Here is a 144,179-nt window from a genome sequence, read left to right as displayed (position 1 = left end):
CTTTTCATCATTGCAAAATGATATACCTTCAGCTGAAAACCAAGAAGCAAGCTTTTTTAGCAATAACCATGATTTTGAAAATATTAATTGTAGGTTCGAGGAACTAGATAGTCCTATTACTTCTGAAGAAATAAAAAAAGTAGTTAAATCACTCCAGAGGGGTAAAGCATTTGGTAATGACCAATTATTAAATGAGTATTTTATCGAAGCAGTCGATATTCTGTCGTCACACCTAGTTGATTTATTTAATGCTATTCTTAATTCGGGTCACTTTCCATTGGAGTGGTCTAAAGGTATTATTGTTCCTGTATACAAAAAGAACGACTCAAGCAACCCAAGTAATTACCGTGGGATTACATTAGTAAGCTGTTTTGCAAAGATTTTTACCGGAATATTAAATAAAAGAGTAACTGACTGGGCAGAAAATAATAATATACTGTGCGATTCTCAATTTGGATTTCGTAGGGGTCGGTCTACTACAGATGCAATTTTTATACTAAATGCCATTGTACAAAAACTGCTACATGATAAGAAAAGACTGTACTGCTCTTTTATTGACATGAAACGTGCTTTTGATAGTGTCAGTTTACATAGCCTTTGGCTAAAGCTTTTTAGAGCAGGAGTTGATGGGAAAATGCTTAGAATAGTCAGGAATATGTATGCGAATGTGAAATCATGTGTAAAAATATGTAGCTCGGTGTCTAATTACTTTGATTGTGCTGTCGGCCTTAAACAAGGAGAAATAATGTCCCCGATTTTATTTGCACTTTTCGTCGATGATCTTGAGCTTTTTTAGAAGATAATCCTGTAAGCGGACTTACCTTAGATGACATCACTGTTATACTAATGTTATTTGCCGACGATATGGTAATTTTTGGCAATACTGTTGCTGAATTACAAAATAGCTTAAATGTGTTGCATGTTTATTGTTTGAAATGGGGACTAGAAGTTAACATAGAAGAGACAAAGATAATGGTATTTCGGAAAAGGGGCAATCTACGTGAAAATGAAAAATGGACATATGACAATAAATATCTTGAAACAGTTGATGAGTTTAACTACCTTGGAACAGTTTTTAACTACACCGGGTCCTTTGTTTTAAACCAAGAATCCATAGCAGGGAAAGGTATTAAGGCTCTTTATGTACTTATGAATAATACAAAGCATTACAATTTTAAGCCTAGAGTTCTTTGTCAGTTGTTGGGGCCACGTTGAACCATGGGTCTGAGATATGGGGATTTTCAAAATCGAAAGAGATCGAGCGAATTCAACTTAAATTTTGTAAATATATTCTAGGTGTTAAAACGAGTTCATGCAAGATGGACGTTTACGGGGAAATAGGTAGATACCCTCTATACGTCAATAGATATGCTAGGATTATAAAATTTTGGTGTTAAACTATTTCTACCGACAACATTATCACAAAAGAATTATATAATGACATGTTAGGAAACCTTGATTAACGTAACAACTGGGCCAATAAGGTAAAATCTATGTTAGATATGTATGGTTTCTCATATGTGTGGCTAAATCCAAACTCAGTTAATTTGAAAAACTTTCATATTATGTTTAAAAATAGAGTGCTCGATGTGTTTAAGCAATCATGGTATGAAAGGATAAACAATAGTAGTACTTTATGCACATATAAACTAATTAAGGAACATTTTGAAATTGAACTTTACCTAGAATATTTACCAAAGAAACTAAGAATGTCTTTGTCTAAGCTAAGATTGTCATCTCATAAACTGCATATAGAAACCGGCCGATATGACCGGAATAGAATATATAGAGCCCAACGTTATTGTACTGTGTGTAACTCTAATGATTTAGAAGATGAATATCATTTCATCATAATATGTCCTGTATATAATGACTTCAGAAAAAAATGATTAAAAGATATTATTAGAAACCCAAGTATGTACAAGTTTATCGAACTAATGTTATCAAAAAACGTAAGCATACTAAGTAGCTTAAGTAAATTTATAAATCAAGCATTTATGTGAAGAAATTCCTTAATAAATAACACCGTTTAGATCTTTCAAGTATTATGACATTTGTGAATAGCCTCCCATAATACTTCATTACTGTATTTAATATAGATCCCACAGTTTGATATGTATCTTGTTTCCCTTTTCTGATACCTCATTATTATTATTATTTTGTTCTTTAATTTAACTCACTTATACTATTCTCTTTTCTTTGTATTTAGGCCATGAATCGTTGTGACCATACTGAATATGTATATGTGTGTTTATATTTTCTATATTTTGTCAAGAAACTGTTACATAACATGTTTACGACAATAAAGTTCCGGTATTAAAAAGATGATATAACATCAACTTTATGTTCAAACATTTGTTTTTATACTGTAGACTGCAACCCTACATACTTTAGTATCGCAAATCGAAATGAGGTAGCGTCATATCCACTTTTTGGAATGATAATTATGTGAAAAGAATTAATGCGCCGGGGTTACAAAACATGGGACGGATGATGTTACGGTTTAAATAGTGCGAATAAAAAGACCACTTTATATAAATACGTTCATAAGATTGCAACGTTAATGCGAATTTGAAAGCAAGCCGAAGGATCTTAAATAAGTATTGGTGAGGAACCGAGGGGAATATTTAATTATTGATTATTACGCAGAAAATGAAAATGTGTTGAATAAAAGACCCAGCCTAACTTTACTTACTACTAATGGTCGAAACGTCTTCAACCAATATCGGGTTTCATTTAATTAACTTTACACTAGCAATAAACCTTCGAGATGGAACCAACCTTCATATAGGTTTATCAGTTACTGTTAGCTAATTGTAGTAAAAAAATCGTTAATTTACATTACCTATTCTTAGGTAAAGACATGCACTTCTCGGTTAAAATTTGGGACAACTCAAAAAATGTTTTGGATTCGATTGTTATTGCCTGTGAACAGAAAAGTAACAAGAAAAATCACGCTTATCGCGCCTACAGCCTTTCAACGTCTTCAGCACTCTCAACATTTTAATGGTTTTGTACGAAAGCAAATGTTCGAGCATTCAGCTTCAAGAGAACGTTTGAAAATAAGATTACCATTTCCACGATAAACCCCTTCATGCATTTTTTGTTAATATCAACTTCTTATTTATGATATCATTTGTTGTTCCAACATGATGTTCTCATTGATGAATAAAGGGAAGTATTTCACTCCTTAGTTTGCAGTGAAAAACATTTTACTGTTTTAGTGCAATACACTTGTTTCAAGATAATAACAAGTCAACGGTGACATTATGAATGATGAAATGTACCAACATTCTTATCGGAGGTTAGATGTATGCGAAACAAGTTTGAGGCGAAAATGCATTTGGTGCCTGTTGTATTTTTCCACTAAAAAAAACACAGAAAATAGGGTTTGTAGAGAAATACTTTTTGTGTAATGGTGAACCAGATGATACTCAAAGTAGGCTTTTCGATTTTTTAAATATACCTTTGTTTTTTTTTAGAATTGGGATCGCCCCGTTTGTTTACGTTCGAGTTTCTGGTAATTACCTTTCTCTTAGGAAAGTTTAATACTGTGTTACGTTTTGTTTTGTTTTCTTATGTTTGGTTTGGGTCGCATGAAAGTAAATTTGGTCTACATTCACTTTAGAACAGGTTTTATCTTCGATTTACTGTAAACTGGCCACCTTAAATACATGACACTATTAACAATTAAGACAGTACAGAGATCTGCTTTATAATCAAATGGAAAAAACGATTTTCCAGTTGGATACATGCTATTGTCTTTAAAGAAAAATTATATTTAATACACGATGTGTCTTCGGAAAGGAAATAAATTTTGCTGTTTTATGATTAACACTGTTATCAAGTTTAAATATATTGAAATCATTTCTTGACTGTGATAGGTAAGTATTCACTGTTTAAATACAAATTAATATTGAAGTAGATAATTTCAGAAATTATAATATAGTTTGACACACGACCAAGTCAGTCTTTTTTCAAGAATGTTTCTGGTCATCTTGCGCTTTTGTCACACGAAGTAAGACGAAAGTAAGACAAAAAGAGGATCACTGAATGGTTTACTCTCCTCGGACTGTCGCGTGAAGTCGTTATCAATCGAATCACACTCGAATATCAGGTGTTCGAGATCACGGACACAGCTTCGTAACTCAGTCGGTTTCTCTGCTAGTTGCTAGCAACAGTACACGTGGCACGCCAGCAGCTTCACAAGGGATAAACTCCTTGGACGATACATCACAACGGACCATATACTTGAAAGTCTCGCTTAAAAGCTACCCGGACATTGTCTCTCGATTCGGTATTGATGCTGAAGAGGGAAAAGCTTGTTCACTTCTGCATTTCATTGATTACCTTGTCAAAGGAGAACAAGAGTGTCCGTTTTTACCTTTCATAATACTGACACCAACTGGTCAGATGATATAATTGCTTTTACAAACCCTGATGACGAGGTTTCAGAGATCAAAAATGTCCACGGAGCCTTAATTCTTAATACTAACGGAGTGGGACCTGTCTTGTTTTTTTGTTGTTTTTTAACAACAATGTATCATGCCAGTATTAAGAGTGATTCGATACAATAACTATCAAGCGAAGACTTTCATTCGGTCTTCAATACTAGACTAAGTTGTCACCCCAACGCAACGAGTTTACAGTAGACTGGTTGCATTTGTGGCGTGTGGATTGGATTTGAGGTCCAACGCGCAATTACCTGAATCATAAAGAACAAGAAATGGCAAAACATAAATGACAAAGAGGTGGGAAGAAAAAAAGCGATGCTTGCAGGTATGAAACTAGCTCGCCAGATCTAGAGGTATACTGATATACAACCATAGTCAAATGCACAACGTCAAATGCGTGCAGCAGCAGTCAGACGGTTGAACTCAGATTTCATTCGATTCGGCAAAGACATAACTTAGTGGGGATGATATCAGTCTTAATTCACCATTATTGCCAAGGTCTTCTAACCTTTATGTTACTCGTTTTTGTTGCCACTCTAATTACTTTTCGTATCCAATATCTATGTCAAAAACATCTTATAATAAAAGTATGTTTCGTATAACAGCACTAAAGAACTTTTGCATATATTTGCAATAGCAAACACTTGCTTTTTCCAAGTACTGTCAACTTTATACCAAATACAACAAAACTGTTCATATATACGAAGTCGTATGCGTTCACGTTTCTGTGAACGATTCTGTGTTTTGTATACGCATTTCTTACGAATGCTGCAAGTGCGGTCCTTTATGTGTCATAATCCAATCCGTACAAAACCTTACACATGATCTCCCCTTTGAAATACAATTGGCTTTCCCTTTGTGTATAAAAATTACTTGACTATGTGCTGACTAAAAGTCTGCCCAAAAATGATTAGGGTGTAATTATTTGAGACAACAGCGTTAAAGTGACACTCTTATTCAAAATCAATACATACACATGTGTGTATGTATAACACAACATCAATTTTGACTGATAAACCTTTAACTACTTACTAAATAATGCATTTATGGAAAATATTAATTACTGATAACAAGATTGTAATCGTGTATTTATAATTACTGATAACAAGATTGTAATCGTGTATTTAATAGCAGAAAGCGTCAAAAAATTAAATAATTGGTGAATGCTAAAAGATTTACTGTGGTCTACTATAGTCTCATAAGGTAGAACTATCGTGTTTTATGTTCATTTCTTTCAAATCAAACTCGGTATCCTTCATAAGATCCATTGTTTTCGACATTTATTCATCCCTTTTGGAATATTAAAACAATATTATTAATTGTGGTAAATCTTATTTGGGAATTAGAGTGCATCTTTAATAAGCTGTTTCAAAGCTTTTTTGTCCGTTTCAGTTTCATTGTGTTTATAATGTTTTCTCAGAATTTTATCGAATAATTGTAAATCACTAAAAATTGCGTTAAGGCCACACCAAATTGATAACTTGTTCATCGGATTTTTTCCAAAAAATAATGGGGCGAGAGAGCGAAATAATAATAAAACAACAGATGTTTGTCAAACATTATTGAATGAAATATGCATGGACCGAAATGACAGCTGATTTGTTGCTGTTTTAAGATTATGACCATTAAAGTGTGAGGATAAAGTGTGTTATGACCGTCATGACCTTTGACTCTATGAACTCAAAATCCAGAGTCATCAGCTGGTCACCAGAAACCTAAATGTCAAGTTTGAGGGCAATGGGTGCAGGCATTGTCAAGTTATCACAAGACAAGTTTTTTTCGTTCAAGGTCACTGTGACCTTGACCTTTGACCTGATGACCCCTTAAATCATAAGGGGTCATCTATAAGTCAGATGTAACTCCAAGTCAAGTTTGAAGGACATGGGTTCAGGCATTGTTGAGTTATCACTCTGACAATTTTTTACCATTCAAAATCACTGTGACCTTGACCTTTGGCTCTATGAATCCTAAAATCAATAAGGGTGATCTACTGGTCAGGCTTAACATCCATGTCAAGTTTAATGATCATAGGTTCAGGCATTGTTGAGAAATCAGTGGGGGAAGATTTGTTAAATTTTTTGCGATAAAGGTTACTGTGACATTGACCTTGGCCTGATGACCCCCAAAGTCGATAGGGGTCATCTACTGGGCAGGCCCAACCTTCATGTCAAGTTTGATGACCATAGGTCCAAGAATTGTCGAGTTTGCTTTCAAGGACACTGTGACCTTGACCTTTGACCCCTAAAATCAATAGGGGTCATCTACTGGTCAGGCCCAACCTCCATGTCAAGTTTGAGGGCCATGGGTGCAGGCATTGTTGAGTTATCACTTGAACAACCTTTTTATCATTCAAGGTCACTGTGACCTTGACCTTTGGCCCAATGACCCCTAAAATTAATAGGGACAATATTCTGGCCAGGCTCAATCTCCAAATCAAGTTTGAGGGCCATGGGTGCAGGCATTGTTGAGTTATCACTCGGACAACCTTTTACCATTCCAGGTCACTGTGACCTTGACATTTGGCCAGATGACCCCCAAAAACCATAGGGGTCATCTCCTGGTCAGGCCAATTCTCCAAGTCAAATTTGAGGGCCATGGGTGCAGGCATTGTTGAGTTATCAATCGGACAACCTTTTACCATTCAAGGTAACTCTGACCTTGACCTTTGGCCCAATGACCCCCCAAAACAATAGGGGTCATCTACTGGTCAGGCCCAACCTCCAAGTCAAGTTTGTGGGCCATGGGTGCAGGCATTGTTGAGTTATCACATGAACAACCTTTTACCATTAAAGGTCACTGTGACCTTGACCTTTGACCCATTGAGCCCAAAAAACAATAGGGGTCAGCTACTGGTCAGGCCCAACATCCAAGTCAAGTTTGAGGGCCATGGGTGCAGGCATTGTCACGTTATCACTCGGACAACCTTTTATCATTCAAGGTCACTGTGACCTTGACCTTTGGCCTGATGACCCCCAAAAACAATAGGGGTCAACTACTGGTCAGGTCCAACATCCAAGTCAAGTTTGAGGGCCATGGGTGCAGGCATTGTCACGTTATCACTCGGACAACCTTTTACCATTCAAGGTCACTGTGACCTTGACCTTTGGCCTGATGACCCCCAAAAACAATAGGGGTCAACTACTGGTCAGGTCCAACCTCCATGTCAAGATTGAGGGCCATGGGTGCAGGCACTGTTGAGTTATCACTCGGACAACCTTTTACCATTCAAGGTCACTGTGACCTTGACCTTTGGCCTGATGACCCCCAAAAACAATAGGGGTCAACTACTGGTCAGGCCCAACCTCCATGTCAAGTTTGAGGGCCATGGGTGCAGGCACTGTTGAGTTATCACTCGGACAAGCTTTAAAATTATTTTACCATTAAAGGTCACTGTGACCTTGACCTTTGACCCGATGACCCCCAAAACAATAGGGGTCATCTACTGGTCAGCCCCAACCTTCATGTGAAGTTTGATGACCATACGTCCAGGGATTGTTGAGTTATCACTCGGACAAGCTTTGGTCTACCGACCGACCGACCGACCGACATGCCTGGTGCAAAGCAATATACCCCTCTTCTTCAAAGGGGGGCATAAATATTTGTTTTGCATTCAGCAAAAAAGAGGAGCGAGCGAAGAGCGAACAAATATATATAGTGATTTAACTCACTTTTGCTCACAGTTTATTCACTTATTAACAAAACAATGATATTGTAATTTACAGTAAACAGTACAAGGATAACTTCCAGTGAAAGAATGATAACACTAAAAGATAATTCTATACAAATATTAGCTTTGAGATAAAAAAAAATGCTATTTGAGATCAAGCAAATGTATTTCTTTCTTTCAGAAATGAGAAAACTCAAAACAACAGATTTCCAGTTTTTTAAACCTTTTTGAAAAGTTTTTTTTTTTTCAAAATACCCTATGCATGGCTAAGTTAAAGCCTGGACACAAGCGCCAATGGTCACAGCCACCTGCCTGCCCAATAGCATATCCAAATCTATTAACTAGGTTGTCCACTTTTCCTTAGGAAAACTTGGTTAAAAATAATTCTCTATTTAAATACATTGTCATATCTCATGCAATGGAAATGACTAGACAAGGTGACTTGTAAAATAACTCACAAAATGAATATAGGCATTTGCAGTCAAATATAAACTACAGCTATACTCTTGCTTCGACTACACGATTGCCCTTGAAGCCATCTTAGTTCTGGAAGAGAATTTACAAAAAACCTTCACCGTATTGTAATCCATTTCAGCTAAAAATTTGTCACAGAAAATTCCAGCCAGCGCCATATTGATTTTAGGCTTTCTCAGAATTTAACGCCTATCTTTTTTAAATTTGCAGACTTTCCTTATTTTTTTTAGATATCTTGTTTAAATTTAGACAAGTACTAGAAAACATAAACATATATACAAAAGACACTTTTACTTCTTTTGTACTGCAAATACTGATTGTGTCAATTTTCATAAATAGCAAAAAAATATTTCAAGAAAATACAAGAATAGGCGATATTTTTTCATAGACAAAAACCAATCATAAATTAAAAGAAGAATCAATAGTAAATCATGACATAGTCTCACTTGTTTAAAAGGTTGAAAATACTAAGCAAAAACCGAATAAAATTCTGTATACATTACAAATAAAAACCCTTAAAGCAAACCATGGTAAAGAAGATAAATGGAATCAAATTCTAGGAACAGATTTCGAGACAATTATGTGGAATAAAATATTTACATTGCCATTAACATGCACCATTGATACAACAATAAGAACCTTCCAGTACAAATACTTTTATAGGCTTACCTATAACAGATACCTATATCAATGCAAGCTCACAAACTCCAGCTTATGCCAATTTTGTTCAGAATATATAGAGACAATGGAACATCTTTTTTGGAAATGTAGACTTGTACAAAATTTGTGGAACAATCTTAATAACCTATTCTTGTCAATAAATATCCCAATTAATCTAAATATTAAAATCATAAGTTTTGGATTTTTTCAAAAATCAAATTTTAGTCATCTCATTAATTTCTTGATTGTGTTGTTGAAATATTTGATATACTTTATGAAGCTTAGAGATATTACTCCAACTTTTACAGCTTTCAAAAACTACATAGGTTTGCGATACAAAATCGAACATGAAATTGCATTTATGAATGACAAACTAACAGTCCACGAACAAAAATGGCATGTATTAAAAGAAAAATTACATTTAAGCAACACCCTCTAGTACAGTCTTTTTTTTCTTTCTACCTTTCGTAGTTTATAAACTCTTTATTTACTTGTTATTTTTTTTTCTAGTTTAAAATTGATCTCTGCTTTTTTGTCTTTTATTTTCTTTTTTTATCAGTTTATTTAACAATATAAAAATGTCTATTCTTTTCTGTATCGACACCACCTTCACTTCTTAAATAAGCATTACATAATAAACACCATACGTTATACATTACGTATGTATATGATCAATTGTATTGCGTAATGTGGAATATTTAATAATAAAAAATAAAAAAAAACAATCAGCATAAATATATAACACTTGAATGTTTGCCATATATAGTTTAAATATACACATCAACATCTAAAAAATCTACAAACATTTATTCGCAACACAAAGTGGAATTAATACCTTTTTCCAAGCACACAGTCTTGCATCTTTTTTATCCTTTTTGACTAATATTTACAAAATATACACAATCCGGCTTGTTTGATGTTTTTGTGTGAATGGTAAAACTCATGGGATTGCATAAAGCACATATGAATGTCAGTCAGGTTAATTTTTAGAGTCATCCTACTGTCCACAAACATTGACTCATTAACGACCAAGGCCTCCACCACAAGCACACCCTTTTTGCCTCATCGGGACAGGAATTTCATGATCCGCTGGGTCAGAGGAAGCTGAAATTTTAATAAGCAATATTATACATAAATGTTCATTGTAGTATGCATTACTGACACAGTCTGATGATAACACAAGAAAGGTGATGCTCGTTTCTTGGCCAAACTTTATTTTTCTATTACTGTACATGTATTGTATATGAATTAAATAAACACTATACTCTGATATGTAGCAAAATACAAAAAAAAACATGCATAAATCATTAAATGTATAAATATTTTTAAAGGAAACAAATAATACAAAAATACATCATATTTGCTATATTAACAGCAAAACAACAAAGAAGTTAAAAAACACACCTGAAGTTTTTACCTGGACATGTGTAGTAGGTATAGATGAACGACTGGAAACTGTCTTTTCACTCTATCGGTCATCCGAATTCCCGTCAAGTCCGAACCAAATTTAAACTTTGGATAATCACTGTCATTCACGATAGAATTCAGCACATCTTGCCCAGTATATATACGTTTACTATTAGCGTGAGCCAAATTAAAACAAACACATTTGTCCAAATTTTAATCAAACTTTAAATGGTGTAGAATTGTCATTTATTGACGTAATTTTCAAGAATCGGGAAGAAAAATATTTTCATATTGCCAATTTAGTCTCGATCATCTAGACGCTTGTATCCGGGTCTATATTGTTCATTGACTTTAATTAGAGCGGCTGCATGATTGAGCCGGTGTTTTGATAATTGTTACGATCGAAAGGCTACATTCTGCTAAACAAATTAGCGCTCGTGAAAAAAATAACCCTTTTTTTAGTTTGTGTGGGCGCAAGTGATAAAAAAATGCTTTTCTGAAGAAATAGGTGCGGGAAATCCGATGAACAAGTTATTAATTTGGTGTGGCCTAAGATAGAAATTGGTTTACTTTGTTTCGTGGCGATGTTATGCCGGTATGATAATTAATTTATTTGTCTATTGTTGAAAAATATCTAGTTTGTGTAGCTTTTTTATAGTTATATTTATCGAATGTTCTAATTACGTTCACTGGAGGGTAGAGGCCATTTTAAGTTCATATTTAAATTTACTTTTTTGAATCTACTTTTGTCAAATACAGTTTATCATCTAATCGGATACAAATCTATCACTGTTGTTTCCATCCCATATATTTTCATTTATTTATTTAGTTTAGGCATTTTGACATTCAATCTTAACTGTTGGTGACATTTTTCTTCTGTGCTTTAACTGAATGCAATTAGTTATGCTTTTGTACATGTCGTTATGCGTTAAGGAAAGTATTTCATAGTGACACTTTATGCCGCATACACAGGAAATTATTTCGCACAAACATTGTTACACCAGTGATTATGAATAATACTTCCTTATTGTTAAAGTGTGCATGTTGAAGTAGAGAATACGTTCAGAAGTGTTATAAAATATTAAAAGCTAGTTGTTGTTATAATACAAAATATTTGTATTGTACTTTCGTGTTTGTCTACGTTGGAAACGTTTGTTTTATAAAAAATATTTAAAAAACAAAACGAAACATTTAATAAATAAAACGAAAAGGAATTAAATTTACTAATTCAACAAACAGAATACAACGACATGTTACCTGTAATGTGATCTGTTTATTTCTAATGTTTTCATCGCATGAAAGCAATTATATATTTGTGATGAATATATGCAGCAATTTCCTTCAAAACATGCTAAACATTTGTAAATAAAGAAGGATTTTAGGACATATTCGATAATAACAAGTGTTTCTTGTATTCAGTTAAATATTCTGCTTTAGAATTCAATCAACGCCATGAACCGCCATGTGATGAAATCATCGTGGTAAGGAAACAAGACATGTATATATTTAATACCACGTTCACAGTACATAATCAAGTGAATCAAAACGAAAATAAATCAACAATCTAAAGAATATCTTAAATACTTTCACAGCACACAGTTTTAAATATTGAAATACTAAGGCGAACAATGTTGGATAGCTGTATTTGAATTATTGTATCGTAACTTTAAAACTTGTTCCTGTGTATCCGGCTGGATTTATTCGTTTGCAGGTGATGTCAGTGTATATCCGGCTAGATTTATTCGTTTTGCATGTAATGTCAGTATTTGGTCATGGAGTACTAAAATTTTGAATTACTTTCTATTCATCGTCTTCAAGTTGATGCTGGCTTCGATTAGGCTTATTGTTATAAGTTTTAATAATTGATAAATGTTCCGGGAAGACGGTTAGGTTGAAAACTTATAAATAACTTTAACCCCAACATGCCCTCACTAAGTAATGTATTTCCCCAATCGAATGAAATCTTGAATTCAACCGTCTGACTGCTGCTGTGCGTATTTGGCGTTGAGCATTTGACTATGGTTGTCTATCATAATTCATAGATTCATGTTTCTGTACGTATCTCGTTTAGTATTCATAAAGCTTTAACCATTGCCACTCAGGGTCATCGTTGGTGTATGGCAGATGAGCTTGTCTCTGTATTTCTCATTGTATTAAGACTAGTACACTAAGGGCGGAAAGTTTTTAACAAGGTTAATTATATAAGGTGAACTATTGCATGGTGAACTGAAAGATTTTAATTAAATGAATTTAGCTAAAACAGTTGCTTCAATATTTGTTACAAGTACTGCAGATCACCCGTGTCGTCGTAAAACTTTCGACGTCGTAAATATTTGAAAGTTAACAACGATGACATTAACAAAGTTATTCTGAACAATCGGCCCTAAAACTTCTACATGCTTCAAGTTTAGGCCAACTCGTTGATACTTTTCAGGCTCAAAAACTGCAAAGGCAGACACATCTTAATGGAAGCCATCTTTAATTGTTGAGGTTTAAGAAAAGGCGATGAGCAAATCTCGAAAACCTCAACAGATAATCTGAAGGCACATTGATCGCTTGAATGCAGCTGTGTTTTACCAACATGTGCAGCTGGCGACAATTGCTGGTGTGGATAGTTTGTGTGTGTTTCTGTATGGGAGAGACATCGAAGCTAGGCTACATGGAGTACAAATTCGCGAGACAGAGGGACCTTTTGGAGGAGAAAGAGAAGGAGCATGCAAACAACAACATTGTTCTAACAAACGTATGTGGGAACAACACAATTTTACGCACTATATATAATATTTTTATGTTTTATGAGAGTATAACATAATGGGATATTCACTACGTTCAATAATAAAAGATAAATTAGAAATGAGCATATATATGTATGCAATATTGTCAGTGCGTTAAAGTTGAAGTCAAATGGTAATGGTGGTGTCCGTTCAGTAGGGGCGTAGCTAGACCAGAATATATCTTGGGCTTATCCAGAAAATGGCCTGTTTGCATTGTTTTATTCTAGACTGCATGAGCGTTTTCCATATATCAGAGACTAAAACTAACGCATTTTAGAACATGATGTGCAGGCTCTATTTCCAGTGCAAGATAACCAATTCATGTTTAAAAAGTATTTAAACGTGTAATAAATAACTTCCAAATTACGTGTATGCAGAAAATTAATGTCAGTCTGAAAGCGTACATGATGAATAAATGAAACATATTGTATCTCGCATCTTTTTTAATGGTTTAAAACAGCAAGGAATATCTAGGTTCGAATGAATTTATGTATCTGCCAGGTTCGATGTAATGTTTGTAAACTGAATATGCTCCATGCCCTCAGAAACGTAGGTCTGTACTGTATTTAATACATGCTACTAAGAAACATCTTTCTTTAAATACATGAATAACTTTGCATCTCTCAGTCATAATTTCGAATAGAACGATTGATTGATGAGTTCATAATAACATTAAAATAATGATACTCTAGGCATTCTGGTTTATGACAAAAACAACATAACCATGGTTATAAACATTTCTTCTCATTTCGTGACAAAATGATCTACTTTTTATTTTGAGACAAAATTATTTGCAGATTAAAAATTCTTATTTTAAAAACTTAAGATTTAGATAAGAGGAAATAAAACCGTGCGTGTTGCACTGATATAATTCATTAACTTCAATATCTTGATTTTAACGTTTTACAAGTCCGCTGTTTTCAAAAGCCTTTTTTAAGAATTTTACCAATCACTGAGCTAAAGAAAAATGTTAGCGTTGTTAGCGTATTGAAACTTTCAATGAAGGGTTATTTTAACATATATAACGACCAGGCATTGGCGCATTTACCAGATCTAGAGTAAGTAGCTGTTGACAAAAATATTGCGCATGGACTTAAATCTCTTAGGTGGATGATGAGCTTGTTTACCCTAACCTTAGGTCAGGGGCCGTTTCTAATAAGCATCTTAGTAACAATTTTCAACTAAGTGAAAAAAAATCCTTTTTCTAATTTGAATTTCTAGAAAACGACAATGTTTGTACTCCAAAAATATGAAAATAAGCAAGAAAATGGTCTAAACAATATATGCATATGAATGCATCTGATGAATGTAGCGGGTTTCTAAAATAATCAATTTCAAAAATTAGGAAATTTTCACTAAGTTGAAAATATTCACTAAGATGCTTATTGAACACGGCCCCTGAACATTCGACTTCCCAGTCGCCTAATCAAGCTACTTAAGTAAGAGACAATCTGTATATCTGTAAATGTGACACTGATATAATGAGTATTATCGAATTTAGACTATAATGCCGTTTATAGAAGGAATAAATTAGTACGATTTCTTTAACGGAGACGTAACTCGTATTGGCATTTTTAGTAATATCATTTTAGTTATGCCATGATGACGTTTGTTTTGTGATGTCATACGACATGTTACCAGCCTGGAACAAAATGGCTACACTACAGTCGTTCCGGGAGCATTGTTGGAGCGGAAACATGAGAAAAAATACTTGCCACATGTTCTTCAATCGCTTTTATTTGTTTGTCATAGACTCCAAAATTATAGCGCATGGAATTTTCTATTACAGTGAAAAACGAAATAGCAGGCAAGATATGTATTAGGACGCTGTAGCTTTGTTAACACACCGAAGTAGAAACAAGTTTTCAGACAACTACAAATTTAATGCATACCTTGTGTTAGGTCAATGGTGGTACTAATCATACTATGGCGCATGTACACAGTTTTAAGATTTACAATTAGCATTGGAACTTCTGTATCTGCGATACAATAAATACAAAAAGGAAAATACGAGTATGCAACGATGTTTACACCATAGAATATCTGTCAACGTCCTTGCCAATCGCTGTTGTTGTATTTTGTACCTTACTGTTTAGTGGATGTTGTTATAGGTTTATGTCAATGACACTGGATTCTTTTTTACAATAAAACCCACCATAAATTATCATAACTGTCATTACCATTATTGCAGGACGAAATTATCGCTGACAATTATCTCGGCTTCCTCAAACGCCAAGAGCTCGAGCGAACCCGACACGATTTTCCACCGTCCCGTCCTATCGAACTGGTTCTCCCAACGATTCGGGCGTCGAAAGTATACGCCGTGTTGAAGAAACTACCGAAAGGAGGAAATATGCACCTTCATCAAGGTATTTCAGCAGTCACCAATTGAGTTGACGGACATGGGATAGCATGTACGATAAAGTAAAGTGCAGATACTGTGGTTTCGTGTAGAGCATTTAAATAAAACCTTTCATAACTTAAAATGTCATGATAAAACTGAACAGTATGCAACTTATATAAAGCATTTTGTACTTCAAAAAAAAATTCAAGTTAAGTTAAAAAGGAAATGTTTACAAATAGGTTTCATTTTCAAAATAATGTTCGAAACCTTCACAAGTTTATATGCATGAATTTAAGTTCTCGAAATAAGTCAACATGAATTTGCTTCTTGTTTAATTAGCTTGACATTCATAAATGATTTCGTTTGTTTACATGTGAGATTGAAAAAAAAAATCAACATATACGCTGTACCACTTTCCAGGTCACATACTTGACAAGAAGGTTATGCTTGATATCATATTCGGAAGCTACCTAATAAACTATTTATGTGTTAATACCAAGAACGGATCTCACCAATGGGAGCTTAACTTTTATGACACTCCACCGAAAGGCTGGGTTCGAATTTTGTCAAACACAACTCGCTATAGTGAAGAAAACTTACTAAAACACGTCACCTTGCTTAATGTCATGGACCAGAGGGCAAAATCGCGTCCGACGGACTCAGAGACACGCTGGAAAGAGATGGGACCAATGTTTTCAATGGCGGGAAATAACCTCGTATATTTTCAAGGATATGTACGCCAACACTTGCAGGCAATGTTTAAAGCAGCTTTAGATGAAAATGTTCAGTATCTGGAGGCCAGATTAAGTGGCTACGGTCTGTATGCCCTTAACGATTCGTATCCAGGTGGCCACCAGTATTTGGACTTAGATGACGAAGGAGATACGTGGTTTACAACTGTTCGAGAGGAGCTTGCTAAATTTAAGGCTGTGTATCCAAAATTCATTGGCTACAGAGATATCGTCGTCGGAAAACGTTATAAGAGTAGAGAGCGTGTAATGCTTGACATTGACCGTGCAATAAAGTTAAGAAAGAAATATCCGGATATTGTGTCTGGATTTGATCTCATCTCTGAAGAAGATAAAGGATTTTCCCTTCTTCATTTCATAGATGATTTTGCAAAGGGCGAGAATCAGCATATACCTTTTTACTTTCACACCGCGGAAACAAGCTGGCCGGATGACCTGCTGACCTCGATCCATCCTGATGACGAGATGTCTACCCTTGAAAATGTATATGAGGCCATAATACTTAACTCAAAAAGAGTTGGACACGGGTTGGGATTCATAAAACACCCTTATCTCATGCAAGTATTAAAAGAAAAACGAATCGCCGTGGAAGCAAATCCAGTAAGTAACATGCTGCTAGGATATGTTCCAGATCAGCGTCACCACCCAGCGATAACCTTTATTCGGTCTGGAATACCAGTTGTTTTGGGAGCCGATGACCCAGGGACAATGGGCTACAATGAGTTTACAGTAGACTGGTATGAAGCATTCATGGCTTGGGGACTGAATTTGAAGGACCTAAAACAACTCGCTAACAACTCATTCACTTATAGTTCAATGGATGATGGCGAAAAAATAAATGCATTTCAGAAATGGCAAATTGCATGGGACTCTTTTATTGCGGACATTAAACATGAGGCATGTGACCTTAAAGTTAGTCAACCCACCCCGAAAGTCTTTAGGTTATTTCCAATTGAAGGCCCAATCAAAAATGTCACCAGCGTTCGGATCTTTGGTAGAAATTTCCAAAGAGCAATCTGCAAGGACATTGTCTGTCAGTTTGGGAAAACACACACAAAAGGTGAATTTGTGCATACAAGTATGGTTAAATGTCCGACCCCTGTTGTTCATGGACACAGTCACAGCGTGGATTTCAGGATTTCATTTGACTCGGGCAAAACATTCCAGAGTGGAAACAACACAGTTCTGAATTTTACATTTTCTGAAACAAGTTACCATGGGTTTGTAAATCAGTTACCTATGATGGTCGTTAGGTAGGTAGATATTCGAACATCTACATTGACTTATGTATCTTAAACGCAGCAGTAAATGAAGTTGTTCTATACAATTTGGTATCAGTCTTTCTTGTTGACGTCGCGTGGACGTTAGTTTTGAATAGCTTTCAATGTTTATCATGGAGGGTCAAGTGATCAAAATGGACCAGCCAACATTATTATTGTAAAATAAACTATAAAATATGTCTGATAAAAAAAACTGTATGAACCATCAATTGTATAATCTGATTAAAGAAAAGAAGAAACATTAAGATGCAAAAAACGTACCGGGTGTGTCTTAATTTATACCGTTATTAAAAACATATGGGCACATTTATGGGTGTTTAATAATTTGTCCCCAAACTCGTAGGCTTCGAGTTTTATTATAGCTTGAGCTACCAGCCTTAGGACCCGATTCATCAAAGCTTAGATAAAAAGTTTCTGAGGATGTTTTGCTTATTTAAAATAATCTGATTCCTAATAAATAGGGAAACTTGAAAAATCATAAAATATAATAAAATAAATGATTAAAAGTGGTAACTGTACGGAGCCCAGCTTTGCAATAAGCATGGCCGTATCGTTGTCTAATTACCCTCTTTTTTCAAATTAATGTCGGCCTTCAATTGAATATTTTATAAAATTTACTGTCTGATTATTTTGTTTAAAACATATCTAAACAAATTACTTCTTAATTAAATTATATTTTTTTTGCATTGAGAAAGACGCGTGATATGCAAATTTCGTATTGACGTTGACTAAATTAGACTATACTTTCGGTTTGTTTTTGCGATAAATGCACTTTTTTTGTTACACGTGGGGTTTAAAAACGTCAAAAAGGTTAGGGAAGTCATTTTGATATACATACATGTCGATGAGTTTTCATTACTAAAATATACTGGGATTGGACTTAAAACATATAGAATAGTTGTGGTTAAATGTAGATAAAAAAAATAATATCACATCTACTTTTATTTCTATGCTGAAGCAGTGAAAACATTTTGAAGTTCGTATATGATTTCGGAAAGATATCATTTTTTTCTTTATAACTAATTGAAAATATCTAAAATTTACTTAGGATGCTGCTGTAATAAGTACTTCTTGCATTTCTCTCAATACAGAACAATTTGTTTATTAAGACCATTGTATTCTTGCTAATTGTTGAGTATACAATCATATAAGATTCATTTTAAATATCAGAAATGCTTATTTTGAAAATAAATAAAATTTAACTCGTTAAAATGACTTTGAATAAATGTCTCATATATGCTCCTGTTTTGTTGTCATAACCCTTATATACTGGAAGAGTAAAATGTTTCATTTATTCATCAAAGGCTTGTGTCACACTTTACTTATAACTAAAAACATTAAACCTTTTTAAGTTTATACTTGTTAGTATGTCTATAATACAGCACCTCGGATTGTTATGCCCCAAAGGGTGGCATAAAGTTATCTGATTGATTGTCTTTGCGTCCCCACGGTTTACATTCAATATCTGAATAACTCTTTGGCTCAGAGACCTTAAACTTGGTAGTATGATTGGTCATGACCAACAGATGAACTATTTCAATTTTGAGATCAGTCGATCAAGGGTCAAATTGGTGGTAATCTTAAGCTGAAAATCGGTTTCCGATCAATATCTGAAGAACGCCATGACCAGCAGATGAACCAATTGTTTTTTATGTCAGTGGGTCAAAGGTCAAGGTCGTTGTGGCCGTAAGCTCAAAATACGCAGTTTCCTATTAATAATTGAAATACGTTTAAGCCTAGACGCCTCACTCTCAAACATGACCAGTTTCCAAACTATCGACGTCGTGCAATTTGTCATAGGTCAAGCTCGTGGTGACCTTGAGCTAAAAATCCGATTTCGTTCAATAACTGAAGAATACTTGTATCCAGGTACTTCAAACATGGTATGCGTTAACTGCATCTGCTTCTTTTAAATCATGTTTCAAAAACATTCGCGGCGTCTTTGAAGCTTAGGATCAAAATTAGTCTTGTGTTATTTAGTATGGTAGTTCACGTGACCTCTTAAACTTTGCTGCGACCTGGCAGCTTATTAATTTCCTCTGACCATAAAACGTTTTGACACATTGCCATTTAATTTCATTTTCTATATTAATTATACACGTAACGCATACAAAGGAGAGTTGCATCTTGTAAGGTTTATTTTCTTGTCCTTCAACGTATGATCATCCAGGGAACACAAACTATATTACTAAGCACAATCCAGTTGTGGAAACACTCCTGCAAATGTTGGTATTTTTGCCAAACCCTCAGGTTACGACATATGATATGTTTTCAAAACTGGCGCGAACGTCTTAGGTTATGAAAATAATGCGCCAACGTTTATTTGATGTATTCGAGTATTCAAGCAACACCATATGAGTAGGTGTTTCACTTAATGTTGATCGAGGCATGGAAGGTGACTGACAACTCCTTAAAACTCTTTGGTTAAACTAGTGACCGTAATAATCATAAAGCTGATCCTAGAAGTAATCAAAATCAAACTATATTATGCTCACAAATACAATCAAAACTTCGCCTGGAAGGCAAACCTGCCAACTCACTGATTAATCAAAACCAAGAAAATCTTGGATAAAACAAAAGTAACAAGTTATCAAATTGTATATATATAAGTAAACTAATGATAATTAAATATGTCATTCATTGTGTACTTTTGATAATAGTTCACTAGAAAATGAGTCTAATCTAATCCCGAAAAAGATAACCCAACCGTCATCAAGATCCCTTTATGACATCAAGTTTGTGTAAGGTCGAGTACTCAAACACTAAATTAACACCAGTGATCTCCTGATTCGCTGATTGTTTCACGTGGTAACTTCAACATTAATATGTAATAAAGATTGTTGGATGCATGCATGTGTAGTATATTGCTTTATAACGGTGTGTTTCTCGTTTGGTGTATATATTAGCCTCTAAACAGGATCTACGGACTTGATCCGTGTATTATTGGTGTCATTTGAAGTGTTTCCTGTAAAGAAATACTAGTAGACTGGTATGTTTTTGATAAAGTGCCTAGATTAGTTTTTGAACATAATTTATTCCTCTGAAATATTGTAAAAAAACTGTTAATGTTCCACGCTCGATTACACAGAATTATAAAAAATGTCATTTCAGCCAACTTATTCATATATTTAGTTATATATGCAGTTTTAATTTCAAATAGACGTGTTTCTAGAATATAAGAACTCATTTTAGACTGCTATTTGTTAGATAAGAAGCAATTAATGATTCGACAAACTCTCACTTCAAAAAAAATGTGAATAAATGATTTACTTAAAACATCATATAACTTTTGACCCCAAAACACAAAATAATATTTAAAAGTCAACATCGCGTCAAAGGTGGATGTTTTAATTTGTTACATCTGTCCTATGGAAATGACAACTTTTCCGAAAATGGTTGTCATATGTCTGAATAAGTTGTTTGAAATAATGCGACAACAGGAAAACATGGTGATAGAAACACAGATAATGATGATGATGATGATGACGATGATGATGGTGATGTTGTTGGTGTTGGTGTTGGTGGTGATGATGATGATGATGATGATGATGATGATGATGATACGCAAACACTGGCCATTAAATCACTCGTCCTAAGTATTTAACCTGAGAATGTCCAAATATTAAAGCAAACATAATGAAAATACAAGCACACAAACTTGGAAATGATTACTTTTAAAGTTAATTTAAACATTATATACACAAGACATTTGGAAGAGCTATCAACAGTTCTAGTCCAGTTTTGTAAGAATTGACTTAAAATTAACAGGACTAATGACTGTTTGACTTCTAAAATAATCAGACAAACCAAGTTCGTTTAAGGTATTGTTAACGAAAGATGACCATGGAGAAACAATAACATTACTATTATGTAGTTTTTGAACCGTATTATATAGTAACTGAGATATTTTACAATCTTTTTCGTTCACTATCTTTCTCCAATAACATTAAACTCTCGATTTAATTTGTAAAGCTATGGGTTTTACACCAAGTTCACTATACACCATGCAGTTAGGGGTGAAAGCCTTGAGATTGAGTATTAATTTGCAATATTTCAGCTGAAACTGTTCAATTATTTTGATATTTTCAAAACCCCATACTTCGCAAGAGTATAACAAAATTGGAGCAATCATAGAATCAAACAAATGTAACTGAACTGAAATGGGAAGATTGAGTTTTCGGGACTTTTGAATAAGTGAGAACATAGCTCTTCTAGCTTGTTCAACTTATCTTTTCTTAGCTTTACACTGCCATTATAATTAAAAGTATTCCCAGATAAGAGAATTCTTCAACACACTGTAGTATTTTATTGTTATAGAAAAATACTACATTATTTTTAACTCTTGATTTACTAAACAGAACAACTTTTGTTTTTTCCTCATTGACTTGCAAATCCCATAACGTACAGTAATCAAACATAGCATTTAAAGCATTTTGTAAGTCATGATTACTTTCAGCAAATAATACCGTGTCATCTGCATATAACAATATAAAAACTCTAAGATAAACTTCAACATCATCATCACTAAGGCATTCAAAAGTAACCTTAGACATAGTGGCCAATCCTTCAAACTTTGTAGACTTAAATTGGGATAAATCATTCAAAAATATGGAAACCTTGTCAAATAGCCCCCAAGTCAAATAGCCCCCACTTGGGGAAAAAATGGTCAAAACGCCCCCATTTTGGTCAAATAGCCCCCACTCCTTTTTTTATTTGAAATTATTTTTGAAGGTAAATTGTAATATTTTAAGATATTTGAATGTAAGTTGTAATATTTTTAAGATATTTGAATCATAATGAATGTATATTTGAAGGTAAGTTATAATATTTTTAAGATATATTGCATTTACATAATTGCTAATCAAAGCATTTGTTGATAATTAAAATGTTTTAAAATATAAAAAATAATTTGCACATATTAAAGACTTATTAATTAGAGGAGATAGGGCTCCTAAATTATCACATTGTGCAATAATCTTTGGAAGAAAGATTAAAGTGGGTTCACACTTAGTTTTATAACTGACTTCAAATAATTTAGTTTGCACAATATTTATGTCGGTTCACACTTAGCTTAATAACTGACTTCAAATAATTTAGTTTGCACACCTTCTCTTTGATATTTTTAATTACAATTTAGATTTAGTTTGAAATGATTGTTAGCAAAGCTTTCATTGTAGAAATGAGTTCATGAATGTGGTGCTGGATGACAATTTTTAAAGTGTATATTGGATTATTCATGTTTGTTAAGTCGTATTGACAATTTTTTAAGTGTATATTGGATTTTTCATTTTTATTAAGTCATATTTATTAATTGTGAGTGTTTGGTTGCAAAATGGATTATCCTTGTGTAGATTGTGAAAAAGGTGCGGGGCAGCATGGAGTGGGGGAGATGGCACCAAAGTGACAATATATACTGTGTTTCATGGCGATCAGTATGTAATTGTTAGTTGTTGTTCACCTCTCTTAGCCTGTAGCATAAATAGTAACATTTTGATACAATTCCAATGTTCAAATTAGGATATTTTGCTTGAAACCAAAGGAAGTTAAAAGTTTATAATGAATTGATAAAAAATAAGGATACTCCAACCTGTTAGGCCGAATGGAACATTGTTTTCCAGGATGTCAATTGGAAAAAGATCTATGGATTGGTATTGAGTATTACAAGAGATACATACTGGGTGAGTACCTACATGTAAATCGGAACACTTTCGGCACTATTTTTTAAATATTTTTAGTTAGACCTGCACCACAACTACAAAATTTTCCATCAGCATACTAGGATTCAAGACCAATTGGTTGATATAAATGGCATTTTTCAAGATACTACCAATCTGCATGAAAACTATTTTATTATCCGCACAATCAAGGACTGCCATTTTCGTCCTTGGAGTACCTAAATATGGAACAGTTTAATTCTTTTTTATGTATTCTTTTAAAATTATTGCACCATGTTCTTTTTAAAGTAAATAAATAATTGTTATTTCCAGTTTGCTTGTTGTTGTTTTTGTCATTTTTGTGAGTAAAATTTGATGAGTGCAGTAAAATACAGGCTGTACCAGTATGGTGTGATTGTGGCAAGCATAAAGTCTTTCAAGCACGTGCCATGTTTTGATATTTGAACATGAAAAACTTTAAATGATAGCAGTATTTGAAATACTTACCGGATAATTGTTTTCTTTGGAACTTGTATCTAAGGCAAGCGTCTTGATTGAACTCGTAAATAAACTGATCTTGATCGGAAAAAACACTTTTATAATGAATGTTCCATAATAAGGTACTGTTCCGATTTAGGTACTCACCCAGTGTATCCAATGGTTTTAAACAAGAACTATACATAGGATTTTAGCTAAACTCACTTTTGTTTAAAATGAATATTGTTTATGATAGATTATGTACATTCTGTTTGTCTGAAGAGGAAACTTTGATTCATAGAGGTGAATAAAATGTAAATCATTTCGAAATTAAAAAAAGTTAAATTATATAATTTCCTGTTGTTACTTAATTTCGATGCGTAATCAAATTTTAAAATAAAGAAAAACACAAAAAACTTATGGCAGTTAAAATGTAGATTTGATGTATTAATATATTATTTATAAGTAATATTTTAAAACGTTTGATATTCTTACTTGGTAAAATTGATTAATTAAAATCAGATTTATTAATACAGTATACAAATAATGTTAATTGCACTTCATTTTGTAAAATAAAGGTTTTAAAATGTTTTGGAATAAAATAAGTATGCATACATACATATAGAAAAAATAAAAAAGTGGGGGCGTTTTGGGGGGGGCTATTTGCCCAATTTTAAAATGTGAGTGGGGGCTATTTGACCAAAATGGGGGCTATTTTACTAGGAAGCCAAAAATATAGAGAACAAAATTGGAGACAAATTCTCACCCTGGCGTACTCCAGTATGACTACTAAAGAAGTTAGACAATGTATTATTCACCTTAACACATGATTTTTCCTTAGCATACATATTACGAATGATTCTGAATAAACCATGCTTTATAATATTTTGCTAAGTGAAATTCGCGATTATTTACATAATGGTGGAATGTAGCCTATATTTGGCGGGAGTTCCGCCTCGTTTTCGTGCTGGAATAAAACAAGATGTTTGACGTCATTGACCTACTTATCCGCGCAGCCGAGAAACCCTGGTATTTTTCACCTTTTTTATGGGAACCCCGATGTGATTCAACTAACAAAACTTGCAGTTAGAGAGGGAATTACACGCAGAACATTATAACACCAATCAATCATGAACACTCTAATGGATTTCTTCACAATCTGAGGGAAATCATTTCGTTACGCGGTGCAAAACTTCTCGGTCAGCCATTTGGGAATGCCACGTCAAGAAGGGGACGATATTTCTCCTCAGAAGAGTAAGTGATACTGGATTTGATAAGGTGGTGTTTCAACAATCTTTTTTCAAGTAATTAAAATACATTAAGGTGTAACTGACACTGTTATTTGTAGCTAGTATGTTGAATGACATACCCAGAAATCGGAAGAACCCATTTTCGAGGAAGGGTTTTCCCGGGTTATGGTAAATCCCAGCCTTCGGTTTAGTAAGCCGGGGAAAATTAAGACTCTAACTTTCGCGATAAGCAGTTTTATATCATCTTTATTACATGCACAGTTTTTAACTGGTACAAATTGTGATAATTTAACATTGAATGCAATATTTTATAATGATCACACTTTAAAAATCGGGCAAGCCCCAGTGTAGGCCAGTCTACTAAATATTTTAGGGAAGGTAGCCTATGTTGGCGACACTAGATTTTATGAGTTATTTATACCATATTAACATATGATAACCTGGACATGATAAATATGTCAACTATTGCATAGCTTTTGATAAGTTTTTGCAGGAATGTTTAACAAAATGTCTTGCCTAATTATAACAAACAGATCAAGGTCACAGTTTTTAGCATTGGCCAGAAGAGCTTATGCGTGGGTGTGGTGGCCATCTTCAAAATTGCTAAAAAACAACTTAAGAACACAGTAGAGCCTCTGTTTCTTACCCATCTTCCATCAGACAGTAGTTAACATAAATATTGATTTGCCTCGGTTCCTTCGAAAACCTGTCAGATCCGCCCATGCATGACTTGATTATGACCCTTGAAATTTTTATGCCCCCACAAAGTGGCGGCATATAGGGTTGCCCTTGTCCGTACGTACGTCTGTCCGTACGTACGTCTGTCCATACGTACGTACATCCCGAAGATTGTTTCCGATCTAATTCTTGAAAAACGTTTGTCCAATCCTCACCAAACTTTAAACACATGTTTGTGACCATAATATCTTGATCAAGTTCGATAGTCATGGAAATCGCTTTAGTCATTTAGGAGTTACGGCCCTTTTTTGCCAAAAATACTTCAAAAATATATGTTTCCAATCTAATTCTTGAAAAGTATGTGTCCAATCCTCACCAAACTTTACATACATGATTGTGACCATAATATCTTGATCAAGTTCGATAGCCATGGAAATCGCTTTTGTCATTTAGGAGTTACGGCCCTTTATTTGCAAAAAAAGACTTGAAAAATACGTCCCGAAGATTGTTTCCGATCTAATTCTTGAAAACTGTTTGTCCAATCCTCACCAAACTTTAAACACATGTTTGTGACCATAATATCTTGATCAAGTTCGATAGTCATGGAAATCGCTTTAGTCATTTAGGAGTTACGGCCCTTTTTTGCCAAAAATACTTCAAAAATCATTATGGCTTATTTTCTGTGACAAAAAAAACGAAGTGGGGGCATCCGTGTCCTATGGACACATTTCTAGTTTAATTTGCTACAATTTAGCTTGTGAACAATAAAGCCTCCATTTATTATCCAATGACTAATAATCTTTTTCAAAAGTTAAGTGTTGACTTAATCACTCCTTTTCAAAAACCAACCAGCTTTGCCCCATGCATGACTGGGTTATGGTCCTTTGTAAATGACCAAAATTGCTATAATTGTGCTTGTGAACAGACCAGAGCCTCAAGTTTTAATTTAATCTTCAAAAAAAATGGCAGTAGTTAGAAATCATGAGGCCTCAGTGCCTTTTGAAAAGAAGCCAGATCATCCCACTGGATTATGGCCATTGAAAGTGACGGGTCACAGACATTACGGACCATGGACATTACGGACCAGACATAACGGACCAGATTTGGGGACATTTCAGACCACATTTCAGGACATTACGGACCATGATATATAATTTTACTCACAGTTTGTTTGAACTTTATAACATACCATATTTGCGGACAATGATTTTTAATTTATATGTTGGAGGGGTGTCCCAGAAGTTCGCGGAATTGTATAATAACTTTTGCAATACTGGTTATTTTGAACAAAAAAATCAGCAAGACAATATTTAATATTTCGAAACATTATTGTATAGATATCAAAAGCTTACAATATACATAAATCCACTATCGGATATTCGGAAACCACCCATCACGCAACACCCGGAGCACAAACGACGTCGTGAACATCAGCAGACGTCACAATACGAGTTCTTTGTTAATTTTTTCGATGTAATCTCCGTGCGCGTTCACACATTTCCGGTATCTGCTGATCAATTTCTGCACTGTCTCGACGTCACACTCTTTGTCAAGGGTCAAAACAATCCTTTGTGTCATTTGCATAAAGTCAGATGTCGACTGAAGATATGGTCTATAACCTGATCATTGTTCGAATTCACTTGCACTGGCCGGCCGGCCCTGGTGTCATTTTTTATAGACAAACTACCATTGCAGAATCGCTCATGCCACTTTTAAAGGGACAGTTTTCTGAACGGTTAAAGTGTTGTCGACCTTCTTATCAATATTAGGGTTTCTGCTGGCGACATCTGAAGGCCTACAGACATTTTCAAAGCACTCCGTAACTCGACATCATCTGTTGACGTCATGCCGACGTTGCTTTTGAAACTGTGATGCTACTCAAGTTGCAACAAAATTGAAATGGAAACAGCAATAACGTTGATGTTTTCAGGAAATGACGTCCATACATGCTGTTAACGTCACTTCATTTTGCGGAATATTAACTCACCTTTAAGTGATATAAAATAACAAAGTTTTACTAATATCTTTGCTTGCTCCGGGTAAGGGTAGGTTAGTTGCTATGGATACCAAGTATGTCAAGATTAAGAAGAAAAGGGAAATTAAAAATACCAGCGCTAAACACCAATTATTTTAAAATACATTCTCAATAAATGTCAAGATAATACCTATTTGCGTTTGCGAATGATGACGTTATTCCGCGAACTTCTGGGACACCCCTCGTACTTATAGGTGCTCGATTGCTTTCTGAAAAAACTTTGGATGTCATATATGTGTTTTTCCGTTACAACTGTTTTAATTGAATGGTTCTGTGAGAGTGCCACATCAAGATGGGTTTTCACACTTTTATGATTGCCAATTAAAGGTTGTCAGTATAATGTTTATTTCTTTGATAAATTACCGCTGATAATTACCGGCTATAATTACAAATAATTTCAGGGCTCTCACTAGGCTGAAAATTTTGGGAGAAGTGACTTCTCCCTTCAGTCAATTTAGGGAGAAGTGGGGAGACTTTAGGGAGAAGTGATACTTTTCATAACACCTGATACAAAAACTATGCCATACCACACACCTCAGTTTATATTCACATTCAAATTGATTGCTATAACTATATAAAATGTTCATAAAATAATGTATCTTTTTTGGCTCAGCAAAAGTATATTAGTCAATGTCACATAGTTTATCTCCAAATAGCATCTAAAATGAACCAAAAAATACATCTAAGGATTTGAACTAATCATAATGACCTCATAAATGAACTGTCAATATAGTAGGGGGACGAATCTTGTTTTGGTACGTTCGGGATAGGGTACGAATGTCACATTCAGCTGTGCTGTTATTTACTTGTCTCTGGCTAAATAACTTTAAATATGCTGACATTTAAGAACCAAATGACATTTAAATCAGTGTCCTTGATGAAAAATTTACCAATACATAATGGGAAGTTGAAAAATTAACTCGGAAAATGTTCTGACAAAATGGCGATCTCGCCGATTTTTTTTTTGACATCGTAACTGTGACAGGAGAAAATTACTGTAAGTAAACTCTACATAAAGCAAAAAAAATAAATATTTTTTGGTGTTTACAAATCATTTTTTACATGAACATTTCACTAAAATCAATAAAATATTTGGTGATACGTCATGTTATTGATTTTCTTAGCGCCTACTTGCCGATGGCCCGAGATGGCTATGACCGTCTGCTTCAAAAGCAACAATGTTTAAATGTCTTGCATTGTTTGTTCAATACATATATTTATTACTTTTTAACTTAAATTAATGCTTGACACGATTTTTCATAATTATGTCTCCAATTCTATCTCATTTTAACGAACTTTTATCATTTGATCAGGGTCTTCTAAATGTACATTCTGATTGGTTAACTTTTAATAGCTCCGCCTACTGGCGATGCTTTGGTAATTGGATGACACGGCCCAATTATCAGATTAGGAGATTACCAATTTGTATGAATGGCTTATTGGGATGTTTTGACTAATGGGACATTGGCCAAATACTCGCTGATTGACAGATTTACAATGTGCTAAAATTTTCGGCGAAGTCAATGTCGCTTTGATGATACAAATGGGCGAAGTCTGGGAATTTTAGGCGACCACTTCGCCCAAGTCGCCCCCTCGCGAGAGCCCTGAATTTACACTGATTAAATGCAACCAAATTTACCAGTTTTAAACAGAACAGAACAGAATATTTATTGGACTTAAGCATAACAAGCTTATCATCATAATAACACATATCCATACAAAAAAACATATATATATATATATATGGCATGGAACAATTTTAACAAATAGCATATTATACGTTAAATTCATTTGATTTTATTGTTTCTGGGATATAAATGGTGAAAATGAATTTATATTATATCATATATTTTTAATTGAATATTACATACAATCGGACATTATTTAAGATTGATCAAACAGTAATCATGTATTGGTTATGTATATAACCATTTATGACTGCGTATAATGGGTAATGAAAGTGCATTAGATTACATCGTAAGCACAAGGAAAATGATGCAAACATGTACCAATATAACAAAACAAAGGGAAAATACAACCAACACAATATATGTGTTTCTACCCTATCAAAATAAGATAGAGATAGAAAACATCCATGACACATAAATTATAACAACGAATCACGAAGTTTGAACGCCTTATCACAATACATTGCTAATTTTCTATTGAGTATTTTATTACTACTTTGCATCAATAAAATATATTTCATCAAACTATGGGTATAAAGTACTCAGGAATATACTGGCGTCTAAGGTCTGCATACACAGGGCATTTAAGAACAAAATTGAATTCATCCTCAATATCATTTAAAAAACACAATGGACATTTTCTTTCATGTCTAGGAATTTTATTATGTTGACCTATCTCTATATTTAATTTATGCGAAGGAAAACGTAATTTAGCCAGAACATTTCTATATTTTGTATTTTCTACCAGACTGAGATACGCTGATTGTTCAAAACTAGTTTTAATTTCACGGAAAGTACATCTAGAGCAGAGGATAAATCTAACCCAGATCTCCAATTACTTATAAAAATATCTCGAAGTCTACTCTGAAGAACAGGCACAAAACATTCAGTTTTCACAAAACCCGGATAAAGCCATACTTCGTTGAGATCAGATGATTGAAGGATCTCACGAACTCTTGACACCCAGTTCTTGGTTGACACATTGTTATCTACATTACCGTATAAATTTCATCAAGTAATATAGCATTTAAAATACAGTGTTCTTGCTTTACTGAGAGGAGCTTTAAAAAGGTATTTCACCATTCTAATTAGGCGTTCAATGTGCAATGGGAATCTACCCAACTCTCCATACAAGGCCAAAGTGTTAGTGGATTGTTTAACATTTAAAACCCATTTACAAAATTTCTTATGCACTCTCTCTGAGACTTCCGCATTCATAAAACCCCACACTTCAGAACCATAGTTTAAAACAGATAACACATATGAGTCAAAGAGATTAAACATGATATTAATTGGAACTTGAATATTACGAACCAGCCCCATAAGTGAGTGCAGTGATCGCAACCCCTTTCCTGCAAGGGTTAAAGTGACACTCTTATTCAAAATCAATACATATACATGCCTAAAAAATATCAATTTTGAGTGATCAACCTAGCTTTAACTACTTACTAAATAATGCATTTATGGATAATATTAATTACTGATAAAAAGATTGTACACGTGTATTTTATAGCACTAAGCGCAAAAATATTAAATGATTGATGAATGCTAAAAGATTTACTACGGTCTACTATACTACTTCATAAAAACCATTAATTTTGACATTATTTAGCCTTTTGGGAATTATTAAAGAATAACATTTATTTTGGTAAATCTTATCTGGCAGTAGGAGTGCATCTTTAACCATCAGTTTGCAACAAACGAACATCTTTCTTTAAATACAATACATTTATTTTGGCTTTAAACTTACAAAGTTTATAGCAGTGAATGATGCCACGAACCTAGATGGTACTGATCTTGAATTCACTTTCACCATGGACATAATTATTTTACATATTATTTTATTAAAAATAAATTTACTATAGACTTATTTACTGTAGGTGGACACATGTCTTTTACACCTTATGAAATTTCACAGGTAGTTTACAATGGTCACATTATAAACATTTGTCGATTCTAGGACATTTGCCCCCCCGGATGTTTGCCCCCCCCCCCCCCCGGATGTTTGCCCCCCTTTTGGACCATCGCGGACATTTGCCCCCCCCCCCCGCCGTTTTCGAGGGGCGGACATTTGCCCCCCCGCCGTTTTCGAGGGGGCGGACATTTGCCCCCCCCCCCCCCCCCCCGGTTTTATAAGTTTATACCAAGATATTAAAAATATATTAATTTATAAAAAAAATGAACATTTTTTTCGTTAACTATTTGTTCAATTTACGTGCAAACTGCCAACCGATTTACACCAGTTTGTATGTTTGTCACTAATTACATATAAATACAGATTACACCGTTCAGGTCACACATGTGACGATGTAGGCTTAGGTAAGACAACAATGTAAATCCTTTTATAATATTTTTATTTCAAATCAGAAGTCATATAGCACATTTATAGCACTCATATATACAAGTATATACAGCAAAAAATACGTTTCTGTTCTCTGAATGGTATGATAAGTAATTCACTAATCAAGATCAAAATAGCACATTCATTTTAGCACATTCATCATATCATATTACAGGTACATTACAGATGTTCAGTCCTAACGCAGTCGGATGTGACCCCCAATGGCCTATCATGCACACATAGGTAATTAGCGCGATCGGGATTGCTTTAATTGTAGTGTTGGATCGCACTTTAATACAAACACATGTTTGGTGTTGATAGTTTGTAAGATTATTAAAGTTATCGCAAATGTCCGCCCCATCGAAAATGGAGGGGGGGCAAATGTCCGCCCCCTCGAACATTGAGGGGGGGCAAATGTCCGCCCCCTCGAAAACGGCGGGGGGGCAAATGTCCGCCATGGTCCAAAAGGGGGGCAAACATCCAGGGGGGCAAATGTCCGGGGGGGCAAATGTCCGTTTACCACATTTGTCTAATTGAATTTCACATTATTTTTTTCACAGTTAGTTGGAAGTCATTTGGCAGGTGTCATATCCAAAAAGGCACTCATATAGAAGTACTTATTAAAGAATAAAGAAGATGGGGTGAATAAATAAAAAAAAAACGTTGATAACATTATAGATCATGGTCCGTTATGTTTCTCAAGATGGTCTGTAATGTCCCAAAATATGGTCCGTTTTGTCTGGTCTGTAATGTCCATGGTCCATTACGGACGTAATTCAAGGTGACAACATTTCTGTAATCAATAGAGCCCCTATATTCACATTTCATGTTATATGTTACAATACTGTAATGGTGGCACCTATTAACACCAGATTTTCCAAGTGACCTATCAGTATTTTGCCTTTTACCCATATGAACATGCTCTTGATAGAAAATGACCTTGAACAAGCCATGCCAGTAAAGCAAAGGTCTTCATGGGCGTCTTGTTAATTACATTCGAGGTTAAGGTCATTGTTAGGATCAAAGGTCATAATGAGAATGTGATTTAATCATTTCACTGGCAATGTCTTGATATTTCAGGCCTGAGTGTTCACATTTTTCTTTATCATAGTGTGTTAGAACAAGAGCGCTGTGAATCAAATGCCAACAAGCAAGGGGCATAATTCAGCAATTATTGAGAATATACTGCAAACTACAGGGACAAGCCCAGTAGGTAAACATTTAACAAAGACACCGAAAAGCAAAAAAGACACTGAACAGAAGAAGACCCTTGCAATACATGTGATAAATAACCTGTTCTCTTTTACTACATGTGTACCAACTAGCAGTTGACAGATTATCTTGAGAGATTTTTTAGTTGTCAACAAGGTTCTGGTCAAGTCTTGCACTATGACAACTCCACTCGAATCCCACCGACACCAAGGCTTACTGTAAATTAAATTTAATCTATTGATCTTCAATGCAAACATATGATGAAAAAACTAAAATGGAGAATGAAATATTCTTAAACAATACTTTTCTAATTAGCTGCTTAAGTCTAAATAAGTCTACTTGCTAATTTTAAGTGTACTAGAGTCTACCTTAATTTATATACTTCTTATTATAGCAGCATTAAACTGTCTCGCCAACTGGACTAGCTTTTAGCCTGCAATGCGAGTGGTCATGGGTTTGATTCCTACCATATTCACATTGCAATTCAATTGGTGCAATCCATTTAATTCGGTGCCATAAAAACACTCTAAATACAAGCATTGAAACCTGATCTTAGTCTCTGAAATTCGAGGATGAGTTTCAAAATGAACAGAGGAAGTGTAACCATGTACACCCTGAATAATGGCACTTATATTATATACAGTCTAGTATTGAGCTAGCTTTAGAAGTGTTGTGATAGGTTGTACAATTGGTTGCCATTCAATTGCACATTAGTGCAGTTTGTTACATGCTGATGTAGCATATATATGTTTGTCATTGACAGTCAGCTTACTCCATTGTTATTTTAGGGCAACTAGAAAAGGAAGATGGTGAATCCGCCGAAGATCAAGTCAGTAAAAGGGCCAGGACATCAGGTAAATATTTTTTATCTATCTTCCTCTAATGTCAAACCCCTCATGAAGATGTAGATACTCACTGATGGGAGAGCAGAGTTGAAGAAACTGTTGGAAAGCACCGGGCCATACATGGGAGATTTTTTTTGGTTTGAACAGTACAATGTTCTCCCAATTTTTCGATGCTTTCCTCATATGCCAGGTGACAGACAAGGGAGCTGCCGGTACCATTTTAATTTTTAGTTTAATGCGGCCAGGGATTGAGACTGAACACTTTCCATTGAAGCTGAAACTTAACCACTTAACCACTAGGCTACCGAGGCCAAGCGGTTCCCAACATCATCCACATTTATATATGTTGTTGTTTTTTTCAATATATAGCTTTTATACCACCTGGTATAATCATTTTGATGCAACTTTGTAAACTCTTAATTAACATTTCAGACAAGCTAGGGCCCAAAAGAAAATTCATGTCCACTGTTGCAACTTATCTGTAAAGATTCAGAAGTAGGAACACAAATTATCCTTTGACAAATCTGTTATTAATTTTAAATAATTTCATAATTTTCATATATGTTTGCAGATTTGGCCAAGACTGGAGGTGCCAACCAACAGAGTGAGGGGACAGTCATTCCAGTATATGTAAATGTAATACCCACGACTGGTAGGTAAAATCAATTTTCGTTTTAGTTTGTAGGTTCCTGTTGGTCAACATATGTTAATCATTTTATTCCCTGCTCTTTATATTGATTTTGATATGACGTTAATGACCCATGCCCTTCAGATGTTTGATATGACATGAATGACCCATGCCCTTCAGATGTTTGATATGACGGTAATGACCCATGCCCTTCAGATGTTTGATATGACGTTAATGACCCATGCCCTTCAGATGTTTGATATGACGTTAATGACCCATGCCCTTCAGATGTTTGAAAGCATAATGTTCATCATGGACTTGATATTCAATGCATCTGCAAGAGAAAAAAACTTTAATTATAAGTCAAATTGGGAAAATTTTAATCTTGTAAGCATAGGGAACATAGCTGGTTCTGTCAACCCGTGTTGTAAGCAGGTGGGGGTGTTGGGTATTGACAGTCTGAAATATGATTTCCATAAAAATAATTATTTTTAAACAGTATAGTATTGCTCAACTAGGGAGATCACTGCATCAGAAAACATCCGTACCAATGAGAAATTATTGTCGGTAAACGGTGTAAAGGTAAACGTAAGTCCATATAAACAGCCGCTTTAGAGTCATTGACAATTTTTGTTTTGGCGACTACACGAAGAAGACGAGAGTAAGAACCGAAGAATATATTGTACATTGGTATGAATTGGTTGACTTGTGGTGTTAAGGAGAACATAATGAATGTCCCAATGTTAATAAAGTTCCCTTAACGTGCATTAATACCTTTTGATTTCATAGTGCAGAGGAGCTATCTTAAAGAAAAAAATTCGTTGCCTCGGTCTTTTTTTGTCGCCTCGAACTAGGGGCTACAGTTAATTTCGCACACTGTACAACACCAAGTTATAAAAAAAATATGTGTACCTTCAATTTGACTGGTGAACATTGTAACATTAGTTTAAATGTGTTTACTTTAAAATGATGGAACTGTGCACCTGTAACAGCTTGGTGACCACTGACTACCAACAAAACCTACATGCTCCCAGCCGGGGAATGGAATCCAGGCCACATTTGTTAGAAGAGTGTGCTCTAACTAATATTCTAACAGTACTGCAAAACCTTACAACCTATATGTTATACATTGTTGTGCATGCCTGACTGTCGAACAGTGGAAAAGATTTTTTCACATAATATTTCAGTTACAGAAATTGAGAATTATGCTGCATCAGAACAGCTTTTTGCGGCCCCAATCTCTGTTTACCATGAAGCTAGTGGCTCCATTGAAGTGCATGGCATTTCTGGAAAAAAGGGTGGCAATTATGTCGAGACTGGGGAAGAGCCAGAGAGAAGGGAAAGAACTCTTTCCACATCTTCAACTCCAGAACAGAGGAATAGATCACTTGAAGCATTGTTTAAGGTTTGTCTTAGTTATCAAACAAGTTACATGGTATTTATGCTGGTGGAATTTAACCAATTTCCCCATGTGCTGGATACCACTTTTGTACATTTACTATTCTGCATTAAGCCATATGCTTAGGATAAGACAAAAGTTGGAATCAAATAAAAGAAAAGTGTTTAGTTGTTTTCTGCTCACACGCCTTATATCAAGCTGCTCATGCATAACAAATGCCACTTAAATTAGATGACATTAATTAAATCTATTTTACAGGTCACAGACAATGAGCTACAGGCCATTGCCCAGCAACCCCCTGGAGACAGCCAGCATTTACCTGTAGTGGTTCATGTTGGTGACCAAGCACAGGCTGTGATAGTAATAGATAACAGCATTCAGGAGAGGGAGGAGATGATTGGTGAATATGAGGTAACTGTATGTAACAACTGTTTTCATTGGTTAATTAACCTGTTGTGGTTCATTTGGGTGACCAAGACATGAATTAGCAACAAAACTAAAATAGTTAGGCAACAGAACAGAACAGAACATTTATTTAGATACAAGCATATACAGCTTATGATCATCAAAACAATTATCATAGCATGCACAACAGGATATAAAAATTAACATGAATTCAAACAAAAAGAAACAACAAGAAGAGAGCAATAACATCCAGTTTGAGTTACGCTGTAATATTAATTATATTGTCTCTGATCTGATTTGCCTTAATAGTAAATATAGCCAGTTTGTGTAACAACGACTTCTTCTTAGGGTTAAGAAGAGTAATAAATTTTAACATACAAGGTGGTGTCTATAATAACTAGGTATATAATGATCTCTTAAGTGTTTATATCTATCACATATCAGTACAAAATGATATTCATCTTCAATGTCATTCGATGAACATACATCACATCTCCTTTCATGTCGGGGAATGTTCCTATAACGGCCTTCTTCTATTTTAAGCTTGTGAGAGGATAATCTTAATTTGCTTAAGGCATGTCTGTGTTTAACATTGTCAACAATGTTCAGGTAGCAAGACATTTCAAAAGTGGATTTCGCTGCACGAAATAGAGTAAGACTTGTTGAGCTATTAACACCTTCATTCCATTGTGTTATATAGGTATCTTTCAGTCTTAATTTTAACTGGCTTATAAAACATGGTATATTAAGCACTGAGTCTCTAAACAGCCAAATTTCATTAAAACCGGCTGATTGTAATAATAGTTTTACTTTGGTTAACCAATTTATATGGCCTTTTTCACATTCGTCTAAAAGCATACGATAAGTCTCATACAATATACAATTTGAATTAAAACTGTTCATGAGTTTAAACCAATATTTGACTATTTTCACTTTTCTGTTTATTATTAATGGAAAGCGTCCCGTTTCTCCATATAACGACAAATTATTAGTTGTTATTTTGACATTTAAAATCTGTTTAAGGAATTTTTTGTGTAGTCGTTCCAGATTTTCAGCTGCAGCAAAGCCCCATAACTCTGAGCAGTATTCGAGCACAGGGAGCACATACGCGTCAAATAAATCAAAGTTCAAAAAAGAACCGTTTGAACTTATGACTAACCCTAAATAGCAAAAAGTGTTCACAATTTCAATCTGTTTGCCGTTATATATAAATACGTCGTCAATCCTTCCTCGACCACCCCGTTTAAAAATCATTATTTTCGTCTTGTCCACATTCACTTGCATACGCCATTGATCACAGTAATCCCTTAAACAGTCTAAATGTTTTTGTAATCCCTCGGCGGTCTCACTTAATAGTACACAATCGTCGGCAAACATAATAAGGAATATTGTTAATTGGTCCAAGGTAAGTCCTGCATTAATATTTTGATGCATATGGAGTTCAATATCATTCACGAAGAGGCAAAACATTATCGGCGAGGTTATCTCCCCCTGGAAGAGGCCTATACCGCTATCGAAGAATTGAGACAAGTTATTACAGTGTTTCACACATGACTGGACGTTTTTGTACATAGAACGTACGATTTGTAATAGTTTACCGTCTATTCCCTCTTTCATTAGCTTAAACCACAGCCCGTTTCTATATATCCTATCGAAACACTTCGAATAGTCCACGTAAGCAGCATATACTCTCTTCCGCTTGATAAGATATAATTCAATAAGGTTTTGAAGAATGAACACTGCATCCGTTGTACTGTGGTTAGACTTGAAACCGAACTGCGCGTCCGTGATTTTGTCATATTTTACTGACCATGTTTTGAGTCTCTCGTTTATGACATTAGTAAATAATTTCCCAAAACAACTAATCAGGGTTATCCCCCTGTAGTTATTTACTTCAGCTTTTGGTTCCTTTTTCAATACCGGCACAATCACTCCCTGGGACCAACTTGGGGGGAAAACTCCAGAGTCGAGAATGTTATTGAAGAGGATGCAAATGGGCTCGATCAATATATCGGCACTTTCAATGAAATATTCGTTTAAAATATTGTCACTTCCTGTAGCCTTATTTCGTTTAAGCTTTTTAATCCCTTTGTGATTTCATTTGCTGTGATTCTATCATCAAGCTCTTCAAACATTACATTACGGTCCGGTTCATTAATATCAAAATCATTTAAAAATGTCTCTATCTCTATATCCGGGCCGTCCTCTGAATTATCGGCTAAATCTTTGAAATGCTCATAGAAGTCTTTCAGTGATATAGTGGGGTCGGCCTGTGTTCTCGATTTCTTAAATCGTTTCCAAAATTCCCTTGGCCTTTCTTGTCTTGACTCATGCATTTGTTTGCCTATCAATAGTTTGTGATTACGCTTCGCTCTACGTACAGTATATTTGTAATCTTTTTTGCAGCGCTACATATTTTCAAAATTTGCTGGTGATCTGTTGCATTTCAGTCTTGCGAGCGCTTCCTTATACTTCAAGTGCTTATCTTTACATTCTCTATTGAACCATGCCTTCTTCTCCGTATGTGAATGGTTCATGAAGTAACCACGTTTCACACGCACAGACCTTTTAAAGTATTTGTTGGCACGAGACGTTAAATACTCAGTAAATAAAGAAACTGAGTTCTCAATACTATGTTGTGTATGTCCCATCGTGTTGAGAAGTGACTCGGTTAATTGATTGATATCGGTCTTTATGTCCCACAAGAACTGTATTTTATCATTGTCATTCCATTTATAAAACTCTGCATATTCTCGTTTTTCATCCTGCTTAGCATTTCCAACTATAAGTTTAAACGTGATAGGGGTGTGGTTGGAATGTTCGTTATATGGATGCACTTTAAAATCTCTGAAGTATTTAAACTTATTGTACCTTGTTAGTACATAGTCTGCCTGACTTTCTCCATTATGCGTATAACGAGTAAAGCTACCGTTATCGTTGTTTTCACCAGACCTGCCATTCATAATACAAAGGTTAATTGATTTGCAAATATCAATCAGATTTTCTCCAAATCTGTTGCTTGTATGGTCCATTGACATTCGTCGTGGTGGCGGGTCGTTCAGTAAGTCATTAAGATCAAGATCAGTAATCTGCTCGTGCTCTATAAAATCACACTTTTGACCTACTCTACTGTTCAAATCGCCGAGCCATATCGTTTGGCCACGTTGTGCAAAAAGTTCCAAATCGTTTTCAATTTCTGTAAAAAGGTCTGTATCGTACAAATTATGTACTGGCGAGTTTTCAGGCGGGATATAGGAAACTGCAACAATCGTCTTTGGTTATAAAATAATCTTTGCACAATTTTAACCACACAATACTATCTACTCTGTTCCTTTCTACAGTTATGCCTTTTGGTAGTTGATCCTTGACGTAAATGATAACACCCCCACTGGATCTTTTCGCGCGGCGGTGCTCGAATTTACGGTATGAATGAATAGCTTTATATCCTTTAAGGTCAATGCAAGATTTACTGTTAGTCCACGTTTCTGATAGACATACAATATCATATCTGGAAATAAAGTTCGAAAAATTGTCACATGTCTTTTTCGCTTCAGTTAAGCCTTCAACATTCCATGGTAAAAAGCTAATATTACTCTCTAAGCACCCCTATTCGGCATCATTGCTAGAATGTGTACTGGGAACGAACTCCTGGTCATAAATGAATAATTTGTCGTATTTGAAAAACACCTTTTTCTTCTCAGATTTGGCCTTTTTGAACACACCCATAAGTGGCCTCCTCTTGTCGATGATGTCTTTAGGTAGATGTTGGCTCACACCTACTGCAGTGTTCTTTAACTTCGGACATGCCCGGCGTACTTTTTCTCGGTCTTCGTATTTGTCGAATTTCTCGAGAACTGGTCTAGTACTTCCGGCCTTGTACCGCCCCATCCGTTCGGTTTTGAGTGGCATGTTCTGCTTTGCGCCCTCTATTTGCATAGTTTCCTCTACAATGGTTAAAATGTTATTTGTACAGTCAGTATCTGACTCTGTACTTGAGTCTTCCACCCGAAAAAACAAAAGATTGTTCTTAAGTTCATCACTTTTCAGTTTGTGCATAAGTTCTTCATTCGTGACCTTTTCTGACTCCAGATGCTTTAATCTATTTGTAAGCTGTTCTATTTCTTGTTGTTTTGTGGCTATTGAGTCTACTGTTTTTGTATCGAACTGGCGACTTTTTTCAACATCTGATAGTCTAGTTTCAATGTCTTTCATTTTAAGGTCTGCACTATCTAATCGTTTAATGATCGTGTTTACCGCTGACTGGATTGTATCTAATTGCCCTAATCTGCTGTCAAGCCTGTCTAGACGTTGTATAAGGATTGAAAAGGGATCTATGGTCACCTGACCTTGCTGTGTAATCGGTGTGCATGGTACCTGTCCCATAGTCTGACCTGTCCCAGGTGAATGTCCATTCATATTCATATTCATGTTCGTATGATATTGACCATAGTTGGACGAAACATGCTTGTCCGTTTTGATAAGATTGTCCACTCGAGAAAACAGAAGGGCTATTCTGTGCCATATTTGGCCTCTTTGGTGTATCTGTTACCTGTGCACTCGCGGGCGATCCTTTACTTTTCTTCCGCTTCCCCATAAACTCAGTTAGTATGGTAATCCGTATCACTAATCACTCAATGAACGAACACGTAAGTATCCATGGCAACAATTCACCACAAAATTATCACAAGTAATCCTCTCTTATCCTGTTAAAATCCATTTTTTCCACTAATTTTTACCAGATATTCAAAATATGCGCCATTCCTGCGCATGCGCACTTTATATCCGACAACAGATTAACAGCAATTTAAACACAAGCAATCTTAGGGATATTCCAGTAAAACATTTAACCCCTTAATTCTTAATTTTAGAATGTATATAAGAAAGATGACTCGTTCAGCATTATTAATTATACCCGCGACAAAAGAAGTTTGAAGGGGGTATATTGGAGTCACTCTGTGGTCAGTCGGTCGGTTTGTCGGTCGGTCCGTTGCAATTTACCTTATCCGGAGCATAACTTAAAAACTACTGGATGGAATTGGATTAAACTTCATACAATGGTAGAGCATAATGAGAGGAAGTGCAGTGTACAATAACCATAACTCTATTCTTGCTTATTACTGAGTTATTGCCCTTTGTTACTTTTTTTGTCCGGAGTATTACTTGAAAAGTACTGGATGGAATTCATTGGAACTTCATACAATGGTAAAGCATAATGAGAGGAAGTGCAGTGTTCAAGAACCATAACTCTACTTTACCTAATTACTGAGTTATTGCCCTTTATTTGTTTTTTGCTGTCAATTTTTTCTCCAAACTATTAGATGGTATTTATTGAAACTTTATAACAATGGTAAAGCACAATGAGAGGAAGTGCAGTGCAAAAGAACCATAACTCTATTTTACCTAATAAAAGAGTTATGGCCTTTAATACTTTTTTCTTGTCCCGGGCATAACTTGAAAACTATTGGATGGAATTTAATAAAGCTTCATACAGTGATAGATCATATAATACATCGATCCGAGATGCCAAGATAAGCTCCGCCCCCTTAGATATTGTTACTACGCGCCGCAAGCGTAAATTCAAAATGGCGGCTCTCGCTGCTACGAAAGCATCAGAATCCGGTTCTCTTGCGAAGATTCCGGACAATATATCAATTAAATATTTACCAAATTAAGCCAAATTATCGGGAAAGGTTGTTAAAAAGGGATTAAATTACTTTCTACAAGGTTATATTCATGACATTAAAGTTTTGGAAGAGGAAAGTGTCTGCCATGTAACCGCAAGATGCTGGCCTTCAATGAGAAAAAACGACAAGCCTCATATGTTAAGTGTCGATGTGGAGAGGGATTCCATACGATATACGTATTGCTCATGCAAGGCAGGGTATGTGGATTTCCAATTGTATTTAACACATTTTATTATACTAGTAGCTTTATTCTTAAATATACATTGTGTAATATAAGCAATTTTGGATCGCCATGTCTTTTACATTTCATGCCGTAATACGGAATGCGAAAAAAATAATTGCAAGTCGTCAAGTAGAGAAAGAAGTAATATACTGTGTGTTGTATTTCAATTTATTGGTTTTCATATTTCTAGTTACTGCCTCGTTTTAGACATTTAACATCTGGAAAGTCAAATGATACTTCACGGGTCAGTGTAGGATAAACACATGCCAATTTTACAGCATGATATCATGATTTTGTTTTGATAACTTCTGTCAACAATCTCTGTTTTCATTTTTTTTATAGATTGAGCGGTCATTGTTCACAGGTGGTTGCAAGTATTCCCCAACAATCGAATGTGCCAAAGGGATTAAAGATCAAGCCAGTTCCAGTGAACCAAGTCATAGTAGCACAGTCAGAATAAGAAACCTGTCTTTTGCCAGATAGATACACAGACCAAGTTTACAAATTTTAAATTTAATTAGATAAATGAACTACAAACACACAATTCACTTTACAATGCTTTATTCCAAACATGAATAAACTAACAGTTATTCAATTATATCAAAGAAGCAGAAATAAAATCATATGATTGCTGTATAATATGTAAACAAATTTTAACTCTTGCTTCTTTGAGCAGAACTATATCGACATTTACAGTTTGTTTATATTCCCACCAGTTGCTTTAAAATCTGAATTTCACAACACTTTGATGAAAGTGCAAACTGTAATTCTTCAACTTGGACTTCTTTTTGTGACAACTGTTCTTTTAGGGAAGCATTCTGAGCGATAAGTGCAAACATATCCAAAGGTGATGTCCCTGAAAATAAATGCATAATAAATTTTACATTTAAGACAAGATGTTTAAAACTGACTCCTACCATTTCTCAAGAGTGTGGGAATATCTCTGTTTTAAATGCAGCACCAATTGATTTACCGAAAGAGTTCACACCATTAAATTACCACACATCCTGTGAAGACCAAGTAAAACAGAACTGACAACAAGATCACAGGCATTGTTAGAGTGTTGGTTTCACTTACACATGGACATTCGGTCTGTGTTTCTACTCCTGGTACAGTGTCTGCAGGATCCTGGACCAGCTTTTCTCTGAAAGAAATTGTTGTAATGTTGATATATTTATATGCAAATTTACACAAAAAAAACTGTATAATTTCCGTGTAATAATGTTCTCTTCAGTTCTTTTGAGTGTTCTGTTCTGTAACATGCAAAATACTTGTATTAAAATATATGTAACTATAATGCTGTTGTTTTGTATTGAAAATGGAACAGTGGCATTTTAAAAATAAGTAGAAGTCTACAAAATAATACAGTCAGTTTTGCAATTTATCCTACATGGTACATGTTATTCAAGTCTTTCGCGCACTCCATAAAGATAAATAAAACTCTAACGTACAGGCATGTGATATCTTGTATTAAATGCATACACTTGCATTTTGTGTATAAATGCTGCCATAAGTTTCCTTTCCAAGTGACCGCTTTGTGGGGAGTTTTCTTGAAGATGTTATTCTCCAGCCATCAGCTGATAATGGGTCAGGATACTCTTTAGATGGTCCATATCCTCCATGAAAGTGCTTAAATATGCATAATAGTAAAATATAATTAGTGTGACAAGACTCCACAATGTCAGTCAGTAACATATTATACAATAAAACAGTAGTTTTAACTTGACACATTCATAACCTGATGGAAACTGTTCAAGGTTTCAACTAGCATGATCATGGAGGTCAATATTTAGGACACAAGAAAGTAAGCAAAATAAACATTTGCAGAATTCAGAATTATAATTGAAATGTTTGTTTTTAGATCGTTTTACGATAAAACCAAATTTAATTTACTAACCTTCGAGCAGACATCTTCGTGCTGTTTTATCCTGTTAACATTCAGTTTCTCGTGTGGCCGTCCACAGGCTTTAATCCAGCATTTGCATTTCTAAATGTCGGCTTATAGGTCGGAAATCGTTTAAATCGGCCTCCATTTAGTCCCTCCGGATACCTTTCATCCGCATAACATTTTCCCCATCCGCATCGTTTAACCATTTTCACAAATAAGTCTTAAAACTTCAATAAAATGTCCGGTTGTAAACAGTTATCGCTGCTGTGTGTGTGGGTAAAGATGACGGACGGGACTCGGTGAATAATTTGCAGCTTTCTCATTGGTCAGTAATGATTAGTTTGATTGACAGGTCGGATCGATGTATGCGAGAAAGTGCAGTGCACAGGAACCGCAATTATATTTCAGATAATTACAGAGTTACTGCCCTTTGTTACATTTTCTTGTCCGGAGCATAACTTGAAAACTATTATAAAAGTGTTATTTTCTAATTTTAACAATAACAATCGGAAATTGTACAAAACAAAAATAACCCCATCCATATATAAACCATTACTTTTAAACTACTGGTAAAAAAGTAACTTAACTCATTTATAGATGGTCATAGGCAATCGTATATTCTGTGCTTTAGAACATCAAATATATCAGTTTTAACATCTCAGTATTAGCATCACTGATATTGTTTAAAGCCTTTTTTATGCCCCCAAAGGTGGGCATATTAAAATGGCACTGTGCGTCAGTCCGTGTGTCCGGCTCAATAACACGTGTCCGGGCTGTAACTTTCCCTTGTATGGACAGATTTTAAAATAACTTGCCACATGTGTTCCACATACCAAGACGACATGTCACGTGCAAGACCCATGTTCATACCTCTAAGGTCAAGGTCACACTTAGTGTTTATTCACAATGGAGCATAGGTTGTCGTGTCCGGGCTGTAACTTTCCCTTGTATGGACAGATTGTAAAATAACTTGCCACATGTGTTCCACATACCAAGACGACGTGTCGCGTGCAAGACCCGTGTTCCTACCTCTAAGGTCAAGGTCACACTTAGTGTTTATTTACAATGGAGTGCTGCATATAAGGACATAGAGCATAGGTTGTCGTGTCCGGGCTGTAACTTTCCCTTGTATGGACAGATTTTAAAATAACTTGCCACATGTGTTCCACATACCAAGATGACGTGTCGCCTGCAAGACCCGTCTCCCTTACTCAAAGGTCAAGGTCACACGTAAGTGTTTATTCACAATGGAGTGCTGCATATAAGGACAGAGAGTATAGGTTGTCGTGTCCGGGCTGTAACTTTCCCTTGTATGGACAGATTTTAAAATAACTTGCTACATGTGTTCCACATACCAAGACAACGTGTCGCGGGAAAGACCCGTGTTCCTACCTCTAATGTCAAGGTCACACTTAGGTGTTTATTCACAATGGATTGCTGCATATAAGGATTTGGAGTATAGGTTGTCGCGTCCGGGCTGTAACTTTCTCTTGTATGGACAGATTTTAAAATAACTTGCCACATGTGTTCCACATACCAAGACGACGTGTTGCGTGCAAGACCTGTGTCCTCCCTCTAAGGTCAAGCTCACACTTAGGTGTTTATTCACAATGAAATGCTGGGTATATGGACATAGAGTATAGGTTGTCGTGCCCGGGCTGAAACTTTCTCTTGTATGGACATATTCTAAAATAACTTGCCACATGTGTTTGACATACCAAGATGACGTGTCGCTTGCAAGACCCGTGTCCCTCCCTCTAAGGTCAAGTTCACACTTAGTTGTTTATTCACAATGAAATGCTGGGTATATGGACATAGAGCATAGGTTGTCGTGTCCGGGCTGTAACTTTCTCTTGTATGGACATATTTCAAAATAACTTGCCACATGTGTTCAACATATCAAGAGGACGTGTCGCATGCAAGACCCGTGTCCCTCCCTCTAAGGTCAAGTTCACACTTAGTTGTTTATTCACAATGAAATGCTGGGTATATGGACATAGAGCATAGGTTGTCGTGTCCGGGCTGTAACTTTCTCTTGTATGGACATATTTCAAAATAACTTGCCACATGTGTTCAACATATCAAGAGGACGTGTCGCATGCAAGACCCGTGTCCCTCCCTCTAAGGTCAAGTTCACACTTAGTTGTTTATTCACAATGAAATGCTGGGTATATGGACATAGAGCATAGGTTGTCGTGTCCGGGCTGTAACTTTCTCTTGTATGGACATATTTCAAAATAACTTGCCACATGTGTTCAACATATCAAGAGGACGTGTCGCGTACAAGACCCGTGTTCTTACCTTTAGGCCACACTTTGTGTTATTCACAATGGAATGCTGCATATATAAGGACATAGAGTATAGGTTGTCGTGTCCGGGCTGTTACTTTCTCTTGTATGGACAGATTTTAATTTGATGTCACGTGCAAGACCCATGTCCCTACCTCTAAGGTGATAGATACAATTAGTGTTTATTCACAATAAAATGCTGAATATAAGGTCATAAGAGTGTAGGTTGTCAAATATGGGTGGTATTTTTTATGTTCAGAGGCAATTTAAAATGACTTGCCATATGTATTTGACATGTAAAGGCAAGATGCACTGACCTTGTTCATAAGTCAATGTCACATTCGGGGGCATTCGTCACATACTGTGACAGCTCTTGTTCTAACTTAAAAACATAATAAAAAATGAATGACTGATAAAATGAAGTTGTCATTTATAGGTTGGCTTTCCAAATAGTTGACTGCAATTTCATATCAGGGTGGCGTTCGGTGGTATTAATCACCTTCAGTGATAGCTCTAGTTTGGCATGCAGAAAGTTCAAAATGTTTGGATAGGGATAACGTTTACGATGAACATATTTCTGTTTAACATTTATAAATTGATTGTAATCAAAAAGATCATGTAACTGCTTATTTCTTGACTATTTCACATTGTACAGTCTTTTTTCTCTTTTAATGCTCTAAAGGTGACCCTTTTCTACTGGTAAATTAAAATAAGGCATTAAATAAAGAGTAATAGCCCAGTTTTTCGATAAACATAGTAGATAATTTTCTAGTTTCGGTTCAGTTTTATAAAATCTATGGTTCAAACATTTTGAAGAAACATAAACATGAAACATAAACATTGTTATTCCAATTTTGGAGATTCTGATCATACAGTGATGATGACCTTGTTCTTAAAGCTGCACTCTAACAGATTGAATGCTCTGACAACTTTTTGATTTTTTGTCTTGGAACGAGCCAATTTTTGCAAAAATGCATGGAAACCAGTTATATACAACTGCTGACAAAAAATTAGATCGCAGATTTTTATATTTAAGTACATAAATTGATTTTTTATGCATTTTTCTTAAACTGTTAGTAAAGGTTTAAGCCATAAAAACATTATTTTTTTAACAGAAATATGAAAATCTGGGATCTGATCTTTTGTCAGCAATCTTTTATCATTGCAGGGCTTTTTCTGCCCATTTTGGGAAATTTTGTGTAATGAAAATGTCGAAATTGGGAAATTTTACAGTTAAAAGAAAAAGCTGTCTAGTCTCCTGCAAATTAGGAAATGATTTAATATTAGTTTAATTTCCCTTTAAAAGACTCAAAAAATATCAATCCTTAGGGCGTAAATATCTATTTCAATAAATCATGACAGATAATATTTCATACTGATCTCTGAATTATCAATATGATGAAAATCAATGATTTCCGAATTCAATTATAAAAAAAACTTTACCTCACATAATTTATTAGGATGACTATTCTTTATTTTGGCAACCCCTTCACAATTAAAAATACCATGTAAATTATACATAGTTCAATATAAAATTTAACTTATTTGATTCAGTTTACCACAGACATGTCAACCCCAACAATTTAACATACTGGAATACCGGGGTATATGTTATTTCTTTGTGGCCTACTTAAGATAAAAAATATATTTGTCGAACTAATAGCAATATTCTCATAACCCCAAACCTCAAAACCATATAATAAAATAGGGCTTAACATACTATCAAAAAATGTCATTGAATATTGCCAGGTAAACAAGCTTTTCTTAACTTGAGTGGTTAAAAAGTTTTACTTGCTTGATCTAGCAAATGTTTCCTAGTTTTGTCAAATTTACTATTTTAATTGAACATCACACTAAGGTAGCTAAAATTATCTGCAGCCTCAGATAGAGCATTGTTGAAATAAAAACAGGTTTATGCACTTGATAAACCCTGAGGTTTATAGTAGTATTTAAGAGATGGAGGATATGCTTGGTGATGTGTAACAGCTTTTTCCATTGGTCCATGAATGGTTGGTGACATATCAGGAACCAATCACAGGAGTTGATAGTTATAGATGGCTTATTTCAATAGAGGAGAGAATGATTAGTTAATACTCAGTATTATGTTTAAAACAGTTCTTTTCATTGGCTGTTTTAAGATGTTTCAGTGACCAGTTGTATGCAACAATTGTTATGCATGTAAATGGCAGAATACAATTTAGATTGGTAAATCGCTTTGTTGCCACTGTATCTCTGTTTCATCCATTACAGGTTTCAATACTGTTGTTATGCATTTAATGTGCATACAGGCTTAGAAGAGATCGTCAGCATTGCAGTGCACTAAGAATTTACTCACAAAACTAGCTACAATGTAGTTAATAGCTAAATGGAAATTACAAACACAAGCTTGGAAAATGTTTAATTTGTTATGTTTATGTTCTGTTTATCTTCAGGAGGAAGAAGTCAAGGAAGAAAATTCAGAGACAGATTCTGATGTTGAAGATGGAGATGATCAGGTATTATTTAGAAAAGGGGGTCATTGAAGTTAAGATTTAAAGATCCATTGATCATTGCTATTTGAAAATGTGGCTGCAAATTTGTGGAAAAGAGTTATTGTTGGTCAAATTTTTGGTTTTTTAATTGGCTCAATTTCATTAAATTGTCAAAAATATTACATGAAATATGTGGGAGAGTGCCTTATTGGAACTTAACAGTCTTGAAACACTTTGGCTTAAAAACTTCCTTAGTGAAATAAATGTCTTAATAAAAACAGTTGAGTAATTTGTAAATCATAATTACAAGTTTATATGGATCTTTAAGTGATAAATTTCTGTGGTGTTTGTCTTGCATACATTTATTCACTCATTCTCTTATCCACAAAAAATAGTCATATGTACCATTCACTTTGGTTGTCCAATTTTGTGTATCATAGATCTGTTGTTTTTTATGGTCCCCTTAACCCCCCCAAAAAGTGGCGACAACTTTTTAGAACCCAGGGGGAACCCACAACTTAAATTAAACTTTGTGTGTCAAATGTCATAATAAGAAATGAGACTTAATGTAAGCTTCAAACCTTCCATCTCAATTTTGTCATGATTATTTTGCTTTATATGCATCAAAAATAATAGTAAATAAATATTTATTTTAAAAATCGCGTCAATCGCGTCAAATAATATAAATATGACATCATGCCAGAAATGATGATATTGATTGTTCGTCTTTGCACTGTTTGCATTTATTTTCATTTTATTACAGTGATACAGGCTTAAATGAGAGATGCATTAAAATTTTGTTTCGATAAGATCACTGTTTCAAACAGTTAATTTGTTTACCATTATGTTTTCAATAGACCACCGAAAAGCATGAAGTAAATAAAGTAAAACCTTATTTTTTTATTCTAGGATGCCTGTGCTGAGCATGAGAAACATTCCAACTCTCGTCAGTATGCAAACATCGAAAGGATTTTGAACAAGGCAGGTATAGACACTAAGTCTAAGGGCTGGATGAATCTGACGCGACCTGGAAAGCACATCTGTCCGTATTGCCAGCGGACATGCTCCAAACCTAGTGTGTTGGAAAAACACATCCGCGCACACACTGGCGAGCGACCTTATCCTTGTCTTGTCTGTGGATTTTCATTTAAGACAAAGAGTAATTTGTACAAACATTGTAAATCCAGAGCACATGTGTTGAAGAGAAACTTGGAGCTGAAGAAACATAAACTGCAGCAGGAAAACTCTGCTGGGTTGGTGTCTTCTGAAGGCAAGGCGGAAGGTGAGACAAGTGGTGACATTCTTGCACATAGGGGCGTCAATAACCCTGACCTCTTTCCTGAATATGATCTTAGTAAGAGGGGTTGTCAAAAAGAGCCGGTTCAGAGACATGTAATTCAAGAAGTGCTTAAATATTTAGAAAAAGACAAAGGTGAAAGGCCTTGTGAGGTACAGAATGAGAAACAGAGAGCTAAATTGGAAAGGCTTAAGTCTGTGCAAGAAAAGAAAAGCGGATTGAAGATTCAGAGACAGTATAGTTTACCAATCATGTCCAGTAGTTCGAAGCAGCTTCCAGTTTTAGTTGAGCATGTGACACCACAGCCACCTATAGGAGCTTTACAGACCTTTGATCTAGCAGGGTATCAGACAGGTTTTGTAGGAAATATGGGGTCCGTTGTGATGGCCAGTACTCCAGTGAATCCTTCTCTCCAGCAGACCATACATGTTCCTATTGCAGTGCAAGCACCGGAGGAATTTTTAACTAGTCATGAAGACTTGAGTGCTGAAAAATCAGATAATGTTTTCTTGAATAAAATTGAGATTGTGAATTTACCAGATCCTGACAGTGATCCTGTTACTGCTACAAAAGCATTGAGAGATCTAGAAGCTTTGAGCGAAAAATATTCAAAGTGTCAGAAAGATGGTGTGCAGTTGTCAACATCTGTAAGAACTCTGCCGGATAAGAGAGTGCAGGTTGTTATGCAGTTAGTAGAAACTGAGGATTCTGGCGTTTCTATGACAGAGCAAAGACAAGCGGAAAAGTCACTGACAGATATACTAGCTGCTGCTCCTACGACATCAGTAGCCAAAACGGCCTTGTCCTCAGTGTTGAAAGAAAGGATACAGCAGATAATCTCAGCAAATGAGGCAATAATTGATACCCCGAAAGTTGAACCACCAAGGGCTAAATGTTTGAAGAGAAACTTGTCAAGGCAAGACAGTGAAATGAAGATGGACATGGAGACATCAATTTCTCTATTACTGCCTCCATCTGGGCCAGTATGTTCTTATGCTTCACAAGGATCTTTCAGTGTAACAAGTGGGAGAATTACTCAAACAAACCAAAGCAACAATAGGTCAAAAAGTGTCATTGTAGGGAAAGCCCCCAGTCAAGAACAAATGACTGTGATGGAAGGACCATTGGCCACAAAAAATGTACAGAGAATTGATGAATGTATGTTGTCTACTCCAAATAAGATGAGTAACATTATTTATTTAACTGATACCAGTATAGGTTCAACTGCTGGTAAATCAGCGACATTGTCAAGTTACAACTCACTACAATCTGTCGGAAATGTTACTGCCACCTCTGGTAAAGGAGCTCTTGGCCTGAAATTACGTTCCTGTCTGGAGTTACCATTGACTACCACATTTCTTCCACGCACCAAGAACCCCATTCTTGCCTCTCATCTAAATAGAACCCACACAGTTTCGGCAATAGCGAGTCCAAGTGTAACTTCAGTTATAATGTCCCCTATGCCTTCTTCAGGTATGTCCATTAAAACTCCAATAACACCAGCCACTCCATCTGGTTCACATGTGCCTGGACAGGTCGGCAAAATGGCCTTGAAAAATCTGCAGATGAGATCAAAGAGTCTGTCTAGTCTTCAAGCTACCCCGGGTCCATTAACTCCAAGTTTAAGTGGTGAGAGAAGTTTCAAAGTTGTTCAGCAGAGTACTCCACATCAAATGGTTAGCATTCCTCAGGCGAGTTTCAGCTTTGTTCAACAGTCACCTAGTGTTGTTCAACAAATTCCTATTCAGGCTAGTCACTTCCAACATTTAGCTGTTCACCCAAGCCAAGTTCAGGAAATTGCTGTTCAGCCCAATCAATTACAGCAAATAATGGTACAGTCCAGTCCTGGGGTGGTTCAACCTCAGTATGTTTTACAAATGCCTGTACAGGTCTCTACACCTTCAATCCCCATGGCTCAAGTGTTACTACCTGGATCAACAATGCCAGTTTTTGTCATGCAGGAACCCCAAACTGTGCAAGCTCAAGCCATAATTCAACAACCCACGGTAATAATGCAGTCACCACAAACACCACAGCTGTCAAGAAGCTCTAGTGTGGGATTTATGCAGACTCCTGTTCAAACCCAAACACAAGTAATGGGTGAAAACTTTCAAGCAATCAGTCCGGTTCAGTTTGAAGACGAAGGGAACAGATTGGTTGAACATAAATCTAAATCAACAAGTCAGAGCTCATCTAAATCCAAACTGATCCAAAATGTGTCGTCTCACACAATGCATGACCCTAGAGTTCCTCAGTCGACTGACCCTATGAAGATTCTGTCTAAAATTGTGTCTGACACAGTCAGTAAGCAGAAACTTGACAGTCCCGTAGGGAAAGAAGACATGAAAGAAATCAAGATACAAATTAAATTCCCCCCTCAGCAGCCCCCCAAAATATCTGCCAGCCAGGTGGTGGTATCGAAATCACCACATCTTGCATCAGCAACACAAGTTCTTAAAACGTCTACACCTGGTCTAGTTGCTAAAACACAAACTAGTGTTGTTTCATCAACAATGTCCTCAGCAACAGTATTAGGGCAAAGATCTATACGCCCAAAAATTCTTCAAAGGCAAGACTCAGTTTCTTTTGCTACTGTTCCTTTCCTTGCTTCTCCGTCTCCACTTTCAGCTACCTTAGTGGAGCCAAAGAAGACTCCGACTGTGGCTTTTAGGTTCGAGACACCAGCTATGAAATCTCCAAGTGTGCCTCTAAGACTTGACTCACCAATTGGACTAGCACCAATCAGAGCTGAGTCCAGAAAACTAGCCCCTGGTACTCCAACTGTTTCTTTCGCACAAGTCATAAAATCATTGCCACAGTCTCAAATTGAAGGTCAACAAATGGAGGCCATTGCTTCCAATCAGACTGGTTCTACCCATCCACCAGTTTGTGTGTATGTTCTGCAAGGAAAATCTTCAACCAGTCAGGAAGAGGAAAGTAGCTTAATGAAGTGTCCTTATTGTAATGTTTCATTCAAGAAACCTGCTACTCTTGAACTGCATATGATGTGTTATTGTAAGAAGAGAAGAGAGAGTGAGTTCATAATTTCATCAGCCATGGGGCAAAATGAGGATATCAATAAAGACTTGGTGGCAAGACTCTTTACTCAATCAGCCCCTGTAAAAACTGAAGAAACCAAGATGGAAGTAAGTGAGGCAGCAAAAGTACAGTCTTTATCAGATTGGAATGTAAAGGCATCCACTTCGTCCGTAAGTAAGTGTGTAAGATTAAAGACAATGAAAGCAAAAACTGTTGATGTTCCAATTCAAAAATCGCCAATGAAAGAAAAAGATTCTTGGCAGTCAAAATTAAAAGGTCAGATACTCAAGCGAAGGTTAAAGTTTATGCTGAACCGATCAATGAGTTTTGATGCTGGAAAGAAGAATCAAATATCGAACAAAATTGGTCTGAAGTCTAGATTTGATAATGAAAACTTGTACAAAAGTCCTATTCCCCAAAAGCATGCAAGATTAGTAAGGTCTTTTGATGATTCAGTAGCAGGCGGAATCAGAATACGGCGTCCTGTGTTCAAAAGATCTGAATCAGTGCCAGATATTTCTAAAGACATGCATGAGGAAGAAGAGGAAAGAGAGGAACCTGTCAGTAAAGAAGTTATTATGCATACAAGGCCAAAAGATGACTGGAAACTGATAGATGTGAAGATACCATTAATGAAAGCTGAAGATTCACCACTTGCACAATATGCTATTAGACCAATTTATCAACAAAATTTTAAGATGAAAGCTTTTGCAGGGATGGGAACCCCTCTACAGTTTCTGCCATCAGCTACTCTTACACCAAGGCCTGATTTGATGGAGATAGATAAAGTTAAGAAAATCTTCATATTTGACGCAAAGAGTCTGAAACTCATTGCAAAAACTGACGCTGAAAAACATCAATCTGTTGATGAAGATGAAGTTAAAGTTGAACAATCAGATGTGAATGGTGAAAGTAATCTGCAAATCCAGTCAAAGAGTCCTAAAGTTCAAATGCCAGATTCTGGTTCCACATTGAAGAAAACACCTTTTCTGCATCAATATTCACTGGTTGGACACACTTACCCATCAATGCGAAGCATGACTCACCTAAGCTTCTGTACCAAGGATAGACTGCAACCCAGCTATGTTAAAGCAAGCAAGAAAGTCTCAATGTACTCAGACTGGCGAGTTGCTCCACAAAACCCTAATCCGTTAGGACTAGCAACTAAGACCTTGCTGTCTTTATACAATTCTCGCTACACTACAAATCCAGTTTGGCTTACAAATTGTGGGGATGATCCTAGAAAAAGTTTGATCACGCACAGTAGTTATTGGAAACACAAACAGGGAGAAGTGGAACTTGATAAACAGATGATAATTCCTGAGGAGATTCTGAAAAAGCCTGAAAAGGGAAAACTGCTTCAAGGTGGGTTTAAGAGCGCTGAAGCTTATGTGTATGTTCGCGGTCGAGGTAGGGGAAGATATGTCTGCGAAACTTGTGGAATTCGATGTAAGAAACCAAGCATGTTAAAGAAGCATATTCGAAGCCATACGAATCTGAGACCCTATAAATGTAAGCAATGTAACTTCTCATTTAAGACAAAGGGAAACCTAACTAAGCATATGAAGTCAAAATCTCATGTAAAGAAATGCATGGAACTTGGTATCTATCCTATACCCATGGAAGTGGATGACACTCACATTGATGAAGGTGCCTTGAAGGCACAGTGTTCACTCTCAAAACAAGCAAAAATAGTGGACAACACTAGTCAACAGAAATCTCTCGACCTGGAAGAGGATGGAATTGAAGTTGTTGAAGATGATGTTGAGGATTTGGATGATGGCGGGAGTGATGATGGTGATGATGGTGAAATGGATGACAGGGGGGATAACTCCCAGATTGGGAGTGAAGATGGAGGAATTGGGGAGGACGGACATGAAGACAGTGGAGATGTCATGGATGTGGACAGGTTGGTGCCTATGATAGTAAATTTTATCTTTTTTCTTTTCTTAAGTGCAGCAGTTAGTTCTCATTAATTCTGTGGTTTCAGAAGTAAAATACTTGGCTTATAGTCTTAGTTTTTTTGAAATAATGATTCTGAAAATAATTATCATAATCATGACAATAATGCAAATAATGATTGTAATAACTGTTAACTAAAAAGTTAGATGACACACTTTTCATTTTGTGCTTGTGTTTGAGTGTGCTTGGATTTACATGAATTTTAAGTAACAGCAAATTCCATCTTCAGCTCACACAAGGATGGCAGTACTTCAGGATTCCCGCCCAGTGGTGCAGAAGGGGAACCAATAATGTCTACAGGGAACCCATCCATCAGCTCTGCTCCTGGGACCCTGCCTAATCTTGGGCCTAGCTCGATGGCGGATTATTCTGGGCCCAGCACTATGACAGTTTATCCTGGGGCTAGCACAATGTCATCATTCACAGGGTCCAGCACGTTGTTCTCTGCGTCTGTTACCCAGCACCCCACTGATTCAAGGTATTTGCCATACGAATACACATCCATTTACGGATCTCAAAAATCTTTGCCAAGGAAGTAAATGGACTTCTACACATTTTATATGGTCAAACATCGAAAAAAATGTGTGTTTGAACAAAATGCTTGAAACACTGACATCATCCACAATTTAAATAAGAGCTCTCTTGTTAATTATTACTTGTGATAGAAGATGCTCAGTCTGTTAAGCCAAAAGAGTTGTTAATAAATAGCATTATAAAAGCTGGGTTTCACAAAATTCTGCTCACATGAGTATTTCTCAATCTGTGTAAGTTCATAAAAGTGATACGACTTATTTTCAATAAGGTTTATAAAATTGTTGCCAATGTTAAATCTTTGAGAGTGTCCCTAAATACTGGACTGGTGCTTGACCTTCTGTGGACATGGCAAAACCTATTAACTATCATAACCCATTTCACCAGTTAGCATCAAACTTGAAACTGGAATAAACAATTACTTGGCACATTAGTTAGGTAAATAAAGATGACAATTCGCGTGCAACATGCATCACATGCTTACAGTTTATGATGGCTATCTGAATATAGACATACTTGTAATTGCATAGTCTATTGAACTGGATGGTATTTAGGGGCCATTGGTCACTTACTGTGGTAGCTCTTGTTATTAAATAAAGACAAAAACTATGTAATATTTGAATATATGCATTGATTCATTTTCAGTTTGATGACAATCTATGGAAATCTGGATCAAGGAGAAGATGGTGAGTATGAAATGACGTGATTTTGATGTCATTTAAATATTTAAACAAAATGTTTTTGTGGATTTTAATCAGGAGTTTCTATGGAGGGGAGGAGTGTCCACTCCCTTTTGTTATGAATTGTTCTTACTTTATTCGTCAATGAAGCCATTCAGCAAAGAAAAGAAGTGTTTGGTGGTCAGAGACTTCATGTTTTGGACTTCCTGATTTGGCATCTAGATAACTGACTCCTTTATATAAAACATCCCACTGTCTTATATCCAATCATTGCCATTTTACAAAGACTTGAACCTCTTTTTGATTTACCACATTTTTTTTAAACCAGTCGGTTGGTGTTTAAAGAAAAGTATAATTCTTTAAATCTGCACAAACCAGTCAGCTTGACTTGCAGAAAAATATAATTTGTTAATTCTGCACAAACCCAATGCTGGTTTAATTGCCTTCAAACATTGATGATTAAATCAAATTCAATGACATCCATTAACACATCACTGATTGGCTTGCTTTTAAATTTATCCCAACTATTTAACAGCTGCAGCATGCCTTAAATGAGAACTAATACAGGCACGCTGCAGGCCAAGTGTCTCTAATGAGACTAATACAGGCACGCTGCAGGCCAAGTGTCTCTAATGAGACTAATACAGGCACGCTGCAGTCCAAGTGTCTCTAATGAGACTAATACAGGCACGCTGCAGGCCAAGTGACTCTAACGAGACTAATACAGGCACGCTGCAGGCCAAGTGACTCTAACGAGACTAATACAGGCACGCTGCAGGCCAAGTGACTCTAACGAGACTAATACAGGCACGCTGCAGGCCAAGTGACTCTAAAGAGACTAATACAGGCACGCTGCAGGCCAAGTGACTCTAACGAGACTAATACAGGCACGCTGGGGTAATACTGCATAAAGTCTTTTTACAGTTGGCTGCCAATTTGAAATACAAAATAAAAAATTAACTTCTTGGGTAGACAATTGAACAATGATTCGAAATGATTGAAATAGAATATGATTACTACATACATCAATAGAAAAAAATGGAATTTCCAATGTAGACTCATGATTTCATTATTCTTCTCTTATTGGTTGTTGTGTAGCAGAGTACTTTTTTATAGCAAAGATTGTTTGTTATACAGATGCAGCAAAGAACAGTGATGTAATCTGGGGCCTGCTTACACTGTCCGATCACACTGCGCAAGTCACAGGTTGGAAAACATCCCATTCTTTACTAATTGATTTTAAAATCCTCGGATGCAAGTTTTTTGTTATATTACACATTACTACATGTACAATGAAAGTGCTAAAAAAGATTGAAAGGCTGTAGTGTAGGCACAACAAGCCTGATTAACTTTTACAGTTCTGTTCACAGGCAATGATAATCGAATCAAAAACTATTTTGAGGGGCTTCAAACTGTAGGTAAATTGATTTTTTAATTCAGTTGGCTAGTTTCATTACAGTAACTGATCAACCTATATTTCTAGGATATATGAACATTGCTTTCATCTCGCAAGTTTTATTGCAAGTGTAAAGTTAAGTCTGAGAATGTTTTGACTATTTGTTGTAGGTTAAGTAAGGCAAAGTCTTGTAGTTAACATTTTCTGCTTAATTATCTAAAATCACCTATTCCCCTCAGTTCGTCCACCAAGATCCTTCGGCTTGCTTTCAAATTCACATTAACGTTGCAATAACACCATACGTTCCATTTTGTAACCCTGGCTCATTAATTAAACATGCCATGTCAAAAAAAGTAGATCTGACAATACCTGATTTCAATTTCTGGTACTTCAGTCTATAGACCTGTGGCCTATTGCTTATAAAAGACTATTTGAAGCATATTTTATTCCATGATTATAGATATATATGCTTTTGGGATTTTTTTTAAAATGCTTGGAAGTTCAACATTTAGAGATAGTACTATGTGGGGAAGGAGTTGGGCGCATTGAGAATGAGTGTATTTGGGAAGACAATCCTTGGGAATATATGTTCCTTATTTCAGGTGGTACAGCTAACCAGACAGAAACTAAAGGGGGCAATGTTTTGGAGGTATGTACTTCAGTTTGGAAAATGTGTCATTCAATTTGAAATATGAAAATCTGCGACATTTTTGCTTCTGTTCTGAGTTGTGTATGTGTACTTGTTGGTTTAACAGCATTTCTAGAATTTCCATGGAAAGATTTTTGTTGGATAAAAAAAATATGTAACATACAATCAGCATCCTTGTGAGTCTAAAATCACTCTGGTGATAGCAGCTCTTTATATACCCTCTTTAAAAAGGTGCATATAGGTTCGCAAATGCTGGTCGGTAGGTCAGTCAGTAGACCATGTCTTGTCCACACAATAGCTGAAGAACAGTGACTATAAAACTTAAGTTGTAGTCTGCCCTTGACAAATAAATGACTCCTATTGTTTTGGGAGTCAGTAAGTAGGTCAAAGGTCACTGTCAACTCTAAGGACCATAAAACTTCAGAGGTTGTTTGTCCATGACCAATATATCCCCTTCAGCTTTTGTGGTCAAAATTCAACAGTTTTCATTATCCAAACATTAACTTAGAAGCGTTGACCTAGGACCTTAAAACTTCAGTGGTAGGTTGCTCTTGACCATTTTTAACCAGGTTTTCAACGAAAACTGGGTTAATAGAATGAGGTTGTCGTTGGGCGGGCGGGGCGTCAAACATTGGTTTCTGTTCAATAACTTAAGTTAGCATTGATAGATATTGATGAAACTTGGTGTGTAGGTAGCTTATGGGAAGAGCTAGCTTGGGATTGCTTTTGAGGGGGGTGGGGCTAAGGTCAAGGTCACTGTTACTAAAAATAGAAAAATGGTTTCTGCCCAATAACTTTAGTATGCATTGATAGATATTGACGAAACTTGGTGTGTAAGTTGCTTATGTGAAGAGCTAGCTTGGGATTGCTTTTGAGTGGGGAGGGGCTATGGTCAAGGTCACTATTACTTAAAATAGAAAAATGGTCAAGGTCACTGTTACTAAAAATAGAAAAATGGTTTCTGCCCGATAACTTTAGTTAGCATTGACAGATATTGATGAAACTTGGTGTGTAGGTAGCTTATGTGAAGAGCTAGCTTGGGATTGCTTTTGAGGTGGGTGGGGCTAAGGTCAGGGTCGCTTGTTACTTGAAATAGAAAAATGGTTTCTGCCCAATAACTTTAGTTAGCATTGACAGATATTGATGAAACTTGGTGTGTAGGTAGCTTATGTGAAGAGCTAGCTTGGAATTGCTTTTGAGTGGGGAGGGGCAAAGGTCAAGGTCACTATTACTAAAAATAGAAAAATGGTTTCCACCCAATAACTTTAGTTAGGATTGACAGATATTGATGAAACTTGGTGTGTAGGTAGCATGTGAAAAGCTAGCTTGGGATTGCTTTTGAGTGGGGAGGGGCTACGGTCAATGTCACTGTTACTTGAAACAGAAAAATGTTTTTTGCCAAATAACTTTTGATAGCATTGATAGATATTGATTAAACTTGGTGTGTGGGTAGCTTATGTTAAGAGCTAGCTTGGGATTGCTTTTGAGGGGGGTGGGGCTAAGGTCAAGGTCACTGTTACTAAAAAAATAAAAATGGTGTCCGCCCAATAACTTTAGTTAGCATTGATAGATATTGATAAAACTTGGTGTGTAGGTAGCTTATGTACAGAGCTAGCTTGGGATTGCTTTTGAGGGGGGGGGGGGTGGAGCTAAGGTCAAGGTCACTGTTACTAAAAATAGAAAAATGGTTTCTGCCCAATAACTTTAGTTAGGATTGATAGATATTGACGAAATTTTGTGTGTAGGTACTGGTAGCTTATGTGAAGAATAAGCTTGAAATTTCTTTTGAGTGGGGGGGGTCAAGGTCACTGTTGCTAAAAATAGAAAAATGGTTTCTGCCCAATAACTTTAGTTAGCATTGATAGATATTGATGAAACTTGGTGTGTAAGTTGCTTATGTGAAGAGCTAGCTTGGGATTGCTTTTGAGTGGGGAGGGGCTATGGTCAAGGTCACTATTACTTAAAATAGAAAAATGGTCAAGGTCACTGTTACTAAAAATAGAAAAATGGTTTCTGCCCGATAACTTTAGTTAGCATTGACAGATATTGATGAAACTTGGTGTGTAGGTAGCTTATGTGAAGAGCTAGCTTGGGATTGCTTTTGAGGTGGGTGGGGCTAAGGTCAGGGTCGCTTGTTACTTGAAATAGAAAAATGGTTTCTGCCCAATAACTTTAGTTAGCATTGACAGATATTGATGAAACTTGGTGTGTAGGTAGCTTATGTGAAGAGCTAGCTTGGAATTGCTTTTGAGTGGGGAGGGGCAAAGGTCAAGGTCACTATTACTAAAAATAGAAAAATGGTTTCCACCCAATAACTTTAGTTAGGATTGACAGATATTGATGAAACTTGGTGTGTAGGTAGCATGTGAAAAGCTAGCTTGGGATTGCTTTTGAGTGGGGAGGGGCTACGGTCAATGTCACTGTTACTTGAAACAGAAAAATGTCTTTTGCCAAATAACTTTTGATAGCATTGATAGATATTGATAAAACTTGGTGTGTAGGTAGCTTATGTACAGAGCTAGCTTGGGATTGCTTTTGAGGGGGGGGGGGGGTGGAGCTAAGGTCAAGGTCACTGTTACTAAAAATAGAAAAATGGTTTCTGCCCAATAACTTTAGTTAGGATTGATAGATATTGACGAAATTTTGTGTGTAGGTACTGGTAGCTTATGTGAAGAATAAGCTTGGAATTTCTTTTGAGTGGGGGGAGGTCAAGGTCACTGTTGCTAAAAATAGAAAAATGGTTTCTGCCCAATAACTTTAGTTAGCATTGATAGATATTGATGAAACTTAGAGCGAAGGTAGCTTATGTAAAGAGCTAGCTTGGGAGGTGTGGTCAAGGTCACTGTTCCTAAAAATAGAAAAATGTTTTTCTGCCCAACAACTTAGTTAGAATTGATGGATAGTGATGAATCTTAGTGTGGATATAGCTTATATGAAACTGCAGATTGAACTTGCTCATACAACAAATTAATTGGCTATAATTTCTGATTGCCCATAACAAAAACCTGGTTTCGTCGCATTGCAGCGCCTCTAGTTTTAGGTGGCATTAATGTTTTTTTATAGTCAAGGTCCACTTTGTCAAGCACAGTTTGATTTAGAATAAAAAAACTGTAACTGGTTGGTAACCCCATGAACAGTTGATGACTCCTATTGCTTTTAGGTAATTAGATGAATGGTTGAGGCCAAAGGCAACAGTCTTAACAAGTTCAAATAGTTCAAAAGTCAGTTTGTATATTGACCTTTTGCAACCATTAATAATCAATGCAAAGGATTCTTAAGATAAAGATTAATCCTGAAATCTGGATTGAGACTTTTACACTTTAGACTATTGTACAGTTGTGAAGATTGATTTATTGCTCACACTTTTGCATCAAAACCAGTAGGAAATACCTTAAAATGAGTATAAATGACTTTGGAAACTAGTTCAAACAGGGTCTATGCCACTTTTCCTTGGTTTTAGCATGAATCTCTTGAACTGGAAGACACCTCTGGCCATTTCTCAGGATTGACAATTATCCGTTGTTGGAACTCCTGCAATGTTTCTTTAAAAACCTTTATTCAATCCTCCATTGTTACTTAACTGAAATATTGATTGCTGGGGTTAAGTTTGACAAACATCTCTTTTTACTTGACTAAATGATCGATTTGAGATCTGTTTTGATTAAAGTGACACTCTTATTCAAAATCAATAAATACACATGTATAACAAACATAAATTTTACTTACTAAATAATGCATTTATGGAAAATATTAATTACCGATAACAAGACTGTATCCGTGTATTTTATAGCTGAAAACGCAAATATATTAAATTATTTGGTAAAATGCTTAAAGATTTACTGTGATCAATTATCGTTTCAAAATGTAGAAATACTGTGTTTTATTCACATTTCTTTCAAATTTAACACGGTATCCTTCATAAGAACCATTGTTCTCGACATTTATTCATCCTTTTTGATATATTAAAACAATTGTATTAATTGTGGTAAATCTTATTTGGGAGTAAGAGTGCATCTTTTAGAGCCTAGATCTCCTTACTTGTATTTACATGTTCAGGGGCTGTGCAATATATCATTCTAATCCTCGTCTTTAGACACACCTCAGTGATTCCATTCAGTCCATTTGCAAGTTATTTTTACATTCCAATGAAAACACTTTCATTATTATCTTCGAAATAAGTGAAATGTAAAGTGGTTATTGAACCTCTGAGATGTGATTTGTCTGCGGATGCACAGATTTCCATGGAATATGAAGGATGTAAGTCAGTAAACTGTAATGGATTTACCATATTATGTTGCCAATTATTTTACCTCTCCAAATGTGAAATGATTTGTTGTAAATGTCATACACTTTTTTTCAGGAAGTGCAAAATATTACTTCGGCAGCTTATAAAAGTACACCAGTTAATTCAAGTACCAGGTAAAAACTATGTCTCAAGTTTCTGCAATTATCCAGATTTTGAAGAAATACTATTTTTAGCGAAATAGTACACATTATAGATTGGCAAAAACTTGGTGGATGGGGTTTGGGCGGGCAGGCGTTAACAATTCTGCGTTTAAGTTTTATTCCATGTCATTAAGTCAATAATTTACATTCAATTGTTATAAATCTTTGTCTGAATTCTTGTCTACATGCTGCCCTGAACATTTATAATATGGGTCACTTCATAGGTCAAAAACTAGGTCAAATTTTAGGAAAGAATTAACCCATGTCATAAATTCATTTGTTTCCACAAAGTCAATAGTTTTTACTTTACTTGTCTACATGTTGTCTTGAACATTTATGAATATGGGTCACCTCAGGTAAAAATACTAGGTCATTTGGTCAAATCATAGGAAATCATTTTCCCCTGTCACAAATTACAAGATTTTTTATCAAATCTTTATAAAACTTGTTCTGAAAATTTGTCTGCATTGTATTTTGTGCTATCGTGAATATAAGTCATCTTTGGCAAAAAACTGAGTCATAAGGTAAAATGTTTGGAAACTTTATTCCCTGTTCTAGAGTTAAATTTTAATTTTAATAACCTTTTTAAAAATATGTGTTTGCATAAAATCTTAGATGATAGAGTGTACTATCTGGGGTCAAAAACTAGGTCTCACAGACTCATCTTTTAGGAAAAGTTGATGTATTTATAAAATGTTAAATTTTCCTTAAACAAATGGAAAATTTTCCTCACACAAATGGAATAAAAAAAATTTTTATCTTCATGAAATTTGATCAGGTTTTCTGTATGAATGATATCTCTGATAAGTATAAATATGGGTGTTCAGGATTAAAAAAACTGAGTCACTAGGTTTTCAAAATTGCATCATCAAATAATAATATCGGCTTCATTTTTTGTCATATTGGTTATTTGTAACATTGATTTAGCCTTGGGGTCTGCATTCAAATTTTTTAACTGTGGCTGTAACGCATATCCAGGCTTTCAAGTGACCAATAACAAAAAAAGTAGGGATAAAAGTAGGAGGATATTTTTGAAAAAGTAGGGAAAAATAGGGATATTAAGAGCAAAAAGTAGGGATAAGAGGGCTCTTTACTTACCTTCTGGGAAGCAAAGAAATGACATCTAAGCATATTCATTAATTGTGATGTTGATGTAGTTATTTTTTATTAGAAACCTGTGCTTAAAGAGGGATTTGGGCACAGGATGAGGAGATGAACCTAAATGGGTGTCTCTGACTTGTCAACATGCACCACTCCTTCTGATCATAGAAATCCTCTTACAGCACCGGAGATCTACTGCATCTAATTTATCTTTCAAAAATACTAGAAATGGCTTCTTATTAAAATCAAGATATAGATTATTCCAATTAATGCATTTGGTTAAAACTTTTCTATAATTTCTCAAACTATTTTTACAAAAAAGTAGGGATAGAAGGGCTTTTTGAAGAAAAAGTAGGGAAAAGTAGGAGCCTTACAAAAAAGTAGGGAAAAGCAGGAAAAATAGGAAAAGAAGTGCCCACTTGAAAGCCTGCAGATCTTAAAAACATATGCTTTAAGATAATTAAACTTGGTACAAATATTGCCAGATATAATATTGCACTCAAGGCCCATAACTCTGGCTTCAATAATGATTCCACCAAAAATCAACAGACAGTTGTTGCTGTTTCCTTCATGGTGTTCTTCTTTTCTCTAATGTTTGTTCTGAATTGAAACTTACGAAACAGGATAAATGTATGCATGGTTGATACGTCAAGTAAGGGAAGGCTTGTCAAGATTTAGGTTTTTTTTTCTCAATTTCTAGATAACTCTGTCTCTACACACAAAATATGTATGCCAATATATGCCTTGATTATGATGAGCAACATGCACATGTGTAGTTTAATTGTATGAATAGTAAGAATTTCTATAGTTTTCATTACATTACAGGCCCAGTCCAGATAGGTTAATCCCAACATTCCTGAGTCTGGCATCCGGCCTTGAGATCACAAATCCTGTCCCTGAAAATGGACCTATCATTGGCCAAATCCTGAAGCACATGACCCACCAAGAGATTGACTCTAGCAGTTGTAGGACAAAGAGCAACGTACAGAGTGAAGCTGGTTTTGTACCCTTCCATTTCCAGCATCCGTTCCGGGGTGATCAGAATGCAGAAACTTCTATGTTAACTCTTAAGGAAGACATTGATCAAGGTGAAGGAAACGGTCAAGTTGAAGAAATTTCCCTAGATAACTCAAGCTGTTCAGTAAATATGACTACAAGAGTAATTACAAGTGAAAAAGTAGTTCCTGTTGAACTGAGTAAAGATATTTCGAAGAAGTCACATGACACTGTCTCAGAGCAGTCTGGAACAACTTGGACACAAGAAATAGTTCTAGAATCTGAGAAAGATTCTGTGGTAATGGATTTAGGAAGTGGAGAAACACAGCACAGGACAGTACAGGCTGAAATTGTAGACATTGATCCTGCTGTGTTTTCCAGAGAGCAGTCTAATCTAGATGAAAGTGGTTCTGTTCAAATCGTTGTCGCTCCAAGTGAGACATGGAATGAATGTCATCTTGTAGGAAAATGTTCAGTTCCAGTTTCTATACCTGAGAAGTTGGGGAAGTTTTCATGCTCTATCTGTAGTGCAACATTTCCTGAAAGTCATCAGCTCATATTGCATGGTAATGTTCACCTATTACAAAGCAGTAGAATTAAATGTGAGAAGTGCAGTTTAAAGTTCAGATCGCATGCCTCATATGAGACACATGTAAAGAATGTCCACTCTAGTATGGATAAAGCAGATGAAAGTGACCTTGACGTCACTAATCCGCGACCCTATTTATGTGTACAATGTGACATTGCGTACAGGTCAAAAGGTCATCTTTGTAAACACTGGAGGTCAAAGTTTCATTTTACAAACCTGGAAATGAATGGTATTCTTGAAAACGGAACATGGGAAAAACTTAAGGACCATTTACATAAGCTTGACACCACTAGTGAAGGAACATTTATGGAAACTGTGAAGGCATTGCTGGGTGAGGTAGAGAAAGAGATGCAGTTGAAGCAGAAAGTTGTGGTAGAAAATATCCCACAGGAGTATTTCAGTACAGACAGTAAGATTTCTCCGTACAACCTTCCAAACGTTGTCATGGAAACACCTCCTTTAGTGGAGGGTAGCACTTTCCAAGAGGAACAAGGAACACAACTCACAAAATATTTGGATGAAGGAAGATCATTGGAGAAAAAAAATTATGAAAAGATCACAGCAGTAAAAGGCCATTCTGAACATCGCTGCAAAATATGTGGCATTACATTCATAGATGAAGTTTTGCTTAAGGTAATTGGGTAATATCTGTGTCCATTTTAGTGATTTAAAATAATTAAAATCAGTGCCTTTGTGGTGAAAATTACAGTTAAAAGAGACAACCTGGCCCTTAAAATGCTCTTAAGGGCGACAAATTGTACAGAAAGCTGTGTATTATTGTACTGATTCTCTCCCTTTGCTCTTTGTGAAAGATGGTTCACTGTCTAATTGTTTCCCTTTAAATGGGGTTCAGTATATTGCCTATAGTATGTACAGTTGAACACCGCTATTCCAAACAATGTTTATCCGAAATTATCGCTATTTCAAAATTATTTTTCGGTCCTGATTTTATTCCTTCTATATTTCTAATCTACAATCCGAAATCGCTTTTCTGAAAAAATCGCTAATTCGAAGTAAAGATTACGGTCCCTTTTTGGCATTTCACACCTATTTATCAATCCTTATTTCAAACTCCATTGTCTCATAGTTTTTCACACCATTCTGATAATGCACTTGGGCGCCGTCTTGAGTTGACCATGGAGCATAATTAGCACTTGCTTGCTCACCAGACCCGCTACCAAACAATCCGGAGAAAGGCTTTTTATAAACTGTGCTATGTTCGGAATGCATACATGTGCTGTCATTTTGTTTTAAATTTTTACTGTTGTTTTAATAAATAAGTATACTAACAAATTAAATGTCATTTATTTAACAATAATTCAACAAACATACGAAAGATCAATCAAACCAAATGTATCATATTGGTAATGTGTTACCCGCATTGCAATCTTCACAACTTAATATTTCAAGTCATCTATAATTCGCAAACACTGTCATTTTCTGAAATTCTTAATCCGAAATATCACTTTTTCGAAATTATTTTTTGGGTTCTTCCGATTTCGGATTAACAAAGTTCAACTGTACTAGCTTTGAATTAAAAAATACTTAAAGTCATGCCAGTAGAGCATAGGCCCTCGTGGCCTCTTGTTGCATATCTGTCTAAATATTGCATTAATAATTCTGATTTGAAGATAAATTATGGACACCTGGACAGAATTTCAGTATTACAAATGGTGTTTCCTGATTTCATATCATCCACAATACTGCACAATGAAATAGGATGTTTGTTGGTGAAATATAAATGTGGTTTTTTGTTTGTAAGGAAAACTTTATTAATATTTAAAATAGGTATGAAACAAAAGATATATATATTATTTTAGTCTGTTGAACTGTGGGATTGTATCACTTTGGAGTGAGAACAGATAAACTGACATACAATACATAATATGTCTTCCCTATATTTATATATATTTATATTTAACATTTTTTACATAAACTGCAGATTTTGATTATGACTCACTGATGTTATTTTTATCAAACATTCTTTCCACAATTGTTTACATTAATTGCCATGTATTTACATTTAGTTAATTATGCATCTACCTGATAATGATAGTGGTCTCAACCCTTTTTCAGGGCCATCTACTGACCCACTCTGTGGTCCAGACCTTCATCTGTAAGATTTGTGATGCAGGTTTTACCAATGAGGAGGCTCTTAAAAACCATCTCTGGTCACATGGCAAGGTAATGGGTGAACAATCAAATTCAAAAAGCATAATTCTTAATTTTCAAACTATGAAAACAAAAAAGAAACAATTCAGCTATCCTCAATACTGTTAATACAATTCTATTTATCAAACTAATGGTAAAGAAGAGTCAGCTTGATTTAAACTTTAAATACAATTTAAGTGTTCCTCTTAAAAGGTTTGTTGAATTGACTTGATCCTTGATTATTTTTCTCAAATGTAACTGCATTGTACATATATAGTTCTACTGTTGTAATCACTGAAATCATGGGACTGGAAGATAGCACTGATCTTAGGATCCGCTGGAGTTTGTGGGATGCATGCCCAAAGCAAAGAAAAGAGGTTTTGACTCCTTTTCAAATTGATTACAAAGTCATTTATATTCATTTCAAGGTACAATTTGCAAATGTCCAACCAAAATACAATCTTACATCGTTGCAATATGAAAATAAAAACTCTTAATCCTGATTTTAGGATTATTCCAGAATCCCTGATGTTTAAATTTACATGTACATTTGAATTGTGTCTGTTTTAGGAATACCCATATGTGTGTGGAAGGTGTGGCGACCTTTTTTCCAACCCCACACAGCTTGTGGAACACTGTCAGACCCTGCATGATATAGACAATCCACCTGCGGTTCAGCCTCCTGCAGTTAGAGACAATCAGCCATATACTACTACGACTAGCAAAAATCTTAGAACTGCAACTTCTTGTAGTGACGAGCAATCGTCTGCAGGTGCTCCCAACCAGTTGCCTGCAATGACTGAAAAAGGAAATCAAGCATTTGCATCTGTTAGTAATAGCAACCAGGCACCTTCATGTAGCATCAATTCAGTATCTCGTGCAAACAGCAACCACGCACCAGCCTGTAACAATAGCCAGCAATTTACAAAAAGCCTGCAACAACCACAATTTACATCTGAAGCTAATGTGGCACATAGTGCAAACAGTGATATGTTAACTGTACCTTGCACTGATTGTGAAGTGAAAACAGCTGATACCTGTTTGGGTGACAATGTAAACATTTGCTTTTCAACAGAACCTGGTCAATATGTCAATAAAGAGATTGCGGTGACATCAGGTTACTTTTATGCAGCTACTGACATTGCAAACCAAACCGAACAAGAGCAATTTAACACTGACAAAGACATTTCAAAATCCAATGTTATAACAGAACATGGTTCTGAGAAGGAAGTCGAACATATGGAGAGTGTTAGTATCGGTGTTACTGTACCTACAGAAGAAGAAAGCCTCACTAATAAAGTTTTCACTAGCAAAAACAACCAACATGAAGAAATCACTGTAAATGTTATTAACACAGATTTTACTGTGGTGGAAAATGAATGAGATGTAGAGACTACCCATGACAGTTGAACAAAATCATGATTGCCAACAATGAACTGTTTCAAATTTGTTTTCTGGTTAACAAAACACATATATGTGCTTAAAAGAAGAACAAAACATATATTAATGATAGTATTAATACAAGGCCTTTATTTATGTCTCAACTCTGACAGCATCTTTGGCGCAATTTTAATTTTATTTGGGTAAAATGAGTTTTTTATTGACAATATATTGGTTCAATTCATTTGAAGCACAAATGTTTTTCTTCAAATTTCTTAATGGAGGCTTTTGATTTAGGAATAACATTGTTACATGGATGACGTTGTTACAAGTTATCATTATGACATATTTAACATGAAATCAATTTTAATAGGTATTGAAATATTGTTATTTTTTAAAGTTAATTTTCATGCACACCGTGAATAATTCTTGCATGCAGATTGAGTGCTATTTCTTGACATTCTGTTACTTATAACATTTCATGTTTGTTATCTTTGTAAGCACCGCGATATTCTATGATTATGTGAGGTCATGTCCTATTTTTTGTGTGTTCATGCAGTTTCAAATCAATGAAGTGTGCTAGTGCTTCTTGAAGCCCGCTGCAGGGGGATTGAGCAAGATTGCACCTAAGTGCTCAAAAAATATGTATCAATTCTTACATATTTACATTTTATCTGTCTGTTTTAAATATTTTGAATGAAAGTCATTAAGCATTTCCCATTGGTTAACTGACATCATGCTTTTCCAATCAGAGTGCAGAAGTAAAATAAACAATGAGGTCATAACACCATGCAGTCATTTCAAACAAGATAATTTTGGGCCAAAGGAAATATATGACCTATTAAAGTAGCTGTGTTTAGTTTTTGCACAAATGTTTAAAAACTTACTTAGTATTTTGTTGCAATATTGCAAGTTTATTTTAAACTGCTGCTTTCAGCTGGTTTACATTTTCGGCTATTTTCTACAAATTCATTTGTGAAAGGTTTGAAGTTAAACACATTCGTTCTCATAAATCGCCATTAATGTAATGAAAGAAACATTTAAGCTTGTTTTACTTTATTTATTTTTGTATGTTGACCTTATATGAATCTCTTTAACAAAATTGAAGACAATGAAATATTAGTGTTTTTCTAGTTGACTGTATATGCTTGAATGCCAATTCAACTGTATAGTTGCATAAATAACTGCTAATACACTTAATTGTCTGTTGTACATGACTTGGGAGTACTGCATGGATGTCAAGATTCTGGTTCTGAACTGTTGGATCAATTCAATATTAGTTGAAAATTTGACACAGTTCAAGTATCGGATATTTTGTCATTTCACCGAGCCATTGACGATAGTTAATTTCAAATATAATTTGGTACAATAAGAAACAGTATCGCTTGCTGGTTACTATTAATATTGACAGTTATTGCCTGAAGCACACTGCAGATCAAGCTTTTGCAGTTTTTATTAATTCTTTATTTCAGCTTAAATTGGATGTAAAATATCCTAGTCTTTAAAGGCCCTGAAAGACTGAAATATTGTTTTTGGTTGAAACTTTCGCCTTGCACATGTGTCTTGCCCTCAGCTGGTAGATCAAACCTTTTTGGATCGATAACTAAAGAAAACACTTCTACTAAGGTCATCAGACTTGGTAATAAGGTTGGTCATGACAAGCAGGTGACCCCGATTGATTTTGAGGTCAATACCATGAATAGGTCATGGTGACCTTAATAATAATTTAAAAAAAGCCTATCAGATATCTAGAATATGCTTAATGCCCTGGAACTTGGTATGGAGGTTGGCCATGGACCTAGGTTATGAAAAATAATAGTATGACAGAATTGCGCCTAGCCTAGCTATAAATAAACTCATTTTCACCAATATAGTATGGTGTTGAGAAAGTAATAGTCCTTTATAGTATTATATTGTATATTGTAGTATCACAAATGACATGGCAATTGCTCACTGTACGCCAGGTAATAGAACTCGACTTCCCAAACAACCATTTTGGTGGGTATGATTGAGTTGTTCTGTTTCTCAGAACATACAAGAAATACAGGGGCCGTGTTAAATGTAAGCCTTAGATTGATCTAAGTACAGAAATCATGGTTGTTTTCATTGAACTTTTAAATACACTGAATGGAATTAATGAGCCCTGTCTAAAGATTTAGTACCACATTTAATATAAGCCGGATCAATACCTTAAACAGAACAACACACATAATTTTATTTCCACTTCTGATTTCTGTTACAAATACATACAAGAAACATGGTAAGAATTAAAGCTTAGAGACATGGATTAAATAAGTGTTATGGATTACACAGATTTATCAAGCCTAGTTAACTTGATACCAGTTAAGTTACTGTACAATAAGTGAAGTATAGATAGAAATGTAAACATTTAACATCAAACTTCAACAGATATGTCCAGTTACCTGTATTTGTCGATATATATTGAACTATTGAAGGCCTATAACTCTTGCAGTACTAAACTGATTGAGACACATGTTGCGAGTGCACCCCTATGAATGTTCATTGACCTGTATTATCATCGACTTTACGCTTGTCTGTTAAAGAAGGGTATACCTCTATCATGAAAACCAAGAGATATGGGCCTTGATATGCATGTGCATAATGTCAGTGGTGTTGTGTACTGAGTTCAAAGAGAATATCGCGAACATTATTTGAGTTATGGCCAAGTTCAGTTTCTGTACAATAATGACGATACCAAGGCTCTGATAGTTCCTCGACCACATCCAAGATCAAATATTAAAGATATAAAATGTATATGTCTATCAGCTTGAATCAAACGGGCAAAATTACAATATAGGACACAAAAAGGAAAGTATGTTGAAGGCATGCAATTATTTCAAGTACAATGCATTTCTGTAAATGTTTTAGCAATGCTTTTGTAGTTCTTATCTTATCACCTTATATCATTATCAACTCTAAATTTTCTTTAAAGTTCTTTTGGTGTGGGGTCATTTGTGAACATACATACACTGGTAATACCTGGGATATCACACAATTGTATATACATGTCAAAAAGCAAAACATAACGAACAATAGCAAAACAATATAGTCCAAAAAAAGAAAACACATTGACATCCATTATAATCTACAACTTTAAGGCTTAACTATCTACAACTTACAACTCTAACATTTAGGTTTACTATTTGATTAAGAGCATTCATCATTTGATTGTTTTCAAGTGCATTATACAAGTACAATAGTTCATTACGAAAAATCAGTTGTTCTTTTTGGAATTGCCAAACACTGACAATCTGTTCATTTCTTGATAAAAACAACACTTCATACAGTATGTGCATAACACAAAGAAATACAAAGACATACTATAAGCATATCATATCTTCGAATAAACACTTATGGATATACTTTTATAAAATGCAATTTATGCTCTTAATAAAATCATTAAAAAATCCTTTGTTTTTTTTAATGCTTCTTTGGCAAGCATATAAAAATATAAATTGTTATAATTATTACACAATATATTTTTTTAGGTCAATTTTACAGCCTTCAACAATTAATATGTTTTATGTTATTTAACAATTTGTTTTTACCACATTTTTTTAACAAAGTATAAATGGTCGACCAAATATTGGTTAATGTCAAACATTGGATAAAAAAGAGTTCATAAAGGACAATCTTTCAATCTCCAAGTGAATAAATGACATAACTTTCCACACAATGATATCCTGGATCATGATGACAATTAAATAGGATATACAAATGAAATATTCTATATTAAAAAATGTTCAACATTGTTTCCTATCTACAAGCAAAAACCTTTCTGGGTACTAGTTATATAATATTTGACTGTTTAAAATATCAAGTAAAAAATCTTAACAAGAGGGCCATGATGGCCCTGAGTCGTACACCTCAGATGAGAATAAAAACAGTCTGGGTCTAGCAATTTCAGACTTGATTTTCAAAGATTTCCCTATATAAGTATGAAAGGAACCTGTCACCCCTTGTGTTGGGCCAGGTGAATTATTTGAACAAACTTGGTAGACAATGTAACACACAAAAATATCTAAGCTCTAGGCCTCATGGTTTTTGTCAAGAAGATGTCTAACTTTTTTCCTTTCGGTCATCATGGCAACCAGATATCTGCATCAAATTCATTTCATTTCAAATTCAAGAAGGTTCCCAAGTCCCTCTGATCACACAAGAAACTGGCCACAATTTCTTTAAAAGGAGAAAACAACAACAATATAAACGAAAGCAGAAATTGTGAGACTTAAAACTGTTCAAGTGTTTGGAGTCTTATCCAGGAAATAAGTTAAAAAGATAATTATGATAATATATGTTTTGGTTTTTAAAATAAAATTTAAGCAAGCAATTTTCCTAATTCAAATATGATTCTTAAACCTGTTATGTGTAGATATATATTTCCAGAAACTAGCACCTGTGCCAGTATTTATAAAACATCTTAACATTTCCAAACTTAAATCCTTTTCCATTTACATAAAAACACTCATAAATGTATATTTCTTTGACTATGAAAATGTTAGGAAATGGCTTGATGTTTTTAGATTACAGGCCCGTGGCCATATTACAGAAGCATATTAAGTTAAAATTTTACCTTTTCCTTAAATTCAACATTTTCATTAACTGTTTTATTACACAGGTAGAAAGTAGTATGCTTAGTGTTGATACTGCAATTAAAATATGGACTATATAGTGTGTTTTTTAAAATGAGAATTTCATTTTAAACAATTAGTTTTTTGAAGAAATATAACAATTCCAAATATTACACTATAGTTAAAATATGTTAAAAAAATCCTAAAATGCTTCTGTAACATGGACTCAGCAGCTCTGTTTAACTTAAGTTTAAGATTATAGAAATACAATCATTGATATTTCAGTTTTAAATACAAAAGTTATACAAAAAGAAACAAGTGACCTATTTAACACATGTTTCAAGAGACCTTCTTGCTTTTCTTTCTCTGTTGTACACCCTGATTTCTTTTCACAGCAAGCTCTTTCCCTGAAAAAAATATCATGTGCATGGTTAATTTTTTTTACAAAATTTGCATGTATTTTGCTCTACTAGCAAAAGGCTAAAAGAGCGTATGCCATGGTGAGGTGTATGTCAGCTGTTAACATGATACAGTATTCAGTTTTTATTGTATCTCAATGAGACTTGTACAGTAGATATTCATGAGAGCTTGTTTCCTTTTGAAAATCAGCCAGATCTGTCCATGCATGACTGTATTATGGCCCTTGAAATTATCCAGAAATTTAGCCAAGTCTAAAATTACAAAGAGACAACCATGCCTCCTTGGATCAAAACCTTGCTTGTGACCTTTTGACAATCATGTACTTCCAATTTTGAAGTTACTACATTGAAAATTGGACCAAGTGTACAGTTTTGAAAAACAAATGTCAAATTTACACTAGGATTACCTTGACTGCAACCTTTTGACCTATTTTCTATTTTTGAAGCTACTGCATTGTAGTTTGGACCATGTTTTGCTAACACATATCAATATTGACATGTACAGGTTACCTTTTGACCTACTTTCTTATTTTTAAAGCTACAGCAATAACATTTGGACCATGTGGACAGTTTTGAAAACAAATGTCAATGTTGTGCTTGAATGTGACCTTTTGACCTACAATATTATTTTTGGAGCTACAGCAATTAACTTTAGACAATGTGAACAGTGGTCAAAAATTGTTTAAAACTCACTTTTTTCACGATTAAGGGGTATCATATCCCTCTCGTTATTGTTTTTCAATGAAACATATACAGCAGTTTGATATCCATGAGAGCTCTGTACCTTTTGAAACCAGCCAGATCCACTCATGAGCAAGTCATGGCCCTTGAAATTATGAAGCCCTATCAGAGTAGACTCTAAGGGAGACAACTTTTACAGATAGTTGTGTATTATTGTAGTGTTTGTCTCCCTTTGCCATTAAAACATGGTTCACTTTGAATGTGTGCTGTTACTAGTACATGCTTTGGGTATGAACTATTGTCACAGACACTTATTTAAACAAGAGGGCCATAATGGCCCTAAATGGCTCACCTGAGTAAAAGAGTTTAACCTTTGTAATCAATATGGCTTGATATTTGTTCTCAAAGAATATTGAAAAACATACTGAACAAACTTGTTGCCTGGATAATCACTGACAGGACTTGTCACAGTTGCCTGCACACTGACAGGACTTGTCACAGTTTCCTGCACACTGACAGGATTTTGTTCAGTTGCCTGCACACTGACAGGATTTTGTTCAGTTGCCTGTACACTGACAGGACTTGATGATTGACTGCACACTGACAGAATTTGAATATCATACCTGCACACTGACAGGATTCTGTTCAGTTGGCTGCACACTAACAGGACTTGATAATTGACTGCACACTGACAGGACTTGGTACAGATACCTGCACACTGACAGGACTTTTTTCAGTTGCCTGCACACTGACAGGACTTAGTTCAATTGCTAGCACACACACACGCACACGCACACGCACACGCACACACACACACACACACACACACACAGAGGACTTCGTTCAATTGCCTGCACACTGACAAAACTATGTCAAATTGCTTGCACACTGAAAGAACTTTTAGTATAGATACACAAACAACAAACAGTGAACCATCCAGTAAAATCAATAAACTGCCTTAAGCTCTAAAAATCAAATATCAGAACACATTCAGCACCTTCCACTAATATCATTGCTTCTTCCATCTAAGTAAACATCACCTTCCACCACTGTTCAAAATCAAAATTTACTTAAAGATCATTAAGCCATATTCGATGTCCACACAGAAGATCAGATTGTAGCTTAGAATAATCTACATGAAGTTCAATGGAAAAGTCTGATTTTTAAATTTATCATTAAGTAAAAATGAAATTTCTTCTAAAGAATTAAGTGTATAATAATTATTTTAATCTATGAACCTAAAAAAAAAGAACAATAATTACCTTTAAGTGACTATGTTGAAAACTTAATAAGATTTAAAATCTATTCCCTTGTTACTAAAAATAGAAAGTAGTGGAATCACCAACAAAAAGGGAGACCATATAGCAAGAATTGCTGCGCTTACTTCAGAAATAAACTTTACATAACTATCAGATTTTAACATTTTGTTGTTGTTGTTGTTAATCAATCATGTATTTTTGTAGAGGGTCACCCAATGAAGCTTTCTGTAAAGTTTAATTGAATTTGTACTGGTAGTTTTAGAGGAGATGTTTTTTTAAAGCAAAATAGGAAGTTGGCCGTTTTGTTGTTGTTGCTGTTGTTGTTATTGTTGATCAATCGTGACCCCTTGTTGTATTTTTGTAGAGGGTCACCATAAGCAGCTTCCTGCAAAGATTCATTGAATGTAGAGCAGTAGTTTCAGTGGAGATGTTTTTTAAAGCAAAACAGGAAATCAGCCATTTTGATGTTGTTGCTGTTGTTGTTGATCTATCGTGACTCCTTGTTGTATTTTTGTAGATGGTCACCCAAGGAAGCTTCCTGTGAAGTTTCATTAAATTTGAACTGGTAGTTTCAGAGGAGATGTTTTTTAAAGCAAAACAGGAAGTCGGCCATTTTGTTGTTGTTGTTGTTGTTGTTGTTGATCAATCGTGACCTCTTGTTGTATTTTTGTAGATGGTCACCCAAGAAAGCTTCTTGTGAAGTTTCATTGAATTTGGCTAGGTAGTTTCAGAGAAGTTTTTTAAGCAATTACGGACGGACGGACTGACTGACGGACGCCGGACAAAGACCGATCACAATAGCTCACCTTGAGCACTCATCCTACTTATCTGCTTTCTACATTTTCTGTCCCTGCATGTTGAACATGCAATGTTGTCAGCTAACCCAAACACAAAACGTTCCAAGTGAACCATAAGTATGTTGCCTATTACCCATACATACATGCGTTGGATTGAAAACGACCATGCCAGAACAGCATAGGCCCTCATGAGCCTTTTGTTTGAGAATTATGTTACTGCAGTATGATCTACTATTGTTCACTATTAAACCAAAGTGAAATATTTTTTGCTATGATAGTCCTTGTTTGCAATAGTGCCATTCATTTTAACATTATTTATATACAGCGCAAAATGGAAGGACTAGACTAAAATGCATTTAAAACATTTATATAAAAGATGTATTTTCAGGTTACTGAAATGATCATTTGATTTTGTGGTACTCAGTTCTCAAGTGTTCAAGTTAAATTATTTAAAAAAAAATCCTTTGACTTAAAAACTTCCTGCCTTAAATGTTAAGCAGTACTTACTCCAGATCGCTTTATTCAGAGACTCGCCGACCATGTATATAGTGAGAAAGAAGACACAAAGAATGCCGATAAATATGGCCCTCTGGTGGGCCTCCATAACTGCTAGCACCGGATACACCCAGATGTTGGCATAGTAAGCTATCCACAAGATCCTGTAATATAAATATTTCCATGGATATCATATTAAAGCATTATCATAGCACCTAACAAGAGCTGTCACAGAGACAGCGCACTCGACTATTCCACCGCTTTTCAATGTAAGGATTGAAACGTTTTGGCGAAACATGCATGGATCATGTTAGATTAGATTTCAATGCAATACATGGTGTGCTGAGATATTGACATAAATCTGGTTACATGCAAAATTTTAACGAGAATTTCTAAGACTAATAATAAAGGGGCAAAAAATATATATTATAAAAGATAGAGTTATCTTACTTGATTAAATAAGAAGGTTAAATAGATGGGAGTCTGTGTGTGAAGTTTCAATGCAATACATGATGTATTCGCTGAGGTATTGAGTTAAAAGTGGTTACATGCAAAACCTTAACCAGAATTTCTATGTTGAATAAAAAAGGGGCCATTATTTGAATTTAATGCAAACTGGAGTTATCTTACTTGGTTATTTAAGTAGATTGGATGGTTGAGTACCATTGTATAAAGTCTCAATGCAATCCATCAAGTAATTGCTGAGATATTAACCTATGTGTGCTTACATGCAAAACCTTAACCAGAATGTCTAAGTCAAATAATACAGGCCTATAATTTGCATTATATTCAAAAAAGTGTTATCTGGGAATACATATCTAATGTTTCAATGCAATACATGATATATTTGCTGAGATATTGACTTAAATGTGGTTGCATGCAAAATCTTAACCAGAATTTCTAAGTCGAATAATAAAGGGCAATTATTTTGCATTAAATGCAAACTAGAGTTATCTAACTTGGTTAATTAAGTAGGTAGGATGGTTTACTACCATTGTATAAAGTCTCAATGCAATACCTCAAGTAGTTGCTGAGATATTAACCTATGTATGCTTACACGCAAAACCTTAACCAGAATTTCTAAGTCAAATGATAAAGGGCAATTATTTGCATTAAATGCAAACTAGAGTTATCTAACTTGGTTAATTTAGTAGGCTGGATGGTTGAGTACCATTGTATCAAGTATCAATGCAATACTTCCAAGTAGTTGCTGAGATATTAACCTATGTGTGCTTACACGCAAAACCTCAACCAGAATTTCTAAGTTGAATAATAAAGGCCTATTATTTGCATTATATTCAATTAAGTGTTACCTTACTTCATTAATTTAGTATAAAAGATAGTTGGGAATACATATCCAAAGTTTCAATGCAATAACTGGTGTATTTACTGAGATAATGACTTAAAGGTGCTTACATGCAAAACCTTAACCAAGGTGTGACGCCGACGCCAGGGTGAGTAGTATAGCTCTCCTTATTCTTCGAATAGTCGAGCTAATAAATGCATCATGAATGTAATCCCTAGCCACATAGTTTATGCCTCCCTGCAGCTTGCCTGGGCAATCTGTGTACTCCATATTATAATTTGACCAAAATCAAACACAGTAATTACACAGACACAAAAAACTAGATTAGGAATTTGATATGACTGATGACAGCTATACATTTTATTGGGGTACTATTACACACAGGGACAGGGTGCATGGTCACTATCAATAGCCCCTTATGTTCACCTTTTTCATAGATTTTCTATTACAATCCATTTTCATAACAACACTTATTGAGTGTCTGTTGGTATTAGTTTGTATGAAAACACACTCTCAGTCTCAAATATTCTAAGCTACTCTTGTGAATACAAGCTCTACCAGCAGAGGTAATTTAAGATTTACCAGCACAGGTAATACAATATATACCAGCAAAGGTAATACAAGACCTACCAGCATAGGTAATACAAGACCTATCAGCAAAGGTAATACAAGATATACCAGCATAGGTTTTACAAGGCCTACCAGCATAGGTAATACTACCAGCATAGGTAATAGGTAACACAAGACCTACCAGCATAGGTGATACAAGATATACCAGCATTGGTAATACTACCAGCATAGGTAATACAAGACCTACCAGCATAGGTAATACAAAACCTACAAGCATAGGTGATACAAGATATACCAGCATAGGTAATAGGTAACACAAGACCTACCAGCATAGGTGATACAATATATACCAGCATTGGTAATACAAGACCTATCAGCAAAGGTGATACAAGATATACCAGCATTGGTAACACAAGACCTACCAGCATAGGTGATACAAGATATACCAGCATAGGTAACACAAGACCTACCAGCATAGGTGATACAATATATACCAGCATTGGTAATACAAGACCTATCAGCAAAGGTGATACAATATATACCAGCATTGGTAACACAAGACCTACCAGCATAGGTGATACAAGATATACCAGCATAGGTAATAGGTAACACAAGACCTACCAGCATAGGTGATACAATATATACCAGCAAAGGTAATACAAGACCTATCAGCAAAGGTAATACAAGATATACCAGCATAGGTTATACAAGGCCTACCAGCATAGGTAATACTACCAGCATAGGTAATAGGTAACACAAGACCTACCAGCATAGGTGATACAAGACATACCAGCATTGGTAATACTACCAGCATAGGTAATACAAGACATACCACCATAGGTAATACAAAACCTACAAGCATAGGTGATACAAGATATACCAGCATTGGTAATACTACCAGCATAGGTAATACAAGACCTACCATCATAGGTTATACAAGATCTATCAGCATAGGTAATACAAGATCTTCCAGCAAAGGTAATGCAAGACCTACCAGCAAAGGTAATATAAGACCTACCAGCAGAGGTTAATCAAGACCTAACAGCAGAGGTAATACAAGACCTAACAACATAGGCAATACAAGACCTAAAAGTATAGGCAATACAAGACCTACCAGCATAGGTAATACAATACCTACCAGCAGAGGTAATACAATATCTACCAGCATATGTAATACAATACCTACCAGCAGAGGTAATACAAGACCTACCAGCAGAGGGAATACAAGACCTACCAGCATAGGTAATACAATACCTACCAGCATAGGTAATACAAAGATCTACCAGCATAGGTAACACAAGGCCTACCAGCACAGGTAATACAAGATATACCAGCATAGGTTATACAAGATATACCAGCAAAGGCAACACAAGACCTACCAGCAGAGGTAAAGCAAAGCAAATGCCAACAGTATGGACATCCCCCTCCTTCTAGTAGGATACTCGTGGTAAACCACAATTTTCTCTATCAATAGGAAAGGTAAAACTGTTGAGTGCTGAAAAAGAAATAACATTTCACCATCACAATTTCTATTCAAGAAATATGAAAGAATAACACCATGTTTATTACAAGTATAGAGGGTACATTATAATTATTTTATGTATAAATATAGGATTTTGAATGAATACAAATGTTACTTTAATATAATAGATATTTTTTCAACTGAATTAACAGTTTTTTGCTTGCATGTATTCTTTAAAGCCTCCGTGTCACTTAGGATTTAATAATTAGGGGAAAAAAGTGTCTGAATAATTCCCAAGGTCCACACTGCTTAAGTAAAAAGAAATGTTTGGAAAATACCAATGAAATTCCAAACTGGATCACTGACTAACTATTTGCTAGTGAGCAGGTGGAACATTGTGCTTTGCAAAACGTACCTGAGCAGTTGCCATTATAGACAGGAGAAATAACTAGAGAAATGTTGAACTTTTTCAAATGAAATTAAGCTCCTGTTTCTTAAATAGATGTGATGCAAGTGTTTTCGAATAAAAAATTATCAATGTTGTTATTAAAGTGAATTGGTGAAATGGCAGATGCACTTTTTTGCTGTATGACAAAATTAAAAGTGACAAATCATGAGGAGTGTTAAAACTAAAATACCAAAAGCTGCAACCATTCAGCAAATGTTGATATTTGCTCAAATATTGTTTTTGAAGACTACAATTTCCATATTAATAAGCGTAAACAGCTCTGTTGTTCGGTAATTGGTTAATTGACATTATCACATGATGTTATCTGTGTATGGTTAACATGTTAAAATTTCTACTTCTATTATGGAAGTCCTGGTGTTCTAGTGTTTCAGGTGTTGATTAACTAAGGTTATTGTTCTTGACTTTACCGGCGTGGGTTCGCACACCACGAAAACCAACATACTTTTTGCATACTATAACTTTTTGTTGTTTTTTAGTTTTTATGCAAAATATCATTAGAATAAAAAGCAACATAGAATTTTAGTAATTCAGAAAGTCACATGATATGCAAAATTTGGTTATGACATTGTGTGCGCTAAATTTAGATTATACTTAAAGTAACTTTCGGTACAGCGAGTTGTGTATTCTTGTAGTAGTTATTACTCTTTGCTTGAAATGCTGCCTTGCATAAGTATTTGCTAAATAAGACTTCTTTTTACAGAAAGTTGTGTATCATTAAAGTATGGTTCTTGCCCTATGTGAAACCTATTGCTCACTGATTTCTCCCCATTGTATGTGATTGCCAGTAAAGTGTTGGCTATTGTGGGCCTCTTGTTTTATTAGACAACAGCTTAAGTTGAGTTGGAACAAATCTCAGTACATTAAAAACTTTTTTATCACAATATAGTGTACGCTATATTGAAACATGTATGAATACAACACTACCAGAAGGTAACGCTAATAGCTTGATTTTAGTATATAATGAAAAAGCACTGATATTGAGAAAAAAAATTATGAGCCCAGTTATGGTCAATTTTATTACATTCAACAAGAGCTGTAACAGGGGTGAAAATTACACCCACGCACCACCTGGATACAGGGATGGTGAACAATTTTGTTGAAAAGGAGCATAACTCCAGTTTTTGCTCAATTTATGTTGAAAGTTCACAGATATCACATCACACTTATTATAATATCAGATTGCTATAAAATTACCATTACAGACTTTTTATAACTTTGGCATATTATCTTTTAATCTGTGTATAGTTAGTGTATGAATAGTTTTCTAGATGAACCTACCATGGTGTGGTTTAGCCACTGAGGTATAAGTTCATCTAGTTTCTTGGGATAAACCAGCTCCCTGTCCACAGCATAGATACCCCAGAATGTCATCACTACAAACTGAAATATAAACAAATTAATAACAATAAATAAATAGGAAAATAGCATGCATAACCCTAGAATGTGAATGAAAAATTTGTGTAGAACTAAGGGATTCTGTTTTATCCCTTGATGGCAGGTTATATCCCTTGATGACATGTAATATCCCTTGAAAGCATTTTATATCCCTTGATGGCAGGTTATGTCCCTTGATGGCAGATTATTTCCCTTTATGGCCGAATATATCCCTTCAGCTTGATAGCAGGTTATATCCCTTGATCTTAGATTACATCTGTTGATCTTAGATTATATTCCTTGCTGGCAGAGTGAATCCCTACTTTATAACTATTGATGGCAGATTATATCCCTTGATGGTAGATTATATTTCCACTTTACATCTCATGGCGGCAGATTATATCCCTTCTATCACAGGTTATATACAATGATCCTTGATGTAGGGTTTAAGAGTTATTGAAGGGTGCTGCACCCTGTCCTTTTTGGTAGCACCACTATGCATGGGCTCCCTTCTGCCTTCATAGAATTGAATTTTTAAGACTAAATATTAGTCTCACAATTTTAATTATGTGGTTTAAACCTAAAATTTACAATAAAACACAATTCCTAACATTTTTTGTAAACTTCATTATGTTCAAGTCCTTCACACCCCGATACATGGTGCCCTGAGAACCCTAAGCACCCTGTCCCCCTTCTGCAGCATTCTATCTCTCTTCTGCAGCACCCTGTCCCTCTTCTGCAGCACTCTATCCCTCTTCTGCAGCACCCTGTCCCTCTTCTGCAGCACTCTATTCCTCTTCTGCAGCACTCTATCCCTCTTCTGCAGCACTCTACCCCTCTTCTGCAGCACTCTATCCCTCTTCTGCAGCACCCTGTCCCTCTTCTGCAGCACTCTATCCCTCTTCTGTAGCACTCTATCCCTCTTCTGCAGCACTCTATCCCTCTTCTGCAGCACTCTACCCCTCTTCTGCAGAACCCTGTCCCTCTTCTGCAGCACCCTGTCCCTCTTCTGCAGCAATCTGTCCCTCCTAAGCAGCACCCTGTCCCTCTTCTGCAGCACTTTATCCCTCTTCTGCAGCACCCTGTCCCTCTTCTGCAGCACCCTATCCCTCTTCTGCAGCACCCTGTCCCTCTTCTGCAGCACCCTGTCCCTCTTCTGCAGCACTCAATCCCTCTTCTGCAGCACCCTGTCCCTCTTCTGCAGCACTCTGTCCCTCTTCTCAGCACCATCCCTCTTCTGCAGCACCCTGTCCCTCTTCTACAGCACTCTGTCCTTTTTAAATAAAGACTGGCTTAAACCCTACTTGATGGGAGATTGCACCCCTTGAAAGCAGAGTGCATCCCTTGATCCTTTGCAAGTTACAAACCTTTATAGAGACACATCCCTTGATACAGATTACATACCTTGATTGCAGGTAATATACCTTTATAGGTTGTATCCCTTGATACAGATTGCATACCTTGATTGCAGGTAATAAACCATTATAGATTGAATCCCTTGATACAGATTGCATACCTTTATTGCAGGTAAAATACTTTTATAGATAATATCCCTTGATACAGATTGCATACCTTTATTGCAGGTAATATACCTTTATAGATTGTATCCCTTGATACAGATTACATACCTTGATTGCAGGTAATATACCTTTATAGATAATATCCCTTGATAGCAGGTTACATCCCCTGATTGCAGGTAATATACCTTTAAAGATTATATCCCTTGATTGCAGGTAATACACCTTTATAGATTATGTCCCTTGATAGCTGGTAATATACCTTTATAGATTATGTCCCTTGATAGCAGGTTATATATCTTTATAGATTATATCCCTTGATAGCAGGTAAAACACCTTTATAGATTATATCCATTGATAGCAGGTAATATACCTTTATAGATTATATCCCTTGATAGCTGGTAATATACCTTTATAGATTATATCCCTTGATAGCAGGTTACATCCCCTGATTGCAGGTAATATACCTTTAAAGATTATATCCCTTGATTGCAGGTAATACACCTTTATAGATTATATCCCTTGATAGCTGGTAAAACACCTTTATAGATAATATCCCTTGATAGCAGGTTACATTACCCTGATTGCAGGTAATACACCTTTATAGATTATGTCCCTTGATAGCTGGTAATATACCTTTATAGATTATGTCCCTTGATAGCAGGTTATATACCTTTATAGATTATATCCCTTGATAGCAGGTAATATACCTTTATAGATTATATCCCTTGATAGCAGGTAATATACCTTTATAGATTATATCCCTTGATAGCAGGTAATATACCTTTATAGATTATATCCCTTGATTGCAGGTTATATACCTTTATAGATTATATCCCTTGATAGCTGGTAATATACCTTTATAGATTATATCCCTTGATTGCAGGTTATATACCTTTATAGATTATATCCCTTGATAGCTGGTAATATACCTTTATAGATTATATCCCTTGATAGCTGGTAATATACCTTTATAGATTATGTCCCTTGATAGCAGGTTATATACCTTTATAGATTATATCCCTTGATAGCAGGTTATATACCTTTATAGATTATGTCCCTTGATAGCAGGTTATATACCTTTATAGATTATATTCCTTGATAGCAGGTAATATACCTTTATAGATTATATCCCTTGATTGCAGGTTATATACCTTTATAGATTATATCCCTTGATAGCTGGTAATATACCTTTATAGATTATATCCCTTGATAGCTGGTAATATACCTGTATAGATTATGTCCCTTGATAGCAGGTTATATACCTTTATAGATTATATCCCTTGATAGCAGGTTATATACCTTTATAGATTATATCCCTTGATAGCAGGTTATATATCTTTATAGATTATATCCCTTGATAGCAGGTAATATACCTTTATAGATTATATCCCTTGATTGCAGGTAATACACCTTTATAGATTATATCCCTTGATAGCTGGTAACACACCTTTTTAGATTATATCCCTTGATTGCAGGTAATATACCTTTATAGATTCTATCCCTTGATAGCTGGTAACACACCTTTATAGATTATATCCCTTGATTGCAGGTAATATACCTTTATAGATTATATCCCTTGATAGCTGGTAATACACCTTTATAGATTATATCCCTTGATAGCTGGTAACACACCTTTATAGATTCTATCCCTTGATAGCTGGTAACACACCTTTATAGATTATATCCCTTGATTGCAGGTATTATACCTTTTTAGATTATATCCCTTGATAGCTGGTAATACACCTTTATAGATTATATCCCTTGATAGCTGGTAACACACCTTTATAGATTATATCCCTTGATAGCTGGTAACACACCTTTTTAGATTATATCCCTTGATTGCAGGTAATATACCTTTATAGATTCTATCCCTTGATAGCTGGTAACACACCTTTATAGATTATATCCCTTGATAGCTGGTAATATACCTTTATAGATTATATCCCTTGATAGCTGGTAACACACCTTTTTAGATTATATCCCTTGATTGCAGGTAATATACCTTTATAGATTCTATCCCTTGATAGCTGGTAACACACCTTTATAGATTATATCCCTTGATTGCAGGTAATATACCTTTATAGATTATATCCCTTGATAGCTGGTAATACACCTTTATAGATTATATCCCTTGATTGCAGGTATTATACCTTTATAGATTATATCCCTTGATAGCTGGTAATACACCTTTATAGATTATATCCCTTGATAGCTGGTAACACAACTTTATAGATTATATCCCTTGATAGCTGGTAACACACCTTTATAGATTATATCCCTTGATTGCAGGTAATACACCTTTATAGATTATATCCCTTGATTGCAGGTAATATACCTTTATAGATTATATCCCTTGATAGCTGGTAATACACCTTTATAGATTATATCCCTTGATTGCAGGTAATATACCTTTATAGATTATATCCCTTGATAGCTGGTAATACACCTTTATAGATTATATCCCTTGATAGCTGGTAACACACCTTTATAGATTATATCCCTTGATAGCTGGTAATACACCTTTATAGATTATATCCCTTGATTGCAGGTAATATACCTTTATAGATTATATCCCTTGATAGCTGGTAATACACCTTTATAGATTATATCCCTTGATAGCTGGTAACACACCTTTATAGATTATATCCCTTGATAGCTGGTAACACACCTTTTTAGATTATATCCCTTGATTGCAGGTAATATACCTTTATAGATTCTATCCCTTGATAGCTGGTAACACACCTTTATAGATTATATCCCTTGATAGCTGGTAATATACCTTTATAGATTATATCCCTTGATAGCTGGTAACACACCTTTTTAGATTATATCCCTTGATTGCAGGTAATATACCTTTATAGATTCTATCCATTGATAGCTGGTAACACACCTTTATAGATTATATCCCTTGATTGCAGGTAATATACCTTTATAGATTATATCCCTTGATAGCTGGTAATACACCTTTATAGATTATATCCCTTGATTGCAGGTATTATACCTTTATAGATTATATCCCTTGATAGCTGGTAACACACCTTTATAGATTATATCCCTTGATAGCTGGTAACACACCTTTATAGATTATATCCCTTGATAGCTGGTAACACACCTTTATAGATTATATCCCTTGATTGCAGGTAATATACCTTTATAGATTATATCCCTTGATAGCAGGTAATACACCTTTATAGATTATATCCCTTGATTGCAGGTAATACACCTTTATAGATTGTATCCCTTGATAGCAGGTAATACACCTTTATAGATTGTATCCCTTGATAGCAGGTAATACACCTTTATAGATTATATTCCTTGATAGCAGGTAATACACCTTCATAGATTATATCCCTTGATAGCAGGTAATACACCTTTATAGATTGTATCCCTTGATAGCAGGTAATACACCTTTATAGATTATATTCCTTGATAGCTGGTAACACACCTTTATAGATTATATCCCTTGATTGCAGGTAATACACCTTTATAGATTATATCCCTTGATTGCAGGTAATACACCTTTATAGATTATATCCCTTGATTGCAGGTAATACACATTTATAGATTGTATCCATTGATAGCAGGTAATATACCTTTATAGATTGTATCCCTTGATAGCAGGTAATACATCTTCATAGATTATATCTATTTAAAGCAGGTAATACACCTTTATAGATTGTATCCCTTGATAGCAGGTAATACACCTTTATAGATTATATCCATTGATAGCAGGTAATATACCTTTATAGATTATGTCCCTTGATAGCTGGTAATATACCTTTATAGATTATGTCCCTTGATAGCAGGTAATATACCTTTATAGATTATGTCCCTTGATAGCTGGTAATATACCTTTATAGATTATGTCCCTTGATAGCAGGTAATACACCTTTATAGATTATGTCCCTTGATTGCAGGTAATATACCTTTATAGATTATATCCCTTGATAGCTGGTAACACACCTTTATAGATTATATCCCTTGACTGCAAGTTATATACCTTTATAGATTGTATCTTTTGATAGCAGATTACAGCCCTTGATAGCAGGTTACATCCCTTGATTGCAGGTTATATACCATTATAGATTATATCCCTTGGTAGCAGGTTACATCCCTTGATTGCAGGTAATATACCTTCATAGACTTTATCCCTTGGTAGCAGGTTACATCCCTTGATTGCAGGTAATATACCTTTATAGACTTTATCCCTTGGTAGCAGGTTACATCCCTTGATTGCAGGTAATATACCTTTATAGACTTTATCCCTTGGTAGCAGGTTACATCCCTTGATTGCAGGTAATATACCTTCATAGACTTTATCCCTTGGTAGCAGGTTACATCCCTTGATTGCAGGTAATATACCTTTATAGACTTTATCCCTTGGTAGCAGGTTACATCCCTTGATTGCAGGTAATATACCGTTATAGATTATTTGCCTTGATGGATCTCTTTTTTGTATCTGATGATGGCAGAATTTATCACTTGATCGCATGTTATATCCCTTTATGGATTATATTCCTTGATAGCAATTTATATATATTTTTATGTCTTTGACTCATGATGGCAGATTATATCCCTTGATGGCAGGTAATATACCTTTATAGATTCTATCCCTTGATAGCTGGTAACACACCTTTATAGATTATATCCCTTGATAGCTGGTAATATACCTTTATAGATTATATCCCTTGATAGCTGGTAACACACCTTTTTAGATTATATCCCTTGATAGCTGGTAATATACCTTTATAGATTATATCCCTTGATAGCTGGTAACACACCTTTATAGATTATATCCCTTGATTGCAGGTAATATACCTTTATAGATTATATCCCTTGATAGCTGGTAATACACCTTTATAGATTATATCCCTTGATTGCAGGTATTATACCTTTATAGATTATATCCCTTGATAGCTGGTAATACACCTTTATAGATTATATCCCTTGATAGCTGGTAACACAACTTTATAGATTATATCCCTTGATAGCTGGTAACACACCTTTATAGATTATATCCCTTGATTGCAGGTAATACACCTTTATAGATTATATCCCTTGATTGCAGGTAATACACCTTTATAGATTATATCCCTTGATTGCAGGTAATACACCTTTATAGATTATATCCCTTGATAGCAGGTAATACACCTTTATAGATTGTATCCCTTGATAGCAGGTAATACACCTTTATAGATTATATTCCTTGATAGCAGGTAATACACCTTCATAGATTATATCCCTTGATAGCAGGTAATACACCTTTATAGATTGTATCCCTTGATAGCAGGTAATACACCTTTATAGATTATATTCCTTGATAGCTGGTAATACACCTTTATAGATTATATCCCTTGATAGCAGGTAATACACCTTTATAGATTATATCCCTTGATTGCAGGTAATACACCTTTATAGATTATATCCCTTGATTGCAGGTAATACACCTTTATAGATTGTATCCATTGATAGCAGGTAATATACCTTTATAGATTGTATCCCTTGATAGCAGGTAATACATCTTCATAGATTATATCCCTTGATAGCAGGTAATACACCTTTATAGATTGTATCCCTTGATAGCAGGTAATACACCTTTATAGATTATATCCATTGATAGCAGGTAATATACCTTTATAGATTATGTCCCTTGATAGCTGGTAATATACCTTTATAGATTATGTCCCTTGATAGCAGGTAATATACCTTTATAGATTATGTCCCTTGATAGCTGGTAATATACCTTTATAGATTATGTCCCTTGATTGCAGGTAATACACCTTTATAGATTATGTCCCTTGATTGCAGGTAATACACCTTTATAGATTATATCCCTTGATAGCTGGTAACACACCTTTATAGATTATATCCCTTGACTGCAAGTTATATACCTTTATAGATTGTATCTCTTGATAGCAGATTACAGCCCTTGATAGCAGGTTACATCCCTTGATTGCAGGTTATATACCATTATAGATTATATCCCTTGGTAGCAGGTTACATCCCTTGATTGCAGGTAATATACCTTCATAGACTTTATCCCTTGGTAGCAGGTTACATCCCTTGATTGCAGGTAATATACCTTTATAGACTTTATCCCTTGGTAGCAGGTTACATCCCTTGATTGCAGGTAATATACCTTTATAGACTTTATCCCTTGGTAGCAGGTTACATCCCTTGATTGCAGGTAATATACCTTCATAGACTTTATCCCTTGGTAGCAGGTTACATCCCTTGATTGCAGGTAATATACCTTTATAGACTTTATCCCTTGGTAGCAGGTTACATCCCTTGATTGCAGGTAATATACCGTTATAGATTATTTGCCTTGATGGATCTCTTTTTTGTATCTGATGATGGCAGAATTTATCACTTGATCGCATGTTATATCCCTTTATGGATTATATTCCTTGATAGCAATTTATATATATTTTTATGTCTTTGACTCATGATGGCAGATTATATCCCTTGATGGCAAATTATGTCCCTTGGTCGCAGGTTATATCCATTGATGGATACAGCCTTTGATGACAGATTAAAAGCATAACCAAAAAAAATATTCACTACAAAATGTTCTGAATGTCACAGTAGTACCTTGCACAAATCAAAAAGTTGGAATATGAGTTATCCTGTTCCAAGGTTCGATCCCTGGACTAGCAGCATCCTTATAAATGTATTCTGAACTTGTAACATAAATTACATTGAATACTTTAACTCTATTTCCATAAAGCATAATGTTTATTTAACAAAACCATACCACTCCAACTGGGTATACAAGAGCAGCTAGGTAGACATCCAGGAAGGACTGCAGTTTGGATTTCTGACCACCATCAGAGGGCTTCGCATGAGAACCCTTCAAGTCATTCATGATACTTAGCCCAAAGTACACTGTCTGCATGAGCTGAAATATATTCAGAGACCTGGTGGTTACAGATTTGTACATGTATCACATTGTATAAGGGAAAAGGAAAGATTGTATGAGGGGCAGAACTGCTCGTATGAGGGGCAGAACAGCTTGTATGTGGGCGGGACAGCTTGTATGTAGGCGGGACAGCTTGTATGAGGGGTTGAACAGCTTGGATGAGGGAGGGGACAGCCTGTATTTGGGCAGGGACATATTGCATGAGGGAAAGGACAGCTTTTGTATGGAACTTTTGCATAATAAATTGAGAAATTTAGTAAGAGGGGAGGGGACAGCAAACAGACAACAGCAATACAAATCCCCCACACCTGTGCGATTCATATTCACATATTTTAAATCACATTTAATGCTATATCAAGATACTCATGTCACATGTCATATATTCTACATTTAAGAATGATCTAAGCGTTACAAACTATATGTAACGTGAGACATCAAAGACGCAAAAGATCCCTTCGGAGAAAAACATGCTTGACCCTGAAGGGTACACTGGTATTTATATACAGTAAACTCTCAATCAACACAAAGCCCATGTTTTGATAATTGGCATATTACCAACCAAGTAAACATACGTACTATGAACATACTTCTGTTTATAATGGAATGTTATACTATGAAGGCATGCGCCGCCAGTGGATCGTTACACTAACATGTTTTGGTAAGTGTAATAAGCCTAATCTTCTAATGCGCCAGTAATTTGTAACCTTGCCCCCCCCCCCCCCCCCCCAGGTCCTAGGAATAGCGGGAACTTTGACTTTCGGCCTAGCCAACCCCAGCAAAAATCCCCGCCCTGAAGGGATGAACAGACAGTAAAATCCCCGCCAAATTCCCCCGCACCCCAGGGACCATAGGTAAGGCCCATTTCCCGCTATATTTAAAGCAAAGACAAAACCACAGCATTTACCCGGCACTGCGGGGCCACCTGAAAGGTAAAAACACAGCCCATTTCCTCAGCTATCCCCGGTATACCCCCGGACCTGGGGGGGCAGTGGTTAAACAAATCGTCAAAAGACTCGTTGACGGCCATTTAGGTGGACTACAATTGACTGGTGCATTATACACTTACCACATTTAGGAATGTGAGAAACTTAAACTTCCCACCAAAGCCTCTGTAAGTGAACAAATACACATAATGTTCATCACCCTGGCCTATATATCTAAGACTGTAATACAACGAGTAAATATAGGTGATAAATGCAACAATGTGTACAATCACTCTCACGTTGTCAACCATGTTGGTGTGAAACTTCCGGGTACGAAGCCAAACAATCCGTACCCTAGTCATTCGAACCCAGCAAAACGTTTTGGTAACATTTAAATCGATCCAAGAAGTTTAACATACTCACTTTAGTCTATCCACGCTTTTTAAAGGTCCGTGGTCTATGTCATACATAACCTTATAATGCTTTATACTACTTGGAAGTGATTTTTTTCTCTCAGTAGTATAACTTAAGATAGAGAAAAATCACTTCCAAGTTTTCATTCAATGGTCTATTTTTTCTTACCAGGTTTATAAACGTCAGATATTTGAACCTCCATCCATAGCCATGATATCCCACTTCGATATCACGCACATCGATGACTAAAGAATACAAATAAACTAAAAATAAAACAATGTGCACAACGAATGTTTTGACCTGCACGCCCATTGTTCTAAAATTGAGTTGTTTCCCTTAGTTTCATGGCCGTTATTGATATAGTTTTTCTATTCGCCGTTCTTTCCGTACCACTGAAACTCAAGATTTATGTATGAAAAAAAATGAATGACGTATGTACACGAGGCAAAGTCAACGCATTTTTATAACATTAGTTATCGATATTAGGCATCTGATTGTTAAATTCGGGAATCCGGATGCATTGTTATTTAAAATGATATTAAAATTTACAAATAAAACATACACACACGATAATTTGGTTCAATTGAGTACAATCAAAGACAAAGCATGCATCGCTATTGAAACTTATAAATGTCTGTTCGGTATCTAACTAGAATGTGTTCAAAATCTTGTAGCGTTTAAGATATAATGTACTACAATGTAAGACAATTAGGCAATAAGATTAAGATCAATTAACAGAGGTTGTATACAAATACACGTTGTTGTTTTTTGTTGTTGTTGTTTTTATGGGGGGGGGTCACTTATAGAAAGCTTAAACCAGGCCTTTAACGGGAACGGGGTTTGTTTTCAGTAGGATGGCCCTTTTACACTGAAACAATATGTGGTATTCAAATACCAAAACAGATTTTGAATGTGAATATTAATTAAGTTCAATGACTTTGTGACTGCATATCAAAAATGCAGCATACGATGGTGTAGCTCAGTTCTTTTAAACTATTTATTCTACAACATTCTGTGTTAGTATTTTTCAGCTTTGTTTTCGAGTTCTTCCTTTTCTGTAGGTATCAATATTAAATGACAATTAAGGGCTAATGTCTATGTTTGATTGTTTCAAATTTATATATCATATACCCCTTTCGAACACACATACAAGTTGTGGGGTTTTTGGTAAGTTTTTATTAAGGTGTTACGAGTTGGTATTTTCAATTAACATTCTTACACAGTGGTAGGTGCTGATATTTTCAGGACAGTTGCCGGGCAGAGATTTGGATGGATACCTGTCACTGAGGTCAGGATTGACCCACTCATATAGGAGCTACCATGTCTTCGTACGCTACTGTTTCTGATACTGTCAGCAACATCTAGTAGTATTTAAATTACATGATGGATTAAGTACCTCCTCTCAGCAATACTCTCCAAAGATTTTTTTCAAGCAAGCACAAGTAAATAAAAAAATGTAACATTTTCTTACCAACTACACGTCACTGTACCACGTTGTAGTTCCCATGTACAGGTCACTCAGAACAAAGTTGTCAGATTTATTTATGGCTATGATTGTAGAACTTCCCTGAAAGTCTCGGCTTTCAGTGATATTGGATGGCTTAATATAGAAAATAGGATAAAGCAACTACGACTAAACCATGTACATAAAATCTTTAATAGCAAATGCCCATCATACTTACATGAACATTTTACTTTAGTCTCATCCACACATTCTTACAACAGTAGATATAGTGCTGGAAATTTTAAAGTGCCACAGGCTGACAGTTCTATATTAAATACTTTCTTTTACCAAGCAATCCAGGACTGGAACAGTCTTCCAATAAAGTTAAAAGAATTGAAAAATAAGAATACTTTTAAAAAAGAAGTGAAATCACATCTCATTGCTGGTATGAAATGTGCAGAAATGGAAGATTTCCTATTTTATTAATTGTTATTCATTTAATCTTGCATATCAGTCCAAAGATTTTTGTCATATTATGCTAAAGTGTCATATGGTTTTAACAGTCGGTTGCATTATAACTGTAAAAGTTCGATATCAAACATTTAATCATTCTTTAACTGGTCAAGAGTACATGCATGTTATTTTTGTATAAGAAAACCTAATTTAAACAGCTTACAATTGAGATCTTGGCAAATAATTATATTTGTCATAAGGACCCCATTGGAAATAAGTTGAATAACTTTAATGGGTTATCCTGTGTTATATATTTGTCACATTGAATTAAATCTTTATTAACGCACTTATGTATCCAAAGCTTTCTAATGATGTTGTGCTTTAGTATATATATCATCACTAATACTTCGTTAATCAGTCTGTGTTATAACTTTATGAGATATTTGGTTTGTTATTATGACATATATATGCACGAATCTATCTATCTATCTATCCATCCATCCATCCATCCATCCATCCATCCATCCATCCATCCATCCATCCATCCATCCATCCATCCATCCATCCATCCATCCATCCATCCATCCATCCATCCATCCATCATCATCCATCCATCCATCCATCCATCCATCCATCCATCCATCCATCCATCCATCCATCCATCCATCTAATCATCCATCCATCTAATCATCTAACCTACCTACCTACCTACCTACCTACCTACCTACCTACCTACCTACCTACCCTACCCTAGTTTTAATTAACATAAAACGGACAGTGTTTGTCAGCGTTGCTTTAATTCAGTGCAAGCAATAATGAATATATATATATATATATCATATAATGAGTCCTTTAACAAGAAATTATATATATACGGTATACTGATAAATGTCGAGCGAGTGTAGCGATCGAGAAAAAAACTTCGGAATGGAATCGAAAGTTTGTGCATTAGATGCTTGGTGTCGAAGTATTGGAGCATGCTCATCTTCGTACGGCCCAATCAATATACTAATATCCATCAATGTGCGGGTCTGGGTGCTTTCCTCCGAGACATTAGTTGCACGTATTCTTCCAAATTGTTGCCATATTGACGACTAAGTTGTAAACATAAGTCTGGTTATATTGTTTTCTTAAAGAATCCGAATACAGGTGGCTCTATTAATGAAATCCTGCTTAACCTAACGTCGGCACCCGGAAAACACCAAAAGCGGCCCGGAATCCGGCGTACCAAAAGGTTGGATGACACTCTCTATTGTAGTGTTATCCGATGATCGATTATAATCGAAATCCTGAAAAAGTTATGGCGATTATATTAGGTATAAAAATATGGATCCAGAGGGCAAATCCGTGAACGTCTTTTGTACGTGTATAAAAATATTCGATTATTAATCGATCATCAATAAGTTTTTCAATCCCCAATTATCGATAGTGAACTATATTTGATTACCAATACCCAAATATTGTACACCTGGTATACCGTATATTTTTAAGTTATATTTATTACACCTAAAACAACAATTGTAAGCTACGTGTACTGAAATTGACGCAATGACAATTAATAATAACAAGCCTTAATAATTTAAAACAAATCAACTAATTTGTTCTTTCACCATCACTTTGTTTTGCTCCAGGGCTTTTAAATGGGGTCCAACTTCCGTGTGCGAATGTGATACACGTCACTTGTCGAATTTTCTAGTATAACAAGTATTATTGAAAATCAACGCAACAGTGTATTTCAGTTATTTTTGTAATTTAAGTGTTAATGAAACAAAAAGAATCCACAAAGCTGAGTTAAAAAAATATGGTGATTTAAATAAAGGACAACTTAAATACTATTATTAAAACGACGTCATTTCTTCGTAGCTTTCATTAACAACAGGATTGTAACAACACGCTGAAGAAAATGTCAGTGTTAACAGGGCTTATGGAGCCCAGATTGCTCGTGGTAATGGCGATTTTCGTGGCCATGGTAACGGGCCAAATGTTCGATAAAAATCCGACCATCTATGACCACATGAAAAGTGGAGCTAACACGGTCAAATCGAACCTGATCGAATCGGAACTGCAAATAGAAAAATTGGTAAGTTTTTACAATTGCTTCGTTGAGTTATTTTTCATTTCCGTTTTTTTTTCGTTTGTTGGTACTCTCGTCATTTTCGATAAATCGTTCCTTCCATCCACCAACATCATCCATGTATCCACCTATCCATTTACATCATTCATGTTTCTACCTATCCATCTACATCATCCATGTATCCACCTATCCATTCACATCATCCATGTATCCACCTATCCATTTACATCATCCATGTATCCACCTATCCATCTACACCATCCATGTATCCATGTATCCACCTATCCATTCACATCATCCATGTATCCACCTATCCATTTACATCATCCATGTTTCCACCTATCCATCAACATCATCCATGTATCCACATATCCATTTACATCATCCATGTTTCCACCTATCCATTTACATCATCCGTGTATCTACCATTCCATCTACACCATCCATGTATCCTTGTATCCACCTATCCATTTACATCATTCATGTATCCACCTTTCCATCTACATCATCCATGTATCCGCCTATCCATCTACATCATCCATGTATCCACCTATCCATCTACATCATTCATGTATCCACCTATCCATCTACACCATCCATGTATCAACCTATCCATTTACATCATCCATGTATCCACCTATCCATTTACATCATCCATGAATCCATGTATCCACCTATCCATCTACACCATCCATGTATCAACCTATCCATCTACATCATCCATGTATCCATGTATCCACCTATCCATTTACATCATCCATGAATCCATGTATCCACCTATCCATTTACATCATCCATGTATCCACCTATCCATCTACATCATCCATGTATCCACCTTTCCATCAAGATCATCCTCGTATCCACCTATCCATTTACATCATCTTTGTATCCACCTTTCCATCTGCATCATCCATGTATCCACCTTTCCATCTGCATCATCCATGTATCCTCCTTTCCATCTACATCATTCACGTATCCACCTATCCATCTACATCATCCATGTATCCACCTTTCCATCTGCATCATATGTGTATCCACCTTTTCATCTACATCATCCATGTATCCACCTATCTATCTGCATCATCCATGTATCCACCTATCCATCTGCATCATCCATGTATCCACCTATCCATCTACATTATCCTTGTATCCACCTATCCATCTACACATCTACACCATCCACGTATGCAATTATCCATTTACATCATCCATGTATCCACATATCCATCTATATTATCCACGTATCCACCTATCCATCTACATCATCCACGTACCCACCTTTCCATCTACATCATCCACGTATCCAATTATCCATTTACATCATCCATGTATCCACATATCCATATACATCATTCATGTATCCACCTATCCATTTACATCATCCACGTATCCACCTATCCATCTACATCATCCACGTATCCACCTATCCATCAACATCATCGACGTATCCAATTATCCATCTACATCATCCATGTATCCACCTATCCATGTACATCATCCACGTATCCACCTATCCATCTACATCATCCATGTATCCACCTATCCATCTACATCATCCACGTTTCCAATTAACCATCTACATCATCCACGTATCCAATTATCCGTCTACATCTTCCATGTATCCACATATCCATTTACATCATCCACGTATCCACCTATCCATGTACATCATCCATGTATCCACCTATCCATCTACATCATCCATGTATCCACCTGTCCATGTACATCAACCATGTATCCACCTATCCATCTACATCATCCATGTATCCACCTGTCCATGTACATCAACCATGTATACACCTATCCATGTACATCATCCATGTTTCCACCTATCCATGTACATCAACCATGTATCCACCTATCCATGTACATCATTCATGTATCCACCTGTCCATGTACATCATCCACGTATCCACCTATCCATGTACATCAACCATGTATCCACCTATCCATGTACATCATCCACGTATCCACCTATCCATGTACATCATCCATGTATCCACCTATCCATGTACATCAACCATGTATCCACCTATCCATGTACATCAACCATGTATCCACCTATCCATGTACATCAACCATGTATCCACCTATCCATGTACATCATCCATGTATCCACCTATCCATCTACATCATCCATGTATCGACCTATCCATCTACATCATCCATGTATCCACCTATCCATGTACATCATCCATGTATCGACCTATCCATCTACATCATCCATGTTTCCACCTGTCCATATACATCATCCATGTATCCACCTATCCATTTACATCATCCACGAATCCACCTATCCATGTACATCATCCATGTATCCACCTATCCATGTACATCATCCATGTATCCACCTATCCATCTACATCATCCATGTATCCACCTATCCATCTACATCATCCATGTTTCCACCTGTCCATGTACATCCATTGATTCTACGCTCCCTCTGTCAATCCCTCCATTAATCCATCCTAGTTCGTTCTTTCATTCAATCGTTAGTATAAAATGTTTTCATGTATTCATTCTTTTGATCGTTTGTCCATGCACGTCTTTCTTTTTGTTAAAGTTATTTCTTCAGCGGAAACGGGTTACATATACAATATAGATAGCAGTATCGGTCAGGGTCCATTCTTCAAATGTAGGCATACTCTAGTAGGTTTATAATTTAAAAAAAATAACTGTTCACCCCCTTGACCGATACTGCTATCTTGAATCGTTTACATTACGTCCTGTAAGAAAAATCAAATATATTTTTTTTAATGAAATAGGGTTATTTTCAAAATAAGTACCCTATTAAAATAATAATAATACTTTTCTGCTTCTAGTTTATGCCAGACGAGTGTGTCCTGAACGACGAGGATTTTTATGGCGATCGTCAGGTTGAAATAGAGATGGAGAGGCAGCGACTGCGGCTCATCCAGGCGGAAGAAGGCGACACTGTCACGCTTCATTACACTGTACGTAAATTTTACACTATGTACGCTATCCCGGAGGAACGTAGTTAGGTACTTCGTCGAAAATTTGAAATTATTGTCATTTTTTTTTTGTTATTTTGCTATAGAGTTCAATGAAATAAACTAAAGCCAGTATTTATGTGGAATTCAAATGTCATTTGTCCTTTTGTGACGTTGATACATATCTAAGATTATTGAAGTAACGAATAAGATCATTTAATAAAACGGGCCCGTTACATTGTGTCTGTGCACGGTGCACAAGTATGTAACAAGTCTGATTTACTCACTGAGGCCGACGCCCTTAGACAGGCCAGTGGCATCGTAAAATAATCGTACACTCACCCAACTATATTGGATATACGTTTAGTGTTCACTTAAAGCAATGATTTAGTCTGCTATCTTCAAATACAGCATTGTACATGTATCACCGAAACGCCAATACAAAACTTAAAATTCATTAATTTTCTAAGCATTTAATTCCAGAACGAGTGATTCAGGACCAACGCTGGGTCAAGGGGCTTATTTTACCCCTTTTAAAATGGGTTTAAAAGGCATATTCCAGGGTACTTGCTATGTTTAATAAATAATAATAAATACAAATGTCAGCGAAAACAAACATAACAAGTGTACACTGGTCTGAAATTCTGCTCTCGGGACTAATCCTGATTGATTATCTAATTCATTTTCCATATTTTGATAACTGACTAAACACACTGACACATCTTCCTATTGGGGGACTGTCCCGAGTCCCAAGACTGCCGTATTCTGTGGCGTGGGGACTGTCTCGAGTCCCAAAACTGCCGTATTCTGTGGCGTGGGGACTGTCTCGAGTCTCAAAGCTGCCGTATTCTGTGGCGTGGGGACTGTCTCGAGTCCCAAAACTGCCGTATTCTGTGGCGTGGGGACTGTCTCGAGTCTCAAAACTGCCGTATTCTGTGGCGTGGGGACTGTCTCGAGTCCCAAAACTGCCGTATTCTGTGGCGTGGGGACTATTCAGAGTTCCCAAACTGCCGTATTCTGTGGTGTGGGGACTGTTCCGTGTCTCAAAACTGCCGTATTCTGTGGCGTGGGGACTGTTCAGAGTTCCCACACTGCCGTATTCTGTGGCGTAGGGACTGTTCCGAGTCCCAAGACTGCCGTATTCTGTGGCGTAGGGACTGTTCCGAGTCCCAAGACTGCCGTATTCTGTGGCGTGGGGACTGTTCCGAGTCCCAAGACTGCCGTATTCTGTGGCGTGGGGACTGTCTCGAGTCCCAAGACTGCCGTATTCTGTGGCGTGGGGACTGTCTCGAGTCCCAAGACTGCCGTATTCTGTGGCGTGGGGACTGTCTCGAGTCCCAAGACTGCCGTATTCTGTGGCGTGGGGACTGTCTCGAGTCCCAAGACTGCCGTATTCTGTGGCGTGGGGACTGTCTCGAGTCCCAAGACTGCCGTATTCTGTGGCGTAGGGACTGTCCCGAGTCCCAAGACTGCCGTATTCTGTGGCGTAGGGACTGTCCCGAGTCCCAAGACTGCCGTATTCTGTGTCGTAGGGACTGTCCCGAGTCCCAAGACTGCCGTATTCTGTGGCGTTGACCAAAGCTTGCATTTCTTTATAAGGCAAGTCGAGCCCAGCAACATCATAAACTTCATGTATGTTTGTGTCGGTTTAGTTCGTATTTCTTTCCTTACAATATGTCATGCTGTGTGTTTGCAGCTGTCCCTGGATGACGGCACGGTCCTGGACAAGTCTATACACGAGCCTGATGACATTCACGCCGAGGAGATCATCATACCAGCCATCTTTTCCCTGGGCTACCAACAAGTAATTACGGGCTGGGAAATAGGCGTCACCGGCATGTGTGTTGGGTAAGGAATCTTGATATTATCTTAAACACTTTTGAGTGAGCGCAGTTTGGACATGCGCCTTTCGTGGTTTTGGGTAAGGGGGCCCTCACACAAGAATATTTAGGTTAATTTAAGCTTAAAATGGTGCATTCTATGCATATTTATTGTCACCACATTGACAGTATAGTCACTTTAACAAATTAAGTTATGTAGCAAGCCTCTTCTGACCCGCAAGAGGACAATACTTTCAAGGAATATGTCAATTTGATGCACCTATGCAATTTGCCGTACTACATATATGTACATTTTCTGTACCACCAGTACACGTTTTAAATGAAACATATTAGGGGTACTTCCAGTATTTGACGTTAGTGGGAGGGAATTTCACTGGCGTAGTTTGACCACACCACACCCCCACCCACAAAAAAATAAAATAATGACAATAATTAACGCTTTAGTTAAGGGGGGGGGGGGGGGAGGGGCGCACACGCAGACCATGTATAAAGATATCAGTCGTTCTAATACATTGCTATATTTCAGAGAGGTCCGCAAAATCACCATTCCGCCACAATTGGCATACGGACCCAATGGATATAAACAGAAAAACATACCGGGTAAGTTTGTTAAATTCATTCCGTGATGTTACTGTAACGTATGAACTGTCTCGGTTATTTGTAATATAATGATCGTCTTAATGCAAGTTCTATTAATCTATCAAACCACACAATTGCTATTGCTATGGAAAATAATGTTAACGCTTTGTCAGGTTTTCTGTTAACAGTTAAGTGTTTGAATGGAGTTATCCACGTACTGGTTATACCTTTCAGCTGATGCAACTTTAGAAATCGAGACGAAACTGGTCAGTTTGAAGAAAAAAGACATGGTCGACCACTACATGGATTTCCTACGTAATCTTCACGTGTACACGTTCTTTATTCTCGGACTCACGTTTCTCATGGGCGGTTTCTACAAAGGTCAAATAGCAGAAAAGAGGCGCTTGTATCGCGAGATAGCAGAGCGGAAACGTCAACGTGAGATAGAAAACGAGATTGAGGATGATGAAGATGATGAGTGTGATGATGAAGTGGCTGATAATAGTGAGGAGAATGTATCTCAAGAGACTGGTGACATACCACAAGGAAATGACTGGAACACTTCCCATTGAATGATGGAATACGTGCAAGTGCGATTCCAGTATTTATTTCCGCTATGCTGTAGGTGATCTTAAGTATTTAATTTATACGAATGTTTGTTAATAAAATAAATAAACCTACTATAAAACAGATTTATTTTTACGAACAGAAAAAAGAGAAAATGTACTTATTTAAAACTGTATGTAATGTTTGGTTTTCAAACCATGTCAAATGTATTTCATGCGTCATGCCAGTATGAAGAGATCTTGGTCGCAACATTTAATCTAAAAGAGCGAGCTAAACGAACCAAGTGACCCGTGGTACCAAACACAGGGGTCCTCCTTAGAAACTCTCCAATATATGTAGTCATATTGATCAAGACATGTAAGGGCACCGCTGTCCAGAACAAAATTACGCCCCAAGGATACTGAAGCAAATGGCCTAAACGGCAAATTCGGGACTTAAATGTTTTGTCAAGAGGCAGTCGCCTGTTCCGTTTCACCACGCTCACTCGGATTGGGAACGAACCCACAACCACTTTGTTATGAGGCAGACGCCTATACCGTTTGAACACCCGCACTCTGGTTGGGAACGAACCCACAACGACTTTGGTAAGAGGCATACACCTAAACCGTTAGGCCAGTCTCACTCAGGTAGGGGACGAACCCACAACCACTTTGTCAACAACCAGACGTCTATACCATTAGAACACTCTAACTCATGTAGGGATGGAATCTTCGATTTTGGCAAAAGGCAGACGCCCAAGCCGTAAGACCACTCTCACTCTGGTTGGGGAAACGAACCTTTAGCCACTTTGGCAAGAGGCAGACGCCTTAACCGTTTGACCACTCTCACTATGGTGGGGAACGAACCCACAGCCACTTAGTCAATAGGCAGACGCCTTAACCTTTTGACCACTCCCACTGTGATGGGGAACAAACCCACAGCCACTTTGGCAAGAGGCAGACGCCTTAACCGTTAGACCACTCCCACTGTGATGGGGAACAAACCCACAGCCACTTTGTCAAGAGGCAGACGCCTTAACCGTTAGACCACTCCGTGGTGGGGAACGAACTCACAGCCAGTTTGTCAAGAGGCAGACGCCTTAACCGTTAGACCACTCTGTGGTGGGGAACGAACCCACAGCCACTTTGTCAAGAGGCAGACGCCTTAACCGTTAGACCACTCTGTGGTGGGGAACGAACCCACAGCCACTTTGTCAAGAGGCAGACGCCTTAACCGTTTGACCACTCTGTGGTGGGGAACGAACCCACAGCCACTTTGTCAAGAGGCAGACGCCTTAACCGTTTGACCACTCTCACTATGGTGGGGAACGAAACCCACAGCCACTTTGTCAAAAGGCAGACGCCTTAACCGTTTGACCACTCTCACTATGGTGGGGAACGAACCCACAGCCACTTTGTCAAAAGGCAGACGCCTTAACCGTTTGACCACTCTCACTGTGGTGGGGAACGAACTCACAGCCACTTTGTCAAGAGGCAGACGCCTTAACCGTTTGACCTTAACCGTTAGACCACTCTCACTGTGGTGGGGAACGAACCCACAGCTACTTTGTCAAAAGGCAGAAGCCTTAACCGTTTGACCACTCTCACTGTGGTGGGGAACGAACCCACAGCCACTTTGTCAAGAGGCAGACGCCTTAACCGTTAGACCACTCTGTGGTGGGGAACGAACCCACAGCCACTTTGTCAAGAGGCAGACGCCTTAACCGTTAGACCACTCTGTGGTGGGGAACGAACTCACAGCCACTTTGTCAAAAGGCAGACGCCTTAACCGTTGACCACTCTCACTGTGGTGGGGAACGAACCCACAGCCACTTTGTCAAAAGGCAGGCGCCTTAACTGTTAGACCACTGTCAGTGTGGTGGGGAACGAACCCACAGCCACTTTGTCTAAAGGCAGAAGCCTAAACCGTTTGACCACTCTCACTGTGGTGGGAAAAAACGAACCTTTAGCCACTTTGGCAAGAGGCAGACGCCTTAACCATTTGACCACTCTCACTGTGGTGGGGAACACACCCACAGCCACTTTGGCAAGAGGCAGACACCTTAACCGTTTGACCACTCTCACTGTGGTCGGGAACACACCCACAGCCACTTTGGCATGAGGCAGACACCTTAACCGTTTGACCACTCCCACTGTGATGGGGAACGAACCCACAGCCACTTTGTCAGGAGGCAGACACCTTAACCGTTTGACCACTCACACTGTGGTGGGGAACACACCCACAGCCACTTTGGCAAGAGGCAGACGCCTTAACCGTTTGACCACTCTCACTGTGGTGGGAAAAAACGAACCTTTAGCCACTTTGGCAAGAGGCAGACGCCTTAACCATTTGACCACTCTCACTGTGGTGGGGAACACACCCACAGCCACTTTGGCAAGAGGCAGACACCTTAACCGTTTGACCACTCTCACTGTGGTGGGTAACACACCCACAGCCACTTTGGCAAGAGGCAGACGCCTTAACCGTTTGACCACTCCCACTGTGATGGGGAACGAACCCACAGCCACTTTGTCACGATGCAGAGGCCTAAACTGTTTGACCACTCACTGTGGTGGGGAACGAACCCACAGCCACTTTGTCACGAGGCAGACGCCTAAACCGTTTGACCACTCTCACTGTGGTGGGAAACGAACCCACAGCCACTTTGTCACTAGGCAGTTGGGGGGGGGGGGGGGGGGGGGGGGGGGGGGGGGGGGGGGGGGGGGGGGGGGGGGGGGGAAGAAACAACCACTTGAGCAAAAGGAAGACGCATATATCGTTTGACCATTCTCACTAGATGTTACCTACTACTTTTCTAACAGTACATTAATTTTGACCAATAGTGTCTTCATTAGGAAGCTTCCTACATAAAGATCGGCTTAAACCTGTTCATCCAACAAAGCAGTTTTCTAGAGTGTGTTAATTTGTCTGAACTCTTTCACATTTGAGGATTCATGACTTGCATATAACTTGTAACTAAGTAAGACACCTAAAATAAAATGAAACAAGATAACAACAGCTTTTGATTTATTGAAAGGCAGACACACATACTGCTGTTATTAAATCAAAAATGCTATATTAATTGACTTATAACACCTTTCAGAATCCGAGGGTAAACTCGATACAGAACGTGTTTATGTTGCTCAGATCTGTATTAAGAAATCATCATTTTAAAAAATCGCAACATAAACATGTATAGCACTTGGTGGGGATAAAATAATAGGCAGGTAATTACTTTAATAGATTATACACTTTCATAGGTCAACTTTAGATAATACACTTAGACAACAATTTATTTAACTAATCCTTGAACTAGCAGTAGTAATAATTTGGTAGGATTTTTTGAGATATGCAATCTACATGTTGTGTTAAAATAACGTGGTGTTTCAAAAATTAAAACTTTAAGTGAAGTGTCGGTCAAATTGCTTCAATATTTATACAGTCGGCCGGAAGTAATAAGCATAAAGCTATTGAAGTAAATAGTTTTCTTTCTTCTGTAGCTATACCAATAGCCATTAACTATTAGTCTCACATATTGTTTTATATTATCAGATTCACAGCAGTACATTTAATCCAAAAATTAAGTATTAAACAGTATACAAAATCATACATTAAACAGCCTCACATTGAAATGTTGAATACATAACAACATTAAATCACAAGAGCAAACATAATACTCAATCATTCACTCTCAGTTCACAAAAACTTTAAAAGCATAACATGAAGTTATATTCTGCTGTGCACACCTACTGTTTATTTTCTATTTATACCACAACTGTCACAAAGTAATGTCATCTATTGATCCAAGAGCTACATTTTAAAATGTTAACCATCAAATACTTCCATTAACAAATCTATTCTTGTTTTATAATTCTTTAGTATTTGTTACTATAACTTGTAAGCTAAGCAAATGGAAGAAGTTGTTATCAGTACATATCTCAAACCCATATCAGTATCTCATTTACAAGATAATTATCCCAGTTTCTCCCTCAACTGATAAATCAGTTCATCGAGATCCATGATAGGAATATCAGTCCTCATATTAAAAGGCTTATAGCCCACTTGATACACTCAACAGACTAGACTACGATGTCTTGTATGGCAAACATGACTAGTGCTTAATTATTCAACCATATAAAATATTCAAAGCACTAATACAATGGGTGCATGCCGCCATGGTCGAAATAAGCACAAGCACACCAGTGGGGTACAAATATCAAGTTAAACATTTAAATTTTAAAAAACACTGGTCTCAAGCATTTGAGCACGTTGACCCTAGGTTCTTAATGCAATACAATACCACAACGTTGGCTTAAAAACGAACACATTAACTTGGGACAAAACTACACACATATGAATGAATACAGATTCTCTGTTGTACCGGTCAAGATTATGTTATGGGTAAAGTGCAGGAATATTATGTTTGGACAAATACATACATAATAAGAGTATCATCAGCAGTGAATTCTAAGAAGCATTTTTATTCAGAATAGTCCAAGAGGATGTAAAAAATTGTCAAAATGTACGCATTTGTTGATTAATTTTTACTCTTTTCCCCCATCATGCCAAATGTACATGTACATGTATGTATTTGAAAATAAAAAGAAAATAACCTGGCCTACACAAAATGTTGGTAATTATTCTGTTCTGTTGTAAATGTACCTTCCTCTGAGCAGCAAAACTAACCTTAACATTCATTACCATGATTATAAAATCACTATCTTTCACACAAATTTAAATCTATTTTATGACAATAATCATTTCTTCAGCATTAATAGCATCTAGAGTAAAGAGTAGAAGTCATCTACAAACTAGTTATTTAATAGTAATTACGTTTACCTATCACAGCATCTTTTCAAAGACCTAACACCACTACCACTATATTTCAATTGTTTAACAATTTAAAAAAAAATTAAGAATCAGTATGTTTTCCTAATGCTATTCCTAAAATACTTTTTAGTGTCATTGATTCTCTGTTACCATACTGTTTCCAATACAGCAATGTTATTGTGTTAAACATACATATATTTATACCTTAAACAACAGTACTGTATTTCATACATTGATTTGATACAAAATGTATGCTTATTTTCACACCTGCCATGTAGATACACTTGACACAAATAATATAATTCCATATATTTAGAATATGTACTGATGTAGAACTCTTCATAAACGTCCATTCTGTTCTTTAAAAAATCAAAAGCAAGGGACAGCCATTAACTTAAACAACCTAACAAAATGAAAAACAATTCCTATCGATTTGAATGAAAAGATAAGAAAATACCCAGTTTGCAAAAAAAAACCCGCAAAGAACAAGTCATTACACTATGTACCAGGACACTTAACATTTCAAGCAACACACTAAATATACGACTTGTCAGGGCTCAACATTACATTTATAAGCATGAATTGTAAGTGAATTTGTTTATTACAATTTTCATACAATCATACACATTAAGAGATTACTCTTTATCAATATTTAATTGCTTTATCAAGTGATACCCATGCAGACTTAAATTTCATAATGAAAAACATCCCAACAAATCAGATCATGAACATGTGAGTCATTAATGTCACGGTTAAAAAAAGCATTATGAGACCCATTTCTGAGACCTAAGTGTCCCAAAACACAGAGTAATTACTGTAATACAGGAAGGCAAGCATCCTGGGTAGACTGTGTGATTAACAATGCAGTATAATGTCCTAATGGTAAAAATGGCGCAACCCACTGGCCAACAAAAGACAAACAAAGCGCAACATTGCCCCGCCATCAGTTGTTATCTTCTGTCTGTTCCTCATTCTGAGCATCCGACGTCCAAAGCTACAAGAGAGAAATATATTACACATTTAATTATGTGTTTTAGTATCAACTAACAGCAACCCATTTTGAAGATGGTAACATAATAGCTTTTTCAATTCCAAGAGTTTTATACATGTTTATAGAACCTGATAATTTATCACTTGTCTTCATTTCAATTCAACATCACTCCTTAATCAAGTACCTCCTCAATCAATCAATTACATTTTTAACTACGAAAATACCCATGAATCAAGTAAAAAACACACAAGAAACACTGCGACTCAATCAAACAATGTTTTGAAGGTTTCAGTTTTTTTCTATTTTTATTTACATTAACCCTAGCAGCCCCAAATGCAACCACATGAAAGGTCCCAACTTAATTCTTCCTATACATTTTTTGTATACCAAGATACGTCACAAAATGTCAACCAAAACTAAAGTTATTCAGTACAAACCATTTTATTTATTTGGAGTAACAGTGACCTTGACCCTATGGCTCCAAACGCAATCCCATGAAAGGTCTCCATAATCTCTTCCTATATACCAAGTTTGATAGCAATATGCCTACCTCAACTAAGTTCTTCATAACCAACCGTTAACAGTGACATTGACCCAAGCGGCCCAAACGCAATCCCATGAAATGTCTCCATAAACTCTTCCAATATGCCAACGTTTGGTCGCAACATGTCAACCCTCTCCAAGTTATTCAGTACCAAACATTTTTTTCTATTTTTAGTTACAGTGACAATATCATTGACATGAGGGGCCCCAAACGCAACCCATGAAAGATCTCCATAAACTCTTCCTATATCACAGTTTTGGTCACAATAATTATGTCAACCCTAACTAAAGTTCTTCAGCTCCAACAGTTTATCTCTCTTTAGTAACAGTGATCTAGCAGACTCCAAACGCAAATCCCTGTTAAGGTCTCCATCAACTCTTCCAATACAAGAGATGTTTGTCAAACATTATGCCCCACCCCCCCCCCCCCCCCCCCTGAGCGCCATGTTGTCAGGATCATATGGACAATTGAATGAAATATGCATGGACCGAAATGACAGCTGATTTGTTGCTGTTTTAAGATTATGACCATTAAAGTGTGAGGATAAAGTGTGTTATGACCGTCATGACCTTTGACTCTATGAACTCAAAATCCAGAGTCATCAGCTGGTCACCAGAAACCTAAAGATCAAGTTTGAGGGCCATGGGTGCACGCATTGTCAAGTTATCACAAGACAAGTTTTTTTCGTTCAAGGTCACTGTGACCTTGACCTTTGACCAGATGACCACTTAAATCATAAGGGGTCATCTACAAGTCAGATGCAACTCCAAGTTAAGTTTGAAGGCCATGGGTTCAGGCATTGTTGAGTTATCACTCGGACAACCTTTTACCATTCAAGATCACTGTGACCTTGACCTTTGGCTCTATGAATCCTAAATCAATAAAGGTGATCTACTGGTCAGGCTTAACATCCATGTCAAGTTTAATGATCATAGGTTCAGGCATTGTTGAGATATCAGTGGGGGAAGATTTGTTAACTCTTTTGCGTTAAAGGTTACTGTGACATTGACCTTGGCCTGATGACCCCCAAAGTCGATTGGGGTCATCTACTGGGCAGGCCCAACCTTCATGTCAAGTTTGATGACCATAGGTCCAAGAATTGTCGAGTTTGCTTTCAAGGTCACTGTGACCTTGACCTTTGACCCCTAAAATCAATAGGGGTCATCTCCTGGTCAGGCCAATTCTCCAAGTCAAGTTTGAGGGCCATGGGTGCAGGCATCGTTGAGTTATCAATCGGACAACCTTTTACCATTAAAGGTCACTGTGACCTTGACCTTTGGCCCAATGACCCCAAAAACAATAGGGGTCATCTACTGGTCAGGCCCAACCTCCAAGTCAAGTTTGAGGGCCATGGGTGCAGGCATTGTCACGTTATCACTCGGACAACCTTTTACCATTCAAGGTCACTGCGACCTTGACCTTTGGTCTGATGACCCCCAAAAACAATAGGGGTCATCTCCTGGTCAGGCCCAACCTCCATGTCAAGTTTGAGGGCCATGGGTGCAGGAATTGTTGAGTTATCACTCGGACAAGCTTTAAAATTATTTTACCATTAAAGGTCACTGTGACCTTGACCTTTGACCCGATGACCCCCAAAATCAATAGGGGTCATCTACTGGTCATGCCCAACCTTCATGTGAAGTTTGATGACCATACGTCTAGGAATTGTTGAGTAATCACTCGGACAAGCTTTGGTCTACCGAGGGACCGACCGACCGACCGACCGACCGACCGACCGACCGACATGCCTGTGCAAAGCAATATACCCCTCTTCTTCGAAGGGGGGCATAATAACCAAGTTTGGTTACAAGAGATCAAGCCTTACAAAAGTTTTTTACTGTATTCAATAACAGTGGCCTTGACCCTAACTAAAGTTATCCAGTACCATAGGTGAGTTTGATGCTAAAAACAACATAAATCATTCTTATAACCAGGTTTCACTTTGTGACAACCTTGTTAACTACGAGCGCCGCAATGAGGCAGAATCAGGTTTTTCATATAGGTTATTAAAATTTATAGCCAATTCATTTCTTGTACATTTGTATGAGGTAGAAAAATACAGCAGCCTTTCTCTTCACTTTTATGAAATAGAGACATAACTGAAAATTACTCTAGTTAATTAAGCTTATCTGTTTAGTCAAATTATCAAGTTGTTGTTCAAACTCTAGTTAAAAACACACCTGAATCCAGTACTTGCCCCTCAAATCGCATAATCAAGTATGTACACATTCATCAACTAACCAACTCCTTAATCTAATAACCAACCCCTTGATCAAGCACTTACCCCTTGATCAAGTACTTACCCTTTAATCAGGTTCTAACCCCTTGATCAAGCAACTACCCCTTGATCAAGCACTTACCCTTTAATCAGGTTCTAACCCCTTGATCAAGCACCTTCCCCTTGATCAAGCACTTACCCTTTAATCAGGTTCTAACCCCTTGATCAAGCACCTACCTCTTGATCAAGCACTTACCCTTTGATCAAGCACCTACCCCATGATCAGAACTTACCCCTTATTCAGGTTCTAACCCCTTGATCAAGCACCTACCCCTTAATCAGGTGCTAACCCCTTGATCAAGCACCTACCCCTTGATCAAGCACTTACCCTTTGATCAAGCACCTACCCCATGATCAGAACTTACCCCTTATTCAGGTTCTAACCCCTTGATCAAGCACCTACCCTTTAATCAGGTGCTAACCCCTTGATCAAGCACCTACCCCTTGATCAAGCACTTACCCTTTGATCAAGCACCTACCCCATGATCAGAACTTACCCCTTATTCAGGTTCTAACCCCTTGATCAAGCACCTACCCCTTAATCAGGTGCCAACCCCTTGATCAAGCACCTACCCCTTGATCAAGCACTTACCCTTTAACCAGGTACTAACCCCTTAACCAGGTTCTAACCCCTTAATCAGGTACTAACCACTTAATCAAGTACTTACCACTTCATCTTGTACTTACCCCTTAATCAAGCACTTACCCCAAACTCAAGTACTTACCCTTTAATCAGGTACTAACCCCTGACACATGTTCTTACCCTCTAAATCAAGTCTTTCACCCTTACTGATTGAGTACTCTAAAGAGCCGCAAAAAATACTTTTAACTTCATCACATGAATTGACCAATTGCAATTTGTCAAGATCACTTGGCAAGGGTTTTCAGTTCATCTTTTTGGTAATTTTACCATGTGCTTTTAATGATAAAACAAAATTCTATTAAGGGTCAACTGATTGTTTGATTGATAACTGGCATCTGGTCAATTGTTAGAGAAATTAGAATTAAGAATTTAATTTAAAACCCTTTATATTTTTTTGCCCATATGTGAATAAATATTTGGATTGATAAAATAAATATTCCTCTGCGTGTGTGTGTGTCTGTGTGTGTTTGTGTGTAAGTGTTCCTTTATTTTCCTATCAGAATCAGTTATTATTGCTTTGTTTATTGCGTTAAAACATCCACAGAAGGCCCGTTGGAATGGTACATGTGTAATGCTTGTATATAATCATGGGATGCTTTTGTCTAAATCTGTTACCTTCTTTAAATAAACTTCTTCTTATTATTATTTTTATTATGGGGGGAGACATAATTACTTTAAAATTAAGTACTTACTCCTGAATGAAGCACTTACTGTTAGGTTATCTCTTAGCAGCTGCATTATCAATGTACTATCTTTGTAGGAATCTTCATTTAATGTGTCTAGTTCAGCAATTGCTTCATCAAATGCCTGAAAAATCCACATTGTAAACATAACCAACTGTTTTCAATGTAGCAAAACAAAGACAGCATGTTTATATAATCATTCTGGTTTAGGTCAATATAAATCCTTTAACTGAGATACCTGTAACAGCATATCAATACGGGTGAAATGAACTAAGCAATCTTGGCTTTACAAAAATTATTTGCTTAACCCCATATTGGCCTTTGTTAGAACTAAAATTCCAGAAATTGAATGTGTTGCCTGACCTCCTGATTCAAAACAGGTTCATCTATTAGCATGGACCAATGTGCATACCAAGTTTGAAGACAACACCAAATTTGAAGACTAAACCAAGTTGTTTTAAAGTTCTGAATGGGAAACACCCATAAATCTAGTAACAGTTCCATGGTTACCTTAACCTTTGACTTACTGACCCACTTAAAAAAGGGTTATCTACTAACATTGATCAATATTAATATAGTAATATTTTTTGTTAAAGTCACCTTTAGGTTCATCTTTTAACCATGACTGATGTGCATAGCAAGTTTGAAGCCTAAATCAAATTGACTCAAACTTATTGATTGAAAGCAAAGGTGTGACACTGACAGACACAGTAATCCCTATGTACATGTATCAGCTACGTTTTGACCATTACAAAAGATATAATGTACAAAATGATAATTTTCTCTAAGCATTTTATTTCAGTTTTAAACTGCTTTGTAATTGGAAACCAAAATAAACAAGAGATGTTTGTCAAACATTATGCCCCCTGAGCGCCAAGTTGCCAGAAATATTTGGACAATTGAATGAAATATGCATGGACTGAAATGACAGCTGATTTGTCATTGGATGCATATGAGGCAGGTCATCTACTGGTCATACCTAATCTTCATGTCAAGTTTGATGACCATAGGTCCGGGAATTGTTGAGTTATCACTCGGACAAGCTTTGGTCTTCCAACAGACCGACCGACATGTGCAAAGCAATTATATAACCCCTCTGCTTCGAAGGGGGGCATAATTAAACTAGATGTTCACTGAAAACTGATACTTCAACTCATGCATTTAGTGACATATAAATTTCTACTGTCTACTATATAAGACAAATATCAGAACAATACTCTTACTTTAAAACTTTACTGAAGAAAATATATCCTTGATGATCATCTATCTTAGTTTGAAACAAACATGGCACTTAGTGGATAGAGGAGCTTGAGGCAAATTTTCTCCAAAATTGCATAAGATGTACTTTACTTATGATAACTTAAGAAGGCAAATAAATGCCCAACTAAAATAGTAACATAAAAGAAAATCATTTCTATACAAACATTTATACATCAATCCCAATCATCTGTGCATGCATTAAAAAAATATGGACAATCAGAAAACCTTTTTTCAGCTTACAGTCACACTGACCTTGACCTTTGACCCACTGACCTCAAAATCAATAGGGTTCATCTGCTGGTCATGACCAATAAGCCTACCTAGTATGAGGTCCCTGGGTCAAAGCGTTCTCAAGTTATTGATCGGAAACCGTTTTTCATGTTAAGGTCACACTGACCTTGACCTTTGACCCACTGACCTCAAAATCAATAGGGTTCATCTGCTGGTCATGACCAATACACCTACCAAGTATGAGGTCCCTGGGTCAAAGCGTTCTCAAGTTATTGATCGGAAACCGTTTTTCATGTAAAGGTCACACTGACCTTGACCTTTGACCCACTGACCTCAAAATCAATAGGGTTCATCTGCTGGTGATGACCAATACACATACCAAGTATGAGGTCCCTCGGTCAAAGCGTTCTCAAGTTATTGATCGGAAACCATTTGGTATTCCGACCGACCGACAGACAGACCGACCGACCGACCGACCGACATGTGCAAAACAATATACCCCACTTTTTTCAAAAGGGGGCATAAAAAAACAGGTGATTTTTAGCAAAATAAGAGTAGTAAATTTTATATCTATTTTTCGGACATCATACCTTTTTGGCGAGATTACATGCATCTGACGGGTTGTTTTTAATTTCGTAGTGGAACACGGAGTAGTTAAGTGCTAGCCCTAGCCGGATGGGATGTGTTTTAGTCAGTCCTTCACTGGCCTTTTTCATCGCCTCACCATATGCCTCATTAGATTTCTCAACCACCTCTGAAAAACAACAGGAAAAGATCAGAAACCTTTTATAACAAAATAATTACAACAGTACTGTAATAAACATTTATGGCACTTATTTTATTTCTAACAACCTCTTATTCTTGTTAGCATTCATAAAATATATGGTGTTGACATCAACAGACTTGGCGCCTCTACCACATTATCACTTCATCATTACATTCAAACATTTATGGCAAAATGATCCCATGCTACTAAGCTTCCATTTTCCAGGTCAGAGCTTTTCGTTCCAAGGAATACAAGAATCTTTATTTTAAGTCCGGTATATGATAACAAAACCAGAGCTGTCACAGAGACAGCGCACTCGACTTTTCTGCCGCTTTTCTGTGCAAGGATTGAAAAGTTTTGGTGAAACAGGCATGGATCACTGTAAAATTAGATTAGAATAATAGGTTGTTTAAAATAATATTCTAAGTCCCATAATAAAACGCCATTATTTGCAAAATAGAGTTATCTAACTTGGTTATTCAAGTAGGTTGGGTGGTTGAGTACCATTGTATAAAGTCTCAATGCAATACATCAAGTAGTTGCTGAGATATTAACCTACGTGTGAGAACATGCAAAACCTTAACCAGAATTTTTAAGTCAAATAATAAAGGCCCATTTTTTGCATCATATTCAAATAATTGTTATCTAACTTCATTAATTTAGTAGATTAGATAGTTGGGAATATATATAAAAAGTTTCAATTCAATAAATGATGTATTTACTGAGATAATGACTTAAAGGTGCTTACATGCAAAACCTTAACCAAGGTGTGACGCCAACGCCGACGCTAGGGTGAGTAGTATAGCTCTCCTTATTCTTCAAATAGTCGAGCTAAAAATTAGCTCCATGAGCTACTTTCTGACATGAACAACAAACATACATAACATATCAAAACATAACAATGAGCTGGTGACCTGGAAATGAAAGTATATACATGTAGTTTTAAATAGGTACACTATTGGAACAAGTATTTACAAAAGTTGTTTCTTATTATATTCATGCACCTTCTACAAATGTTCATACATAAAATGTTCACATTTAATAACTCATAATTAAACAGGAGTGTTGCTTAATATGTAGACAGTGAAAGAACTAGCACTTACCATCCCGAGTGCTGCCCTGGCTGACCTCAGCTAGGTAGCGATAGTAATCTCCCTTCATCTTCATGTAGAACACGACACTCTCTTCGTGGCCATTGTTTCCATTCACCTTTGGAATCAGTGACCCATCAAGCAGACTCTGAAAGCATACAAAATGGAAATAAGCAATCATATTACTGATTTTTCACAATTATCAGTCTGTTTTTATCTTCACATGTTTCCTTTTGAATAGATGATTTTGGGTTCATGTTAAGAATGAACATCTGGACAAATTTGACCTTGTCAGACCGATTTCAGTAACCGAAAATGGCTAAAAAATCCTTTTTTTTAATTTAAGCTTGACTATTCCAAGAATAAGGAGGCTTTTCTATTTGCGTAAGCATCAGCGTCCAGTAATTTTTTAGGGCAGGTTGTAATTTTCATTTATAACTCCAATACCCTTCATTCTATTCACTTTATACTTCACACCATGTTCAGGACCATCACACACTGGAATTATGTAGTTCCATATTAACCTAGATACAAATTAAGGCCCCTGACTGACTAAGGAACTTAGGTTGAAGTTTGTGGGCACATTGTGTCTGGTTAAAGTTTAAGGGCAAGTTGGGAATTGTTACTAATTCCAGTATGACCTGATGATATGTGCAGAAAATTTTAATGCAGAAGTGATTATAAAAAAATCAAAATTCGAGTTACATTGAAGCTTTATATTATGAATTTGATGTGATTTAGGGTTGAAACAGATAGGGCTTCTACTTGTGTGACGATATCATTATTGGGATGGTTAATGACAAAGTTTATGTGAATTTGTTTAAAACAAACATAAAAGACATATTAAAACCTTGATAGAAATTACAATTATGACGTTTGCATTAATGCATTTGGAATTATTAATGATTGTTTAAAGGCCGGGGTGCCTGACCCCAAATATCCTACCGGACAGCAATTAGGCCTATTTGGAAGAGGGCATTAACAACCTCATACTATGATAGTAAACCTGAAGTAAACAGGAATTGGTAGTGAAATTCAGTTGGCTGTTAGAGGGTCATGACCTTTCAAGATCTGTCAATCAATATTGCTGGGAAATTTTAATTTGTTTGACAGTTATAAAAAATAATATTTGAAAGTAGTTTTTATTTAAGGAGTGAATTGCGGGGTTGATTTCATTATCGGGGTATGAACGCAATTGGGTTGGTCAATGTGTGTGGAGTCCGAAGGACTGCCTGACGAATCTGCCATCGCTTAATTAATACACAGTACAAAGAGAATACTGTGAATATTTTCGCAGTCTGTGAATTTGTAAACATTTTGGGCTAAAAACGACAGGATGTCATTTACACATGTAAACATGGGAGCCTTGAACACCACAAGGGGGCACAACCAGCAATTTACCCAGCTCTAAGCTAGTAAACCAGCCTTATTTATTTACACAGCTTCAATCCAGCATCCATTGTTCGCTGGAACCATCTACCATCAAAGATAGTCAACCAGCCTACTCTCAAAATGGGTTCCAGTCAGCCATTGTGAGACTAGGAGGCATCTACAAATCTCTGTCTCCGTTTTTAATCAGTTCTTTTAAACAAAGTCAGGGCTTGACACTTATTCTAATACTTGGTTGCCCTTCGGGCAACCACCTAGCCATTTTCACTTGCCCGAATGGATTTTTTACTTGCCGAATTTTTTGGGGCTCATTTTATTGTTATACTTAACAACAAAACCAATTTCCAGATTCAACCTGCACATCAGGGCTTGCTGTATTTGAAATAAATCAGTTGTCATGAAATTTGTAACTAATAGCACATACATTCAAATTATTAAGGATGAAATAAAATTGAATTATAAGAACGAACAGTCAACCTCTTATTATCTTAGCCTTGTAATCTTCCATTTATTTTGAACTAAATTATAATTTATTGCAATGTAAAGTGAAATCGGACAGTTCCAAAAACCGAGCATCCGAAAATTGGAGCAGTCCGAAAAATAGCCAAAATGACCATTCTCACTGTGTCTGAGTCCAGGAAAACTGTTTCCCCAAGACTCGACCCAGCGTCGTTTTCGTTTCTTTTCATAGCTGGTCTTTTTCTCGGATGACTTAGCCTTTTTTCGTTTGAAACATTAAAAAAACTTGACAGCGTCGACTGTCAAAACATCATTTGACGATTTGTGTACATTGTTAGGGCATTAACTGGAATGCTAGCTTTATGGATTTGGTGCAGCTCACGCGATTGGCCAACGGATCTAAACGGAATTACTCGAGCTCTGTCGGAAAATATTCGGCAGTCTTCGCCATCGTAGTTTCGAATGAAAATGTCAGAGGAGCTACGTTTGACCCGATTTTTCGAGTCAACAACCAATGAGTGCATTAGTTTCGGTTTGATAAATACTCTCCAAGAAGGAGATTACGGACTACTTTTTTTACCAGAAGTCGCCACTATGACGAGTTTTTTTTGTTACTGCCCGATCGGGCAGGTAGATTCTAAAAACTACTGCCCGCCTGTAAAAATTACTTGCCCCGGGCAATCAGGCAGTGGTTAATGTCGAGCCCTGACAGTGTTAAAATTGAATTTAAAGGAAAAAGCTTTTCCGACTCCTGCGTACCTTCAGTGTATTATCACATCACAAGAATGCTTAAGTTGTGTGAGGCGATCACTAAAGATGATGAAGCATGCAGTTCAATATTCGCAATGGTACTGGTTGGAGAGCATTATAAGGCAGTAAAAAGTAGCTGGCAGTTGTCATTTTCTCCTTATATTCATTATTGTCATGGCATTTGTTGGCGTTATTCCATAAAATGTGTAATTTTGCTGCTAATAAAAGGTAAGAGAAAAAAAATCGTGTAGAATTTGTGTAAGGTGTTTCAAAATTACGAAAATGTTATAAAATCTGCAAATTCTCACTTGGGGCATGGTTGCGTGTTATTGAATGCGCATGCGTATTGACCAATTTGCATATTGATTTATAGCAATTAGTTTTCCCCTACAGGGTTTGAATTTTGACTCGCATACTCGCAAAATGCGAGCGACATTTACAAATTGCGAGTGACTTTTATTCACGCTCACAAAATTCTGCGAGTGGCTTTTTCTAGACCACAAAATTTTAAAAGGAAAGTAGAATAAACATGAACTTAACTCCGCTACGTAGTCGAGTGTAAACAGCCTATAAGTGGCATGTTTACACTACCAGTATAAAGAAGACAGTACAGAGTCACGCTCTAGTAAGTTTTCAAAAATAGAACAAATACGGAAAAGGAGTTTTATCTCGAATCTTTCCGGGATGCTCTGAGGCGTGCATTATACAAAGTGAATACGAATGACGTAATCACCTAGCTCAATCATTGGCTAAATTTAGCGCTTCTGCGCACTATATGTAAACCCCATCATCCTTTGAATATATTTTCGCCCAACTGTCAAAATGAATAGACTACTGTTGCTTTTTTTATTTCAAATTTATTTATTTTAATACTTACAGACTTAATGAAATCTGTAGCGTGCTTGTCGAATGGGTATTAAATTACCCAATGTCAAGGGTAAATATACAAAGTGAACAATGACAATGTATTGAACAGCTTTGTTATCAAAAAGCTGCCACCATCAGATGAGTCTTTCCGTACCCCCCAAATAGAATAAGCCATCAACAAGTTCTAGTAGTTGAGTCACTCAAGATTGATACTTTTTAATATTCTTAATATGTCTTAGGTGTAAATTTCTACTTTAATTAGACAATATTATAAGGGCATAAAGCAAATAATAAAATTGCAAGTTGAATTTTCATTTTGCGAGTTGCCTCAAAATTCACTCGCAAAATTTTGCGAGTGCTCCTCAAAGTTAAATTCGAACCCTGCCCTAAACATGTATTGTCAATATTGTATCATGAGCGACACAATCCTGGAATCGTATTTCATCAAATTGCTTGATTGAAAAAGTCGATGCATTGCAACATCAATGTCCACATCCTGAAAACAAAATTAACCTTGATTTTTATTGACGATTTCAGTAAACAAGCCAGACAATTCTTACAAACATATGCTCACCTAATTTAATGGTTTGGTGAAGTTCCTCAGGGGGATAATTGTTGCAAAATTTCCAAAAATGCTTCAAATGAAAAAATAGTGCTGTATTTTATCAATTGGCAGAATTTTGCTTGAAAAAGGCCTCTATGTGGTGCATTTCTTTCTCTTATGTGGTGCATTTCTTTCTCTATCAAATTGGATTAATTTCATGAAAACACACTATAGTCATCTTGTTTATACTATTAGTGAGTGTATTTGATCTCATATCAGGAATTTTTTTCTAATCAGAATGACACAAAAACATGTATTATGCTTTATGTAAGAAATTCCGGGTACTGCTTCTCATTTAACCTTTTAACATAATTATGCGTTATTGTTTGCCCCCTTTGGCGCCCCAAATTGCCACAGGTTGACATGACGTCACATTTTTTTTATATTATAAACAATCACAATCATTGAAATTAGACTTTTGGATGAACAAGCCTGAATTCATATACTATAGCTTGGCATCAAATTTTTGAACAAGCCCTGCTATATAAAATTCAGAATTTGAGCAAGCCCGGAAGACATTTTACCAGTGCAGGGCTTGTGGGCTTGTGTTAATTTCGACCACTGCAATCATACAACATTGCCCCATGGTTTGTGTAACTACAAGTATGATTTCCGTCGATACCTTTTCTATGCAGAATTTTTTTACAAACCAGTCAAAAATGCCAGACACTGCTCTCCAGCCAGTATCTAATAAACTTAGTGAAAATGTATGTAGTTAGCTTGCAGAGTTGTAATCATATTCCTTCTACCACTCAGGTTGTTTTAATACATTAATATTCAGACGTTTTATTCTGCGATTGATTAAATTGATGGTACACTTTAAAATACATTCAACTGCGTTTCATGCTATTTGTTGCTGAGGAACCGCTGCTCGTCTAGAGCACTAAATCGGTCACCTGGTACACCTATTGCCCCTGGTAAAACAAAAATATTTTAGTTCCAGAATTTCTTTTTGAAGTAACTGCCAAGATAATTGAAGCATCTTCTAGGGGACCCCTGGTAAAACAAAAATATTTGAAATGTACTTCCCTAACTTCTTTTTGAAGTAACTGCCACGATAATTGAAGCATCTTCTAGGGGACCTAAAAAGTTATCAGTTTTCTGACCTACCCTTTATTCTGATACTTTTGGCACTAATGTTAATTTTATAATTGCTAACTTTTTTTCTGTAATCATTTTTTTATATATACAGTCATCGAAATTAGACTTTCGGATGAACAAGCCCATATTCTTATACTATTGCATGGAATCATATTTTTGAACAAGCCCTGCTATATAAAATTCAGAATTTGAGCAAGCCCGGAATACATTTTACCAGTGAAGGGCTTGCAGGCTTGTGCTAATTTCGACCACTGTATATATCAGCGGAAACATGTGTTAGAGTACCAAGACCAAATCACAATGGTTCTTAACATGGAAATGATATAAGACACAACTTAAGTAAATAAAAGGACACAACTTAAGTAAATAAAAATTACATACCAACCAATGCTATTGGGCGAGAACCTGAACTTGAATATATTTATAATTTGCAATTTTTGGGCTGTGAAATAACAAGGAATACATCTTTATAAACCATTGTAATTTGGTATTGATCGCTTCACAGTTGGAGCCTGAATGGATGCTTAAATTTGTATTGAGGCTTACAATATTTATAATCACCGCAGTATCTCGGTGGTACACATTACATGCATAAATTTATACGGGTATGACAGCTTTTTGGATATTCTTACCAAGACTTCCTCACAAATTTGTTTCAACTCCTCTTCTATTTTCTGTCTGTATTCTTTTGCCATTTGTGTCTTCTTATCACCCTCGGCGCTTTTGTTTTCAATACTTGAAATCACACGCCAAGATGAGCGACGTGCACCTACGACATTTTTGTAAGCAACCGAGAGCAGGTTCCGTTCCTCGTTTGAAAGTTCTTCCGACATTTGTACAAGTGCTTTCATGCCCCTGGCCATATCATCATACCGTTCAGCCTGCTCGCTAAACTTGGCCTTCTGCAAGAGTTCATCTTTGGATGCCATAGTGGACAATTTGGAAAGTTAACTCGAGTATCAGGTTCCTTTCCAAAACACTTGCTCAAGATGGCGATATACTGAGCCGATTCACAGAACTACTTTCGTGCTCGCATGACTAATATTCAGTTGTTTGGTATTGCAAATAATAAATTTATTAAATATATATTCATCACTAGTAAACAAAATTTCTAGGCGTTACTTTTTGATGGTATTTTGTTTACATACCTGGTAGCATTATAAAACATCTAATTATTACAGAACTACTTTTTTATTCATTAATATGTATCTGAAAGAGTTGTCTTTCTTCGATTTAAGAGGCGTTCCCAAATTGCCGGGGATTCTGCCATGACGTCACGGTCGCTATGGAAACATTAATTCAATAAATATACAACTTCAAAACTCATCATGATATGACTAGCCCCCTTGTAGGTACGCGAGCACAAATCCCTGGTCATTAATACTACTAGTCAATGTTTTTGTCCGAAATCGTTGTTTATGTCAGTAGATTCCATATGTCATAAAATAACATATATACTATATATATCACGGTACGATCTATCACACACTTATTTAAAATTCAGAGCATGATATCATGAACTCCCATCGTCGGCAACTCCGGTACTTTAATACGTCTATATACATACTACAATAGTTTTAATAAAGCAATTTGTACTCTAAGTAATGCAGTATGTACATAATCAATATACATATATATATATTCTACTAATTATTACTGCCGTAAGATAATCTGATACGTTCGAGAATTGTTTCGTGTTAACCACTTCATTTTTGCGATAATTATCTAGAGTTATATCTAGTTAATATTCGCGAAACTTTTTTAATAAGAAAATTGTCATGAGACTAAAAACAGGCTTGAAAGTGCCCAGCACTGCGTGTACGTGTTACAATGTACGTGTCTTCAAGGAAGACTAAATAGCCAAACCTGAAAGCAAAATAGTAACATGACATCAGACATGATAAAGATAACATTTTCTCCCACCTCAGATGAGTAGATCCAATTGTAACCCGGTGCTAATTTGCCGTTTTTACTATTTCCTTGATAGAATATTATGTTGTGGAATTAGCGTTTTCACGCACGGAGATTTTCGTGAGATGTTCTCACTTCAAACATTACTTTTGGGAGACATCTTGTATTGTACTTTTTAAAGTTAGGAGTTTTAGCATTATGATATGTGGTATGTATTGGCCCTTCATTGTTTAATTCTGCATTTGGTGCAATGAGTTGTATTGGATGCTTTGTTTGTATTTTCGGAGCAATTCATGTATTTTCGTGGTTCTTGTGAAATACTAGTTCAAGATAGCAGTGATGTCTCTTTCTTGTCTTTGTTGCACATTTTGCACATGTTTATAATATGTTGATTTACAGATTAACAGTACACTGACAACACGGTTATGGGGTGAGATAGGAGACGTTTCGAGATATTTATAGGACATTTGGTTCCACATACCTGTAAGTTTCATTGTGTTTATGTTAGGTCATATCATACTATTTTACCATTATACCTTGTTACGGCCACTAGACTTATTACAACTTCAGTATTATTTGTGTACAAGATTATAATAAAGTAACATGTTTAATAGTAAAAGTATTAACATGCAATGTATAATTATAACTATGTATTAATTGTTATTCCATTGTCTATTTTCAGTATGTTCAGTTATATTATAGAACGATACAGTTGTGCTACTCGTGGAATACACATATGATGAAAAGATATTGTAGTTGTCAATTTATCCACTTCAACCTTAATCCACCTGGACATTAAACCCGAACCCTACACGTCGACTCTAACTTTCTATTTACCGGAAATGTCGGCATGTTACAAATGGCGCCCAACGAAGTGTGTGGATTATTTTGAATTTTAGTGGATATTATCATATACCATAGTGAACAGTCATATTTACTGGATTTAATTAACATTTTGGAATGTTCTATCATTGTGGAGCATCTTAGTGGGGAACTTTTTGCATCAACAATGAACTGGAATTCCATATTGCCATGAAGACATATATGCAATATGTTCAAATTTGGATGAAGGGAAACGCGTAGAAGCATTACGGTTACCAGTGGAACGCCGCCGACGTCGTTTCAGGACCAGAGGAGCCAAGGCAACATTCAGGAAGGAGGACCTCGGGATGCCGAACATTATTGAGATCATCAGTGAAGATTAGGACAATTTATCTTATCAATTGTGAAGATTAGGACTTACACTCAGTGATATTTATATTTGTGATAATTAGGACTTTATAACTAGTGTTTAGTGGCCAAGATCCAGTACATCAGATTTGTGAGTACAAAATGATAATTCGTGACTATAAGGATTTTGTTCTATTTGTGCATATTTCATCTTTAATCATTATTGTAATATAATATAGACATTTCCTATTAACTTTTGACAAGTTTGCATTTGTAATTGAGTCTGAGAGCATTTTTTCACTTGCATGACATATTAGACAGGTGAAGGTATTTAATTATATCTATTCCCTTTCTCTTCTTTTAACCAGTTCTAACTTTTATCACTTCTGATACATGCTGCTATTTTGACAGGTATTCTGCTTGTTTGTTTACAAAATTCTCAACTTGAGGGTGATTTTTATGTTGACACCGATTTTCAATCGGCTCATTGACCCACATTTTTTTGTTCACTTGAAGTTCTGTTTAATAGCGGATTTACTTTGGCAAATTGGAATTGCATTCAATACTATTCATTGACATTTTGTTGTCCGAGTAATATTAAACTGCATACCTCATTTCATTTTGCTAAAAAGTTAGTTTTTATGTTGACAGGACTACTTTTTCGAAACGGGCTGTTTTGCATAAATTTGTCCGCCATTGATGCTGCAGGAAGCACCAATTTTCATTGGTTCTTAATCGGGAAAGTCCCATGATGTCATACGCAGTTGTAAAATTTCATTGGCTATCGGATACACACCCCTGGTTACAACTTGCTCAGTATAGTAGTAGTAGTACCATATTTGGAAGTAGGTCAAACACAGTGACGGAACTCTGTTAGATAGGAATGTAATGAATATTACAAACACAGTGTAGTGCACACACTTTAGTGAAGTTTATGATACTTTAGAGTGTGAGATAACTTAGTGTTTGAATACTACAAGGTAGATTCACTAGTTAAATATAATTTAATTAGAAGTAGTATTATTTAGTTGTATTTGAAACATTTATTGTAGTTATTTAGTAATCTGACTACTTTGAAGTTATTGGAATTTGAACAAAATTAGTTGCAGAGGATAATGAAAATGTTATTTGACATTCTTCTGTATTCTTTGTGAATGATATTGGAATAATGAAGCATTGAATTTCTTCTGTATTCCTTGTTGAACAACATACCAGAAAACATATATATACTTAGAACATTTGTTGAACAGTTGATTTAATTTGTGTTTACATTTATCCAAACTTAGATTTGTAGAATTAAGTGTGCTGCGGATTGTTATTTTTCACACTTTTATTCATTTAAATTTTTAAATTTAATTAATTAAGAATTAAAAGGCAATTCTTTGTTTATAAATTTAATATCATAAGGAATTAAATAGTTTCAGTACTTCTGGCATTAGATAATTTAGTTATTAAATTTTAATTAGTCCACTTAATTAATAACATTGATTAAAAATAATATTTTTTTATAAGATTTAAATTTTATAGTTTGATTTTCTTTTAAGACTTGCAGTCTTGATAGGTTTTGATGTAAAATTGTGAATCTGTTCTTTATTTCTGAATTTCATTTTGAGGATTAATTATACTTAATACTTTGCCCTATGTACACTTTGTATGTGATGTGAAAATAAGCTATGCTATTGTGATTGTTTCAAGGCTCAGTGACTATGATTTTTGATTGATTTGTGAATTGATTGACAGTGTTTGAAAGTGTTGAAGTTGATTGAAACTGGATTAGCAAAAGTGACACGTAACGCTAACGAGCAAAAGGATGAATAGAAATGAATGTGATGATAGATATTTGAGGTGAGAATTGAAATTCAAGCATTGTGTATAGCTAGCGCTAAATCTATGGTGTACTGTTAGTGTCATGATAAGTGAAGACATTGTATACGACAAAACTATGGTGTACAGTTGGTGTCATGATGACTACTAGTTGTGTAATAAAGGAATGGTGAAATTCTTTGGACAGTAGATTTGGGAATTGTATAATTTGAAGGTTTTGAAAAATTATGGTGCATTATTTGTGTCATAAAGTGAAGTGATGTGAATTCTATTTGAGGAATATCAGTGTTGAATGGATTATTATGTGGAAGTAGAATTTAAGGCTAATATGGAGTTTATTGAAAGTTAATTGACACTTTGTATGGTGATACAGTTGAGACATTTAAACATTTTATACGTGAATTGGGAAGTGTTATGAAGCCATGCTACAAGCAAATAGTGCATTGCATTGAGATGAATTAGAACTTATAGTAACGTGAAATATGGTGGAACATTTTTGCCATAAATTTACAAGTGAAAGTGAATATTGTGAATTGTTGAGGCTCGAATAATTGTGTGATGATTTACATTGGATTATTGTAATAAAGTAATACTATGAACACTTATGTGATAGTATAGTGACATTTGATGGACTTAAGTAACGCGACATGTGATAGCGCCATGGTGATGAACAATTATTGAAATTGAACATTGATCGTTAGACTACATTTTGTGTAGAACATTATTAGTAAACATTGATTGACAATGGCTGAAGTTGAATTTGATGAAAGTGACAGCGATTATGAATGGGAACATGAGACATTCATCCATCCAAGGTTACCCAGGTTTTGTGGTGTTGATGAAGAAAATGAAGTATGCTGGGATAGCTACAAGTTTGAGCTGGAGATGCTCATGGATGGAGAAATGTTTGGAGAGCAGGAGATACTTCATGGGATTAGAAGGTCGCTAAAGGGCAGAGCATTAAATGATATTAGAAGAGCAGGAATAGGAGCTACTGTTAGGGAGATAATAGCAAAACTAGATTGTAATTATGGAAGTTTAGACACTAAAGAAGAAATACTTGGACAATTATATTCAATATCTCAAGAAGATGGAGAGAACATTAATAGTTATTGCACTAGAGCAGAAATTTTATTTGATAAAGCTGTGAGATTAGGTGGACTTAGAAGAACAGACGAAGAGGTTTTAAGACAAGTTATACATAAGGGGCTAAGACAAACATTGAAATTAAGATCTTACTACAAGCTGGACACAGAGAAAGATTATGGGAAGTTTAGATTGGAGTTACGTAAATTAGAGGCAGACATGAAAGAAGAAGAGGAATTAAATCAGCATAGGTGTAATGTAGCACAGAACAGAACAACTGAAGAAAGAAATGAGGAGGTTGAAAATATGAGTGAAATTATAAAGAAGTTGTATCATAGGATTGAAATACTTGAAAGAGAAACTGAAGGTTATGAACAGAGAGACGTATACAGAATCTGGCGACAATATAAGAGGTTCAAGCCATGGAATAACTACCATCAACGAGCACGATATATACCTCATCGACCTACATCATTCCAGCCGACATGCTATCAATGCAATAGGAAGGGTCATATTGCCAGGAATTGTCCGAATGCAATTATTAAGTCAATGACGACCACTACCAGGCCCAATAAAGAAGTGAAGCTGGTTGGTGATACAAACGAGGCTGATGTTCAGATAAATGGTATCACAGCGAGAGCTCTGATTGATACAGGGAGCTGCGTTAGTGCAATTTCAAAAGCCTACTATGATACTTACCTGAGCAACCTTGAATTACTTCCTGTCCAGAATATTTTGAAGATAGAGTGTGCAGATGGAAGCAGCTTACCTTACCTTGGTTATGTTGAAGCCGATCTTGAAGTTGAAAAAGGATTACAGAAATCAGGAACTCACCCATGTCTATTTCTTATCACCAAAGACACTTCATTTTCAGACAAGACACCTATCCTTCTTGGAACCAACATATTGAAAGAACTTTTATTAGAGTGTGAGAACAACTTCGGTGAGCAGTACCTTCAACGTGCAAACCTATACTCACCTTGGTATTTGTCTTTCCGCTGCATTACATTAAGAGAACGTGAGCTCAAGAAAAACAAGAACCGCATTGCTGTTATAAGGAGCGCCATGTCAGAGAAAGTAACTCTACGCCCCAATGAGAGTATAGACATCAAGGGTTATACAGATAGGGAAATTGAATATGGAACCACAGCAGCTCTGATACATGAATCAACTGAAGCATACTTACCTGACTTCATTGATGTTACACCAGCAGTAATACAGCACAAGTACAAGGACAAGACCCCTATTACAGTGAACCTCTCTAATGTGACAACAACTACAGTGACCATTCCACCTAGAGCGATTTTATGTGAACTCCAACCAGTGGTTATCGACGATGAAGTTCTTACCTCAATTGAAGAAGAAACAAAGAAGGATGTTCTGAAGGAGGTACATATAGATGAAGACAAGAACTTAACAGAGGAACAGAAGAAGCAGATTTTAGAATTACTTGAGCGACATAGAGACATTTTTTCTACTAGTGATACCGACATAGGTAAATGTGATCTCATTAAACACAGAATAGACCTCCTCCCAGAATTTCAGACTCCTTTCAAACAACGACATAGAAGAATCCCACCTAATATGATATCAGAAGTACGTCAACACCTTGAACAACTGTTAGCAGCCGGAATCATAAAGAAATCAAGATCGCCATGGTCGTCAAATGTAGTACTTGTAAGGAAGAAGAACGGAAAGTTAAGGATGTGTGTTGACTACCGCCAATTAAACAACCGGTCTGTAAAAGATGCGTACGCCCTTCCAAGGATTGAAGAAGTATTCGACATTCTACATGGCAGCCGTTACTTCACAACCATTGATATGAAGGCAGGGTACCACCAAGTAGAACTCGAGGACGAACACAAGCAAAGAACTGCGTTTACAGTTGGACCACTAGGCTTTTGGGAATACATAAAGATGCCATTTGGCCTTAGCAACAGCCCAGCAACCTACCAAAGGCTTATGGAGGAGTGCTTGGGAGACCTCAACATGAATATATGTGTCATCTACCTCGACGATTTAATCATTTTCTCTAACACTTATGAAGAACACCTTGAAAGAATTGACACAGTACTTACCCGTTTACATGAATGTAATTTGAAACTCTCTCCAGAAAAATGTTATTTCATCCAACAAAAAGTTACTTTCTTAGGCCATGTCGTCAGCAGCGAAGGTATCGAAACTGATCCAGCAAAGATTCAGAAGGTTAAAGACTGGCCAACACCCCGCAATGCTGATGAGCTTAGATCCTTTCTCGCGTTCGCTGGCTATTACAGAAGGTTTGTGAAAGACTTCAGCCGAATCACAAGACCCCTGTCTGATCTTTTACCAGGAACAGCTACTAAGAAAGGCAAGTTTAGCAAGAACAAGAAGCCGACCAAGGAGTGGCAGTGGACCCAAATCGAACAGGATACATTTGAACAATTGAAGGAAATACTTACAAATCCTCCCATACTCGCCTACCCTGATTTCACGTTACCGTTTGAATTACACACAGACGCGTCTTTTCAAGGCTTGGGAGCAGTTTTATACCAAGACCAAGACAACAAGAAGAAAGTGATAGCATACGCCAGCCGATCACTCACTAAGTCTGAGAAAAACTATCCTGCCCACAAACTAGAATACTTAGCACTGAAGTGGTCAATTACCGAAAAGTTTTCCGACTATCTGAAAATGAAACATTTTAAAGTTCTTACAGATAACAACCCGCTTACCTACATACTTACCTCGGCGAAATTGGATGCGACAGGACAGCGGTGGGCATCAGCACTTGCCCAATACGATTTTGAAGTTACTTACCGTGCAGGACTGAAGAACGCAGATGCAGATGGGATGAGCAGGTACCCGCATAGAGAAGAAGAGACCGCACATGGTAAAGAAATACAGATAGAAGAAAAGACAGTGAAAGCCATTTGTGGAGTGATACAACTACCATACTATGAAACATTACCTGTATACAGCATAAACATTATCGATGCAACAGAGATCCCGGGACAGACGATGGCGCAAAAAGAACTTAGAGAAGTTAGAAGGAAACAGAGGGAAGATAGAATGATAGAAAGGTGGCGAATAGCTGTGATTGACCAGAACTTGCCTAGATTTACCAACAGCAAAGAAGACTCCATTATGAAAAGACACTTCAAGAATCTAAAAATGAAACGAGGAGTTTTATACAAGCAAATACATGAAGAAGATAACATCAAAGAGCAGCTGGTATTACCAGAAGTGTATAGAAGGGAAGTATTAAGAGGACTTCACAACGATGTTGGACATCCCGGACGGGAAAGAACACTCTCACTTCTGAAGGAGAGGTACTACTGGCCAAACATGACTAATGATGTTGACAAGTGGGTAAGCAGGTGCGATCGATGCCTTCGGCGGAAGTCTCCAATGAACACGCGAGCACCGCTAGTTAACATTGCCACAACCTACCCGCTAGAGATGGTCTGCATGGACTTCTTGACACTGGAACCTTCGAAAGGTGGCATAGCCAACATCCTTGTCATTACAGACCATTATACGAAATTTGCTCAAGCCATCCCCACAAAAAATCAGACCGCAAAGACAACAGCTGAAGCTCTTTACAACAATTTTTTACTTCATTACGGAATACCTACCATATTACATTCAGACCAAGGACCAAATTTCGAGTCAGAAATCATTCAGGAGCTTTGCAAGTTAACAAACATGAGGAAATCGAGAACAACGCCTTACCACCCGATGGGGAACGGGATTACAGAACGCATGAATAGGACGTTGCTTGGCATGCGTTCGATATTGAGAGAGACAATAGAGCAAAGGCTTCATCTACCAGAGAGTATCTCGAAGATATGAGGGAAAGAATGAAGAAAACGAGTGATATTGTGAAGAAGCACACAGATAAGGCTAAGGACAAGCAGAAGAAGAACTATGATAGAAAAGCAAAGGCTGTGAAGATCAAGGTTGGAGACAGAGTCATAGTCAAGATCTTAGCACATGTTGGAAAGCATAAGATACAGGACAATTTTGAAGAAGAAATATACGAAGTTATTGACCAACCAAGAGAAGACATTCCTGTGTTCAAGATAAGAAGCGAGAAGACCAAGAGGGAGAAGACGTTGCATAGGAACCATCTTGTTCTCGTAGATTATGAGGACGATGAAGATATAGACGTTGCAACAGAGGAGCCTGGAGATACATCAACGTTGAATGATGGTGGTGTACAGGCAGAAGATGTAGAGAAAAGAGAACTAGGGAACCCAGATGTTGAAGAAAAGAAGAAAATAGGTGACGTCACAGAAGAAGAGTCAGATTCTGATGAAGAAGTAAGCTTCTATTATGTACCTCCTACATATAGAGATGGGGACGCCCATCAGCTTGCGAGTATAGAAGATGAAGTAGTAAAGGCAGATAACGGTAAAGAAGAACAGAGACCAGATATCAGGCCTGCGGTTAACGAAACTGAGTCTCCAGAAGACACAGTGCGTAAAGTGATACGCGAAGATAACTTCAGTGGAAGTGGAAACAGAAGTGATGAGACAGTGGTAAAAGAACCAGGAATTGTAGTAGAAAGAGATGGAACTTTTGAAAAGAGAAGAGGAGAAGAACCCGGTGATCATTGTACAGGTACAGAACCAGACCAGGATGAAGCTCAGATAACAGATAGAGAAAACAACAGAATTCACACAAGACAAGACCGATCAAGAAGTAGATCAAGAGCCAGAAGACGTGAAATAGAAGCTGAGGAAGCTAATAGATCTAAGAGTAGATCAACGGCTAGAGATTCAAGAAGTCTTAGTAGAAGAAGAAGCGATGCAAGCAGGGAAGCGTCCTTGCAGAGGAAACAGTATGAAGAAGATGCCCAGAACACAGAATTAAGAAGATCTTCTAGACAGAGGAAACCACCTTCCAGATATGAAGACTTCCATATGCATTCTTTGGTGACACGCCCGACCGATTCTAGAATTCAGGCCTTGGAAGAACTAGTAAACTCAGGGATACTGAAGAACATTGATGCAATGATTGCACAGAAACTAGTAGACTCGGTTTTTAAATAAGTAATGTAACTGATTTGTATTTGTCTGAATTTGCTGGAAAATTTGAAATCATTTGGAAAAGTGCATGATTATTCCATAGTATAAGGAGGTAGTCTGAGGTATGGTGATTAACCAAGGTATATAGTATAGTACAGGCTATTCTGTAGAGTATGTTATAATTAAGTTGAGCTTGGTGATATTGAGTAGTGTGTAGTATAGTAAATCAGTACAGGTGAATGACGGGACGTCATTTTTCTCAAAGCAGGGGTGTGTGTAACCCGGTGCTAATTTGCCGTTTTTACTATTTCCTTGATAGAATATTATGTTGTGGAATTAGCGTTTTCACGCACGGAGATTTTCGTGAGATGTTCTCACTTCAAACATTACTTTTGGGAGACATCTTGTATTGTACTTTTTAAAGTTAGGAGTTTTAGCATTATGATATGTGGTATGTATTGGCCCTTCATTGTTTAATTCTGCATTTGGTGCAATGAGTTGTATTGGATGCTTTGTTTGTATTTTCGTGGTTCTTGTGAAATACTAGTTCAAGATAGCAGTGATGTCTCTTTCTTGTCTTTGTTGCACATTTTGCACATGTTTATAATATGTTGATTTACAGATTAACAGTACACTGACAACACGGTTATGGGGTGAGATAGGAGACGTTTCGAGATATTTATAGGACATTTGGTTCCACATACCTGTAAGTTTCATTGTGTTTATGTTAGGTCATATCATACTATTTTACCATTATACCTTGTTACGGCCACTAGACGTATTACAACTTCAGTATTATTTGTGTACAAGATTATAATAAAGTAACATGTTTAATAGTAAAAGTATTAACATGCAATGTATAATTATAACTATGTATTAATTGTTATTCCATTGTCTATTTTCAGTATGTTCAGTTATATTATAGAACGACACAGTTGTGATACTCGTGGAATACACATATGATGAAAAGATATTGTAGTTGTCAATTTATCCACTTCAACCTTAATCCACCTGGACATTAAACCCGAACCTTACATGTCGACTCTAACTTTCTATTTACCGGAAATGTTGGCATGTTACAAATGGCGCCCAACGAGGGACTGATGGAGGTATGGTGATTAACCAAGGTATATAGTATAGTACAGGCTATTCTGTAGAGTATGTTATAATTAAGTTGAGCTTGGTGATATTGAGTAGTGTGTAGTATAGTAAATCAGTACAGGTGAATGACGGGACGTCATTTTTCTCAAAGCAGGGGTGTGTGTAACCCGGTGCTAATTTGCCGTTTTTACTATTTCCTTGATAGAATATTATGTTGTGGAATTAGCGTTTTCACGCACGGAGATTTTCGTGAGATGTTCTCACTTCAAACATTACTTTTGGGAGACATCTTGTATTGTACTTTTTAAAGTTAGGAGTTTTAGCATTATGATATGTGGTATGTATTGGCCCTTCATTGTTTAATTCTGCATTTGGTGCAATGAGTTGTATTGGATGCTTTGTTTGTATTTTCGGAGCAATTCATGTATTTTCGTGGTTCTTGTGAAATACTAGTTCAAGATAGCAGTGATGTCTCTTTCTTGTCTTTGTTGCACATTTTGCACATGTTTATAATATGTTGATTTACAGATTAACAGTACACTGACAACACGGTTATGGGGTGAGATAGGAGACGTTTCGAGATATTTATAGGACATTTGGTTCCACATACCTGTAAGTTTCATTGTGTTTATGTTAGGTCATATCATACTATTTTACCATTATACCTTGTTACGGCCACTAGACGTATTACAACTTCAGTATTATTTGTGTACAAGATTATAATAAAGTAACATGTTTAATAGTAAAAGTATTAACATGCAATGTATAATTATAACTATGTATTAATTGTTATTCCATTGTCTATTTTCAGTATGTTCAGTTATATTATAGAACGATACAGTTGTGCTACTCGTGGAATACACATATGATGAAAAGATATTGTAGTTGTCAATTTATCCACTTCAACCTTAATCCACCTGGACATTAAACCCGAACCCTACACGTCGACTCTAACTTTCTATTTACCGGAAATGTCGGCATGTTACACAATTATTTAACCATGCTAGAAATTCTTATCTTGCCCACGGGCGAAGATGAAATGCCCGTATGGAACTCCTTTTTCATGGTCATCACATTGTAATTACCTCACTTGATAAAGACTTACGCCTGTAGCATCATGGAAACCTTGTCTTGTGGCAATATTTAGAACGCTAATTAATTATTTCTCGCTTCAAATGTCACCATAAAACAGTTTTTTAACGCACTTTTCAAGAAATAATGCTTCACTGTCCTAAATTGACCAGGAGCAAACGTGTGCATATAAACGACCATAAGTGTACCGACAAAGGAGTTTTTAGCTTTTCCCAATACATCAGCTGTGTGCATTGCATCACCGCATAAACGTGTTTTTTTTTATCGTTTATGCGGTGATTTTCAACGCATAAACAGCCTAGGGCGACCACGTTTATGCGGCGTCGCTCAACGCATAAAACAGAAATTGCTTATATGGGGCGCAAAGTTCTGTGCCTTTTTGCCACATAAAGAGGATTAACTTAACCATTTATTATAAAGCTAAAAAATAGAGTTCTAATATTTCAACAAAAACGATGGTAATGATCATGATGATGATGATGATGATGATGATGGTTGTGGGGATGATGATGTTGGTGGTGGTTGTGATAGTGGTGATGATGAATGTAGTTGTGATGAGGTTGTTGATTATGATGATGATTAAGATTAGGGCGTAGCATATTACTGTCATTTTAAAAAAAATACGGGAATGAGTTGAGCATAAATTGCAAGTTGCAAAAAAAATTATTACTCCCCTTGGAGTGTTCACATCTACATTTTCTTGGTTAGAAATGACTAGTGCATAACAACACAATCAATGAAAGAAAGACGTCCATGATGACCCTATATCAGTCATCTGAGTCCTCTTGTTCAAGTGCCCAAAACTAATGTTGTGTTGAAATTTTTGGAAACAATATCATTTTCAAAAGTTTCCCTTTCGTTGCCCTGGTAGTCAGATGTATACGCTGATGACCTAGACGTGAATAAATTTCAAAATCGCACAATTACCAGAGGTTATTGACATTGAACTAATTCGTAGCTCATCTGAGCACAAAGAGCGCATGTGGAGCTGTGAGGATTGTTTGATTTCTGTTGTTTGTCCGTCGTTAACAATTGACTTTTCAAGAAACGTTTGAAATGACTTGAAAGTGCGCATTGTAAAGGGTACATGCCCGTCAGTCTGACAAAAAGGTGATGAAAATATGTAACGTCATACGACGATTCAATTTTCTGATTGTCCCAAATGACAGTGTTGTGCGTTGTCGTAATATAAATTCCCGCCTTGAGTCGGACCAAACGTCATTTCAAACGTTTTCGCAGAAAGATCAATTGGTTTGGTTCACATTAAAACCGAACTAAATCTTTGTCAGAATTTAGGTATCAAAAAGTCTAGTTCAAAGCTTGGTTAAGTAGACACAAAATACTAAGTCCGATCTTGATGAAACTTGATCAACCACTATTGTATTAGTATGTGTTTTAATTGTGTTTTTTTTATGCGGCGAAAGTGTGCCTTTTTGCCACATTAAAAAAGTCCTGTTTATGCGTTGAAAATCACCGCATAAACGTGGTCGATTTCGTTTATGCGGCGATGCTGTTATGCGGCGTTATAGTGCATGGTGACCAGGGTTTATATATATTTTGATCCAAAGAAGTATTTTGTCTTGCACTAAATGATTCATTTATCTATAAAACAGATTTTACAGACAAAAATTAAAGATTGTTTTGTTTTTCTCAAATAAATTTATTGAAACAAACCCAAATTGGACAACAAGACAGAAAATATTTTCTGCAAACATAGGTTTTCTTTTTATATCAGATCAGATAAGCTATAAACATAAATGTTTTGTTGTGGTGATATAAACGTCTCTAGTATGGTGCAATTATCATTACCTTTGATATTAAACATATATATATAATAAATTGCTAATTGCGAGTATGTGCTAGTGTTACCACAAGACAGAATGAGTAACATTAGCAGTATGTCACATTAGCAGTTGGACAGAATGTTTCACAACAAAATAAAATACAGACCTACCACAGACTCTTTGAGCTTGATACAGTATAAAACAAACTATATAAATGATTGATAAACACAGTCAATTGATAATCACATAAAAATCATAATAATCATACAAGATTGACGAAGATGCAGTGTGACAGACGTACACATTTTATGAGCTTCTACAGTTGAAAATAGTTTCTTTGACTCTTCATTTAGTTTAAATGTTGTTATAATGTTTTACTCATTTGAGATTTTAATAACCTGTTGTTACAATATATTTCTATTGCTTCTCATATAGTTCCTACTAGTTTTGTTCATGTTGATTTATAAATACACTGTTGACCTAAGTTTATATGGTGTCAGACTGAATGACTGGAAACACTGTTCCCGCAGCATTTTGATTAAACAATCCCGTAAAAAAATATACCAATCTGGATAGAATAACTTCCAATACGAAAAACCAACAATAGAACTAAAGATCAGACTGTTGTGTGTCTTAAAGGCCTAGTTTAAGCCTTTTAAAAGTGACCCTCCCCCTTTTAAGGCCTAATTTAAGGAATATTTGGCATGATAATCCCCTGCTGTGCATCTCCTTCTAATCACACTGGTTTGACAGTAGGGGCCAATTTCGTGTGTTTACCGGTAGGTTTATCGGCTCAGGGCCATTAAGGGTCCATTTCTATCTTAAAATATCCCATACTGCGCAGCAGGATACTCATATCGGAGATCTGATTAGACAATTAGGCAATTATGCACCAATCAATTGTAACCACGGCCCCCAAGTCCGGGGGTATACTGGGGATAGCCGGGGAAAAGGGGTGTGTTTTTACTTTCCAGGTGGCCCCGCATGGCCGTGTGAGTGCGGTGACTTTGTCTTAGTGTCAAATTTAGCGGAGATATTGACTTATATAGAGTCTCTGGGGTGCGGGGGGCATCTGGCCGGGGTTTTACCAACAGTTCGTCCCCGCAGGGCGGGGATTTTACCCGGGGTTTACTGGACTAAAAGTCAAAGTCCCCGCTATTCCCTGGACCTGGGGAGGGCGTGGTTACAATTGACTGGTGCATTAGATTAAGATCAATTTACAGAGGTCGTGTACAAATACACAGTGTCATAAGAAGAGATTGATCAGAAATCTTTGCCCGGGACTGTATATGCCTACACAGTGACATGATCACTGATCAAAAGATCTTATCATAAAAAGGCAAACAAACATCCAGAACTTTAAAACCTGTAACAATAACCACCCCACCTGCAGTTACCTTGCATATAATCCAACCCGACACAGCAAAGGACAATTCTTATAGAATAATGTTTAATGTAAGTAAATTGCAACTGTCAAACAATTCAGACGATTTACACATCATCTTCTTGTCTTCAATGGTATGGTTCTGAAAAAGAAATTAAATTATTACATACTATCTGTTGAGATATGAGAGTGTTCTAAGTTATATATGTCTGCCTCTAACACAAGAAGTCGTGGGATTGGTTTGATCCCCACCAGGGGTACTTTCTCATTGCCTCACAAAACTAACACAATACGTAATGTTTTCTACCAAGGGAGCAGATTTGAGAGATTAAATTCACAGAGCTGTCTTCACAATCTCCAATCTGATAAGACCTGCTGTGCAGTTTTCAATGTTTTATTATGAAAATGGACCTAAAACTAGGCCTTTAACTAATATTTTTATTGTATAATTATATATATATATATATATATATATATATATATATAGGCATTCAGTTAATTTAACCTGGGACAGTTTGAAACTGAATAAAAAACAGTCACTAGGTTGAACAGTTTTAGAAGCACAGAAACAATGTTCTTCAACTTTTATATACTCTAAGGGGGGGGGGGGGGGGTCGAACAGGAATCCAAAAGTAACACCAAGGGAGATGTCCTATTGTCATGCAATAGCACACATTGTTCTGTCCAAAATGTAACACTAGCATTCAGGTGACTAAAATAAGGTAAAGATACAATATATAGCACAAGTTTGTGTCAAAAATAAGATTTGTCAAATAAGAAACACAATGAATCACAAAATGAGCATACAAATATTGACTTTCATCTCAAGCATTCTCTCTTGTTGATGTCAAACTCTGCTTCTGTCCTATGTAACATTAGGGGAAGAGTCCTTTTGTCACATTAGCAAACATATTTTAGTCCCAATTATAACATAAACATTCAGTTTACTTAATCAAATTCAGTAAGTATTAAACAGTTAAGCTTGTATCAAAAGCATACAATGGATCACAAAAAAACAAAACATAAATATGTGTTTTTTTAAAAAAAGAAGGTTTCTGTCCAATGTCACATTTGCAGTTATGTCCATTTGTCACGTTATCATCTATATTTCTGTCCATTTTATAACGTTTGCATTCTTAATTCTGTCCAATAAATAACGATATCAAACACAAAAGCGGTATGAATTCAATATGAATTACGTACCTAATGAATGAATACTTACAAACGATAGTTTACAGACGACATTGTTATGTCGAATAATTGACTCTGGGAAAGTCATCAAATTTCAACGAATTTCTCGCTTTATTAAGCGCTTGTCTTAATGCTAGCGTGACATAATGTTAATGTTACATCGAAGGACAGAATGAGCCAAACTTGGATTAAGTTTTTATCAACGGTATTCACCACTATTTTTATCATTTCAATGTCAACTGTGAACCGGTCCAATATAAATGTAATCGCTACCCGGATATTAACCCTCAGTCGGTGTAAATTATTTACAAATAGAAAAGGTGCTATCGTCATGCTAAAATGGGACAGAATCGATTTTGCGTAACATTAACACATTTTTAGACCTAAAAAACTTTATGATCGGGAATGACCAATTTCTTGTTACATGCAATACTGTTTTTATCCGACACATAGTCTTTGTTTTCAGTGAATAAAGGTGTGTTAAGGCTTAAAACAGTAAGCAGTGGATCATGTCTGCTAATGTTACACAACAATTGGAGGACAGATTACCGTAACGTTATCACCCTGCGCAATTACCGAAAATTTAGGTATATTACGAACGAAATGCAATCATTTTAGATATATTATTGTTTTAATTAACATTCCTTGCAAACATTATTCAACAAACAAGAAAAAATACTTACCAGATGTTACTGAAAAGCTTCCTCAAAAAAGTTGTATATTGGTACCGGGAAGATTTTCTGTCTTTTTTGTCCTAAATATCGGCATATTTTTACATTTTTTTACCTTATTTAAATCTGCCATATATATATATATATATATATATATATATATATATATATATATATATATATATATATATATATATATATATATATATGGCAGATTTTACAAAAGGGCAATTATGTGGCCCATTTTCTTTCATTTATTGTTATTGCATGTCAACGTCATTTATACAACCTTTCCCAACTCAATAAGAACACCTTATAGAAGTGATTTGTATTAAAATAATGAAAATATTGTGTTAAATAAGGTAAAAAATTGTAAAAATATGCCGATATTATATATATATATATTTATATATATTTATATATATAATATTATAGTGTGTTTAATAATATATAATTATGTTGACATTAAAACACAAAAAAAAACACATATTGCGAACATTTGGACTTTGGAAATTATTCTTTATTTTTGTTATGCCCGCATTACTTATTTGAAATTTCTTTTGAATATTTTTATTGTTTCAAGTTTGTGGCTGGTTTCCGTTTCTCTATTGCGTTTAGTTATCGGAACAATAAATACATACGTATATCAAACACGAACTATATAATACTATGGTACCATTGTCACAGCAGCCGTGAAGACGACCGACACGTGCATACAGTTTGGGTGTTTCAGTGTGTGGAGCCCAATAAGGTTCGTTCGGTGCTACTTGTGTTTTTATAACTCCGACTAAAACGCGCGTATGAATACAATCTCAATTTCTTTCATATTCTGTACTTATGCCTAAAATACTATTATCTAGTCAAAAGACGGACCATGTGAAAATTGTAATAAATCTTACTGCTGCATGAAATGTGAATTTATTAACGAACTTCATACATTTTCTTTATTTATTTTGTGGCGCCCAGTCGTAACAGAAATGTGTTGTTTACCAATCTTACATTAAATTTTGACCCCGTTGAAAATTGACCCCAATGGTAATTTTGCAACGTTAAACAATTGACCCTGTCAACATTTCAACATTAAACATTTGTTGAAAACTGATCAGCGTTAATTTAGGGTCAGTAAAGTAGGGTCATTGATTTAACGGACAATTAAATTTAAGACAAACGTCTGAAATCGGCTGTCCGTATGAAAAAAAAAAACACATCAAGATATCTCTGGAAAGAACCAGCGACTTTTGCAATCTTACTGGCTAGCTTCTTGACACGTAATGCCGAGCACGAGCTCGAATCTACAACTTTCTAGACTTGGTTTTATTGCACATATATACAACGAGAGAGAGAGTGACAGAGAGAGAGAGAGAGAGAGAGAGAGAGAGAGATCATTTAATGAGCGAGGTGATGGAACCAGTGAGTTCTAGGACGTTATTTACCACTGTAAAAATTAGGGATGCAAACGAATGGCAAAATTGATATTCGAATATTCGGTAATTCTTTCGATCAAATATTCGAATACCAAAATGAACCTTTAAGAATTGTAGTAAACTAGTATTCACTAACGTAATAGCCGGGGCCCTGTTACCCTTCTGTGTCGTATACGGTACACGCGACGGACCCTTATTGTTCCACAAATTAGCCTCTGAATTTCCCTATTTTCAAGATATATATCCCAAGAAAAAGCGATATATCTTTATAAAAAAAAACGAATTATACCAATTCCTCTGCGTTCATTTTTGTAAACAATGCAAAATAAGATCAGGTAATTGCGTATTTTCCCGGATTTGCATCCTCGTTCTGGGATTGATGTTTACGATCTATAATTATAGAGAACGACACCATGGCAAAACGTCGATTTTGACTGATGTATTGTACAACAATACAGGACATATATCCTTAAACGTTAAACCATACAGTTAATTTGTACGCAAGAGCGATATATCGAAAACCTGGAAAACAGTTTAAAGCACATAACTAGCACATGTCCTTCATATCATCAAGGTGATTTTAGCAATATCGCCAAGCTTGATTAGCAGTGAAGACAAAACATTGGTATAAAGGCCGATCTCTTAAACCCTAATTGGCATGGCCATTTAAATGTACCCAAAATAATTAGAATGTGTTTGATGTCACTTGTTTAACAACCAGTAAATGTAAAATTACGGGGACTGTTTATAGTTCCCGGCGATATATCCGATATGACGCGTGTATAGTGTCATCAAGTTCACACCTCTGGCATTAGGGGTCCATCGTTGTAAAAACAAGACAGACGAAGATGACAGTTGTAGGCAAAAAGTTAATTAATTTATTAATTCAACAAAAACATCGAATATTCGAATACCTATTTTGACATTCGAATACCAAACGTTCGATCGAATATTCGAATATTCGAATATTCGTTTGCATCCCTAGTAAAAATGATATACACGAATTATTTCTTCCAAACAAATCCTAGTATTTCAAAATGAATACCTTTTCAAAGGAAATGATTCGTTCAGCACGCTTGAGTGCCTAGATGTGTCTTAAAATGTCCTCCGTAATTAATGGGGGCATATAGTCTTTTGAAGATTAGAAACCCGCTTTTTGCTTCGCTTCATGGTAAGTTAAATCATTTTTTTCTTGAGCCACCAATAAATTGTGCCAAATCCATTTTACTTTTTGTAAGACACTAACTTGTGTGTACGAGTTATGTCCTTATTTAGTCGGTTAATTTAGCACTACACAGCACAAATGTTTGAGGGCATGGAACTATACTTATTATTCAATTACACAAAGAGTAATGTTTCAAAAGTGAAATTTTATATAGCCAAACAACAACAACAACAAACAAGGCATCCACAATATTTGGAAGTCTTTTCGAAAAGGTACCTACAGATACCAAACTTTTCTGACAAGTGGCAGCCGAGATCAGCAGAGATTTGGCCCTAGACTTAGTAAATACTGCTAAGCCCGTGGCATACATTTCACCACATATTACTAACAGTTAAATACACTCAAAAATCAAAACACTGATAGTGCTGAATGGCTTGAGAGATGATTCCATATATGTGATATTAAAAAAAAAAGATCATATGAATGATAGCATAGTACTCGCTCACTTGCTCTCAAACACGCCCGTCTACTCATCCAACCTACCAAAACACCTGGCCGCCCACTCACTGACCCACTGACTCACTCACCACTCAAAGTCCACTCACAGAAATAACACACCCACCACATCGATTCGGTGTATCCCATGAGCAGCAGAATAAAACGTACATCATAGCAAGCAACTAGACTTGTATACTTGTGTGTTATTCTATTATGCCGATCAACAATTTTAAGAGAATGTGAGCACAATTGTAGTATACAAAATGCTCCTTCAATTCCAATCTTTGCTTAAACAAAGAGGGTATAACAAATTATTTTCTAATGTACATACTTAGACCAATTATCCGTAACAGTACTATATTGGAAATAAGAATCAATACATTGTTCATAAGCGTATGACTATGACTTGCATACGCAGGGGTGGATATTTTTTTTAACTTCAGCGCAAATACATAGCAATATGGAGGAAAATAACCCAGTTTCCCAAGAAGTTGGAGTATGAACGCCAATACGAGTTTGCAAAATTTGAGGTATATATTAATTGATAATGATTAGGCTCCACAGAGCGAGCCTTTTTTAGTGATTGGGTTATGAGATCGCACTGGAGACGGAAATGAATGATTTTAGCCTTTCGATTGTAAGTGTATGCACAGAAAAGTGTTGTTGAAAATTTAGAATTAGAGAATGATATTATTTTGACTACTGTTGGAGTGATTTCTATTTATCTTTTTTTTTCTTTTACCTAATTGGCAAGAAGTGTAACGAAATAATGTAATTTGTCTATTTCGAGGCGTATAAACAAGGACCCTGAGGTCAATAACTCCTTTCAATTCTTGAGCATGCGCAAAGTAATTCTACGCATGCGGTGCGGGGTGATACAGAAATCCAGTTAATAACTCATTTAATCTAATTAATAAATTATTGTTGTTGTATTTATTTTGGAAAGTGCCCCACGAAGGGTATATGTTTCAAATGTTATTGAAATCTGTCAAAATATGAAGAAGTTAGAGCAATTTTTCGTGTTTTTTTTTTCGAAAATAGATAGGAAATCGAGGTGAAATCCAGATTTCGAGAAGTGAAATCCACTCATAATTCATTTATTTTAATTAATAATTTTACTTTTTGTAATTTTTTTGGAAAGTGCCTCATAAAGGGTTCATATTTCAAATTTTATTGAAATTGTTAAAAAAGTTGATGCAATTTTTCATAAATAGATCGGAAATAGAGGTGAAATCCAGATTTCGAGAAGTGAAATCCACTCATTAAAAAAAATAACTCATTTATTTTAATTAATATTTTTTTGGTATATATATTGGAAAGTGCCTCATAAAGGGTTTATATTTCAAATTTTATCGAAATTGGTCATAATCTGAAGAAGTCAGAGCAATTTTCACAGGTGCAAATCACTTCTTACGGCTATATATTGACATTGCAACTTTTGCAAACCTTAATATTTGAACTTTCGCTTTTTGATTTTAAATGCTTCCCACAGGTGCAAATCACTTCTTACGGCTATTGACATTGCAATTTTTGCAATCCGTAGTATTTGAACGTTCGTTTTTTGCTAAGAAATACTCTGCATTTTATAAGTGCAAATCCCTCATAATGGCCATTGACTCAACCACTTTTGCACAACTTTGTATTTGAAGTTTTGATTTTTGCTAACAAATACTTTGCACAGGAGCTAATCACTCTTTAAATAATGACTATTGACACACCAACTTTTGCTCATTTTAGTATTTTAACTTTCGAACATGTTGAACAAACTTTGAACAGGTGCATTTTAATCTACTTTATCAACCATTGACACAACAACTTTTGCACTCCTCATATTTAAACTTTCTGCATGTTGACACCAATATTAACACGATGTGCACATTAATACACAGATTGCTTTTAAATACATGTTATTTAATGGACATTATTTTAACTTTGTATGTGTGAATTTAAACACAATCAGTAAATATGTAGCTAACTATGTACAATTATGTTTCATTTCTTTGTGTAAAAATGCAGTATCATTATAAAGATCATTTGAAATGTTAATTTGATATACATGCTATTGTTGCTGATTTCTTAATATTGATCACCAGTAA

At 36.1% G+C, this 144,179-nt stretch overlaps 6 protein-coding genes and 1 long non-coding RNA gene across 11 annotated transcripts; 4 read left to right on the top strand and 3 right to left on the bottom strand.

Moving 5' to 3' along the window:
* The first annotated feature begins 11,050 nt into the window (after positions 1-11,050).
* On the top strand, positions 11,051-19,049 carry LOC128206872 (adenosine deaminase AGSA-like). Of its 4 annotated transcripts, none has more exons than XM_052909574.1 (4): positions 11,051-11,257; positions 13,097-13,405; positions 15,628-15,805; positions 16,201-19,049. In XM_052909574.1, exons 2-4 carry the CDS (start codon positions 13,223-13,225, stop codon positions 17,784-17,786), a joined length of 1,947 nt encoding a protein of 648 aa, XP_052765534.1. In that variant the 5' UTR covers positions 11,051-11,257; positions 13,097-13,222; the 3' UTR covers positions 17,787-19,049. The 4 variants fall into 4 exon arrangements, with proteins under 4 accessions (XP_052765534.1, XP_052765535.1, XP_052765532.1 ...); XM_052909572.1 differs by lacking the exon at positions 11,051-11,257 and adding an exon at positions 11,509-12,143; XM_052909573.1 differs by lacking the exon at positions 11,051-11,257 and adding an exon at positions 11,509-12,373.
* A 5,890-nt stretch (positions 19,050-24,939) lies between these two features.
* On the top strand, positions 24,940-70,387 carry LOC128204063 (uncharacterized). The gene is made up of 15 exons (XM_052905400.1): positions 24,940-25,194; positions 33,933-33,998; positions 34,561-34,641; positions 35,805-36,022; positions 36,275-36,427; positions 48,937-48,999; positions 49,885-55,220; positions 55,503-55,751; positions 56,450-56,490; positions 57,622-57,690; positions 58,483-58,529; positions 62,890-62,948; positions 64,902-66,294; positions 67,738-67,845; positions 68,383-70,387. Exons 1-15 carry the CDS (start codon positions 25,155-25,157, stop codon positions 69,193-69,195), a joined length of 8,736 nt encoding a protein of 2,911 aa, XP_052761360.1. The 5' UTR covers positions 24,940-25,154; the 3' UTR covers positions 69,196-70,387.
* Positions 42,821-44,490, bottom strand: LOC128204065 (uncharacterized). Its single transcript, XR_008256081.1, has 4 exons — positions 44,226-44,490; positions 43,780-43,957; positions 43,406-43,472; positions 42,821-43,184 (listed from the first exon to the last, which is right to left on the bottom strand). It is a non-coding gene; the product is annotated as an uncharacterized LOC128204065 (long non-coding RNA).
* A 1,006-nt stretch (positions 70,388-71,393) lies between the features above and the next one.
* On the bottom strand, positions 71,394-92,722 carry LOC128204064 (androgen-induced gene 1 protein-like). 2 transcript variants are annotated; one of them, XM_052905402.1, is made up of 6 exons: positions 92,564-92,722; positions 90,894-91,037; positions 82,521-82,622; positions 80,691-80,806; positions 77,448-77,599; positions 71,394-74,191 (listed from the first exon to the last, which is right to left on the bottom strand). In XM_052905402.1, exons 1-6 carry the CDS (start codon positions 92,705-92,707, stop codon positions 74,124-74,126), a joined length of 726 nt encoding a protein of 241 aa, XP_052761362.1. In that variant the 5' UTR covers positions 92,708-92,722; the 3' UTR covers positions 71,394-74,123. The 2 variants fall into 2 exon arrangements, with proteins under 2 accessions (XP_052761362.1, XP_052761361.1); XM_052905401.1 differs by lacking the exon at positions 92,564-92,722 and adding an exon at positions 92,125-92,292.
* Positions 92,723-96,130: 3,408 nt separating this feature from the next.
* LOC128204727 (uncharacterized) lies at positions 96,131-102,346 on the top strand. Its single transcript, XM_052906130.1, has 5 exons — positions 96,131-96,372; positions 99,189-99,320; positions 101,014-101,165; positions 101,685-101,758; positions 101,972-102,346. Exons 1-5 carry the CDS (start codon positions 96,196-96,198, stop codon positions 102,307-102,309), a joined length of 873 nt encoding a protein of 290 aa, XP_052762090.1. The 5' UTR covers positions 96,131-96,195; the 3' UTR covers positions 102,310-102,346.
* Positions 102,347-105,297: 2,951 nt separating this feature from the next.
* LOC128205323 (14-3-3 protein beta/alpha-B-like) lies at positions 105,298-121,786 on the bottom strand. Its single transcript, XM_052906854.1, has 5 exons — positions 121,403-121,786; positions 115,613-115,748; positions 114,334-114,497; positions 112,281-112,376; positions 105,298-108,107 (listed from the first exon to the last, which is right to left on the bottom strand). The coding sequence occupies exons 1-5, from the start codon at positions 121,697-121,699 to the stop codon at positions 108,057-108,059; spliced, it is 744 nt and encodes a 247-aa protein (XP_052762814.1). The 5' UTR covers positions 121,700-121,786; the 3' UTR covers positions 105,298-108,056.
* An 8,805-nt stretch (positions 121,787-130,591) lies between these two features.
* LOC128206835 (putative RNA-binding protein Luc7-like 2) lies at positions 130,592-133,753 on the top strand. Its single transcript, XM_052909519.1, has 5 exons — positions 130,592-132,224; positions 132,396-132,479; positions 132,679-132,882; positions 133,403-133,486; positions 133,686-133,753. Exon 1 carries the CDS (start codon positions 130,592-130,594, stop codon positions 131,795-131,797), a length of 1,206 nt encoding a protein of 401 aa, XP_052765479.1. The 3' UTR covers positions 131,798-132,224; positions 132,396-132,479; positions 132,679-132,882; positions 133,403-133,486; positions 133,686-133,753.
* The last annotated feature ends 10,426 nt before the right edge of the window (positions 133,754-144,179 follow it).

The sequence above is a fragment of the Mya arenaria genome, chromosome 10 (assembly GCF_026914265.1).
Source record: "Mya arenaria isolate MELC-2E11 chromosome 10, ASM2691426v1".
Lineage (NCBI taxonomy): Eukaryota > Metazoa > Mollusca > Bivalvia > Myida > Myidae > Mya > Mya arenaria.
This window is presented reverse-complemented; position numbering and strand designations above follow the sequence as displayed.

Excerpts from the sequence above, each read along its gene's own strand:
- LOC128204727 (XM_052906130.1), top strand. The coding sequence starts at position 96,196 with ATGTCAGTGTTAACAGGGCTTATGGAGCCCAGATTGCTCGTGGTAATG. Across the intron at positions 96,373-99,188 it reads AACTGCAAATAGAAAAATTG|TTTATGCCAGACGAGTGTGT; the intron begins GTAAGTTTTTAC and ends TTCTGCTTCTAG. Across the intron at positions 101,759-101,971 it reads TAAACAGAAAAACATACCGG|CTGATGCAACTTTAGAAATC; the intron begins GTAAGTTTGTTA and ends TATACCTTTCAG.
- LOC128205323 (XM_052906854.1), bottom strand. The coding sequence starts at position 121,699 with ATGGCATCCAAAGATGAACTCTTGCAGAAGGCCAAGTTTAGCGAGCAG. Across the intron at positions 114,498-115,612 it reads CCAGGGCAGCACTCGGGATG|AGGTGGTTGAGAAATCTAAT; the intron begins GTAAGTGCTAGT and ends GTTGTTTTTCAG. Across the intron at positions 108,108-112,280 it reads TGCTAAGAGATAACCTAACA|CTTTGGACGTCGGATGCTCA; the intron begins GTAAGTGCTTCA and ends TCTCTCTTGTAG.
- LOC128204064 (XM_052905401.1), bottom strand. The coding sequence starts at position 92,292 with ATGGTTGACAACGTGAGAGTGATTGTACACATTGTTGCATTTATCACC. Across the intron at positions 91,038-92,124 it reads TTCTCACATTCCTAAATGTG|CTCATGCAGACAGTGTACTT; the intron begins GTAAGTGTATAA and ends AATATATTTCAG. Across the intron at positions 82,623-90,893 it reads TTGTATACCCAGTTGGAGTG|TTTGTAGTGATGACATTCTG; the intron begins GTATGGTTTTGT and ends TTTATATTTCAG.
- LOC128206835 (XM_052909519.1), top strand. The coding sequence starts at position 130,592 with ATGAGGGAAAGAATGAAGAAAACGAGTGATATTGTGAAGAAGCACACA.
- LOC128204063 (XM_052905400.1), top strand. The coding sequence starts at position 25,155 with ATGCCACGTCAAGAAGGGGACGATATTTCTCCTCAGAAGA. Across the intron at positions 55,221-55,502 it reads GATGTCATGGATGTGGACAG|CTCACACAAGGATGGCAGTA; the intron begins GTTGGTGCCTAT and ends TTCCATCTTCAG. Across the intron at positions 56,491-57,621 it reads TCTGGATCAAGGAGAAGATG|ATGCAGCAAAGAACAGTGAT; the intron begins GTGAGTATGAAA and ends TTTGTTATACAG.
- LOC128206872 (XM_052909574.1), top strand. The coding sequence starts at position 13,223 with ATGCAGCTGTGTTTTACCAACATGTGCAGCTGGCGACAATTGCTGGTG. Across the intron at positions 13,406-15,627 it reads ACAACATTGTTCTAACAAAC|GACGAAATTATCGCTGACAA; the intron begins GTATGTGGGAAC and ends CCATTATTGCAG. Across the intron at positions 15,806-16,200 it reads AAATATGCACCTTCATCAAG|GTCACATACTTGACAAGAAG; the intron begins GTATTTCAGCAG and ends ACCACTTTCCAG.